The following is a 144179-nucleotide window of genomic DNA, read 5'->3' as shown; positions in this document are numbered from 1 at the left end:
CTGAGGGCACCGGGTGGGTGTGAGGAAAGAGAGATCTTCCCTGGAATGACTTATTTATTTTTACTTTGAGACGGAGTTTTGCTCTATCGCCCAGGCTAGAGTGCAGTGGCATGATCTTGGCTCACCGCAACCTCCGCCTCCCAGGTTCAAGCGATTATCCTGCCTCAGCCTCCTGAGTAGCTGAGATTACAGGCACCTGCCACCACACCTAGCTAATTTTTGGATTTTTAGTAGAGATGGGTTTCACCATGTTTGCCAGACTGGTCTCGAAATCCTGACCCAGGTGATCTGCCTGCCTCGGCCTCCCAAAGTGCTGGGATTACAGGCATGAGCCCTCGTGCCTGGCTTTTCTGGAATGATTTAGACACATGGAGAAGACGGTGTTGCAGGCAGAAAAAACCAGCCTGAGTTGAAGGTGAGAAATCTCAGCCATATGTTGGGGATGGTGATTCAATCCTTTAGAGTGGCTGGATCATAAGGAGCAGGAGTGCACAGACCAGAAGGGTAGATTAGAGAGACAGGGCTAGGACACTGAGAACCTCAATTGTCTGTGTAATGTCCCGGGTTTTGTACTGAAGGCCTTTTAAGCAATGGAGAGATGGGGCCAGGTCTGCCTGCTACAAAAGCCCCCCATAGAAGCTGGCATGGAGAAGAAATTACAGGGGAGAGCCGTGGCTGAAAGGACCGTGGAGTGGGGGCCAGGGACATGCACCTGATTTCCCTCAGGCCTCCCCAGGGGAGGAGCCTCCAAGCTGTGGAGGGAATATCTGTGATTATTTGTTTCACACATTACCCCCAATTAATCCTCACAATAACCCTGGAGGAGTATTTTCTTACCCCCATTCAGAGCTGGCTTCATGGGCGTGCAATCTGCGTAGGTCACCCGTTGCCAGAAGGACCCGCTGCTTGATTTTTGTTGTTTTCTTAGAGATGGGTCTCACGGTGTTGCCCAGGCTGGATTCCAGCTCCTGGACTCAAATGCTCCTCTTGGCCCCGCCTCCTGAGTGGGCAGGACCACGGGAATGCACCACCACACCCGGCCTTCCCTCCGCTTGGGTTAACACTCTGCAACTGCCATCTTGAAATTCTTCTTTTTTTGAGACAGAGTCTTGCTCTGTCACCCAGGCTGGAGTGCAGGGGTGTGATCTCAGCTCTCTGCAACCTCTGCCTCCCGGACTCAAGAAATTCTCCTGCCTCAGCCTCCCGAGTAACTGGGGGTTGCAGGTACCCGCCGCCACACCCAGCTACTTTTTTGTATTTTAGTAGCGACAGGGTTTCACTGTGTTACCCAGGCTGCTTTCGAACTCCTGAGCTCAGGCAATCCACCCACCTCAGCCTCCCAAAGGGCTGGGATTACAGGCGTGAGCCACCGCGCCCAGCCTTGAAATTCTTAATACAGTAGTGATGTTCTGTTTGAACTTGTGCTTTGTAAGTGAAGCCTGATGGGAAGCGGAGCATGCAGTGAGCCCAGGAGGCCCGCCTAGTCCGCCGTCTCTTTCGCTCGCTTGCTCCCTGTGCTCCGTGAGCACGGAACTCTGGTGGACTCGCGATGCGTGGGAGTTCAGTGGACTTGAATCAAGTCTAGGGGGAATGTGGTACTTCTGCCGCTGAGGAAGCGGGGGTGCGGACAGCTGAGAAGGCCTACTTTCCATTTGACCCCGAATTTGCTTCATGCAGAAAGAAGACAGTAGTGTCGGCCAGGCGCAGTAGCTCACACCTGTAATCCCAAGACTTTGGGAAGCAGAGGCGGGCGGATCATGAAGTCAGGAGTTCGAGACCAACCTGACCAACATGGAGAAACCCCGTGTCTACTAAAACTATAAACACTGGCCGGGTGTGGTGGCACGTGCCTGTAGTCCCAGCTACTCAGGAGGCTGAGGCAGGAGATCACTTGAACCCAGGAGGCGGAGGTTGTGGTGGGCTGAGATCACGCCATTGCACTCCAGCCTGGGCAACAAGAGCAAATGAAACTCTGTCTCAAAAAAAGGAGGAAGAAGAAGAAGTAGAAGAAGAAGGAGAAGGAGAAGAAGAAGGAAGAAGAAGGAGGAGAAGGAGAAGGAAAGGAGAAGAAGAAGAAGAAGACAGTCATGTCCTGAGAAACACGAAGGGCCGGGATCCCTTTCATATCATTTCTTACTCACATTACTTCCTTGTATTAAACACCACTCACGTTCAACATGACACAGAAGGAAAGGAAAAGATAAGGCAACCCATAGTGCCTTTTCCTTTTAGCTCTTTACTCTTCCGTAAAGCAAAGGCAGAGGGCGTTGGTAGAGTGTATTCATATCCACAAGCGAAATGGAAACATTTCGTGTGGTACAGCGTTTTCCTGTTCTGCTCAGCTACGCACTGAGACCTGGTAATTGTAGTGATTACACGTGTGAGTTAAATGCTCTTCATTTTGCATCTAAAGCTGGCATTGCACAAAGTAAAGATACATGATACAATTTCATGCAAATAATTAAAATTTTTAGTTCTTCTTTTCTTAGAAAATTAATTTAGAGGCTGGGCGTGGTGGCTCATGCCTGTAATCCCAGCACTTTGAGAGCCTGAGGCAGACGGATCATTTGAGGTCAGAAGTTTGAGACCAGCCTGGCCAACATGGTGAAACCCCGTCGCTACCAAACATATAAAATATTAGCCTGGTATGGTGGCATGCTCCCATAGTCCCAGCTACTCAGGAGGCTGAGGCAGGAAAATTGCTTGAACCCGGGAGGTGGAGGTTGCAGTGAGCTGAGGTCGTGTCACTGCACTGGCAAGAGTGAGAGTCTGTCTCAAAGAAAAGGGAAAAAAGAAAGAAAATTAAATTGTAGATTTTTCCAAAGCACCATGACACGTTGAGAGACACTGTACAAGAAAGGAAAAGTTTTATGTTTGAGTGCCTTTCATGACACTTTTCTCCCTGTTTTTAATTTTATTTTAAACATTTTTTTGAGATGGGGTCTCACTCGGTTGGCCAGCGGGAACGCAGTGGTGCGGTCACGGTCCACTGCAGCCTCGAACCGCTGAGCTCACGCCATCCTCTCGCTTCAGCCTCCCCGGTAGCTCGGTCTGCAGGTTCACACCACTGGCTAATTATTTTTAAAATTAGTTTGTAGAGGCGGGCCTCACTTTGTTGCCCAGGCTGGTCTCCAACTCCTGGGCTCCCAAGATCCTCCCACTTCAGCCTCTCAAAGTGCTGGGATTGCAGACGTAAGCCACCGCATCCGGCCCCTCTGTTTTTTAAAGGAAGTGTCCCCATTTTCATTTTGCACTGGGCTCCGCAAATTATGTAGCCAGTCTTCTATCCATTTAACAGATAAGAGCCTGAAAGGCCCTGAGGGTGCTCATCTGGGATTCAAACCTGATCTGACCCCAGAGCACAGGCTCCTAAGCAACCCCCCGCCTTCCTGTCAGGGTCCGTCCCAAAGCGCAAGGTCAGTGCAGCTTTCACTGGGAGAGAAGCATGTCCCATATGCTTCCTCTCCTTGCTCCTGCCTCTCTATCACGGCCAGAACTCAGGCCCATCTTCTCTCTCAAGCTGCACCTTTCTGGCTTCCTGGCTTCTCCGCTGACTGCAACATCTGCCTCCCAGGTTCAAGCGATTCTCCTGCCTCAGCCTCCTGAGTTGCTGGGATTACAGGTGACTGCCACCACTCCCGGCTAATTTTTGTATTTTTAGTAGAGATGGGGTTTCACCATGTTGGTCAGGCTAGTCTCGAACTCCTGACCTCGTAATCCACCTGCCCCTGCCTCCCAAAGTGCTGGGATTACAGGCGTGAGCCTCTGCGCTCGGCCAGGGTCTGCTGTTTTAAGAACTGCTAGCAACATTCCTGTCTCCAGACTTACTTCTGGTATAGGAAGATTGCTTCTCCGAGATGATGCTTTCATAACTCATTCCTCTCCTTGAGAACCTTCCTTAGCTCCCTAGTACTGGAGGATAAAGTCCAGACTCTTCCAAATTCTCGAGCCCTGCACATTCTAGCTTCACCCCTTTGTTCATGCTGTTCCCTTGGCCTTGATTTCTCTTCCAGCTCTTTTCCCTAAAATCTGGAAACTCGCCGGGCACAGTGGCTCATGCCTGTAATTCCAGCACTTTGGGAGGCTGACATGGGCAGATCACAAGGTCAGGAGTTCGAGACCAGCCTGGCCAGCGTGGTGAAACTCCGTCTCTACTAAAAATATAAAAAATTAGAAAGGCATGTGTGGTGTGTGCCTGTAATCCTAGCTACTTGGGAGGCTGAGGTAGGAGAATTGTTTGAACCTGGGAGGTGGAGGTTGCAGTGGGCCTACATCGTACCACTACACTCCAGCCTAGGTGACAGAGCAAGCTTATACCTGTAATCCCAGCACTTTGGGAGGCCGAGGTGGGACGATTGCTCGAGCCCAGGAGTTTGAGACCACCCTGGGCCACATAGGAGACCTCTGTCTCTACAAAAAAAAAAAGATGAAAAAATTAGCCAGGTATGGTAGCCTGTGGTCCCAGCTACTCAGGAGCTGAGGCGGGAGGATTGCTCGAGTCCAGGAGATCAAGGCTGTGAACCACGATTGTGCCACTGCACTCCACCCTGGGTGACAGACAGAGCAAGACCCTATCTCTAAAAAAAATAAGTAACAAATGTTTCCAGGACCTAGCATGCCCCAGGCACAGCACCAGACCCTGGAGAGATGGTCCTTGTCCTCCCCATGCCCACACCTCAGAAAGCAGCACATAACCACACCCAGCAACCTATCACAGTGTGGCCAGTGGTGCCTGGAGAAGATGCCAGGCGGAGGAGGTCGGATTTCTCCTGGTCAGAGAGGTTGGGAGGCTTTTCTGGAGGAAGGGATACTTCTGCTGAAATCTGAAGGCACAGGGGAGGGAACAGGTTCCAGGCTGAGGGAACAGACTCTGTGAGGCCGACCTGGCTGTGAGGTCTTGGTAGTGCCTGCCCACCTCTGGGCCTGAGCCCCCTGTCCCACATATCCATGCTGACAGCGGAGGTGGCGGGGGCAGTGTCTTCCCCCAGAAAGAACAGAAAGCAGTGGCGGGATTGCCCTGCTGCTGCCCCACCTTGGATTGTAAATTGGTTTGAGTCAAAATGTAAACAGCCTTGCAGGCTTGGGAACCTCACCTTCTTCTTGTTCGGGGTCATCTGGGCCTGGGGAGCAGGTGTCCCAGGTGTTCTAGAGCCCTGCTGCTGAGTGGCAAGTCACCCATTTGTTGGTCTTACTTGATGTCTTCTGAGCATTGGGTCTGCTGTTTTACGCCCCCACCCGGCTCCCTATTTGACAGCCCCCCAGGGGAGGGGCAGGGGAACACCTCGGCTCCCAGCTGTTCGGAGTGGGCGACACTCCCATTACCTTGCCCCCACCCCAAGTTCTTTCGTTGTTGTGTTTTGGGCTTGGGGACCCCTGTGCGAGTCTCTGATGCACCTGTCAGTCTTGCTGCGCCAACTCCCTGGCCTGGAGCCACCTCACGCCTGGCTCCTCCAGCCTCTCCCTGTGCTCTATGATGGGTCCCCAGAGCCCTGAGACTCCCACCCACCCACCTCATCAGCTCCGCCCTCAAAGCCCACCATCCAGCCCTCAAGGCTTTCCCTTCCAGATCCTTACCCTGCCCTCACTATGGGAGCTACACTGAGCCACATCCAGCTCCTGCACACAGTAGGGGGGCCACACTGAGCCACATCCAGCCCCTGCACACAGTAGGGGAGGGCACACTGAGCCACATCCAGCCCTTGCACACAGTAGGGGGGCCACACTGAGGCACATCCAGCCCCTGCACACAATAGGGGGGTGCACACTGAGTCACATCCAGCCCCTGCACACAGTAGGGCCACACTGAGCCACATCCAGCTCCTGCACACAGTAGGGGGGTGCACACCGAGCCACATCCAGCCCCTGCACACAGTAGGGGAGTGCACACTGAGCCACATCCAGCCCCTGCACACAGTAGGGGAGTGCACACTGAGCCACATCGAGCCCCTGCACACAGTAGGGGAGTGCATACTGAGCCTCATCCAGCCCCTGCACACAGTAGGGGAGTGCACACCGAGCCACATCCAGCCCCTGCACACAGTAGGAAGTTTCTGGCTCTGGGTCTGCCCATCCTCTGTCTGCTCGAAACACCTCTCCGTCTCTCAGCTGGCTAGTTCCTACCCACCCTAAAAGCCTGTAAGCCCCCCAGTCCCCGAGGTCAGTAGGGCCCTCTCGCAGTCTGTCCTGACTGCCCCAGCCCCTGCTGTCTGCCCTGTTCCCCTGTCTGGCAGCCACCTCACCCGACTTGCTGCTCCCGAGAGGTGTCAGGGTGTTTGTCAAATGGCTGAGTCAGGTGGGAACATTCTGGAGCCTCTTCCTGGGAGTGGAGCACACTCTGGCCTCCTGGGGCCCGGGGAAGTGGGGACGCGTGGTCAGCAGGGCCCAGCAGGCACCCAGGGCCCCAGCCAGCCCAGGACACCTGCACCATTGCATTTTGGCCCAGGGGGACCCGCCTCCTGCCCTCTAGCCCCCCCCTCCACAGGAACTCCCTGCACAGAGTAGGGCTAGGGCCCCAGGGCCAGGCAGCTCACTCCTCTGCTCCTTGAGGCAACTTCCTGTCCTCTCCCCCTTATCTCGCCAGCCAGACTGAGGAGAGGAAGCCGCCCTCTCCCTCCCAGCAGCAGACAGAACACTCCCGGACCTCAGAAAGAGGGGGCAAGCCATGTGAGGGTGGGCCCGCTCCTTCGGGCCCGCCTCCTCCCTCTGCTGCTCCCAGGCCCCCCCAGGTAGCCACGCTGCTACCCTCCTGCTCAGGTGCCTTCAGTGACTCCCTCTGTCTCCCTAGTTCAGATCAACTCTGCAGCTTGGCTTTAAGCCATCTCGCCGGCCTCACCTCACGCCCCTGCTCCCACATCCACCCCTAGCACCTTAGGGTCCATCCATTGACCAGACTTCTCTACACTCCTCCCAACCTTTTCCATGTTTGTGGTCACCTGTCCTCATCTGTACATGTCTAAACCCTCAGCATTTTCTTTTTTTTCTTTTTTTTTTTTTTTTTGAGACAGAGTTTTCGTTCTTGTTACCCAGGCTGGAGTGCAATGGCGCGATCTCGGCTCACCGCAACCTCCGTCTCCTGGGTTCAGGCAATTCTCCTGCCTCAACCTCCTGAGTAGCTGGGATTACAGGCACGCACCACCATGCCCAGATAATTTTTTTGTATTTTTAGTAGGGACGGGGTTTCACCATGTTGACCAGGATGGTCTCGATCTCTTGACCTCGTGATCCACCCGCCTCGGCCTCCCAAATTGCTGGGATTACAGGCTTGAGCCACCGCGCCCGGCCCAACCCTCAGCATTTTCAAAGCCAGTCTTCAGTGCTGCCTTCTCCAAGAAGTCCTCCTGGATTTCTCAGGAGCCAGCGTGACTCCTGAGCAGCCAGCCCCTTGTGTGCTCCTCATTCTCACCTCCAGCATCCACACTGTGTGTCTGTCCAGAACAGGCACTGCGTCGGAGTCATCACGAGGCCTCTAAGGCCAGCCCAGTGCATGAAGGTCACTGTAAAGCTGCTCTCTAGGTGGGGAACACCCTGAAGCAGAAGCCGTGGCGTCGGTGGCCCCCACCTCTGCATCTCAGGTCCTGGCACCTGGTCTGGCATTTCTCGCCAATGCAATAAGACAAGAAAAAGCAGCGAGGTGCAAATACTAGAAAGTGAAAGAACAGATGAGCGTATCTACCTCCATAAGCGTGTGCCGTCCTCCCCATCCAGGAGACACACCAGACAACCCATATTGTTACTAGAAAGTGAAAGAACAGATGAGCGTATCTACCTCCATAAGCGGGTGCCGTCCTCCCCATCCAGGAGACACACCAGACAACCCATATTGTATGAACAAGTTTTGTGTGTTTTTTGAGATGGGGTCTTGCTTTGTCACCCAGGCTGGAGTGCAATGGCACGATCTCCGCTCACTACAACCTCTGCCTCCCAGGTTTAAATGATTCTCCTGCCTTAGCCTCCCAAATAGGTGGGATTAGAGATGCCGATCACCACATCTGGCTAACTTGTGTGTTTTTAGTAGAGACGGGGTTTCACCGTGTTGGCCAGGCTGGTCTCGAACTCCTGACCTCAGGCGATAACACCTGCCTCAGCCTCCCAAAGTGCTGCAATTACAGGCGCCCACCACCATGCCTGGCTAACTTTTGTATTTTTAGTAGACACGGGGTTTCACCATGTTGGCCAGGCTGCTCTCGAACTCTTGACCTCAGGTGTTCCACCCTCCTCGGCCTCCCAAAGTGCTGGGATCCCAGGCGTAGCCACCGCACCCGGCCATGCGCAGGGTTTGAAGTCTGAGAGAGGGGCTGGGATTTGCCGACGCCACACAGTGGGTTGGGCGTTCCTGCTTCCCTGACACAGTGTCAGGCACAGATACACAGCGCTAGTCTTGTGCTGCACCTACCGGCACCCTGGCAGTGAGGCCAGAGGCCCTGCCTGGCAGGGAGAGGGCTCCAGCTGTCCCAGGTCAAGCCCGACCAGCCTGCCACCGTGGCCTCAGCTGGAAGCGGGTTGTTAGGGCGTAAGACACAAAACCCCTATTTGCCTTGTAAATGGTTACACCCACCCAGCCTGTAAGCCTTAAGGCACAACTGGAAAAGGCATTTTGAGAGCTGGGACTTTGCTCCCTGGTATGGGGAAGAGGATGTTGGCTTGGGGGCAGCTGAGGGCAAGTGGGCAGGCCCTGAACCTGGAGGGCCAGCCCTGCCTCCTGTGTGCAGGGGTGGGGACGGGGCTGCTGGTTCACCCCAGAGGGTGCCCCCAGGCCTGGGGCTGGGTGAGGGTGGCTGGGCAGTCCTCAAGCTGGGCGCCACCCTGGCTGGGGGAGTCTGGGAACAGACTTCACCTCTGAACACAGGGTCGCTGTGAAGTCGGGGTGGGACAGACGGCATCTGGAGGTTGCAGGGTCCCTGGCCACAGGGATAAAGTGGTGGGAGACTGGGGCCTGGCCTTGGCTCTCAGGCTCTGTTTGTGGGTGCCTAGTGCTCCCTGCACCCTCTGCCTGTGGTCCTGGTTACCATAACAACCCTGGACTGCTGTTGACCCTGGGGCCCAGCCGTCTGACTTCCCCTCCTCCATGCCCTTGTGGGTCTTCTGGTTGGGCAGTGCCAGGCCTCCGCCCTGGTGTTCCCTGCATGGGCAGCCTGCCCAGCTCCCTGGGGATATCCTGTCATTGTGGCCCAGAGCCTCAGCCCAGCATCTGCCAGGTCAGCCACAAGTGCTCTGGGTTCTTTCCAGGTCCCCAGGTGGGGCACAGGAGCCCAGAGAGGTGGGGGAAGTTGGCAGAGGCACCCAGATCCCCAGCATGGCAGGGCTGGGCACTGTGTCCCAGCCACCTGACGCCTGGGCTGCGGCCAGCCTCTGTGGCAGACGCACAGGCGGGGCTCTCGGATCTGTAGCTGGCCCTGTGGGTGACCTTGGCGTGTCCTCTATCTCTCTGGGCTGCCTCCCTAAAGCCATAACTTATGGCACACCCATTCGGGGCCCAGCGGACCCAGAGGCCCTGTAGAACAGGTGTGAGGGGTCACTCCTGGAGTGGCTGGGTGCTGGGAGTCACTGAGCCTCAGGTTGCCCTCTGGACACGGTGGGGGTGCGGGGTGGCAGGGTGCTTCAGCTGGGCTCTGTGCCCTGGCTTCCAACAACCAGACTCCATGAAAATGTTCACATTTGCAAGTTGGCTTCCATTTGTCTTGAATTCCCCGGACTCACACCCCCTCATTTGCATATCCAAATCAGCCCCGGCCCTCCTGGGTCAGCCCACCCCAAAGCAGCACTTCCAAAGGCAGCTGCTGGGGTGGAGGAAAGGGGGGGTGCCGGAGGGAGTCTGCCCTGGGCCCCCGCAGCCCTCTCCACTGTGAGGGTGTAAAGCAGCCGTGGTCAACACGATGGCATCCTGGCTGTCGCAGGCACGGGGCTAGTGCATTGCTTCATCCTCTGAAGTCTTTAGAGCAGGTGCTGTCACACCCAGAGAAACAGGGCCACATGACCCGTGCGTGGGAGAGCAGAGGTTTCAGTGCAGGCCACGTGGCCCACAGCCTCCGTGCTGGCCAGAAAGAGGATGGAGTGTCTGTCCCTGGTCCCCAGACAGTGCAAGTTCTGACTCAAAGCCCCTGCTTCTGAGCACTGAGTTAGTCATATAGTCCTGAGGATGGGCCTGGGGCCTCTTTGGCACCCAACATGCCCTCAGCATCCTCTCCAAGGACCCTGAGGTACCTACCGGTCACCCTTGGCTAGGTTAAGCACCTCACCCGAGAGTTCTGTCGGCTTTGGTCTCAGCTCTACTGTGTGACCTTAGGGGAATGACTTCACCTCTCTGAACCTCAGTTTTCTCACTGTGAAATGGACAGCACAGTCGTCACAGTTCCACAGGGTCATATTATCAGTGCCACCTAAGACGGTAGACACAGGGGCTGGATACTGTGGCTCACACCTGTAATCCCAGCACTTTGGGAGGCCAAGGCAGGTCAGGAGTTCAAGACCAGCCTGGCCAACATGGTGAAATCCCATCTCTATGAAAAATAAAAAAGTGTTAGCTGGCCACGGTGGTGGGCGCCTGTAATCCCAGCTACTCAGGAGTTTGCGGCAGAAGAAACCCTTGACCTGGGAGGTGGAGGTTATAGTGAGCCGAGATTGCGCCACTGCACTCCAGCCTGTGTGACAGAGTGAGGCTCTGTCTCCAAAAAACAAAAAAGAAAGAAAATGGACACAGAGTGGCCACATGGGCCCGCTGGGCTGCTGATTCTCCATGCCCGCCTTTTTCTTGCAGCCACTTCTAGGGATGCAGCTGGGGTTAGGCCTCTGTTCCCCAGGACACTCCCGCTCTGATCAGACTGTCTGTGACCTGAGCAGGAAGCTAGCCAGAGGCAATACCCACCCAGATCCTGGAGGCGAGAAGCCAACAGGCGGGAACAAAGAATTTTCCGTGGCTCCACTGTTAATGAGGAACTGCCACTCTTCAGGGCCTCAATTGCTCTTTCACCCTCCTCTCCTTCCCCAAATTTCCATCACGGGTGATATTTACATTGGAATTATGCCCAGGACTTCAGGAACCCAGCATGGGTAAGTGGAAAACAATACAAAAGAAAAGAGGCGTATTTTTAAAGGCAGTGTCGGCAAATTTAAACTCTTGGTTTTAAAGCACATTACAGAACAGTGAGCATCAAAACCAAATGGTTTTGTGTGTAAATCAATTCAGCAGGTCTTCTGTCAATTGCAAGTCCCTGCTGAAAAGCAAAGATGAAGATGAAGAGAGGGAAGGCCCCTCTTCCCTCCAGAGGCTCCGAGTCTGCGGTGGTGGGTAAGCGGCAGGCACCTAGGCATACGTGCTAGCTGAGAGCACTCTCTACGGGGACAGATCTGGGATGAGATCCTTGCCAGTTACCAGCTGTGTGATCTCGGGCAAGCTGCAAAATATCTGCGAGTGTTGGTTTCGTCATCTGTAAAATGGAAATAATAATAGGTCCCACCTCAGTGGGGTTTGTGAGTTCGAGAAGATTCCTGACAACAGAGATGACAGCCCTTTTGCTAACAGAAGCCTGAAGTTGCTCCAGGTGGCAAAAGCGCCAGGCCCAGTGCATGCATCGTGAGTGGGCTAAGCCGTCCACAGCGATGCCTTTCTCTCTGCTGGATACTGGCTTTCCCAGCTTCCCTGGCAGCTAAGGGTGGCCACGTGACCCACCTCTGGCTATTGAGTTATAAGAGGAAGTCTGCTGGGCTTCCTGAATAAAATACAGGGGCGGAAGCCTTTGCTTTCCCTGCTTCCTGCCTGTGATGAGCTTATGATGCTGGAGGTCCAGCAGCTGTTTTGTGCCCATGAGGCCTCCAGCTTGAGGATGTAAAGCCCTCACACGGAGGATGGCCGAGCAGGAGGATGGGGCATTGCTGAGCTGCAGAATAGCCTGAGATTGCTGACTTCCAGACTTCTTGTTCTGAGAGATTAACTTTTTATTATTATTATTATTTTGAGACGGGGTCTCACTCTGTCTCCCAGGCTGCAGTACAGTGGCACAACCTCGGCTCACTGCAACCTCCACCTGCTGGACACTGGTAGTCCTCCTATCTCGGCCTCCCAAAGGGCGGTGATTACAGGCATGAGCTTCTGAGCCCGGCAGAGAGATGATCTTAAAAGCCTTTATTTGCTGGGCATGGTGGCTCACGCCTATAATCCTGGCACGTTGGGAGGCCAAGGCAGGTGGATCACAAGGTCAGGAGTTCGAGACCAGCCTGGCAGACATTGTGAAACCCCATCTCTACAAAAATACAAAAAATTGCCAGGTGCGGTGGCTCACGCCTGTAATCCCAGCACTATGGGAGGTCGAGGTGGGCAGATCATGAGGTCAGGGCATCGAGTCCATCCTGGCCAACATGGTGATACCCTGTTTCTACTGAAAATACAAAAAACTAGCTGGGCGTGGTGGCAGGCGCCTGTAGTCCCAGCTGCTTGGGCGGCTGAGGCAGGAGAATTGCTTGAACCCGGGAGGCGGAGGTTGCAGTGAGCCGAGATTGCACCACTGCACTCCAGCCTGGCGACAGAGTGACACTCCATCTCAAAAAAAAAAAGGATACAAAAAATTAGTCGGGTGTAGTGGTGTGCACCTGTAATCCCAGCTACTCAGGAGGCTGAGGCAGGAGAATCACTTGAGGTTGCAGTGAGCTGAGATTGCACCACTGCACTCCAGCCTGGGAGAAACAGTCATACTCCGTCTAAAAAAACAAAAAAAGCCTTTATTATTCAAAGCAATTGGGCTCTGGGCGGTCTGCTCCTTCTAGCTGAATGCACCCGAGTGCTATAGGCCCTTAGCACGGTGCTTGGCACTCGGGAAATGCTCACTAAATGCCGGCTGTGGCATCACAGAGATGTCACAGCATGGTCGCCTTTATTTCTGTGCTCAGCAGGTAGAGAGGAAGTGAGGAGGGGAGAGTTTGCGGTGTGGGTGACCCCGCCTGCCTTTCCACTCCATGGCTGGGTGTGGTGGAGCCACGGTACCTCACAGGGCACAGATGGCTTCCGGCACAGGATCCACTGAAGAAACCAAACTCCACCGGGCTCAGCGAGGCTGCTGTAACTGACAGGTGCCGGCATTGTGCCCCCCACCTCTTCCTAGAGGTTTCAAGGGTAAGTCTGAGCACTCCCCAGCCTCATGCTCGGGCTCTGGAATGGTGGAAGAAACAGCATGGTGTCGTGTTTGAGTCAGAATTGCCAAAGGTGCTCGTCACCCCCCTGGATGGAGCAGCTGAAGGAGAGCTGACAGGTGGAGGGGCTGGCCCCACGCCAGAGGTTCCTCCCTGGGAACAAAGACAAAGGGAGAAACTTGGCCTCCGTGATCATTTTAGTCTTGATTTATGAAGGAACGCCGTATGCCGCAATGGACCCTCCTGTGACTTCATTCAGCTTTCTAGCCCAGAGTTAACACAGGCTTGGGAGGGAGACGACTTCTCAGGAGCTGGCAGCGTTCATATGAAATGTCAGTGGAGGTTAGGCCGGGCGTGGTGCCTCATGACTGTCATCCCAGCACTTTTGGAGGCCGAGATGGGCGGATCACCTGAGGTCAGGAGTTCGAGACCAGCCTGGCCAACTAAAAATACAAAAATTAGCCGGGCATGGTGGCAGGTGCCTGTAATCCCAGCTACTCGGGAGGCTGAGGCAGGAGAATTGCTGGAATCCGGGAGGCAGAGGTTGCAGGGAGCCGAGATCAGGCCACTGCACTCCAGCCTGGGTGACAGAGCGAGACTCCATCTTACAGTCAGGGATGGAACCACCAAGAGGAATACATTTGGGGTCTCGGCCCCTAAGGCTTTCTTTTTAGCTTCTCAGGTTGCAAATATTCTGTAGTTTTGTTTTATTTAGTTTTTCTCAAGGAGGTGCTCTCCATTTGCCTATCTGAGCAATGGGACTAACGCCCGGCTCCACCTCCCCTTGTGTTGCATGCGTCCGTGGGGCGAGCTCAGAGCGCAGAGCCTGTTGGTGAAAATGCATTGCTCCGGGCGTCCTTGGTGCCAGCCATGTAGCTCTGCCCTCAAGCAGGGAAGGGCACCTGAGAGCGCAGATGAGGAATGGGAGGGCCTTGGGCCGTCTCGCCCTGTCTGCAAGGTGCTGATGGACCCATCAGAATCTCAGAGACAGAGAGATGAATCGCCAATCCAGCACCCCGCAGAGCTGTCGGGAGGCCGACGGTGGCTCTGCCCTCCCCGTGTGAATGGCAAAAGGGTAGACCCCAGGGTGTTTGACCTGGAAAGGGCCTCTGTGTCACCTCCGCCCACCTCCCTCTTGTACAGTGGAAGATGAGGCCAGGGAGGCTGGGGGGCTTCCCAAGGTGACAGGCAGGGCTATGCAGAGAGGAAAAGACAGCATTGAAGAAACAGACAGCACTGTCGGAAGGACGCCAGTGAGGACGAGTGAAAACAGTGCACATTTGTGTGCAGGCATTTTCTACAGCAAACATCCAGGGAAAAGCCACAGAGGGGGGCCCACGTGGGCTGGGGGCACTGCTGTGGTGGCCACACTCTTGCTCACGTGCAGTGATGCCAGGACCTGGCCTCAGTTCAACCGGCGCACACAGTGGAGGAGCACCTGGACCCCAGATGCACGGGCCGCGGGCTGTGGCTTGGGATAGGACAAGAAATGTACAGGCCGGGCACGGTGGCTCACGCCTGCACGCCCAGCACTTTGGGAGGCTGAGGCAGGTGGATCACGTGAGTCCAGTTCTAGACCATCCTGGGTAACATAATGAGGCCTCATCTCTACAAAAAAAAAAAACAAAAATAGAAAAATTAGCTTGATGTGTTGGCATGAACCTGTAATCTCAGCTACTCGGGAGGCTGAGGTGGGAGGATCAGCTGGGCCTGGGGAGGTCGAGGCTGCAGTGAGCTGTGATGGCACCAGCCAGGGCCACAGAATGAGACCCTATCTCAAAACAAAAACAAAAACAAAACCCAGAAATGTATTAGCTGGGGGTGCCCTCAGCTGCCTATTGAACTAAGAGAAGGTAAATGAATATACCAAAACCTGGAGCTGCAGGGCGGGAAGGAAAGAAGACTGGTCATCTCTTGGACACTCTGGCCCCATGGAACACACTCCATACCCTTTGATCTGGTCTTTCTTGAATTCCTTTTCTTTTAGAGATGGAGTCTCACTCTGTCGCCCCGGCTGGAGTGCAGTGGCGAGACCTCGGCTCACTGCAACCTCCGCTTCCCAGGTTCAAGTGATTCTCCTGCCTCAGCCTCCTGAGTAGCTGGGATTACAGGCACCCACCACTACACCCAGCTAATTTTTGTATTTTTAGTAGAGATGGGGTCTCACCATGTTGGTCAGGCTGGTCTCAAAGTCCTGACCTCAGGTGATCTGCCCACCTCGGCCTCCTAAAGTGCTGGGATGACAGGCGTGAGCCACCGCGCCCAGCTGAGCTGGTCCTTTTCATTGTTGGGTTTGTTTTTAGTTTTTTTTTTTGAGATGGAGTCTAGCTCTGTCATCCAGGCTGGAGTGCAGCGGCTTGAGTGATTCTCCTGCCTCAGACTCCCGAGTAGCTGGGATTACAGGCACATGCCACCACACCTGGCTAATTTTTTGTATTTTTAAACGGGGTTTCATCATGTTTGCCAGGCTGGTCTCGAACTCCTGACCTCGTGAACCGCCTGCCTCAGCCTCTCAAAGCCTGGGATTACAGGCTCAAACACCGCCCGGTCCTGAGCTGGGCCTTTTAACCTGAGACAGTACCAACTCTCTGCCCCTCCCTTCTTCCTGCTCTTCCCCTCTTCACTACCTGACCCTAGTCAATGAAGCCAGGTCTGCTGCCCAGACGGTCCGCAGCCCTGCCCCCAGGCCTGGTCTGCTCTGGGGCTTTCCCTCCCACCCAGAGCCCGGCCCAGATCTCAGTAAAGATGCATCACAGAGCCCTGAATGCCAGCCCCAGGGCTGAACAGCAAAGCGCTGACCAGCAGCCAAGGGTGGACACCGGAGCCCTGCCGACCAGCCCAGCCGGGGCACCAGGAAGCACATGCCCAGCGCCCGGCCAGCAGACACGGCCTGCACATCAAGGGGAGAGCCCTGGGTGCTGCTGCTGCCTCCGCACTTAAACTCCGCCAGGGTGTCGTGGAAACCGGACAAGCCCCAGAGGCAGACGCCCCTGCCTGGGAACACCTGTCCTGCCCCCTCCGCTTGGGAGAGAGGCTCTGTCTGCCCTCTGGCGGGGGCCTTTTCGGGCTGCAGGAATTTGGGGTGTGGCCGCTCAAGAACATGGCCGGGCTTGGGCAGGGGGTGGGTGCTGGGAGAGCCCTGCCCGTGGCTGGAGAAGGTCCCTGGCCTCAGCTGTGGCCCTAACTGGGCAGGGACACCTTGGCCCTAAGCAGACAGTCTCTTACCTGTCAACCTCCGTGCATCCACAGTGCAGTCCTCACATCGGCTTCCCCTAAATGAGGGCCTCCCCTATCCTTGACCACCTGCTAGGGATGTGGGGCCAGGCCCCCCTAAGGGCTCTGGGCTTGCCCCTCCCCCATCTGCGCTGTGGCATCTGGCAAGTCCCGCCCACCTTCAGGCTGTCTGCTTTTGTGAGGCATCTCCTGTTCCAAGGGAACCAGAAGCACCTGCTCTAGGATGTTCAGACCCCCCACCCAGCGCTGGGACAGACGCACAGACACGTTGTGATCAGACACAGAAGTGGCCCTGGATGCCCTCTCTAGTCAGCTCCCTGTCACCTCCCAGCTGTCTGCCCACATACCCCAGGCTGGGGAGTGGGTTTCGCCCCGGCTGGCACAAGACTGGCCTGGAAGCCAGGAGAACCGTTCCAGGGTACGCCTGGGGCCCCAACCTACTGTGCAAATCCCAGCAAACCCCATCCCCTCTATGGCCCTCAGCTTCCTCTCTTGCATGGAGGCTGGGGGGGATGTACTGGGGGGACCAGCTGGCCTGTGAGGCTCTCTTCCTCCGGTTCCAGGCCTGTGGTGGTCCACATTGTCTTAGGGGGAGACTTTTGCCCAGAGGAAACCTTCCCCAGAGAACCAGGGACTGCTCTGGCCGAGATGGCCGCACACAGGGCCTCCCGAGGAGACAGCGCCTGCCTTGCCAGCTGCTGAGCCCTGGGGAGTCCTGGCCCTCTCTGCCTCAGTGACCCTGTGAATACAGCCAGGCCTGGACAAGGAGGGTCTCACCAGCCCTTTGAGCACCCCCCGGCTGCACTTCTGGCCTCCTCAAGGGCTGCCGGGACCACCAGAACCCCCGACCGCAGCCCGTCCCCTGCTTCCAGCCTCCATGCCTCCTCCCAGCCTTCACCCACCGGCCACCGGCAGGTCTCCAGGTTCTTTGGTCTGAGGTCTCCTCGGCCCTTTCTTTGTGTTTACTGAAGGCAGATGTGAGGAGTGAGTGGGGGAGGGCAGCAGGAAGCCAGCCACACTCTGGGATCTGCCAGAGAGAAAGAAGCTTCTGCAGGTCCAGCAGAGGCTGAGCTTGACGCAGTGGGGGAGGCCGCTCTCTTTCCATTGCAAGGGGCAGAAGCCTGATTCCAATGGGCTGAAGCACAAGGGGAAAATTATTGGCTTCTTTCACTAAAAAGTCCAGGGAATGGATGGCTTCAGGAATGGCGGGATCAAGGGCTCTCAGGTGACATCTTTAAGAATTCACCTCTCAGCCGGGCGTGGTGGCTCAAGCCTGTAATCCCAGCACTTTGGGAGGCCGAGGCAGGTGGATCACGAGGTCAAGAGATCGAGACCATCTTGGTCAACATGGTGAAACCCCGTCTCTACTAAAAATTCAAAAAATTAGCTGGGCATGGTGGTGCGTGCCAGTAATCCCAGGTGCTCAGGAGGCTGAGGCAGGAGAATTGCCTGAACCCAGGAGGCAGAGGTTGCGGTGAGCCGAGATTGCGCCATTGCACTCCAGCCTGGGTATCATGAGTGAAACTCCGTCTCAAAAAAAAAAAAAAAAAAAAAAAAAAAAAGAATTCACCTCTCAGCTCGGTGCAGTGGTTCCTGCCTGTAATCCCAGCACTCTGGGAGGCGGAGGCGGGGGGATCATTTGAGCCCAGGAGTTTGAGACCAGTCTGGGCAACATAGCAAGACCCCATCTCTACAAAAAAGACAAAAATTAGCCAGGCATGATGGGGCATGCCTGTAGTCCCAGCTACTCGGGAAGCTGGGGTGAAAGGATCACTTGAGCCCGGGAGGTTGAGGCTGCAGTGAGCTGAAACCTGCTTCCTCTGTGGTGGCTCAGTTTTCAGCATTCTCTCCTCATGGCGGTAACGTGGCTGCCAGCAGCCACACCCAACATCCCACTTGAGTGACCCCCCCACCCCCAGGAGATTGTCTTTGCCAATGGTTTAATCAAAAGTCTTTGATTTGAGGATAGACATGGTGACTCACGCCTGTAATCTCAGAATTTGGGGAGACCAAGGTGGGTGGGTCACGTGAGGTTGGGAGTTGGAGACCAGCCTGACCAACATGGAGAAACCCTGTCTCTACTAAAAATACAAAATTAGCCAGGCGTGGTGGCACATGCCTGTAACCCCAGCTACTGGGGAGGCTGAGGCAGCAGAATTACTTAAACCCGGGAGGTGGAGGTTGCAGGGAGCCAAGATCGTGCCATGGCACTCCAGCCTGGGCAACAGAGTGAGACTCTGTCTCAAAAGAAAAAAAAAAAACACCTTCGATTTGATTCTCCTAACGGGCTCTCATGGGATATGGGCTCTGCACCCATCCCTGGACCAGTCCCTCCAATGCTCCAATTGGTTACATGGAGCCATGTGCTCTGAAGCCAGTGCAGGAGGTCGGGGGAAGGGGTACCCAAAAGACAGTCAAGGTGCAGACGTTGGAAGAAGGGGTGCTGAGCAGGAAGGAGTAGGATGGCCACCGCTGCTGGCCGGGATCTCCTTCTTGGGTACCAGGTGGAGCGCTGCTCTGTATGAGTTGCGGTGAGCTCCAGAGAGGGAGCCAGCCCCAAGTTCCAAGTAGCATCCACAGCTGTGGGTGTGCGTTGAAAGGAGAGCAGCCCAGAGACTCAGCCTCTCGGACGACGCAGGGGCTGGGAGAGGGCCTGTGGCCTCAGCAGACAAGTCCCTCCTGGGAGATTGTTAAGGGAAATGACATTTGATCCGTATTCTTAGAAACAGGAAGTGGTAGCTTCCTGAGAGCAAACTGACCTCATCCCTGAGCCCTGAGATGGCCCCTGGGTCCAACCACTTCCAAAGGGATGTGGCCACCTCTCACGCGGGGAGGCATGGTGGCCAATCCACATTTATTTACTTATTTATTTTTTTGAGACAGAGTCTTGCTCTGTTGCCCACACCGGAGTGCAGTGGTGCGATCTCGGCTCACTGTAACCTCTACCTCCCGAGATCAAGTGATTTTCCTACCTCAACCTTCCGAATAGCTGGGATTACAGGCATGTGCCACCATGCCTGGCTAATTTTTTGTACTTTTCGTAGAGTCGGGGTTTTGCCACGTTGGCAACACGCGTCTCGAACTCCTGACCTCTGGTGATCCACTTGCCTTGGCCTCCCAAAGTTCTGGGATTACAGGCGTGAGCCACTGCGCCTGGCCGCTCTGTTTATACTTCTGTTCTCAAAGTGAATCATCATCCATTTAAATAAAGGTGTCCTCATCACCAGTCCTTGGTAAGGGAGTACTGGCTGTGTGTCATAAGCTTTCCCTACCAAATCTTCTGGTTCTGATGCCTTGGATGTGCTAACACCCCCCCATATGCTCTCCCTCCTGTGCTCCTCCACTGTGTGCCGACGTCTTCCAGGAGCAGACACCTTCCTGGGGACTTGGAAGGGCTTTCACTGAATAGCACAGAGCAAAACTTGTAACCACCTCTACCTTCCCCTGGATCTTGATGGCTCCTTGCTTTGCACTTCGGTCAAGGTCAGTGTCTGGAAGATGAGGGCTGTCCCCAGATCCTCCCCAAAATGATAGTTCACAAAGAAATTCCTGTTGTTTCTCTGCCAGCTTACCTGGCTGGAAGAGCAGGGAGCAGAGGAGCTAGAGCCAGCGGACGGGGGTCTGGGTACAGCCCTTGGCCCTGGCCCTGATGTGCTGGGTGAGTTTGGGGAACTCCCAGGGCTTCAGACCCCCTCAGGGCCCCCTCAGCCCCCTGGCTCCCTGTTGGCAGATTCTTGGCTCCCAGGTGAGCCTGGGTCAAGCCACGGCCTCCCTATGGCAGCCTCCGCCGCCACCTCCACCCAGTGGTTCCCATGGTGGCGGCCCCCGGTTCTCTGTTTACTCGGCATGCTGTGATTTTTCCACAACTGGCTGTCGAGAACACAATGCCAGCTTCCCCCCAGGGAGGTGCAGCAGAGCCCACGCCCGCAGCCAAACAGCGGATGTGACTTTGCAGCCGGGGCAGACACCGGCACCGGGCATCTCAGAGTCCCGCGGCCCCTCCTGGACCAAGACCCCAGCTTTCTGCGACACGGTGCTGAGAGCCAGGCCAGCCTGGGGTTCCAGCCTCAGAAATGTATGTGAAACCCCAAGCAAGTCACTGTCCCTCTGAGAGGACGCTGAGGCTGAAATGGATCACATCCTGCATGCAATTCTAAAAGCCCACACCTTTCTGGGCTCTTCCCAGAGAGGACGCCCCACAGCCCCTGCCCGGCAGCCCCAGACACAAAGGGTCGGGGACTCGGGCAGTAAATGCTTCCTGCCAGCGCCGGCTCGGAGCCAAGCACAGCCTGGCCATGCTCAGGTCAAGCCAATGGTGTGGCCTTTGCCCCCGGCCTGCAGTCCCGGACAGGGGCAGACCTGGGTTAAAACGGCACTTCATGGACCCTACGCTTCCCTGGGTTCTTTACTCCCAAACAGATACAACCCCCACTGTTAAAAATCCGACTTGGAAAGAACGAGAAAAATAAGCGTCATTCAGCACCTCGGGCACCTCCTCCCAGACTTTCCCAGGCACGTGCTGGTCACCGACCCTGCTTGCCGTAAGTGCTGGCTGCAGGCTGAGGGTATTGCGTGACTTAAATCGCTTTATCCTTCTCTGAGGCTTTCCTCCTTTGACTGTCCGGGGGTTCAGAGGCTCAGAGGGGTGAAGCCACTTGCCCAGATCACACATGTGTTCGCAGTCGATCCCATTCTTAAACACTGATGGATAGCTGGATGCCTGAATTCATGAACTTGACCCCTACGCTATGTTGCCTGGAAACACTAACATTGATTGTTTTCGGGTGAGGCACGGGGCCAGCTATTTTCCCAGAGGCTGAGAACTGTTAGTCGGCTGCTGTAAGCCCTGTGGCCCTCTGAGGGACATTGTCCTTCTGGACCATCCGAGGTAGGGGAGATGAGGGGCTCCAGGCTTCCTCCTGCCTAGCCTCACCCCAAACCTAGCCTCCAGGCTCTGGGTGGAGCTGGCCCTTCCCCTTCGGCCAGAGGCAGACCCCTCCCCTCCCAGCCAGCCTGCTGCCCCTGGTCCCCGAATTTGCATTTCCCTCCCACCTGCCCCAGTTTCTTCCCCTCCTGCTTTATCTTTCTGCCCAGCCTCTGCCCCCATGTTACCCCTTCCCAGTCAGCCCCTCCCCACCCTCCCAGACACAAACCATCCATGAACTGGGTCTGGTGTTTAGTGGGTCTATCCCTTTTGGAATGCTGTGAGCATGTCATCTCCCCAGGGGTCTATTCAGCTCGGACAACTGAATATCCACATGCAGAAGAACAAGTTGGACTCTGGTCAGGCGTGGTGGCTCACACCTGTAATCTCAGCACTTTGGGAGGCCAAGGCAGGGGGATGACTTGAGGTCAAGAGTTCAAGACCAGCCTGGCCAACATGGTAAAACCTGTCACTCCCCAAAATACAAAAATTAGCTGGGCATGGTGGCATGTGCCTGTAATCCCAGCTACTCGGGAGGCTGAGGAAGGAGAATCACTTGAACCCAGGAGGCAGAGGTTGCAATGAGCCAAGATCATGCCACTGCACTGCAGCCTCAGAGACAGAGCGAGACTCTGTCTTAAAAAAAAAAAAAAAAAAAGACCAAGTTGGATTCTTACCTCACACCATATACAGAAAACACTAAAACTGGATCAAAGAGCTAACACTATCCAACTCTTAGAAGAAAACATGCGGGGCTGGGCATGGTGGCTCACACCTGTAATCCCAGCACTTTGGGAGGCCGAGGTGGGTGGATCACTTGATGCCAGGAGTTTGAGGCAAATATGGCCAACATGGTAAAACCCCATCTCTACCAAAAAAAAAAAAAAAATACAAAAAAGATGTGCTGGGTGTGGTGGCACACACCCGTAGTCCCAGCTACTCAGGTGGCTGAGGCAGGAGAATCACCTGAACCCAGGAGATGAAGGTTGCAGTGACCCAAGATGATGCCACTGCACTTCAGCCCAGGCGACAGAGTGAGACTCTGTCTCAAAAAAAAAAAAAAAAAAAGAAGAAGAAGAAAACGTGGGGGTAAATCTTAATAACCTTGAATTTGACAACGGTTTTTTAGAAATAACCCAGCATGAGCAACAAAAGAAAATATAAACTGGCCTTCATCAACATTAAAAAGTTTTGTTCATCAAAGAACACTACCAAGAGGGTGAGAAGCCAGCCACAGGACAGGGAAGAATCCTTGCAGGTCTGCTTTCCAGAAGTCACAGGATAAATGGGGTATTGTATTCAAAGGTTTCTTGGGGAAACTTTTTTTTGGGACCAGCGTTTGCTGTGTGGCCCAGGCTGGAGTACAGTGACTATTCACAGGCGTGATCATGGCTCACAGCGACTTTGAACGCCTGGCCTCAAGCAATCTTCCTGCCTCAGTCTCCTGAGTAGGTGGGATTACAGGCGTGTGCCACCACACCAGGCTGAGGAAACATTCTTTACATGTTAAAGCATAGTGGTTGAGAATGCAAAATTTACACAAAATGTAGGCTACAGTGGGAGACATTCAGAAGTTTGGGATCTGAAGCCAAGCACTTTGGAGGAATGCAAGTTCAACTTTTTGGTATTCTGTCAATGAGGGGGCTTGTGTGGGACAGTTCCCAAAATCTTCAGAGATTCTGTGGATAGTAGGACCCAGAGGGCTGACTTGCTGGGCGGGGCTGCTAGGGAGATCACAGGCAAGGTCACAGGCAGATCACAAGCAGGTCACAGGCAGATCACAGGCAAAGTCACAGACAGTTCACAGGCAGGTCACAGGTGGATCACAAGCAGGTCACAGGCAGATCACAGGCAAAGTCACAGACAGATCACAGGCAGGTCATAGGCGAAGTCACAGATCACAGGCAGATCACAGCAGATCACAGGCAGATCACAGCAGATCACAGGCAAGGTCACAGACATATCACAAGCAGATCACAGGCAAAGTCACAGAGAGATCACAGGCAAAGTCACAGGCAAGGTCACAGGCAGATCACAGGCAAAGTCACAGATCACAGACAGATCACAGACAAAGTCATAGACAGATCACAGGCAAAGTCACAGGCAGATCACAGGCAAGGTCACAGGCAGATCACAGGCAAAGTCACAGGCAGATCACAGGCAAGGTCACAGGCAGATCACAGGCAAAGTCACAGGCAGATCACAGGCAGATCACAGGCAGGTCACAGACAGATCACAGGCAGATCATAGGCAAGGCCACAGACAGATTACAGGCAGATCACAGGCAAAGTCACAGATAGATCACAGGCAGGTCACAGACAGATCACAGGCAGGTCACAGGCAAAGTCACAGACAGATCACAGGCAGATCACAGGCAGATCACAGGCAAAGTCACAGACAGATCACAGGCAGATCACAGGCAGGTCACAGACAGATCACAGGCAGGTCACAGACAGATCACAGGCAGGTCACAGGCAAAGTCACAGACAGATCACAGGCAGGTCACAGGCAAAGTCACAGATCACAGGCAAAGTCACAGACAGATCACAGGCAGGTCACAGACAGCTCACAGGCAGGTCACAGGCAAAGTCACAGATCACAGGCAAAGTCACAGACAGATCACAGACAGATCACAGACAGATCACAGGCAGATCACAGGCAGGTCACAGACAGATCACAGACAGATCACAGACAGGTCACAGGCAGGGTCACAGGCAGATTACAGGCAAGGTCGCAGGCAAGGTCACAGGCAGATCACAGGCAAGGTCACAGGCAGATCACAGGCAAGGTGAGTCACAAGGAGGAAAGCTGGGGCTTACAGGGCTGTGGACGCTGCAAGGCCGAGATTGGCCTGCCAGGTCACCCCTGGATCTCTGGCCGCCCGAAGCACCTGATTCCTAACTCACAGAATCCGTTGGGCCTCTTTTGGTTATAAGTGACAGAAACACATCTCAGAGTAGTTGAGCAAAAATGGGAAACTCTTGGCTTATGGGATGAAAAGCCCAGGGTAGCTGGCCTCGGCCTGTCTGTGGCAGGGGACACGAATCAGTGCACTTTCCTGTTGCCCTCGACAGGCCGAGGCTCTCTTCTCCCAGCAACCCCAGGAGACAAGCTTCTCTTTCTCCACCGTTGCGGCAGACATCCTGGGGCTGCACCTTGCTGGGCTGACTTGGGTCTCATGTGGATTGGGTGCCCACCCATGGGGCAATCGCTGCAGCAAGAGCGCGAGAGGCTCGGGGTGGCCAGGCTGGAGTCACCGGCCTGCTCTTTGGAGTGAGCCACAGAGAGAGAAGACGTGTGGGGGACGTGTGCAAACAGCAAGAACAACAAGGCTCACACGACAGACTCCTGGAGATGTAGGTAGAGCGAAACGCACAGGCCTGGGTGGTCTGCTCGGTGTGGAGTGGGCGTGAGGCCTGGCCGGGTCCTCAGCCTGCAGGGCCGTGCGGCGTCCCGGGCCCAGTGGGCTACCCCTGGTCAGGGCTCCGTGAGAAGCGGGCCATTCCTGTTTGTTCCAAACTCCCAGTGCCTCTCAGGCAACCCGGACAAACACAATTCCCCCAGCAGGAAACCCGGCACATATTCCAGCCTGGAGCCCAGAAAGCCAAACCCTGTCAAAAGTTTAAAAACAAAACTTGAAAATGCCAACTCTCACAATAGAACTTTTTTTAAAAAAAACGCTTTGAGGCCGGGTGCAGTGGCTCACGCCTGTCATCCCAGCACTTTGGGAGGCCGAGGTGAGCAGATCACATGAGGTTGGGAGTTCAAGACCAGCCTGACCAACATGGAGAAACCTCATCTCTACTAAAAATACAAAATTAGCTGGGTGTGGTTGTGCACACGTGTAGTCCCAGCTACTGGGAAGGCTGATGCAGGAGAATTGCAGGAACCTGGGAGGCGGAGGCTGCAGTGAGCCAAGATCGTGCCACTGCATTCCCGCCTGGGCAACATAGCAAGGCCCTGTCAGAAAGAGGAGAGGAGAGAAAAGGAGAGGGGAGGGGAGGGGAGGGGAGGAGAGGAAGGAGGGAGGAGGGGGGAAAGGAAGGGGGGGGGGGGGGGGGGAAGGAAGGAAGAAGGGAGGGAGGGAGAAAGTGGAGGAGGAGAAAGAAAAGGAGAAGAAAGAAGGAGTAGGAGGAAGAAGGAAGGAGAAGAAACAATTGTTCACCTACCAGATTGGCAAGGATGAAAATGAATGAAAAGGCTGAAATGAATGAGAAAATGAATGAGAAGCCATGATCTTGGCTCACTGCAACCTCCCCCTCCCGAGTTCAAGTGATTTTCATGCCTCAGCTTCCTAAGTATCTGGGATTACAGGTGTGTGCCACCATGCCCCCCACCTTTTTTTTATTTTTGGTATTTTTAGTACACATGGGGTTTCACCATGTTGGTCAGGCTGGTCTTGAACTCCTGACCTCAGATGATCTACCTGCCTTGGCCTCCCAAAATGCTGGGATTACAGGAGTGAGCCACTGCACCTGGCCAACATATTCTATGTGTATTCAAAAATAAATATTTAGGCCAGGCGTGGTGGCTCACACCTGTAATCCTAGCACTTTGGGAGGCCGGGGTGGGTGGATCACCTGGGGTCAGGAGTTCAAGACCAGCCTGGCCATCATGGTGAAACCCCATTTCAAATATATATATATATATATATCCATTCGTTTAACTGTCAACCTAAATAACAAACAGGGAGAGGCTGTGTAAAAGGAAGAGCCTGCCGGGCGCCGTGGCTCACGCCTGTAATGCCAACACTTTGGGAAGCTGAGGCAGGCGGATTGCTTGAGCGCAGGCATGTGAGACCAGCCTCGGCAACACGGCAAAAACACTGTCTCTACCAAAAACACAAATTAGCCAGCCGTGGTGGCGTGCACCTGCAGTCACAGCTCTGTGCGAGGCTGAGCTGGGAGAGTCACTTGAGCCCAGGAAGTTGAGGCAGCAGTAAGCTATCATGACGCCACTGCCCTCCAGCTGAATGACAGATCTCAACATTGTTTTTTGAGATCGTCTCAAAAAAAAAAACAAAAAAAAACAAAACCCAAACCACCAAAACAATAAATAACTACATGCATAAAATAAATACAAGTAAAAGATTTTTATTATCCCCAAGTAACTGACACACAACTAAGATTTGGTAAATGCCTGTAGGGTCAGGCCCTGCGCTCAGATTTGGTCACAAAATGATGAACAAAACAGGTATTGTCTCTGCCACCACAGAGCTTACAGTTTAACAGGGAGATGCTGATACAAAAAAAAAAAAAATCCAGGTCAGGCTCTGCACACATGTGAAGAGAGAATAACGGGCGCCGTGGGGGACAGCCTCCAAGATCCCTGCGATCTCTGCCTCCTGGAAGTCAAGCCCGTGTTTAATACCGCCCCCTTATGGGGGGCAGGACTCATTGGCTGGTTGATCACAAACACTAAAGTGGAGGTGATGGAGTGTTGTCTCGGAGATTGGGTCATAAAAAGACTGTAGCTGGCCAGGCACAGTGGCTCACACCTGTAATCACAGCACTTTAGGAGGCTGAGGTGGGAGGACTCCTTGAGATCAGGAGTTCAAGTCCAGCCTGGACAACAGAGGAAGACCCTGTCTCTACAAAAAGTAAAAAAATTAGCCGGGCGTGGTGACATGTACCTGCAGTTCCAGCTACTATGGGTTGAGCCTGGAAGTTTGAGACTGCAGGGAGCCATTGATTGTGCCACGACACTCCAACCTGGGTGACAGAGAGAGAATCTGTCTCAGAAGAAATGACTGTGGCTGCCGGGCAGGTGGCTCACGCCTGTAATCTCAGCACTTTGGGAGTCTGAGGTGGGCAGATCCCTTGAGGTCAGGAGTTTGAGACCAGCCTGGCCAATATGATGAAGTCTGTCTCTACTAAAAATACAGGAATTAGTGGGTATGGTGGCAGGCGCCTGTAATCCCATCTACTCAGGAGGCTGAGGCAGGAGAAACACTTGAATCAAGGAGACGGAAGTTGCAGTGAGCCAAGATCGTGCCACTGCACCCCAGTCTGGGCAACTCAGCCTCAAAACAAAAAGAAAAGAAAAGAAAAAAAGAAATGACTGGGGGCTCTAATGTGCACGATTTTGCTCTTGGATCACTTGTGCCAGGGGAAGTAAGCTGCCATGTTGTGAGTTGACTTACGGAGAAGCCCAGGTAGCATCACGGCAAAGAACTGAGGCCCTCAGTCCAACATCGTGAGAAACACTGCAGCCTGCAAACAACCATGTGAGTGAACAGATCCTTTAGCTCCAGCCAAGTCTCAACATGACTGCAACTCACGAGGGACCTCGAGCTACTGAAACCCGGCTACGCCGTGCCTGGATTCCTGGCCCACTGAAACTGAGATAATAAACCTTTGTTGTCACAGACTGCTAAATCTGTAAGCCAGTGGATTCCCCTCTGTAGATCAATTTGGAGAGTACTATCGTCTTAACAAACTTAAGGCTTCTGATCCATGGATATTGGATGTTCTTCTGTTTATTTCTATATTGTCTTCGTTTGCTTTGTATTGCTATAACAGAATACCTGAGAAAGGGTAATTTATAAAGAAAAGAGGTTTACTTAGCTCACAGTTCTTCAGGCTGGGAACTTTGAGAAGCATGGCACCGGCATCTGCTTGGCTCTGGTGAGGGCTTTCTTGCTGCATGAAAACATGGCAGAAGGTCAAAGGGGAAGGGAGCACATTTGAAGTAGCAAAGCCTGAGGGCTGTCCCCCCTTTATGACAACCCAGTCTCACAATCCCATGAGATGTTTCTTTCTTTCTTTTTTTTTTGGAAAGGGGGTCTCACTCTGACACCAGGCTGGAGTGCAGTGGCACAATCTCGGCTCACTGCAACCTCCACCTCCCAGTTCGAGTGATTCTCCCGCCTCAGCCTCCCGAGTAGCTGGGACTACAAGCACGCACCACCACGCCCACCTAACTTTTGTATTTGCAGTAGATGTGGGGGTTTCACCATGTTGGCCAGGATGGTCTCAATCTCTTGACTTCCTGATCTGCCCACCTTGGTCTCACAAAGTGCTGGGATTACAGGTGAGAGCCACCGCGGCTGGCTGAGATATTTCTTATAAGTGTGAATGCAAAAGTCCTCAACAAAATACTAGCAAGCATTTTCATAAATGCCCATGAGAACGAATCCAGTCTCACAAGAGCTAGAACTCACTCACTACCATAAGCATGGCACCAAGGCACCTATGAGAGTGGACCCCATGACCCAAGCACCTCCCATTAGACTCCACTTCTTAAAGGTTCCAACATTATCACACTGGCAAGCGAATTTCAACATGAGTTTTGACAGACACAAACCACATCCAAGCCATGGCAGATCTTTAGTTTCTTTAGACAATATTTTGTGGTTTTCATGCTATAAGTTTTGCACTTTTCCATCAATTTATGTCTAAGTATTTTATTCTTTTTGATGCTGTTGTTAATGGAATCTTCTTAATTTCATATTCGGATTCTTTCTTGCAAATGTATAGACATACAATCGATTTTTGTGTATTAATCTTGTTTTCTGCAACCTTGCTGGATGTATTAGTGTTACGGTTTAAAAGGGAGATACTGATATAGAAAAATCCATGTCAGTATATGTTCACGTTGTGATCAGTGCTGTGAAGAAGAACAGTGGGCACTGGGGAGGGCAGCCCCCTGAACCCTGCCTCTGGAATTCAGCAGTTTCTTACTGAGTTCCTTAGAATTTTACATATGGAAGATCAGGTTATCTGCAAATGGAGGTCGTTTTACTTCTTCTTTTCTAAACTGGATGGCTTTTGCTTCCTTTTCTTGCCTAATTGCCCTACCTAGAATCTCCCACACAATGCTGAGTAAAAGTGGTGAGAGGATACATCCTTGTGTTCCTGACTTAGGAAGAAAGCATCCAGCTTTTCATGAGTAAGTTTGATGTTAGTGGATTTGTTTTTTAGATGGAGTCTCACTCTGTCATCCAGGCTGGAGTGCAGTGGCGCTCTAGGCTCATTGCAACCTCCACCTCCTGTGTTCAAGCAATTCCTTCCCTCAGCCTCCCAAGTAGCTGGGCACCCACCACCACACCCAGTTAATTTTTGTATTTTAAATAGAGATGGGGTTTTACTATCTTGGTGGCAAGGCTGGTCTTGAACTCCTGACCTCATGATCCACCCGACTCAACCTCCCAAAGTGCTAAGATTACAGGCGTGAGCCACCACGTTGGTCATGGATTTTCCATAAATGTTCTTTGTCAGGTTAAGGAAGCTTCCTTCTTTTTTATTTTTCCTCGAGACGGAATTTTGCTCTTGTTGCCCAGGCGAGAGTACAATGGCAATCTCAGCTCACTGCAACCTCCACTTCCCAGGTTCAAGTGATTATCCTGCCTCAGCCTCCCACGTAGCTGGAATTACAGGCATGCACCACCATGCCCAGCTAATTTTGTATTTTAGTAGAGATAGAGTTTCTCCATGTGGGTCAGGGTGATCTTGAATTCCCGACTTCAGATGATCCGCCTATCTTGGCCTCCCAAAGTGCTGGGATTACAGGCATGAGCCACCACGCCTGGCCAGAAGTTTCCTTCTGTTCCTAGTTTTTTGCATACTGTTATGATCGAAGGGCTTGGGATTTTGTCAAATGCATTTTTTGCATCTTTTGAGATGGTCATGTGGTTTTTTTTCTTATGGTATTGATACATTGCATTACATTAACTGATTTTTAGATGTTAAACCAAATTTGCATTCCTGTGGTAAATCCCACTTCATCCGGGCCAGGCACGGTGGCTCATGCCTGTAATCCCAGCATTTTGAGAGGCCGAGAAAGATCACTTGAGGTCAGGAGTTTGAGACCAGCCTAGACAACATGGTGAAACCCCGTCTCTACTAAAAATACAAAAAAAAAGGTAGCTGAGTGTGGTGGTGGGCATCTGTAATCCCAGCTACTCAGGAGGCTGAGGCAGGAGAATCGCTTGAACTTGGGAGTTACAGGTTGCAGTGAGCTGAGATTGCGCATTGCACTCCAGCCTGGGAGACAGAGCGAGACTGTCAAGAAAAGAAAAAAAGTCCCATTTCATCATGCTCCAGAATTTATGTGACGTGAATTTGGCTTGCTTGTATTTTGCTGTGTCCATCTGGATTTCGTATCCATGTTCATAAGAAACATCGACTTGTAGCTTCCTCTTCTTGGGATGTATTCATCTGGCTTTGGTGTCCGTGGAATAACAACCCTCGTAAAACGGATTAGGAAGTGTTTTCTTTTCCATTTTTTGAACAGTTTGTGAAGAATTGGTATTAATTGTTATTGACTGATTGATTTTGAGATGGAGTCTTGCTCTGTGCTGCCCAGGCTGGAGTACAGTGGTGCCATCTCGGCTCACTGCAACCACTGTATTGTTTAATACATTTACATTTAATGTTATCTCCCCAGATCAAGCGATTCTCCTGCCTCAACCTCCCAAGTAGCTGGGATTACAGGCACCCAGCACCACACCTGGCTGATTTTTTGTATTTTTTGTAGAGACAGTGTTTCACCATGTTGGCCAGGCTGGTCTCAAACTCCTGATCTCAAGTGATTCACCCGCCTCGGCCTCCCAGAGTGCTGAGATTATTTTTAAAATGTTTGTTAGAATTTCCCACTGGAACCCTCTGGTTCTGAGCTTTGATTTATGGATAGTGTTTTGATTATCTCTGTTTGTTATAGCTATGCAAATTTTGTTTCTTCTTCAGTGAGTTTTGGTAGTTTACGTCTTTCTAGAAATTTGTCCATATCATCTAAGTTATCTATTTTGTTAACATGCAAAAGTTCATAGTATTCTTTTATGATTTATTTTATTTCTGCAATGTTGGTAGTAATGCTCCTTCTTTCATATCTGATTCTAGTAAACAAAGTCTTCTCTTATTTTCTTGGTCCATCTAAGGTTTTCAATTTTGTTCGTCTTTTTATAGAGCCAGCATTTGGTTTCACTAATTTTCTCTATTTTTATATTCTCTATTTCATTGATTTCCACTCTAATCTTTGTTCTGCTTCCTTAGGCTTACTTACTTTGTTCTTCTCTTACCATTGTCTTAAGGTAGAAAGTGAGGTGACTAATTTGAGATCATTATTTTAATGTAGACCTTTACAACTATAAATTTCCCTTCTACTAATAAGTTCTTCCCTAATAAGCACTACTTTAGTTGCATCCTGCAAGTTTTGATATTTTCTGTCTTCATTTTCATTCACCTCAAATTATTTTCTAATCTCCCTTTTGGTTCCTTCTTTGATGTTTAGTTATTTAGAAATGTGTTGTTTAATTTCCATATACTTGTGAATCTCTCCAATTTCTTTCAACAGAATAATGACTTCTAATTTCATCCCATTCTGGTTGGAGAACATACTTTGTCTTATTTCTATATTTTAAAATTTATTGGGCTGGGTGTGGTGGCTCATGCCTATAATACAGCATTCTGGGAGGCTGAGGTGGGAGTATTGCTTTAGTGGAGGAGTTCAAGACCAGCCTGGGCAATATAGTGAGACTCCAGCTCCATAAAATAAAATAAAATGAAATAAAGTATATTGAGGCTTGCTATTGCATAGAATATGGTCTGTTCTGGGCAATATTCCATGAGTACTTGAGAAAATGTATATTCTGCTTTTGTTGGGTAGAGTGTTCTATAGATATCCATCAAGTCAAATTGGTTTATAGTGTTGTTCAAGTCAATTTTCAGGCTACTTGGGAGACTGAAGTAGGAGGATTGTTTGAAGGATAAATTTAACACCTGCTTGGGAAGCATAGTGAGACTGATTCCAAAATAAATAAATAAATTACCTTCATTTTCCTTGCTGCTCTCCTCCCTACTTCTATCCACTACTGCAGGTGGGGTCTTGAAGTCTCCGACTATTATTGTTGCCTCTTTCCCCCTTCATTTCTGTCAGTCTTTGCTTCATGTGTTTTGGTGCTCTGTTACTAGGCACATATGTATTTATAATTGTTATATCTTCCTGATAGATTGACCCTTTTATCATTCTAAAATGTCCCTACAAGCATTTGTTTGTTTTGTTTTAAAGTCTATTTTGTCTGATAATATTATAGCTACTTCAGCTTTCTCGTGATTGCCCTTTGCATGATATATATTTTTTCCATACTTTTGTTTTTCATCTATTTGTGCTTTTAAATCTAAAATGTTTCTCCATGGACAGCATATGGTAGAATCTTATTTTTTTTTTAACCCAATGTAATAATCTTTTGATTACAGTGTTTAATACATTTACATTTAATGTTATTGGTATAGTTGGTATACCTGCCATTTTACTTTTTCGGCATTTTCTTAGTTGTTGATCTAGGGTTTTTTTTTTTTTTTTTTTTTTTTGAGACAGCATCTCACTCTGTCACCTGGGCTGGAGCACATGGCTCACCACAGGCTTGACGTGCTGGGCTTAAGCAATCCTCCTACCTCAGTCACCTGAGTAGCTGGAACTACAGGCATGTACCACCATGCCTGACTAATTTTGTTTTTGTAGAGGTGAGGTCTCACTATGTTTCCCAGGCTGCTCTCAACTCTTGAGCTCAAGCTACCCTCTTGCCTTGGGTTTCCAAAGTGCTGGCATTACAGGCATGATCCACTTCACCTGGCTACACATTTTAACTTACTAGAATCAGTTCAGGTTTATTTTTTTATTCTTATTTCTTTATTTTGAGATGGAGTCTCACTCTGTTGCCCAGGCTGGAGTACAGCGGAACGATCTCGGCTCACTGCAACCTCTGCCTCCCGGGTTCAAGCAATTCTCCTGTCTCAGCTTCCCGAGTAGCTGGGACTATAGGCATGTACCACCACACCCAGCTAATTTTTGTAATTTTTAAAGTAGAGATGGGTTTTGCCATGTTGGTCAGGCTGCTCTCAAACTCCTGACCTCAGGTGATCCATCTGCCCCAGCCTCCCAAAGTGCTGGGATTACAGGCATAAGCCACCACACCTGGCTTCAGCTTAAGATTTATATTAACTTTAATTTTAATGAGATGTAGAAACCTGACTCCTGTATACCTTTTTTCCCTTTCCCTCCTTTTTGTGGTATTATTGTTACAACTATCACATCCATAAATGTTACAAGCCCAACAATAAATTGTTATAATTATTACTTTGTCTTTTACAGAAGCTGAGAAAAAAAGGAGAATAAGTATGCATAGCTTCTAGTATATTAATCCTCTTTTTAAAAAAGTCATTTCTAGTTCTCTTCATTTCTTCTTGTGGATCTGAGTCACATCTGGAGTCATTTCCTTAGGCCAGTACAGCTTTGCTCCCACCCGCCTTTCTTGTCTTGCTTTTGGTAAATATATTACACTTTATATGTAATAAGTCTAACAATGTGTTATATACATATTTTTATAGTTGCTTTTTAAATCAGTTAAGAAAAATGAATGTATACTGTCTTTTATAATTGCATAATTACATTTACCACTGCTTTTTGTGGATTCAAATTGCCGTCTGGGGTAACTTGCTTTTAGCCTGAAGAACTTTCTTTAGCATGTCTAGTAAGGCAGGTTTGGTGGGAACACATTTACTCAGCTTTTGTTTATCTGGGAATCTCTTTTGCCTTCATTTTTGAAAGGTGGTTTTGTTTGATATAAGATTCTTGGTTGATGGACTTTTTTTCCTTGAGTGCTTTGAATATATTACCCTGCTGCCTTCTAATCTCCATCGTTTCTGACAAGTCAGCTGTTAATCTTATTGCAGTTACCCTTAAATGACAAGTTGTTTCTTTTCTTGACGCTTTCAGTATTTTTATTGTTGCTGATCTCTCTGTGCTCATCCTACATGGATTCATTGAACTTCCTAATGTGTAGACTGTTTATCAAGGAATTTGGGACGTTTTTAGCCATTATGTCCTTAAATATTTTTTTCCTCCCCCTCTCTCTCCTCTTCTCCCATTACTCACATTTCTCATAGGCTGGTAAGCCTCATGCTGCCTCACATTTCTTTGAGGCTCCCTTCTTTTTTTTTTGAGACAAGAGTCTCATTCTGTTGCCCAGGCTGGAGTGCAGTGTCACCATCTTGGCTCACTGCAACCTCCGCCTCCTGGGTTTAAGTGATTCCCTTGCCTCAGCCTCCCGAGTAGCTGGGATTACAGGCACATGCCACCACGCCTAGCTAATTTTTGCATTTTTAGTAGAGACGGGGTTTCAATATGTTAGCCAGGCTCTTCTTGAACTCCTGACCTCAAGTGATCTGCCCACTTCAGCCTCCCAAAGCGCTGGGATTACAGGTGTGAGCCACCCTGCCTGGTCTTGCCCCATTTAGTTTTCTCTTGAATTATGTTGCCTGATGCTGAGTAACTCTGATTTTCTGTTTATATCTGCTTGATAGAATTGTGCTCATTCTTCTGCATTTCACCTTTTGTTTTGTTTTGTGTTAACAGCAGTTGTTTTAGATGTCTCTGTCTCCACTTCTGTTGCAACTTCCTATACTCGCTAGTGGGTAAGCGGCCAGCCACATCTGGGCGCACCTTGCCTGGCTGGTAGTTGAGTGGTTGAACTGATGTGTTGACAAGGCTCACAGTGGCTGCGTGGGGGCTTCCCCGGCCCAGTTTCTGCCCATTGTCACGGATGCCATGTTGCTCAGCAATTCTGAGATGACAACGCAAACTCATGGGTCTCCCAGGTAGCTTTTAAAACAGTAAATTAAATCACAGCTGGAAGATACCAGTCAACAGCTTGGGAAGCCTCATATAGAGAGTGAGCTCTCTCCACTGGGAAATCGGCAGCAGTCAGTGGCCGGGTGCAAAAGAAGGAGAGAACCATCACCTAGTGCTCTCATGTTTGCCCTCACCTTCCTGAAAGCCCAGGGGGAGCAGGGCAGGAGAATGAGCCCAGGAAAAGAGGAGGAGGAGGCACGATGGAGGGCAGGGAGAGAGGCTGACCTGACATCCTTGAGCCCCTGGAATTAAGCTTTGCCAGGAGCTAGATGCAATCCTTGGGCTCTTCAGTTTTGTAAGTCAATACATTTCCGTGTGGACTTAGTTTGGAGTGACTTTAAGAAACCCCAGCGCTTCCTGCGACAGTGCCTCCAGATTGGAAGTCTGGGGCTGGCTGAGCATGAGCAAAGCAACATATGCAAGAATCCCAAGAGAGAATTCGGTGACGGCTGCAGCTGGATGGCATCTGTGGCTTAACTGGACACTGTTGAGGCCTTTTTATTTCCGGAAGTTTTACATTTCCCTTCCATATGCTGTCCATATTAGTATGATGAGAAAAGAGCTGTGACATTATTTCAACCTACTGGAGCCAAATTGTTGCATCAAGTGGAGTCAGAAATGCTTCCCGCTGAGGTGAGAGGAACCTCGCCACGTTCTTTCTCCCACCCACCTGGAGATCGGTCGTTCTAGGGCTCAGAGAATGGAATGAAGGAGTCAGACTCCTGTCCTTCTGCCCCCACGGCCCCAGAGCAGTGGCTTCTCAGCCCCCAGCTTTTTACCTGATGGCAGCAAGACTGTGTGGGAGGCTGGGCATCTCGTCTGGGCAAAACGGGAGCACCGAGGAGCAGGAGCCTGGGTGTGTGGGGGGCATGTGTCGAGTGGATGGTCGTGCACTGCGCGCCCCTGCGATGCAGCCTTCTGGGGGCCTGGGCTCCCTACCTGTTTCCGTGTGCTTCCAGGCTGACCTCTCACCACGTCTGCTTTTTTTTTTTTTTTTTTTGAGACAGAGTCTTACTCTGTTGCCAGGCGCTAGGCTGGAGTGCAGTGGCACAATCTCGGCTCACTGCAACCTCCGCCTCCTGGGTTCAAGCAATTCTCCTGCCTCAGCCTCCTGAGTAGCTGGGACTACAGGCGCACGCCACCATGCCCAGCTAGTTTTTGTATTTTTAGTAGAGATTGGGTTTCGCCATGCTGGCCAGGATGGTCTCAATGTCTTGACCTCGTGATCTGCCCGCCTCGGCCTCCCAAAATGCTGGGATTACAGGCTTGAGCCACCGCGCCCGGCCCACGTCTGCTTCTTGATGAAATGAGGAGGCTCAGCTGGTGGAACTCCATGTTTCTCTTCAGTTCTAGAAGCTAAGGCTCAACTCGCCTTGGTTCTCTGTGCCCTTCTTAGTCCACGGGTGCTGGCTTAGTCTCAGCAGTGACCTTAGTCACGCCAGCCGCCAGCCAGGCAGGGCTCAGATGGGCCCACCTGCTTTTCAGAGTGAAGCCCCAGTGTGCTCCGAGACAAGTGAGGCGGGGAGGGTGTAAATATTTGCACCAGGCCCTAGAGAGCGCCTCCAGAGCGGCACAGGCGTGGGAGCACCCAGTCCTGCCGAGTCTCACGCTGAACCCAGTTTCTCTCTGGCCTGAGGGATGGCGAGGGCTGAGGCTGGGTCCAGGCCCTGCCTGGGGCTCCCCCAACAACAGTCTGGGGCTTTGGGGGATGAGTCAGACTCTGTCAGACTGGAACAAATGGGCCTCAGAGGCTGGTTAAGTGCAGCCCTGGGAAGAAGGCACTCTAATTTGCCAGACAGTCCTCAGCCCCAGAATGCCTCGGGGAAGGGGACAGGGCAGCGCGTGGCAAACCAGAGACTGGAGGGAGGAAGAGGTGGGAGGCCCAGGGACTGGGAAACCTCAGGCCACACCTGGATCAGAAGCAAGGTGCAGAGGCAGGCGGGAAGGCGGCCAGTCCCTGGAGGGAGGCAGGCCACTGACTGGGGCCCTGCCTTCCTCTCCCGGCTCCGCAGTGTCCTGCGGCTATCAGAGCGGGCCGGGGCGCCTGGCTGGGGAGCAGAGACCCCGAGGGTGCCGTGCGTGTGGAAACCTCCGCGTGGCCACACAGGGGTGTGAACCCAAGCCGTAGGATCTCGGAGGAGCGCGGGCTGCGGGCATGGGAGGATGGCCTGGAGGAAGGTCTGTAGCAGCTTTCCACTCCTTTCAGGCCTGATTCTCCGCCTCGCAGCAGTTCGGGTGCAGCGGAACCTCCACGCCCGAGCTCCACGCCTGGAACCTCCCACGCCCGAGTACGGCGGGGCGGAGGGAGGGGGAAAAAGGAGTCCACACACAGGCGTACCTTATTATATAGAATTTGTACAATATATTTCTCTTCATTTGCATATTTTACCCACAACTTATCCTTTTTACAGGCTGAACTCACTCAGCTGATAAAATCAAAATTCTTTCAACCAAATAAGAAAAATTCAAAATCGTAAACCCGTAAGAAAACAAATTAAAAACGGTGATGAAAATACGTCACTCCTCTCGTTAGGAACAGCGGCTGTCTGTGCAGCAGGCCTGCTCTGAACCGGGTTTCTTTACAGCGTAGGCACGTGGTTCCACCGCCGCTCTGCGGGATTGGCCTCCTCCGGCCGGCGGCTCCGGCTCGGCAGCGCCACACGGTGGCCCGAGGCAGAGGCGGCCGGGCGGGGCCGGGAGAGCAGCCGCCGCGGGCGGACTCGGGGAACAGCAAGGGCAGGGAGCGGAGCGCAGCTCTGAGGAGCCCAGCGCGTATTTACAGCCGATCTTCCCAACAAGAGGGAGGCGTGCAGCGGCAGCCACTGCCGCAGGGGTGACTCCCGCCGCGCCGCCCGCTTGCTGGGGTCCGGGGCGTGGAGGGCTGCTGGCGCTGTCCCCTGGCCTGCCTCCCAGGCTGGCTGAGTCTGAGCACCGAGACCTGTGTCCTGTGAGAGCTCCGAGGGGCTGCGGGGCGCAGAATGCGGGGGCTTCTCTGGCGGGGGAGTGAGGGGGGTGCAGGCAGCTCCCAAAGCAAGGTCGATTTGGCAAAGAGCGAAAGATGGATGAAGGGTTTCCACGGCGCGGGCAGCACCTGCCTCCCCAGGAACCAGGACGCCCAGGCCCGGACGCCAGGGCGAGGGCCTCAGGCCACGAGTTTCAGGGCTGCCCCATGCGTTCCTGTCTCCCGTGAATGCCACCCCGTGATGGTTCCACCTGAACTCCGAGGCTTGGCCGAGAACCCGAGTCCAGCGCTGTGAAGCCCACTGCACCTGGGCGTCCTGACCCACATGGCAAAGGTGCTCATAGGAAGATGCTCCTGACCTGCACACTCAGGGCTCTTGCAATCCAGACCCCTGCAGACCCTGAGCAGAGGGGTCTTGAGAGGCCACAGGGCTCACCAGGCCAGGCAATGCTGACCTGGTCAAGCCTGGCCTGGGTGGTGGGGCCCCTTCTCTGGCCCTGGCGCTGTGTGGTGCCACATCATGCTTCATCCCCACGGGTCCCACTGAGGCTGGCATGCGCCCACACGCCAGGACTGCTTCATGCTCCCAGGACTGCTCTGGAGGGAGAGTCATCCATCATCAGCACTCCAGGGCAAGACTAAAACCACAAAAAGGGAAATGTAAAACAGCACTGACTAGAACTAATGTAGTTATTGCTACAAGTGACAGCTGAACAGCCGCGCAGAGTCCAGAAGTGGGTATGACGGACTCCCATGACCATCAGGCAGAAATAAAATCGTGTGGTGTTTACTCTTAAAATCAGATATCCTCTGATCGTCTTCAAGGTACGGAAGCTCTAGCGTATTCCTCGAGTTCTGCCACTTTCACGATTCGTCCTCCTGACGGGTCTGTCTCCAGTCACGCCCTCGAGGCCCCCCAAGGGAGGCCACGGGTGTGGTTCTGCTCTAGAAACGTGAGGTGGGCACTGAAATATGTTAAAACAACACCTGGAAACTGCGGGCGCCGACTGGCCCTGAGCGGATGCACGTGAGCACCTGCCAGCTGCTCGCAAGGGCACTTGTTCTCCTTGCGGAGCTCTGGGAGGGCGCGGCCGTGCAGGGAGCCAGCACCACACCGGCCCGGCACTGGATGCATGGGGATCAGTGGTGGCCAGGAGGGGCTCTCACCAGGCTTGGTTTGGTTTGGATTACCCATCAGAAGAAGCAAAAGCGAAGAGGTGGGCCCAGGCCGGGCCGCTGCCGCTGGGGGTCTTGCTGGAAAGGTAGATCTGGGTGGACTGTGCCTCCCTCTCAAGGCAAGTGCAGGCAGTTCCAGCTCAAGAGACAAAACCCAGTCCAGAGAGGCTGCTTCCAAGTCTTGCGGGGCCCACGGCTCCTGCAGGGACCGCCCCTGGAGAAGGCTGCTCTCCGGACCTTCTCAGGGGCCCTTTCTGCCGCACTCTGCACTGCTTGCTTACTCTCAGCGTGCTATAGCACGTGCTTGTGTCCAGCCTACGCACGGGAGTGCTTGGAGACGGGGCTGCTTGGCGTCCTGATCGGAGTGGAAGTGAGCTCAAGGACAGCTGGGCACTGTGTGACAGGAATTTTCCTGAATGAGGTTACATGTCTGCTCTAAAATCCCTGTGACAGATTAGCTAGCCCCGTGCAGCCATACCGAGGGCTAACACTCCACATTCCAGAGGCGGGTCGCCTTGTTAGGGTAGTTGATGGCCAGGCTGATGGCAGCAATGTTCTGCAGAGCCTGCGGAGGGAAAAAGAGTTGTCGCCAATGTCAGGAGCCACTCACTCCCTCATTTGCTGAGTGCTGATAGCAAGCCCTCAGCTGAGCACTGAGGATGAGGGGATGGGGGGAGAGAGGCCCTGAGATGAACCAGATGTGTTTCCCTCCCCCAGAGGCCCACAGGGTGGAGGGAGGGAGAAAATGCTATTAAGACCATGTGAAAGCTCCAAATGTAAGGTAGAAATCATCCCTGCACAGAAGGGCAGTCCCAGTGCGGGGGCTCAGAAGGCAGTGTGCAGAGGTCTGGGAAAGCCACGCAAAGGTGCAGGTGAGAGGGCACAGCACTCACAGGAAATCAACAGCCAGCGCTGGGGACCAGAGGGAGCGCAGAAACAGGGCCAGGAAGGCACTAGGAATCAGATGGCCTGAAGAGGGGGGGGCAGGCCAGTCGGGCCTTCACGGTCTGGGCAGCAGGAGAGTGGAGGTGGCCGAGGGAGGAAGGGGTCTGGCAGGGAGAGTTGTCAGGACACTGGTGCAGCTCACTCAATAGGCCGAGGGGAGGGTCAGAAGAGCCAGAATGCAGCAAGTGAAACCCGCCCATAGGCAAGCTGCCACGCGGAGCTTTGGGGCCAGGACGGTCCCATAGGAAAATTGTTATGTGATGTCATGAAACCCCGGGTGGCGGTGGTAATGTTGTAGGCAGCTGCTGAGGGGGAGGGAGTTTTTTCTCTGCCTACAGGTCTCAGGTGGGTTAACATAAACTCCTCCTTGTGTGCTGGGGGCATTCCCACTTCCAAGCGTTAAGTGTCAAAGCCTAGGGCTGGAAAGAAGACCCTTTTCCCGCAAAAGGGCACCGTTCCGAGAATACTTCCCAGGGACAGAGCGCCGCGCTGAGGCAGGGCTCCTGGCTGGGAGTTCCCCCACAGGTAACCCTGGGAGCCTCGGTGTCCGCAGCTGTCCTCTGGGGGGGCTGTTGGGCCACAAAATGTAGTCTGGGGCCAGGGAACTCCTGAGACCCTTTCGGGGTCGGCAAGGTTCATTTTTCACTTTCCGTGTTGTGAGCATGTGGTGTAGTGTTGCAGAGCCTGACACGTGAACGACTGACTGCAGAACAGAAGCAGATGTGAGAACATGGCCGTCTCCGTTAGGCCAGCCATGAGGGGTGGAACCCAGCGCCACCCGCTGCAGTAATCCTTTTTTTTCCCGTCACTGTTTGTCCCAGAGAACTCAGTCATTACTTTATTTTCAAAAGTTAGAGTCATTTTTCACAAGACGTATTATTCATATTAACATGAAAGGGGTTCACTACTTAAAAAGATAGATAAAGGTTTAAACTTGTGCTTATTTGAAAATGGAAAACCCCATTTCTCACGGCACATGTGGATAAACGTCACATGCATCTCCAAAAGCTTTCTGGGCTCCTCCATCAGTGAAAAGCTTGAAGCGTCCTGAGACCAAACAGCTGTCAGGAGTTCCGCTACCAGAGAAGCAACTCACATCTAAAAATATGTGAGATCTAACTCCACGGAAACTTCCAGAATCAGCCAAACTAAATTTAAGGCATTGGTTGTTTTGGTTTTAAAGACACAATTTTCCTGACCCCACAGTTTAGATGAATGACTGTGACAAATGGGGTCGTGCACGCTCTCTGAGCACCAGGAGGAAGCCACTGAACTGGGATGAGCTCTGTGTAAGCTCCGGGTGGATTCTGTCCTAGTCAGACGCAACGCGCAGACTTCTCTGCCCTGGCAATGGTGAGATGGTGGCACCCCACAGATCGGCTCTGCGGGGGTGGAGACAGTACCTGTGCCGCACAGCGGAGAAGGTGGTCATCCGTGGTGAGGGCCAGCAGGTAATCCTGCAGCACGCCAAGCTCCTGCAGAGAGAGCGGGGGCTGTGAGCGACAGTGCCAGAGGTGCAGTATGGCTCTCCCACACCACCCGGGACACCTGCTCACGAAAGCAGAAGCCTCCCGCGGGTGGACGCTACTCACTCCGCCAGGCCCACATGGCACTGAACCTGACCGGCAGGGGCCAGGTGCCCAGTGCTGGGCCAGGCCCCTCCTCAGGCCAGCTTCCTCAGGTGAAAGGAGAGGACAGCTAAAGAACTCTGAAACGCCCTTTCAGCTCCCACATTCAATGAGTCTATTGTGTTGAGGGGGAAAAAACAAGAAGGAAGCAGAAAGAAGCCATCCTTTAATTCTCCAAAACTCACTGCTGGCAAGGGCTGCTCCCGGGCGGTTTTTCCCCCTTTGGCTCTAGGCCTGACAAAATAGGCCATGTCAGAGCTGACCCGAGGGCCTCAGACTCTCAGCCATGCCTGTCCTGTGTGGCCTGCTGAGACCCCTCAGGCTCAGATGGGGTGGCGAGTTCTGCCCAGGGTGGCAGAGGAAGCAAAAGCCCACGGAGACACGGGGCTCCCTGTGCAGACCTCGGGCCTCACCTGGGCGCGGTTCTCGGTGACGAAGAAGAGCTCCGTGAGGGCCCGGTGCAGGGGAAGGAGGATGCCGGGCTGCGTCACATCCTCAAACAGGCCGTACTCCATGTGGGCAAAGAGCTGCCACAGGGGCTTCAACAGTGCCAGGTCACACAGGTCGCTGCAGGAGGAGCCCCGGAGGTGGTCAGTTTACTGACGGCCACGCCAAGGTCACACGGCTGATAGCTGGCAGGAGCCGCAGCCCAGCCCCTCCCTCTCCCACCGCTGGTACAAGTGATTACAAAACAGTCTCACTTATGCTCCCCACAAAACAGTCACCAACAGCAAAGGAGGAAAGGGGCAGAACCGAAATTTCAAAACCAGGCTCCAAGGGAACAGGAGGCCCGGAAGCGTGCGCACGGGAATTACTGTGCACCTTTAAAAATGGGTGTTATGGGCTGGACACGGGGCTCACACCTGTAATCCCAGCACTTTGGGAGGCTGAGGTGGGAGGATCCCTTCAGCTCAAGAGTTGCTCTGGGAAACAGAGCAAGACCCTGTCTCTACAAAAAATTAAAAAAAAAACGAAAAAACAAAAAACTAGCTGGGCATGATTGACATCCAGCTACTCCAGAGGCTGAGGTGGGAGGATCGCGTGAGCCCAGGACCTGGAGGCTGCAGTGAGCCATGACTGCACCACGGTACTCTAGCCTGGGCAACAGAGTGCGAACTTGTCTCTTAAAAAAAAAAAAAAGTTGGCTGGGGGCGGTGGCTCATGCCTGTAATCCCAGAAGGAGGCCAAGGCGGGCAGATTATGAGGTCAAGAGATAGAGACCATCCTGGCCAACATGGCAAAACCCCATCTCTACTAAAAATACAAAAAAATTAGCCAGGCGTGGTGGTGTGCACCTGTGGTCCCAGCTACTCAGGAGGCTGAGGCAGGAGAATTGCTTGAAACCAGAAAACGGAAGTTGTAGGGAGCTGGGATCGCGCCACTGCACCCCAGCCTGGTGATAGAGAGAGACTCTCTCTCAAAAAAAAAAAAAAAAAAAAAAAGTTTTGGAGACTTTCCAATGACAGTGGGAACTCATTTCAAAATAAATATTAAATGAAAAAAAGCAAGATGTAAAACTTATATACAAAATACAATTCAGAAATAACCTGCCTATACAGTACTTTTTCTATGCAAATGAAAAACCACATGAAACAGACATAGCAAAAGGTGTCACCAGCAGCTGTCCCTCTCGGCCTTCTACAATGCTCATTGCTTTTATTATCAGAAAAGAACACTTAAAAGACAATTTGGGGGCTCATGTTTGCAGTCCTAGTTACTCAAGAGGCTGAGGTGGAAGGATCACTTGAGCCCAGGAGTTCACGCTGCAGTGAGCTAGGACGGTACCACTGCACTCCAGCCTGGGCCACAGAATAAGACCCCACCTCTAAAAAAAAATTAAAGAAAAAAAAAAAAGATGGCCAGGAGCGGTGGCTCATAGCTACAATCCCAGCACTCTGGGAGGCCAAGATGGGGGACTATTTGATCCCAGGAATTTGAGACCATTCTGGGCAACATGGTGAAACCCCATCTCCACAAAAATCACAAAAATTAGCTGGGTGTGGTGGCATGTGCCTGTAGTCCCAGCTACTCAGGAGGCTGAGGGGAGAGGATCACTTCAGCTCAGGAGGTGGAGGCCACAGTGAGTTGAGATCGTGCCACTACACTCCAGCCTGGGTGAAAGGGCCAGACTGTGTTTCAAAAAAAAAATAGATAATGATGACTAGCAGTGTTATGATTTTAGGCTTGGCTTATGAAACACAGAATATGCTTGGAAGGTTGTTCAGGCAGAAACCCTTTCCCTAAGGAAAGCAGAACCCCTGCTGAGAGAATGAACTGAGGTTTTTTTTTTTTTTTCTATTTTACTCAGAGGGACGCTGTGCTTTAATTCCAACTCGATATCCTTTGAAGAAAAAAATTATCAAATAAATAATATTCTAGAATTTGTTACATGGCCATATATATATATATATATGTTTGTGTGTATATATATATATGTTTGTGTGTATATATATGTTTGTGTATATATATATATATATATATATATATGTTTGTGTATATATATATATATAGTTGGGGTATGCTTTTTTTTTTTTAAAAAAAAGAAATTTTCTTTTTTTGACTTGAAAAATTATTAGGTATATTTAATTGTTATCTTGAAGCCAATCCCTTTCTCCCAGAGGAATAAATCTTCATAAAACAAACGGAAAAATTCCGAGAACTTTACAGCTGGGTTTTCAGAGAAGCATCAGCACGTCAAGTAAATGCACCTGTGAGCTGAGAAGGTCCCTCTCCCGAGGGCTGCCCCGCTCCTCTGTGGCCTCCGGGTCAAGCCCTCAGGCAGGCCTCTCTCTCACTCTTTGAGGAGCAGCATGAAATAGCCTAGGGTGGCAAGGCAAGCTGGGAGTTCTCCAGGCTCGGGACAGAGGGTCTGGGAGTGTCGCCACTGGAAAGAAGGTTGCCAACTGACAGGAGAGTGTGCAGGAGCACAGGGCTTCCTTCCCGCTGCTGGCAGGGAGGGCCACCAGCCAGGACACCATGGAGAGGTTACATGCTTCATAAGCATTGCTTGACCAGGCAGTTCTTACTGGATTCTACGCTCAAGTGAACAGAGCTAAGCCTGTGTGGGGCTGGGTGATCCTGTCTGCCTCTGAGGACATGGGGGTAACAGCAAGCATGCCCAGCTCTGCCCTCTCTCTCCGCGCTGCCTACACAAGCCATCGGGTTCTCTCCCCTGACTTTGAGACTCCTTTATTATTTTAATGACATCTCCATATTCCATGAGAAGACAGCCTGTTACTTCACATATCATCGCCGCACTCTGGCTGGCATTCTGCGTGTCTGTCTACGTGCCTTAGACATGCAGGAAAGAGGAAGAATGAACCCTGGCAGGTAGGGCTCTGAGCAAGGAGGGTGGGGCCAAGTATACAGACAACACGACTGGCACAGTCACTGCCACCTTCCCTCACAGATGAGGACTAAGGCACTCATGTCCACAACCCCCGATTCTATTCAACACTGCATGTCCGACCTAGTGCAAAAGGCAAGAACAGTGCCCGAGTGGGGAGAGGAAGGAATTGCACTCACTCATTTACAGATGACATGACTGTACCCAAATCTACATAGGTAAGTCTTAGAATGAACAAATTTAGTTGCTTTATTAGGCAAAAAACAAAAAACGAAAAACAAATTTAATAAGGTCACTGGATACAAGGGCAGTATATAAAAATTAACTGTACATCAGCAAAAACAAAACTAAAATAAAAAATGTCAATTATAGCATCAAAAATATTAAATACCTAGTAATAAATTTAGCAGAATGTTCAGTCCTCTACACAGAAACCTATAAAATATCATGAAGACCTCAATGATAGAGGAACATAAACAGAGGACTATATAATGGTTGCGGATTAGAGGACTCGGTGTTCTAAAGATCTTGATTCTCACCAAATTCATCTATAGTCGCGCCAGCCTGGACAGAGAGAGACGCCGTCTCAAAAACAAAAAGATCTAGAGAGTCAAGTGGAGAGCCGTATGGAATGAAACTGACTTGATGCCTACCCCTTCTATCATACACTAACATGCAGTCCACAGGTAGATACTTCTCTAAGTGTGAAAGGAAAAACACGCTTCTAGAAGGTAATACAGGAAATACCTTCATGACCTTAGAATAAGGCAAACATTTCTTCAACAAGACACCAAGAACACTACCATAAAGGAAATGACTGAAAAAGTGGAAGACATTAAAATCACAAATGTCTTTTCATCAAAGACACCACTAAGAGAATAAAAGGGCCAGTCACAGAGCGGGGTACACAGGCCTGGCAAAGGCCTCACGTCCAGGACGCGGGCGGCTTACCTGTGGCTGCAGCACCGCACAATCCTCAGAAGTAAGTGGATGGCTTTTAACCGCTGATGGCCAGTCTGGCGACAGGCCACGCCCACCAGCCATTCCCAAATTTTTGCCAATGGGAGATGAGGCACAACCCTTTCTTCTAACAACATCTGCTTCAAAATCTCGAATCCTGGCCAACACCCAAAACACAGATATATAAACAGAGATATATAATAAGTAGTTGTATTATATAAAGTATAAAAATTGTGTACATTAAGAATTATACATTTTATAAACTGCTCAAAATTTAAAAAATAGGATGAACTGATTGTGATCATTTAACTTCTGACTGAAATTAAGGCATTTGTAAAAATAACACGAAAGCAATATTTTCAGTTCCTTCTTCTAGCAAAACGCCCTGGCAAATCCTAAGAGAACAAGCATCTTTTTCTGGTCCTGACAGAATGCCTCTCAAGCTGGCCATTCAAGTTTCAACTAGCCAATGAGATCATCCTTAAGAGTGACAGGTGTGGGGTTTGTGACACAAATCTGTGAAAGTGTGAGAGAAAAGTACCTGCTTTGATTTAACCAAGATCAGTGACATCATGGCACCCAGAGCCATGGAGTGTCCCTGGCAGGCAGACGGTGCGAACGCAAAGCCCCGAGCACACACCTGTCTGGAACCGCCCCAGGTGTCCGGCTGTCACGGTGAATTTGTAGCCCCACTCGGTGTTGCTCATGTCGGAGGTGAAGCGGTAATACAGAGTGTCTCCTAGGCACACAAGAATCAGGCAGATGAGGAACGGCAGCAACAGGAATGGCAACAGAGATGTTTCTGATGGGAGGTACTGAACCCTTTAAACATTCCCCAGTAAGTTCCCTTCTCAATGTCAAGTGTAAACGCTGCCTGCCAAGAACCTATATCATCGAGCATTTGTTTCACTACCTGGAAGTTCGAAATCTTTCCACTTCTGCTGGGACCCGCTGAAGCTGTGTCGGTCTTGCTGGAAGTCACTGCTGCTGGACATGGCCAACTCGTCGCAGCCCTCCTCCGTGTTGCACTGCGAGTCGAATTTGATTGAGAGGTAGATGGCACCGGGAATGTGAACTTTATCCTAGGGAGGGAAACAACACCTCTGTTGATACTGCTCACTAGACATCGACTGCAGCTGCCCCATACGGAGTCCTGCGGCTGGACGCGGGGCTGTGAGAATGAGGAAACCACAGTCCTGGCCTCCAGGAGTGCCCTCCAGCTGGGGCAAGGAGCACGCACAGGCTGCAAATATGGTGGGAGGGAAGCACGGCGCAGCAGGCGACGCAGGACCCCCGCGGACAAGTGTCGGGCTGCTGTGCAGAGTGAAGGGGACAGGAGAACCCTGTCGGGAGAGAGTGGGAGTGGGAGGCAAGGTGATGTGAGTGCCTGGGGCGCATTTCAGGCCTGGGAGGAGCACTGGGAACAACACTGGGAAGGCGTAGCACATCAGGGAATGGCAAGGAGCTCGGCGTGCTTGGAGTTAAGGGTGTCTATGTGGGCACATATGCTTGGGAGGTAGGAACAGGGATAAGACATGACCCCAGAGAGGTTGGCAGGGGCTGACACGGAAGACCCTGTGCCCTAAAATGAGGCACTCAGACTCTGGACCACAGGGGAAACCCCGGAAAGCTTTGGCGAGGCTCGCACGGTGGTAGCATCACTGACAGCTGGTATGGGGCAAGGCCGGGCTGAGGCAAAAGTGAGGAGGCAGAAAGTAGCAGCAACAGGAACCCCAGAAAAGGGCAAGGAGTGTCTAGGGTCGGTGGAGAAGACCGGCCTCTTGGGGGTGGAACGCAGTGGCTGGCCACATGTGCCTGTGTGCAAGGGAGTGGAGCAGGAGCCCAGGAACCAGGTGAGAGAGGAGGCTTGGAAGCAAGACAGTTAGGAGGTTATACTTTGGGAAAACAAAATCTCAGCTGGCCAATCACCCAGTTCTAACCTGGCTTCCATCCTCTGCCATCGCTGCTGTGGGTGCCTTCCACTCAAGACGCAGCTGCCTCAGCAACTCCACCATTTCTTTTTCCTCTCTAACATTTAAAAAAGTGCTAAAGGGGGCCAGGTGAGGTAGCTCACGCCCATAATCTCACCACTCTGGGAGGCCAAGGCAGGCAGATCACCTGAGGTCAGGCGTTTGAGACCAGCCTGGCCAACGTGGTGAATCCCCATCTCTGCTAAAAATACAAAAATTAGCTGGGCACGGTGGTGGATGCCTTTATTCCTGCTACTCTAGAGGCTGAGGCATGAGAATCACTTGAACCTGGGAGGCGGAGGTTGTGGTGAGCCGAGATCACACCACTGCACTCCAGCCAGAGAGAGACTCTGTCTCAAAAAAAAAAAAAAAAAAAAAAAAAAAAAGTGCCAAAGGGATACAGATGGCCTTAAGGCAATGAGAATAATGGAGGCTGCCCCATTCCTGCCTCATCAAAACTCCAACCTTCCTGCCCAGATACAAAGTTAAGGATGGAAAAGATGAGACTGATTCAGTTCTGGGAGATTTTAACAAGGGGCTGTGGTATCCAAGGTGTGGGCAGGTCATTAGGAGGCAGCTGAAGAGTGAGGGTTCAACCTGGACCACATTCAGACTCCCTGCCTGACTGTGACGCTGAGGACTCCCTCTCAGGAGCTTGCTGCAGGGAAAGTAACACTCTCCTCCAGGGCCAGGTGGCCCGTTTTCTTCTATTAAAACATGAAAGGCACGGAGAGAGGAGACTCGCTTGTGCAGAAGCCCTGGCCTCAGGAAGGCAGACCGCAGCTTGTTCAAGGAGGCACTTCCCTGGCCAGCCAGGTCTGCTGGCCGGAGGGGAAGAGCCCCAAGGGGCTGGTGAGGTCTCTGCCACTCAGTGGCCCTCACCAGGCCTGCCAACCCCGATCGTACCTCAAAGTTGGTGTTGTTGTTATATGGGTGTTTCGACTCCCTCACTTGCACCTCCATTCCTGGCTCCTCCATGAACTGGCAGGCAGCCAGGGCCATGGGCCCCAGCATGTCTTCTCGGCAGCCCTGGAGCACTTTCTGCAGGATCTGGTGGGACGCAGGCAGATAAGGTCAGGGCCCGCTAGTGGCATCGGGAAGAAGGGAGAGTTTACTTCAACCCAAGGCCCACCCAAAGGTGCTGCATCACCTTAGACCTAGAAAGAGCCTCTGTGACTCCATCACCAAAACCAGCTCCACCAGCCACCTCTCACTTGACCGGGCCCCTGCTATCCATCAGGGTACTGTAGTCCTTTCAGAATGTTACTGCTTAGAAGTGGTCTGACAGAACTAATAGAATCAATCATAAATGTCCTGGTCCTTGAAGGGGTCCCCGCCAGGCAAGTGGACTGGCCTACGGAGAAATAATGACCACGCAATGTGATCGGTGCCTAGAGTGAGGCACAGAGTTGGGAGCTCCAGGTGGCGAGAACCGGGGAGGATGCATCCACGCGGGGGCCGAGTGGAGGCAGGATGGCTCCCTTCGCCCTTTCCCAAAGAGAAATATGCTAAAGCAAGCCTGCCAGCACCTGCAGGGCAGCGAGGCCGGGACAGGACCTCGAGGTCTGGTGGTGAGAGGCCAAATGAGCCTCCTGATGGACTGTGTGTGTGTGTGAAGGTGGGTGAGCGACCAGGTGAAAAAGGAGCTACCAAATGTGCCTCAAGATTTCTGCACTTAGAAACTGGGAAGGTGGCGACAAAGCTTTCTAGTTCAGCAGGAAATCACACTCAGGGCCCCTGAGTTCCTCAGCAGCCCAATCCTTGGGAGAGGATACAGTGGCCCTACCTTTGCTGCATTCACACCTGTGAGGGAGCTGCACAGCCACACGGGTAGCCTCGCTCCAGGAAGCACTCACTGGAGGAAGCCTGTGGGGCAGAGGAAGAGCCCGGTGGGTGAGCGAAAGCTTGGTCTGCGTAACTACCTTCTCCCACTCGTGCTTTTCCTCCAGCTGCATGAACATATCCAAAATGTAGGTCATGTGGGCAGGGCCACTGAGCTCCAGGATGTCCTCGCTCACTGGCACGTGGCCGGGCCACTCGGCGAGCAGGGATGCAAGCACGTGGCGGGCGTACAGGACGGCTGTGGCCTCGTTCACTCGGAAGAGGTAGTCCCGGACAGCCCTCTTACTCTTGCAGTTCAGCTCCTTGTGCAGCAGGGCGGCGCTCTTGCTACGGCGCTGCTTGGCGTAGCTCTGCTGCAGTTCACTCTCTGTGCTGGAGATCAGCTTCTGGGTCACAGGGTTCGATTCAGCAGTAGCTTGGTCACAGCGTGCAGGCCGGGACTGCAAACCCAAGACCACCATTACAGGGGTCCAGCCTTCTTACAGTGGTGGTATGGGGGCGGGGATGGGGATGCAGACACGTTGGGTCCAAGGTGGGGTGACATACCAAGCATGGCAAGATAATCATGTCTGTATCCACAGCTTTGGCGCTCTGCTCTTCCAGCCTCAGACTCTTACTGGGCTGCCACTGCTGAGCCAGGGACCGTATCCGCTCATCTGTGGTGAGCTCATCACCGTCAAACCTTAAGAAAAGCAGCACAAAGTTGAGGACCCAAAGCGCAGAAAGGCAAGAGTTTTCACCTGCACTTAAACTTGTCAGCAATGCTGATCAGAGCTGTTTTTCTGTTAGTATCAATGATATTGTCACTTTCTATATTTTGCTGACTGGATTCACAGCCTTCAGTTATTCATGGATACAGAATGCATGTAAGCTTTGTGGCAGAGTGGATTCACAGCCTTCAGTTATTCATGGATACAGAATGCATGTAAGCTTTGTGGCAGAGGCTGCAAACTTGCCTGAAAAATCCATTCTCCTCTTCCATCTTTTTCATTTTTTAAATTAATTCAAATGTTTTATTTTCATTAAAAAAACATTTTTTTGAAATTTGTTTTTTTAGATGATTTGGTTTTTTAGAGATGAGCTACGTTGCCCAGGCTGGCCTGGAACTCCTGGGCTCAAGCCATCCTCCTGCCTCAGCCTCCCTAGTAGCTGCGATTACAGGCTCACACCACCATGCCTGGACGCCTCTTCTTTCTTTCGTTTTTAAAGAATTTAACAGAGTTTAAGCAAAGAGTGATCCCCGAATTGGGCAGCTCCTGAATCAGAATGAGTTCAGAGTGACTCTGCTGCTGTGGTTGGAGCTTCATGGACAGAAAAAGGCAGATGACACACAGAAAACAGAAGTGAGGTACAGAAACAGCTGGAATGGTTACAGCCTGGTGTTTGCCTTATTGCACAGTCTGAACAGCTGGACGACTTTGGTAGAAACTCGGTGACCCTTCTCTCTTCTCTAAAGCTCCCCAGAGTTTTAGCAAGAGAGACGGTCACCCAGCTAGAGACATGGGTAGCAGCTAGAGTGGTGATGCCCCTGGGCTCTTGGCAGTGGCAGGTGAGAGAGGTGGTGTGCCACCTCTGGGGTCTACTGGGCTAACAGTGCACTCCCTTCTCCACGTTCCCCGTTTCCTCTGGGCTAGAACCTACAGGTGGGGTGGCCAAGCAAGCTTTCACTCCACTGGTGAGAACGCTGGGATTTCTGGGTCACTCTGTGGAGCAGAGCTGTCACCCACCCCAGACTCTGCCTACCTCTGGACTGTTACGTGAGAAAGAGAAAACAATTCTCTCTCTCCTACCTTTACATTCTATCCGTCCATTATATAAATTCTATCTATCTGTCCATTATATTTCTGGTTTCTTAGACCGTACCCTAACTGAGCAGCCCTGCTTATCTCCTAAAGGATTTTAGGCAGCATATAAGAAACATGTACGGTAAAGAGAAAGACGAAATACAAAATGAAAGAAAAATTAAATGAGATTTACTATAAATTAGAACAAGAAGTCAAAATTAGGATATGGGGGACGGAGGAGGAGATGAGATTCCAGATTTGTAAAGTTCCACCCAAATTAAAAAGCTGGGCCTGAGAACTAGCTCTGCATTTCCTGGCCAAGAAAAAGGGAATGTTCTTAATTTTAAACATCTCTTGAGCAGCAGTTCTTCTCTGTGCTGTCTGCTCACTGGGATTATACACGAGACACATCTTGGTGCCTGCCCAATGTCTGCATCTGTGAAATGAGTTTACTCGTGGAGGTGACAAACGTAAGTTTTCAAGAGTAACCCACAGTGCACTTGGAAGATGACCCGTGTGGTGCAGCCCAGGTGCCCTCGACATCGCTTTATGAAGGACTAACAACTGCTTCCCGGCCTGTCGGCGCGTCCGTCCTGAGCCCGCTGTCAGGAGGTGCGCCCTCCCACCCTCACATGTTCTCTCCCTGGCCACACTCCGCTGCACCGAAATGCCCCTTACCTCTTCTGAACCTCCAGGAAGAAAGAGTCGGTCTTTTTCATCTGCAGTTCGTATATGGCCCGGAGAATGTGCAGAGGGGCATTGAGGGCATCGTGAGCCATCTGAAGGCCCAGGGAGGAAGCAGACAAGAACCATTAAAAGCACTTCAATACACTGCTGATAAACTGAACTTAAACCTGAGAAGACAATCTATCAAAAGCTTCCACAGGTTGTAACTGAAGAATATTGTATGGGTAGTTTAAAAAGCATATAAAACTGTAAGCGCTAAAACGTGGACTATTAACATGTGCATTACTACTGTAACTTCAAAGGAAATTATAAAACACTAAAACCTGAAAGAAATAGCATATCAACAAAACACAATGCTAATAGTAAATACTTATTTACCACGTTGCAGTCACTGCTAGCGTCTCTACGCCGTTTTACGCTCCGGTTTGACAACCAGCACATACCTGGGCACTGTATTTTCTTTTTTTGACACAGGGTCTCACTTGGTTGCCCAGGCTGGAGTGCAGTGGTGAGATCATAGCTCACTGTAACCTCGAACTACTGGGCTCAAGTGATCCTCCTGCCTCAGCCTCCTGGGTAGCGAGGACTACAGGGGCATGCCACCACACCTGGCAAGTCTGATTTCTGCTAGAGACAGCATCTTTTTATGCTGCCCAGGCTGGTCTTGAACTCTCAGCCTCAAGAAATCCTCCTGCCTCCACCTCCCAAAGTGCTGGAATTGCAGGTGTGAGCCACTGTGCCTGGCCAGGATTTGCTTTCTCTGACATTCTACCCTACATTCTGTTGACTCTTCATTTAGTTACAGCTTTTGAAGTCCAGGCCCCCATCCTTCTCATATTGTTCTGAAGAAGAACAGACTACTTAGGGAAGGCAAGAGTGTATTTCTGAGAAACTGTGAGGAAGGAACTATCACACAGGAGTTCACGTACAGGCCTTAGGGCTTTAGTGGAAATTCATGCAACATTTTACATGATATTTGAATGTGTATTTTATGGGGAGAGAGGAGCTGAAGCTTTTGAGTTTATAACCCAAAATATTAAGAACTATTGCTGGGGGCTTTTCTGTTCTTCTGGATCAATTCTGCAACAACACAGATTGAGTCTTTAGAAAGGGAATTCCCAGGACGTCAGACGGAAGCATTTTCATATTTAGGCTGAAACATGGCCCGAGTCAAAGAGAAGCCATCCCTCAAATGCCCCTGCCCAAGCCACACGGTGACTCAAGGACACACCAAGAAGCATATTCTGGTGGGCTCATCCAGGCCCTCGAGGGGGTCCAGCTTTTTCTGCTCTGGGTCGCCAGGGCTGCTGGCCGGCCGTTCCTCCTCTTCCTCTCGGTCTCCTCGCTCATCCGGCTCTAGGTCTCCGTGCTCAGCCAAAGCACTCATCTCCTTTTTTGAGGAGTACAGCATGATGGACAAAATCTACATAGAAAGAAAACCCGCAGAACGTGAGCACTCAGGAGGTGGGAAGACGGCACAGTCCTTTAATCATGAAAATATTTGCCCTAACTTTTTAAGACATCAGACTTTACTTGAAGAATGTGAAATCAGAAAAGAAACACAAATGTATGTTTAATTATACTTTGTAACCGAAGAAACACTAACTGCACACCGTGGGGACCTTTGTGTTGATTAACTTTCCCACAGATGGTATGAACCGCCATCATCCTTTTTAGAACTTGCTTTGGCAAAATGTAAACAGCTATGAAAATGCTCATATGCTTTCACCCAGCAACTCATCTGTTACGAATAATGTAAAATATATCAAGTTATTTTTACAGTATGCTCAGTAAAGCACTAATGGCAAAAAAACTGAAAGCCACCTTCATGTATTATATGTAGCCAGAAAAAATGGTGGTTATGAAAACTACATCAAAACTTAGAAAGATGCCCATATGCCATCAGTTGATTTGAATACTATGTCGTCATACAGTCAAGAGTTACGCATGTACTGTAGATGCACAGAAACAAAACAAGAGGGAGAAAATACACGAAAGGCTAATGGCAGCTGTGTTTGGGATATAGAGTTTGGAGGGTTTTTTTTTTTTCTTTTACAGTTTTTAAGTTTTCTGCAATGTGGTTCTAATAATAAAGATTTTAATTTAAAATATTCCCTAAGAATAAAAGTTCAAATACTGTCCAAATTATCCATTCATATGTTTTAGCATATTTTCCTTAAACCTAACCAAATCCTCTTTTGGCAACTGAGAGCTGTTTCTGCGGGTGCCGGTTCTGCGGGGCTGTAAATGGCCACGCACTCCCTCCTCTGCGGCGGCAGCCTTTCCTGGGCCTACACCTGGCTCTGGGCACAGAAAGTCCACAGGGAACCACAGAAATCCCACTAAGAAAACTCCAAGGTCTAAGGCGAATAGCAATAAAATTAAAAATATCAACTAAAATCCTACATAAAATAAACATAAGTGAGGACAAATTTAGAGGCTGATTGTGGCTGAAAGGAACTTTAAAGGGAAATAATAATTCAAGGGTGTACTTTATGACCATGATACAATGCTTAATCACGTGTTTCCATAAAATGCTTCTCTTCCACTGTCCTTTGAACAAACATTAAATTCATTTTCCCTGACAGGGGTAGACAGGTGTCATAATCCCTATTTCCAGAAGGCAACACAGAAGCTAGGAGTTTCAAACCCTGTACTAAATGAGTGTGCACAGGGCAGAGGCAGCTGGAACTTGCTGACACTTCTAACTCCTAGGCCAGTACATCTGCACCAGGCAAGAGTAGCAGGAGTCGCTCTGGTCTCTTACTTCCAGGTCCCGGAGGAGCCACGTTTTACTAAAGCCAGTCCCTTTGCTGCACTTTTTCACCAGCAACTTCAGTAAATCGCTCTGAAGGAAGGTGGCATGGGTCTCTTCAAAACCGTGAGCCTGCCAAGCAGAAAAGGAATGATTTGTGACTGCCTTGGAGTCAAGAAGGTACAGCCTTAGCTATAACTCACTGTCTGTTCGTTCACTCTCATTCATTCAACAAATGCTTTTGAATAAAGCCTATTTTATGTCACACCCCTGCTCGAACTTCCGAAAGCTTTCCAGTGCTCTTTAGGCTAAAATCCAGGCCTCTGAGCATGGCTGACAAAGTCCTACAAGGTCCCTGCCTGGTTCTATATGGAACCAGTATGGAAAGACAGAGAACCTGACTATCAGGAAAACTGTATTTCCTCTTTGAAGTTATCTGTGCAAGGCCCAGGTGTTTCTAAAAATGATGAAGTTCCTATGGTTTACCATCCATTGAAATCAGATGGCATTTCCTCCTAGTTAATCACCACGCAGATGCCAAATTATAGACAGATCTATTGCCAACTGGAGAAGCTCACCATTACCTTTAATGTTTTATACAATCCTTTGAGGGCCAGAGACAGGACCCAAGTTGCTTCCACTGCCTCGGGACAATGGCTGTCCATGCTGGTTTGCAGAAGGTGACTAGCAATGAAGGCAAAGTGCTGGGAGTACTGGCTCAGCTGGGCCTGGGAGTCACCACACTCTTGTCCTCCTCCCTTCTGGACCAGCTGGTAGTCCTTCACTGAAGGGTGACATCAGGCAGAAAGAGAAAGGCACAGAAAGTACAGTTTATGCTTCCAGCAGCTGCTTCTTCCACAGTAACATGCCTTACTAATGTAAGGACTGCAGAAAGACAAATCTTCCGGCCTCAATCTTAGCCAGGAAACCCAGCTTGCAGGTAAACACAAAAATAGTAATGGCTACCTATCCACCAAGAAACTGAGTGGGACAATTTACATTCTTACTATTGTGCATAAGCAGGTCATCTACAAAGGTGTTAACAAAAGTTCTTAAAAATAGTATACATGAGCCGGGGCGTAGTGGCTCACGCCTGTAATCCCAGCACTTTAGGAGGCCAAAGCAGGTGGATCATTTGAGGTCAAGAGTTCAAGACTAGCCTGGTCAACATGACAAAACTCTGTCTCTACTAAAAATACACTAATTAGCTGAGCATGGCAGCACATGCCTGGGATTACAGCTACTTAGGAGGCTGAGGCAGGAGAATTACTTGAACTCAGGAGGCAGAGGTTGTAGTGAGCTGAGATCGCACCATTGCACTTCAGCCTAGGTGACAGAGCCAGACTCCATCTCAAAAAAAAAAAAAAAAACAATTAGTATGCATGAGATTTCCACTTCCAAACAAGACAGAACAAAAGAGACTGGATTTACTCTCCCACCTTAAACAACCAGAACACTGAAAAAACCTGAAACAACAGCTTGCAAACATTGGGCAAAAGGCAGTACACGACTGTGATCTCCGAGACAAGAGATATAAACTAGATTAGACCTCCAATGGCACCAGCTATCTGTAGACGATTTCCAAGCTTGCAAAGTGGGAAGCAAACATCCAACCAGAATCCAGCAGTCTCAATGAATTAAAGAAACAGAGACGAGAGTTCAGGGAAGTCAAGGCAGCTAGAATGTACAGGGTAGAATATCACAGAGCAGGGAGAGGCACAGAGAGAGGTGTGGGTTGGGGAGAGCTCTCTGGAGATCCACAGAGGGCTCCTCACGAGTCTGTGGCTGCATGCTGACTTGCACATTTCCATGAAAGGAAACTACTCGGGCCAGAGAAAGAGCAACACTGGGCAAAATAACTCCTGGAGCTCACAGAGAGCTGGCAATATTCTGCTTTCCACCAGTGAGAGTGGAAGTGTCCTGGTGGAGATGAGGATGGGGACAGAGAAAATATTTGAATACGTAATGGTCAAAATTTTCCAAATTTGATGAAAACTATAAACCTCAGGAGTTCAATAAACCCCTAAGCAAAAGAAACATAAAGAAAATCATGACAAGGCACATCACAATCAAATTGCTAAAAATATAGCCAGAGGAAAAAGACACATTACAAAAATGTAGCAAAAAGAAGAGTAACAGCAGACTTCATCTTAGAATCTATACAAGCCAGAAGACAGTAGACCAACATATTTTTTTTTTTTTTTTTGAGATGGAATTTTCGTTCTCGTCACCTAGACTGGAGTGCAATGGCGCAATCTCGGCTCACTGTAGCCTCCGACTCCCAGGTTCAAGCAATTCTCCTGCCTCAGACTCCTCCTCAGACACCTGGGATTACAGGTGTCCGCACCACACCTGACTAATTTTTGTATTTTTAGTAGAGATTGTGTTTTACCATATTGGCCAGGCTGGTCTCAAACTCCTGACCTTAGGTGATCCACCCGCCTCGGCCTCCCAAAGTGCTGGCATTATAGGCGTGAGCCACCACGTCCAGCCTACACCAACATCTTTAAAGTATTCAAAGGTAAAACTCAGCTTAGAATTTTTTTTTTTTTTTTTTGAGACGGAGTTTCACTCTTGTTACCCAGGCTGGAGTGCAATGGCGCAATCTCGGCTTACTGCAACCTCCGCCTCCTGGGTTCAGGCAATTCTCCTGCCTCAGCCTCCTGAGTAGCTGGGATTACAGGCACGCACCACCATGCCCAGCTAATTTTTTGTATTTTTAGTAGAGACGGGGTTTCACCATGCTGACCAGGATGGTCTCGATCTCTTGACCTCATGATCCACCCGCCTCGGCCTCCCAAAGTGCTGGGATTCCAGGCTTGAGCCACCGCGCCCGGCCATCAGCTTGGAATTTTTTACCCAGCAAAATTATCTTTCAAAGGTATTAAAAAAAAAAAATCCCCAGGCAAACTGAGAGATTATGTAACATCAGACCTGCACTACAAAAAATGTGCAGTGCAGTTTTTCAGGTCCCCCAAAAAACTAAAAAAGGTATCAGATGGAAAACTGAGTCATTAACAAAGGAATGAAGAGCACTAGAAATAACAAAAATATATATGGCTAAATATAAAAGCTATTGTTTTCTCATTTTAAAATATCTTAAAATATCTGTCTCTCTTGCTTTTTTTAAAAAAATTATTTGGTTGAGACAGGGTCTTGCTGTGTTGCCCAGGCTGGCATTGAACTCCTGGCTTCAAGCTTTGTGATCCTCCTGCCTTGGCCTCCCAAAGTGCTGAGATTACAGGTGTAAGCCCTATGCAACCAGTAGTATTTCACTGTGTTTTGTTGTGTATAAAAAGGCTCTTGCTAGAGACAGGCTAGAGTGCAGTGGCATGATCATAGCTCACTGCAGCCTCGATCTCCTGAGCTCAAGTGATCCTCCTGCCTCCGCTTCCCAAGTAGCTGGGATTATAGGTGTGTGTCACCACATCTGGCTTTTTAAAACATTATTTTCAGTAGAGATGGGGTCTAGCTATGCTGCGCAGCCTGGTCCCAAACTCCTGGCCTCAAGCGATCCTCTTTCCTTGGCGTCCCAAATTGCTGGGTGGTGTGAACCATGATGCCTGGCCAATACCTCACTTTTCGAAGCAAAAAATAAAAAATGTATTGAGATTTACATCATACAGAAGTAAAATGTGTAACAGCACAACAAACAAAGGTGAACAATGTTTTAATGTTTCCACACTATATGTGAAATAGTATAATATTATCTCAAGGTAGACTATAAGTTAAAGGTGTACATTGTAAACCTTAGAACAACGTCTAAGAAGTTAATTGAAGGTACACTACTGTAAACCCTACAGCAACCACAACAAAACCCAAAAAGATATATTTAAAGAGCCAACAGTAGAAATAAAATGAATTCATTAAGGAAAACAAAATAACCCAGCACTCTGGGAGGCTGAGTGAGGTGGGAAGAGGGCTGGAGGACAGGCATTTGAGACTAACTTGGGCAACATAGCAAGATTCCATCTCTACAAAAATAAATAAATAATGATGATAATAATAATAATAATTAGCTGGGCATACTGGCACACGCCTGTAGTCCCAGCTACTTGGGAGGCTGAAGTGGTAGGATCACCTGAGCCTAGAAGCCCACGGTTACAGTGAGCCATACTGCACCACTGTATTCCAGCCTGGGTGACAGAGCAAGAGCCTGTCTCTTTAAGAAAAGGAAAAACAAAAGAAAAAAAACCCAAAATAATCCAAAAGAAGGGAGAGTAAGAGAAAAGGACAAGTAATAAATGAGACAAATAGAAAACAGGCAAGAAGAGAGCAGATTTAAATTCGATCATCTTAGGTCAGGCAGGGTGGCTCATGCCTGTAATCCCAGCACTTCGGGCCAAGGCGGGCAGATCACCTGAGGTCAGGTGTAAGAGACCAGCATGGCTCACGTGGCAAAACCTTGTCTCTACTAAAAATGCAAAAATTAGCCAGACATAGTGGCAGGCGCGGGTGATCCCAGCTGCCTGGGAGGCTGAGACAGGAGAATCGCTTGAATCTGGGAGGTGGAGGTTGCAGTGAGCTGAGATCATGCCACTGTACTCCAGCCTGGGTGACAGGGTGAGACTCTGTCTCAAAAACAAACAAACAAACAAACAAAAAAGATATTCCTAAATTCAACCATCTTGCTAACTGCAGTAAGTGTAAATGGTCTAAACATATCAATTAAAAGGCAGGGTTTATCAGATCGGATTTTTTAAAAAAAGACAAGAAATCCACTTTAAAGACACAGGCAGGTTAAAGTGAAAAGATGAAAACGATGTGAAACCCATGGATATGAACGGCCAACAATGCTTTCGATTTGAGGTTGGTTGAACCTGTGGATGCAAAACCCACAGATATGGAGGGCCAACTTTAAGGGGCTTGAGCAGCCATGAATTTTGCTATCTGTGGGGAGTCCTGGAAGTAACCCTTTGAGAATACTAAAGGATGACTATTTTTAAAAAGGCAAGAGAGGCTATATAAATATTAGATTTCAGAATGAGAAATATCAGTAGGGATAAAAACAGACATTTCATAATAAAAAGAGAAACATACAATTACAGTTAGAAACTTCTGTAGTCCTCTCTCAGTAATTGTTAGAACAAGCAGACAAAACATCAGTAAGGGCACAGAAGACTTCAATAACATTATCCATTGACTTAACCTAAATAACACCTACAGGATACTCCACCAATAGCACAGTACATGCATTCTCTTAAAGTGCACATGGAACCTTCATGAAAACAGACCTAATTTTGGATAATAAAACAAACTGTAATAACCATAATAGGACTGAACTAATTAAAAATATGCTCTCTGACCACAAGTGAATTAAACCTGAAATCAATAACCAAAAGATATCTGGAATATCCCCCAAATATTTAGAAATTAAATATCAAACTTTTAAATAATCCACAGAGCAAAGAAAAAAAATCACAAGATAAATTAGAAAATACTGTGACCTAAATGAAAATAATATATCATATAAAAAATTGTGGGATGTTCCTACTGAATCCAAAGGACACCGGAAAAGAAAAAAATTATGGATGTGGCTAAGTCACATTTAGAAGGAAATGCATAGAATCAAAATTCTTCTATTGGCAAGGAAGAAAGGTCTCAAATCAGTGACGACTCCTACCATAAGAAACCAGTAATCCCAGCACTTTGGGAGGCTGAGGCAGGTGGATCACTGAGGTCAGCAGTTTAAGACCAGTCTGACCAACATGGTAAAAAACCCTGTCTCTACTACAAAAATTAGCCAGATGTGGTGACATGTGCCCGTAATCTCAGCTACTCAGGAGGCTGAGGTAGGAGAATCGCTTGAACCCAGGAGGCAGAGGTTGCCATGAGCTGAGATCACGCCATCACACTCCAGCCTGGGCAATAAGAGTGAAACTCCACCTCAAAAAGAAAGAAAGAAACCAGAAAAGCAGCCAGGTGTGGTGACTCTTGCCTATAACCCCACCACTTTGGGAGGCTAAGGCAGGAGGATCACTTGAGTCCAGGAGTTTGAGACCAGCCTGGGCAACATGGTGAGACCCTGCCTCTACAAAAAAAAAAAAAAAGAAACCAGAAAAGCAGTAACAACACATTAAACACAAAGCCAGAAGAAATAAAGAAGTTAATCTGGGCAGAAATCAAAGAAATAGCAAAGAGAAATAAAAGAAAAACAAATGAAACCTAAGTTGGTCCTTTGAAAAAATAAAATAACTTTGTAGATCTCTGGCTAGGCTATCTAGAAAACAAAAAGAGAAGACGTAAATTGCCAAGATTAGAAAACAAGAGAAGACAGCTAATACCCCAATATGCCGGACCAAGAGAAATTAAAGAAATCTAAATTTATTTTCTAAATAAACTGAGAGAGGTACCATACTCATGGGCCAAAAGACTCAATATAGACAGCCCCTGACTTATAATGGTTCAATTTAATGATTTTTCAGCCTTTATAATGTGTTTATCAGGGCATAACCCCATTATAAATTGAGGAGCATCTGTATTGTAAGATATCTCCTTAAATGAATCTATAGAGTCAATGCAACACCAATCAAAATTCCAGAAGTCTAATATTTTTTGAGATAGGGTCTTGCTCTGTTGCCCAGGCTATAGTGGAGATCACGGCTCACTGCAGCCTTGAGCTCCAGGCACAGCGATCCTCCCACATCAGCCTCCCAAGCAGCTGGGACTACAGCATGCCACCACATCTGGCTATTTTATTTTATGTAGCGATAGGGTCTCTGGAAAGTGCTGGGATTACATGTGTGAGCCACTGAGCCTGGTTCCTACAGGCTCTTTTACAAAAACTCTTCTGTAGGAGCTGATTCTAAAATTTACACAGAAAGGCAAAGAAACTAGAAGAGCCAAAACAATTCTGAAAAAGAACAAAGCTAAAAGACTTGATTTCAAAATTTTATACAAATTTAAAATAGTCTGGCTAGGTGTGGTGGCTCATGCCTGTAATCCCAGTGCTTTGGGAGGCCGAGGCAGGAGGATCACTTGAGGTCACGAGTTTGAGAACAGCCTGGCCAACATGGTGAAACCCCATCTCTATTAAAAATACAGACATTAGGCCGGGTGTGGTGGCTCACACCTGTAATCTCAGCACTTTGGGAGGCCAACGCGGACAAATCACCTGACGTCAGGAGTTCGAGACCAGCCTGGCTAACATGGTGAAACCTCGTCTCTACTAAAAATACAAAAAGTTGGCTGGGTATAGTGGCTCATGCCTGTGGTCCCAGCACTTTGGGAGGCCGAGGTGGGCAGATCACCTGAGGTTGGGAGTTGGAGACTAGCCTGACCACTATGGAGAAACCCCATCTCTATTAACAAATATTAGCTGGGCGTAGTGGCACATGCCTGTAATCCCAGTTACGTGGGAGGCTGAGGCAGGAGACTCGCTTGAACATGGTAGGTGGAGGTTGCAGTGAGCTGAGAACGTGCTACTTGCACTCTAGCCTGGGGAACAAGGGCGAAATTCCGTCTCAAAAAAAAAAAATGACAAAAAATCAGCTGAGCATGGTTATGTGTGTCTGTAATCTCAACTACTTGGGAGGCTGAGGCAGGAGAACTGCTGGAACCCGGGAGGTGGAGGTTGCAGTGAGCTGAGATCATGCCACTGCATTCCAGCCTGGGCAACAGAGTGAGACTTGGTCTCAAAAACAAATAAATAAATAAATTTACAATAGTCAAAAAAGTGTAGTATTAAAGTAAGGACATACAGATTAAGGAAACATAATAGATCCATAAATAGACAGACACATGTGTGTCCATTTTCAACAAAGGTGCCAAGATAATTTGATGGAGAAAGGATGATCTGCTCCACAAGTGGTTGTGGATCAAATGGATGTTCACATGCAAAAGAAAAGAAATTAGACATTCGCATTCATGAAAACAGTGCAGACACTAATGCTGATGCGGAGTGAAAATGCAGACTGCTTCACCAGCAGAACTGGGAACGTAATGGGTTCCAGACTGCCTGGGGTTTGGCAAACTAAGTCAAAAGGGCATTTGTGATGCAATACTTTTAGTGTTCTACTGATAAAACAAAATGGAAACTTACATGAATGCTAATACAGTTATTTTAAGTGCAGCCACCTGACTCCATGTAGTCACCTGACTCTGCAATATGGTTAAATTACCCACAGAAAACAAATGACACCGGCAAATGGAGAAATGAAATGTTCCAAACCTATGTATCTAGCCAACCAAAAAACACAGAGCCAGATACACAAAAAGACAGCATGGAAAGGGGCTTTTGAAATTATCCCAATTCAACACATCATTTCAGAGATGGGGAAAAAGCAGCTCAGGGAGCTATAAGTTGCTCTTAAAAAAAAAAAAAAAAAGAAAAAAATCTGGCTGGGCGCGGTGGCTCACGCCTGTAATCCCAGTACTTTGGGAGGCCGAGGCGGGTGGATCACGAGGTCAAAAGATCAAGACCATCCTGGTCAACATGGTGAAACCCCGTCTCTACTAAAAATACAAAAAATCAGCTGGGCATGGTGGCGCATGCCTGTAATCCCAGCTACTCAGGAGGCTGAGGCAGGAGAATTGCCTGAACCCAGGAGGCGGAGGTTGCGGTGAGCCGAGATCGCGCCATTGCACTCCAGCCTGGGTAACAAGAGCGAAACTCCGTCTCAAAAAAAAAAAAAAAATCAAACGCAGGCCAAGAGCCAAGGTAATTTCATTGATTTTAGGGTAAGCAGGAATTAGACATTTTTCTTCCATTCTTAGAAAAAAAAAATTATTCATGGTACCTGTTTTCCTCTTCCGAGTTTTGACATCAACAATCACAGCCCTGTTCTTCTCAGTAAAGTGCTTCAAGATGATCACATTATGGGGTTCGTTGGCATTATCCACATAAACACAGCGGGTTCCCACACAGAGGACCTAGAACATGGGAGATAGAAACAAAAAGGCAACTCAAGCATCGAGACCAGAAAGAATACTTAGACACAAGCCCAGCCTCCTTTGTGCCTCTGACTTCAATAAGCATGCAAGGATAGAGACCTTCTCATCTCAAAGTCCAAAGAGTCTGGCACGGGCCTGGCACAGAACTGATTTCAGTCCTTGCTGGATGAAGCCATGTTTTTACAGCCCCCCTTTGTCCTAATCAGTTGAGACATGAAGATTAGAAATAAGGTCAAGATGAATGCCAAAATGAAAGACAATTGTTCTTTGGAGTTATTTGTAGTTTAATATATTACGGTTAGCTATTACTCAAAGCCAACTACTGGCTCCTAAGTGAGTCAAATGGCTTAACTGCTAAAAATGCAAATTGAATAAATTATCCCATAATCCTGAAAATACTTCAATACTGTGAAAGCAAGGCATACAGGCAAAGGCAAAAGCTTCCGAAGATATCTATACCTATATCTACAGATGCCATAGACACTTTGGTGTGCACAGAGAAGACTGGAAGGGGTGACCAGGCCCTCAGGCCTTCGGAGTGTGGTACCTGGGGGAAGCCAACCAGCACGAGCAGGGTGAAGATGTTGGTATGCTTCAGCTGGAACGGCAGCTGCTTGATGCAGTGGTCTGTGAAGGTGGCGATGACATCACGCCACAGTGGGGCGCTGTCGAGGGAGCGCAGGATCTCTGCCATGGAGCACGCCCAGTCCAAGCCCACCCGGCTGGAAGGCAAGAGCTCCATTAGGGGCAGGACACAGGGCTCCAAACTCATCAGAGCTTTTTCCTTCATCTCTGTTTTCCAAATTTGATGTTGCAGTTCTGTTACTTTTACAATGAAAATAGATTTATTTTCTTCAACCTCAAAGCCTACACTTACTGCTCGTAGAAAAAAAACCAGAATATGCCTCATCAGAGAGCTGAATCAGCAGCCAGTGCCGAGACTGCTCAGCTGTGTTAATGCTGGTGTTAAGCACAGTTTTAATGTGGGTTGACAGCACTGCTCATGAACCCAATTCTATTTCCACAAAACTCTCAGACAACAGAACTGTAGCACACTGAAATTAATCAATAGCCAGACCTTCATCTTAAACAAACACCACGGTGGGTAGAAGGCAGGTGGCTAGGGGAGCGAGAACCAAGGCTACCTGTCCAGACACACAGCTCCCAGGCTAAAGAGCAGGTGGGTGGTTTTCCAGCCATCTGGCACAATGGAACTGTCCCCTGCAGCAAACAAGTTGTGTTTGGCTGAGAGGACTTTGATGACCGCGGCGTCTACCTCTGCTGGCAAAAGACGGATAATTAACTGGCCGAGAAGACCCAGGGTGAGATGGTAGGTTTCATTCAGGTGGCCTGCATTTGAGATGACAACCTGAAACATGAGTGGAAGGACGTGCTCCAGGTCTATGAGGGGAACTGTGGGGCCCTGCCAAGAGAGGGAGAGAAACCTTTTCAGTGCAAAATCCACATAACCAAAGCATCTAAATATTATATCCCCTCCTACTTTATTTACAACTGGCCTAGTGCTAGAATCATGCTGTGGCTTTCCTAAGTGCCATATGTATAATCATTTATAAAATAAACATCCTCAGACCTCATCTTACAATTCTAATACTCCTTTACCCTGAAAAACAAACTTAAATATTTGGTTCCCCCCACCTTCCAAAATGGCCATTGTAAAATAATTTAAATAATTCGGAAACACGCAAAATTTAAAGCTCTCCTAAATCCCCTCCCTGCAGCCACGCCTAGAAGATAGCAACTGTTAAGTTTGATGAATAGCCATTCAACCTTTTTCTATGCATATTTACATAATATATGTAAAACAGGCCAGGCATAGTGACTCACGCCTGTAGTCCCAGCACTTTTTTTTACATGATTTTCTATGCATATTTACATGATATATGTAAAACAGGCCAGGCATAGTGACTCGTGCCTGTAATCCCAGCACTTTTAGGAGGCCAAGGTGGGAGAATCACTTGAGCCCAGGAGTTCAAGATCAGCCTGGGTAACATAGTGAAACCCGTATCTACAAACATACAAAAATTAGCCAGGTGTGGTGGTGCATGCCTGTAGTCCCAGCTACTTGGGAGGCTGAAGTGAGACACTTGCTTGAGCCCAGGAGGTGAAGGCTGCAGTGAGCCGTGGTCATGCCAACTATACTCTAGCCTCGGCGACAGAGCATGACTCCGTCTCACAAAAAACCCAAACACAAAACACACACACACACACACACACACACACACACACACACACACACACACACGTGTGTGTGTGTATGTAAAATAAAATTAAAAATTTAAAGTTATTTTTCTTTAAATATTGTCTTGCAACTTATTAACACTTTGTTTCCAATTCTACATTATTATAAAAACTATTCAGCTCAGCAGCCTGGTACAAACATTTCTATGCTGAAGAAAACTTTTAAAATGTTTGAGTTGTTATCCTCACAGTGATTCAAGACGGCACTATATCCATAATATGAATACAAAGCAATCAAAGAACAAAAAGTTCTTGGAAATAAAAAGTGATTCTTAAGAAGGTGTCTCCCTGAAACGGCAGCCTGGTAGGGTGTCACAGTCCCAGAAGAATTCAGAAGGTACCTAGGCAGGGGCTGGTCTGGTATAGGCCACAGGGTGTCAGAACCCAAGCAGGATATGGAGTTTCCATAGAGAGGGCCTGGCAGGGGAGTCAGAGCACAGGTGGGGTAAAGGAGTCATCCAAGCCCAGGAGTGCCCAGGCCTCTGGAGTTGGAGCTTGGACTCCGAGTGAGGGCATCAACACAGAAGTGCAGCCTGTCCAAACCTAAGAGGAGAGGTGAGGGCATCCATGTGGGGAGTTCAGCCTGGCACAGGGGCTCAGAGTCCAAACAGCATAAAGAGAGTGCTGCCACTGAGTAGCAGCCTGTTGTGGGTGAGGGTGGTCTCACTGCAAGGGGGCAACCTGGATTAGAGAGGTAGACCCAAGTGTTGTGGGGAGGTATCCACATCAACAGTCCACTGTAATCCCAGCACTTTGGGAGGCTGAGGCAGGTGGATCACCTGAGGTTAGGAGTTTGAGGTCAGCCTGACCAACATGGTGAAACTCCACCTCCACTAAAAACACAAAAATTAACCAGGTGTAGTGGCGGGCACCTGAAACGCCTATAATCCCAGCTACGTGGGAGGCTGAGGCAGGAGAATTGCTTGAATCTGAGAGGTGGAGGTTGCAGTGAGCTGAGATGGCGCCATTGCACTACAGCCTGGGTGACACAGCAATTAACCTATCTAGTGCTCAAACCTTCATTTCTAAATACTATCCTCTACCAAAAGGAATGAGGTCACCTTACAGAAATGGCTGATTCTAGGGCTAGGGGAGGAAGAATTCATGAAGTACCTGAAATGATGGGGACATGTCAAAAGGACATAGAAGTCAGCCTGAATGGGTTCACATGGTCAAAATAAGTAATAAGAATAATGAATTATAGCTCATGGAGTAAAACAGGAAATCGTGAACCCATACTGACATAACTAACTAACTAAATAGTCTGATGAGAAGCAGGATATTTACACAGTTTCAAAGGCTCCACCCACTAAATATTTACTAACAACAAAAGGGGAAAGATTATAGTGGAAAAGGCTAATTGACACCACTTAATCCAGTGATCAAAGTAAGCAAGATCAGTAATGAAATACGTGAAAACTGTGTTCCACTTGACAGGCTGCAGTGAGAATGCAGCATCTTGTCTGTGACTTTCCCACCCAAGAAGCAAAGCCTGAACCTAATTATGAGGAAACTTCAGACAACTCCAACCCCAAAGAGGAAGACATTCCACAAAATCGGTGGTCTGTAATCTTCAAAAGCATTGTGATCATGAAAGACAAGACTGGTAACTGTTGAAGACTAGAGGTGATTAAAGGACACAACAACAAAATGCTACACATTTTTTCTTTCTTTTTAAGAGACAAAGTCTCACTCTGTTGCCCAGGCTAGAATAGAGAGGTGCAGCCTTGGCTCGCTACGACTTCAACCTCCTGAGCTCAAGTGATCCTCCTGCCTCAGCCTCCCAAGTAGCTGAGAGTGTAGGTGTGTGCCACCATGCTGGATTAATTTTTCTATTTTTTGTAGAGATAAGGTCTTGCTACGTTTCCCAGGCTGGTCCAGAAACCCTGGGTTCAAGCAATTCTCCTACCTTGGTCTCCAAAGTGCTGGGATAACAGATTCAATGCACTGCGCCTGGCCTATACATTAATTCTGATCCTCCTGCCATAAAAGACATTTTTGGAGCAACTAGTGAAACCTGAATAGGGACTAAGGATTAGATGGTAGCAATGTACTGATGTTAATTTCTCTGGCTTTGATGACTGCTGTCTGGTTACACAGGAGAATCTCCTTGTTTGTAGAAAACACACACTAACATATTTGGGGTGATATGGCATGAACTTGGCAACTTACTCTCAGGCAACAATTATTTGTATAATATTCTCAGCTTTAATCTAAGTTTGAAATTGTTCCTAAATTCGAGAGGATATGGAGCAAATAAAACTTTCACATGTTGCTCTGGGAGTGTGAACTGGTACAAACATTACAGAAACTGTACGGCAGACCAAGCGTGGCCCGGATTTGGATGTTCAAAAGCCACATTTGGGTATGCTCATAGTACTGTCTGCAGTAATTTCCAGTTTGGAAACACTCAACAATGGTAAACTTTGAAAGTATGGTAAATGGAATTCTAGAAAACAGTGAAAATGAATGAAGGAAACTAATCACAATGACATGGATGCATCTCACAAACATAATGTTGAGTGGAAGGAGCCAGACACAGGCCGGGCCTGGTGGCTCATGCCTGTAATCCCAGCACTTTGGGAGGCCGAGGTGGGTGGATCGCTGGAGGCCAGGAGTTCAAGACCAGCCTGGCCAACATGGTGAAACCCTGTCTCTACTAAAAATGTAAAAATTAGCTTGGTGTGATGGTGCGTGCCTGTAGTCCCAGCTACTTGGGAGGCTGAGGCATGAGAAATCACTTGAACCAGGGAGGCGGAGACTGCAGTGAGCAGAGACTGCACCACTGCAGTCCAGCCTGGGCAACAGAGCAAGACTCTGTCTCAAAAAAAAAAAAAAGAGCCAAACACAAGAGGAATGCACTGTGACTTAATCCACCTACGTAAAGTTTCATAACGAGCAAAACTAACCTATGGTGATAGAGGCCTTTTTATTATTGGGTTGTAAGGGTTCTTTATGTATTCCTTATAGGACTCTATCTAGGCACTTTTCACACTAAAATAAAACTAATCACTTGCCCTCCAAAGTGCCTGCTAAGAAAAAAAAGATTATCGGGGAAAATAACCTCAGTGATGATTTTTAAAAGTCAACTTAATAAAATCTCTCAGAACAAGAGATAAACCCATGAAAAATATGACCAAACTGAAGATAAAATGGAGGGTAGATTCAAGGGTCCACCCTGGCCAGGCACGGCAGCTCACACCTGTAATCCCAGCACTTTGGGAGGTGGAGGTGGGCAGAACACTTGAGGTCGGTAATTCAAGATCAGCCTGGCCAACATGGTGAAACCCTGTCTCTACTAAAAAAACCACAAAAATCAGCAGGGCGTGGTGGCACACGCCTGTAATTCAAGTTACTCGGGGGGGCTGAGGCAGGAGAATCGCTTGAACCCAGGAGGCGGAGGATGTAGTTGGCTGAGGAGAGGTCGCACCACTGAACTCCAGCCTGCCAGCCTGGGAGACAGAGTGAGACTCTGCCTCAAAAAAAAAAAAAAAAAAAAAAAGAGATCTACCCTGCATCCAGGAGATGCAAATGGGGCAGATACAGAACACAACCAAACAATGGCAGAAGGGCATTTCCTCGGCAGAAGTACAAATGGAGTTTTCATCAGAAAAGCAAATGATGCTGGGAAGGAACATAGAAAGAGAACATCTTTTTAAAAATTATTGTACAAAACCTTTCTCACGGAGAGAATATCTATTTTGACACAGTTTAATGAAACATCTGAGTTCCAAGGGTAAAAAGAAAACATTTAGTCAAAAAAATCAGACAATTTTCATACTTGGGATGTGATGAGGGAAATAAAAGCATCTTATCTTGTCAAGGAATAAAAGGTCTCATTTTGTTTGGGACGAAAGGTAAAACAGTTACATGGTTAATTAAGATAGAAATATAGGCTGAAAAAAGTGGGTAAAAATTTAACTACAACCATGTTTAGGTAAGAAATATGATACAGACTTCATGAATGATTAGAAAAAACAGCAAAAAGAACTTAGGAAGGGGCGGGGGAAATGTGCACTGGAGCAGGGCTGGGATGGGGACAGCTGGCTGGCACGGAGCAGTTAACCAGCTCATCCCACGAGAAGCAAGCTGGCTGCCCGTAACACAAATGGGTATAACACAGTGGAGACCAAGTCAGGAAAAGGTCATTTACAGTGAAATGGGTAAAATCAACACAAAAGGCTAACAGCCCGTTGCAGAAGGGCCCCACCCCATGAGACGTTGCTCAATGCACTGCCCCGTTGAGATACGGAAAAGGTGTGGTTCTAATTGACACAGAGGCAACTGAAGTGAGCAGAATCAGTGGTATTAAGAGAGAAGAAAGGCGTGGGCTGATGTGCCTGCTCAGTCTCCAAAGGTTGGGGAGGGAAGGCAAAGACCAGGGCAGTGCCTGCGCTGTCCAAGCCTGAGGGTGCTGATTTCAGAGGCGCATTACCAGCTCCCTATACAGATGTGCTGCTGGGTAAGGCCAATTCACCCAGGTGAACAGAAACACATCTTCAAAATATCCTGTTCTCCTCATTCTAGTTCCACACGCATCATACAACCTTCTGAGCTACAGCGTAGTCTTCTGGAGGGATTTCCATATCAAGAGGGAACACCTATTGATTTTCCTGCCAGACACATACCCCTGTGAATTGTGACTGATTTATAAATCAGCCTCAACTCCCACATAAACGTTGATTCTTCCAAGTCTGAGTATCTCCAGGCAAACTGCTAGAAAAAAAGTCCTTGGACTCCAAGATCTGAGCACCAAACCTTGGGTCCTGTGGGAACCTTCCCTTCCCCAAAGCCCTGCCAAGTTGAGAAGTCCTGTTTCAGCAGCCTGTTAGCTTTGTCTTTGATTCCTTTCTGTTTACTAGAAAAAATGGGAGACTGCTGTAAAGATTGTCAGCTATTCCTAAATTAATAAATAAATTCACTACCAGCTCAGTGAAATAGCTAACAGGATCTTTTCTTTAATATGATAAAAATGACACTAGTGTTCATATAGAAAAAATATACATGCAGGAATAGTCTAGAAAATTACTGAAAAGAATAATGAAGGCATATCTAAACTGTCCAGAGTCTTTAAAATGTCAATGTTTTGAAAGTTTAAAAAAAGGCAAAGGAAGCAGATTAAAGATGAAATCAGCATGACATCTAAATGCAATGGAATTTTTAAGTGGATCCTGATTTTTTTTTTTTAAACCTATAAAGCACATTTTGAGGATAACTTGGAATATCTGTATTCGGGCTATACGTATAAGATAAAATTATTCTATCCATGCTAAAAGTGTTAAGCATGATAATGACATTGTGGTTATGTAGGAGAACGTACTTTTTTTTTTTTTTTTTTTTTTTGAGACGGAGTTTCACTCATGTTACCCAGGCTGGAGTGCAATGGCGCGATCTCGGCTCACCGCAACCTCCGCCTCCTGGGTTCAGGCAATTCTCCTGCCTCAGCCTCCTGAGTAGCTGGGATTACAGGCATGCACCACCATGCCCAGCTAATTTTTTGTATTTTTAGTAGAGACGGGGTTTCACCATGTTGACCAGGATGGTCTCGATCTCTTGACCTCGTGATCCACCCACCTCGGCCTCCCAAAGTGCTGGGATTACAGGCTTGAGCCACCGCGTACTTTTTTTTTTTAAAGGCAGGGTTTCACCATGTTGGTCAGGCTGGTCTTGAACTCCCGACCTCAGGTGATCTGCCCACCTTGGCATCCAAAGTGCTTGGATTACAGGCATGAGCCACCACGCCTGGCCAGGAGAATGTACTTTAAGGAGGCACAGGTTGAAGTATTGAGGGTGAAGTGTCAATGATGGCTTCAAGCCATTTTCAAAAGTTCAGGAAAAAATATAAATGGAGATAAAGCAAAATATTAACAACTGATATTAATCTAGATGAAGATCTAGATATTTATCTAGGTGAAGATCTTCATTCATTGTTCTTTGAAGTTTTCAATGAGCTTAAAACTTCAAAATAAAAGCGTAGAAAATATTAGCATTATATACATATAACGATGATGTTATATACACACACACACACACACACACATATGTTTACAAAATACAGAAAGAGTCAGAAGAAAATAATTCTAACTTACAATCCTACCGTCAAGGATACAGAGATGATTGTCATCATTTGTTTCAGTACCTGGCTTCCCAATTTTGCTTCCTATACGTATCACCACCCCCTCTTTGAAAAATAAATTGCCCTTACCGACTTTAAGGGAGGTAGCATGGCTGCTAGTAATCCCAAAATCCTCTTCTGGGAACACTCAGCAAACACTTGCTCAGGGCTTGGAGTAACTGCTTTTTCCTCTGTGGGCTTCTGAGATGACGCTTCTGAATCTTCAGCATCTAAGTGGTTAAACAAACTTTCAGAATTTGTCCGGGTCTCTACATGGATGAAGAGGCAAGTAAACCACTACACTCTCCCCTATGCTGCTACGGAATAAAGCTGGGATTTTATTTATTTATTTTTAAAATTTGAGATGGAGCCTCGCTCTGTCGCCCCAGCTCGAGTGCAGTGGCGAGATCTCAGCTCACTGCAACCTCCGCCTCCCAGTTCCAGTGGTTCTCCTGCCTCAGCCTCTGGAGTAGCTGGGATTACAGACGTGCGCCACCATGCCCGGCTAATTTTTGTATTTTTAGTAGAGATGGGGTTTCACCATGTTGGCCAGGCTGGTCTTGACTCTTAATCTCAAGTGATCTGCCTGCCTCAGCCTCCCAAAGTGCTCGGATTATAGGCGCGAGTCACTGCGCCTGGCCTAACGCGGGATTTTAAAAACCTATGGCTGTGCATGTCTGCGCTCAGCTGTCTCCTCTTCCAGGAGGCCTGCCTGAGCCCTGCTTAAGTGACATCCTGCCCTCCCCCGGCTCTCTCACCCCCGCCCTCTCCATTTCCCTGAGCCTGCTCTGCTGTGCTCACAGCATTTCATCTTTTCACATTCCACATAATTTATATTTATAGTTTACTCTTTGCCTTCCTTCAGATGTTTGTTTCTTTCAGTGACGTATCTCAAGCACCTAGAGATGTTTCTGGAGCATGGCAGGTACTTAATACTTGATGAATGAATAAACTGCCTATGAACCAGGATGCTGATCCTCAGGGGAATCAGACTCCAGTGAATTCTGATGATTTGGATTGAAACAGAGTGTCAGACTGTTTTCTAGAACTCAGATGAGCGTCAGACAGACAGGGCAGAAGGCCAGGTGCTCACCCTGCCATCACAGAGCAGGAAGTGGGGAAGATCCTGCACCCCCTGGGCCACCATAAGGAGGAGGCTGGGACTTGGCTTCATTCTCTTGAGCCCACGGCATGCTCCTCAATCCTCCTGAACCAGCTCTGACCTTGCTGCTGCTATCCTTTGGCAGGCTAAGGCCTTCAGCAGCATCTCCTTCATCATCCTCCAGGGTTCCACTCCATCCCTACACACCTGCCAAGAGGGGTTTGTCCACTTTGGGGCCTTTGCTCCTGTTGTCCTTTCTTCTCCGAATGCCCATCCCCACTGCAGATCCAGCACATTAAGGGTCCCTGAGATCTCTTCCTCTATAAAGCTTTAGGAGGACACAATCTGCCCCAGAGAGATACCAATCACTGTTACAAACACCCACTTACACCTCAGTCTGCCTCCAATGACAGTTACCTGCATCTCTGTCTTAAGCCTCCTAGACTGTGAGCTCCAAGAGGGCAGGAACCATGTGTCTGACTCAGTCCCTGTTTCATCCCCAGGGTCAAGAACAGTGCTTGGCATACAGAAGGTGCTCAGTAAATACAGGAAATAAACAAGGTAGGAAAGCAAAGTGAAGAAAGATGACATCTGAAGTGTCATCAGCACCATCTGAACAGAACTGAGAAACCACGCAGCCCTGGCGTCTAGCCAGCGTCAAGCTGTGTGCCACAGACGCTTGGGCATGGGTATATGCGCATTTTAAGATGAAAGAGATCAAGATAACGGTCAAATCATCTTTACCTGGAAGTCCTGTAGGTGTGCTGGCATCTGCAGGTGAATCTGAAATTTGGGTCTGGCATGAAGGATCCTTCATTAATGATACACCTTTATCTGCCTTATTTCTCTGCTTGAAATCTATAGGTCTGACTTCCTCATGAACAGCTCTCCTTCCCTTAAAAAAAAAAAAAAGTGTAAAAGAAGGTTTCTTATAATAAAGTTTGTTCCATTATTATAATAATGTTTTAATGATTAGTCAGTCTTCACAGACTGAAAACCTTTTGAATGCCATTAGGAAATGCCACTCATTTCTTTAGATAAATCTATATTCTAACTAAGACAGTAACCACTGGACTGGACGCAATGGCTCACACCTGTAATCCCGGCACTTTGGAAGCCAACACAGGCAGATCACCTGAGATCAGAAGTTCAACTCCATCTCTATAAAAATACAAAAAATTAGCTGGGCATGGTGGTGTGCGCCTGTAGTCCCAGCTACTCAGGAGGCTGAGGTGGGAGAATCACTTGAACCCAGGAGACGGAGGTTGCAGTGAGCCAAGATCACGGCATTGCACTCTCGCGTGAGCAACAGAGCAAGACTCCATCTCAAAAAATAAAAATAAAAGACGGTAACCATTGCATCGCATCCCCATCTTCCAAATGTTCCTCTGTCAGAACCTGTGGTCCCATAAGCAATAGCTCTATTGAAAACCTCTCGTACATTCTATTTAGCTTTCAGAAACCAAGTATGGGAAGTTGTTCCCTGGGGAAAAAGAAAAAGCTGTGAAACTCTTTCTTTCTTTTCCTTTGGACCCTGTGAGTATAAAAAGTTGTGACTTCTCTTCTAGTACACTCTGGTGGCTATTGTTATGTACTTTGTTTTTCTTCAGTATAAAAACCAAATCTTTATATACAGAATAATTAGAAAACTCTTGATATCTAACATTATCTTTAATATTATGAGGAAGACTACACCAATTGTATTGCCTAGAAATATGACATTGTTTTCACTGCCATAGATGAAGCTATTTTATTGCTGCAGAAACTGGCATTCCGGGGGTCGTGGGACAGGGCTGTGGGTTGTATATATTTCCTCTCTTACTTTTCTATAGAACTTGCCTTTGTTAGTTAATACGGTAGGTGTACATAAAACCAATCACATGTCACTTGATCAAACAAAACCAGATGCTGCTCCTAAATCGAACTACTCACACCCTCTCTAACAGGTTTTAGCATTCTTTCCTAGCTGCCCTTTATTTTAAAAAACAGAATAAGCATACTTTGATGCCCTTTTGAGAATCCTATTTTGGCAATGAAATTTGTTAAAGGGGCCCTCCCTGGAGGGGGGGAAGACTTTTCTGGAATCAGGAGTCTAGTGGTAAGCTGCCCGGATGGGCAAGGTGACAGTCTTCAGTTGCATGTCCTGAGAAGTCACTCAGAAGCCCCCAGTGACCCTGTGCTCCCGGGACTTCAGGGTGCCTTTCCTTATTGTCACATAGGCTTATGTGTAGAACTGTGGCTACATGGGGAGTCTTCTGTGCATGGTGGAGGCACCCCAGGTCCACGTCTGAGGAGGCCAAATGTGACTTTCACTCTCTGGGGCCAAAGGTGAAGTGTTATGCAACACCAAACATTCAGGAGGAGGCATGCTGTCTCCCAGGGCACCTAACTTCCCCTCCCCTCTCTGCATATGTAACCTCAACATCAATCCTACCTTCAACCTCTTTCTGAGAAAAAGGTGACAGTAAGACTGTCCTAAGAGAGGAATGAAACCGGGAGAGCTACTTGCTTTGTTAAATGCACCCTCTGAAAAGACCTGACACCATACTCCCTGTATCATGTGGCACTTGTGAAGACAATACAATTCCAAAGTGCTGGCAAATGACTTCATCTTCTTTTCTGTTATCAAAGGACACTGTAGACAGAATCTTCTGGATAATGCTTCTGGCTAAGGTTGGTTTCTCAGTTGTTCAAAACAAAAAGTCACTGGAGGAGAAAGGGTAGATACCCTTAACAGGGACTTGGGGTTGCTTAGAAGCATGTGAGAGCTGAGAAACAGTGACTTGTCCTAGGGGCCCCAACGGGACATGGTCCTTAAGGCCACTGTAGTGGCAACACTCAGGTTCAGTTGTGGGGACAGTGCTGGAAATTGGTTGTGGCTTTACTAGATGCCTAAGAGGCTGAGCCAGAGGCAGGATACCCTGGGTGCCCCTGGCTGCTTGTGGGAAGGCGACCTGAAAGGTGGGAATGGCTCAAGAATAAAAACAATGCCCTAGAAGTCTTTGGAAAAAGTCCCATTTCAATCCTGAGGCTGGGAAAGCCTAAAACAAGCCTGAAACACCTTTACCAAAAATTAAGGAAGTGTTCAAAGAATAACAGTAACATATCAAAAGAACACAAAAGCCAGGTAGGAGCAGTTTCCGCTGCCCAAACATGGGACCATTTGAGCATCAAAATAAATAATGGGTCAGGCACAGTGGCTCAGGCCTGTAATCCTAGCACTTTGGTTGGCTGAGAAGGGTGGATTGCTTGAGTCCAGGAGTTCGAGACCAGCCGGGCAACATGGCAAAACCCTAACCCTGCAAAAACTACAAAAATGAGCTGGCATGGCAGTATGCACCTGTAGTCCCAGTTACTTGAGAGGCTGAGCTGAGATCATCATTTGAGCCCTGGAGGCGGTGATTGCTGTGAGCCAAGATCACACCACTGTACTCCAGCCTGGGCGACAGAGTGAAACCTTGTCTCAAAAAAATAATAAAAGTAATAGATTTTAATCCATTGAATAAAAAAAAAACATGAAAAAACCTGTGAGTCCATTCTGATATAAATAAAAGGATAAATGGTGAAGCACAGTGCTTATTGGTGGCAGGTTAGTTGTAAGATGCTGAGCACTCACAAGAAGATACAAATACTCCCAGGCCCGAAAGTGAAGACTACTGATTAGTCCCATTTCTCCCAACAATGTTCTCTTTGTTCCCAACATAATCCATGGGTGGTTAAAGTGCTGCCTACAGAAGCGGTTTCATGGTAAGAAGTGTGGACGGTTGAGAGACAGAGTTGAAGATTACGTGGCCTGTCTGCTACGGACTCTCTGGCTGAGCAGAAATAATAAAAATGTTCATGTTTCTGTTGGCCAGTTTTGCTTTTGTATTCCTCCACACGACAGGAGGATCTTGGGGAGCTACAACCCCCGGAAGGGGGAATCCCTGAACCAGTAACCTGAGAGAGACAGAGGACAGGAACACCAGTGACTCCTGTGGCAGTCCAGGGCATTTTCAGCATAAACTCAAGCTCTGGAGGCAGCATCACAGAAACAATGGCGTGCTCGTCCATAATACTGTACCTAATTATTGACTGAATATTAAAATAGCTACACAGATATAGTGTTCGCCATGGGCTAGGAGTTAATACTTTTTCTTTTTTTTTTTGAGACGGAGTCTTGCTCTGTTGCGCAGGCTAAGGTGCAATGGCGCAATCTCGGCTCACTGCAATCTCTGCCTCCCGGGTTCAAGCGATCCCCCCGCCTCAGCCTCCTGAGTAGCTGGGACTACAGGTGTGTGCCACCATGCCCGGCTAAATTTTTTTTGTATTTTTAGTAGAGACGGGGTTTCACTAGGTTGGCCAGGCTGGTCTTGAACTCCTGAGCTCATGATCTGCCCACCTTGGCCTCCCAAAATGCTGTGATTACAAGTGTGAGCCACTGCACCCGGCCAATTAATTTCTTTAGGTGCATAATCTTGTTCAGTTCTTATAAAAACTACTAGAAGACAAGTAATGGGAGTAGTTAACACCGACATGGAACTTACTATTAACTAGTCTAAGCACTTTACATACAGTAGCTCAAAGTATGCAATGTATACAACTCCTCACAATAAGACCATGTTATAGGTATTACTGTCATCCCCATTTTCAGATGAGAAAACTGAGGCAGGCTGGGTGCAGTGGCTCATGCCTGAAATCCCATCACTTTGGGAGGCCAAGGCCAGCAGATCACTTGAGCCCAGGAGTTCAAGACCACTCTGGGCAACACAGCGAAGCCCTGTTTCTACAAAAAATACAAAAATTAGCCAGGCACAGTGGCACACGCTTGTGGACACAGGCACTTGGCAGGCTGAGGTAGGAGATCGCTTCAGCCTGGGAAGTCAAGGCTACAGTGAGCCGAGATCACACCACTACACCCAGCCTGAGCGACAGAGTGAGACCCTGTTTCAAACACAACACAACACAACACAACACAGAAGAGATTATAATAACATGCCCAAAGTATGACAGAGCAGGCATCTGAACCCAGCAGCAGCAGTCTGGGTTAGGAGCTGGTGCTCTTAACCTCTCCGCTACACTGCACGGAGTGAATGGCTCTCTCGAGTTCAACCTGTAATCGATTCTGTGTACTAAACAACTGTCATTTACATTGCAGTGCACAGAAGGGCCTGCTTCTGACCGCTCAGCACCCTGGACAGCTTTCTTCTCTAGCTGTTCCTCTGATGCTTGGGTGGGCACAGTGGCTGGCAGGGCCTGATCTTCTGGCAATATTCCAAGCAGAGCTAAAGCTTTAAGACCTATATGAGAAGCAAATAAGAGAACAGTTAAAAGTTTTATAATGAGAGTTATTTTCAGCAAGTGCCATAAATTACTTCGCCATTATATAGAAATAGATAAATGAGTTCTGCACAAACAAAATCCTACAGTACTCAACACGAACATCCCTCACTATTTAAACCTATTCAGCTCTTCATCTCAGATGGTGAGAGGCTGAATAGCAAGGAATACCTGCACTTTATTAACAACAGAAGATAAAACATATAACCAGATTGTCTATTTAGAAAATAATCAACATTACACATTTATAGTTGCCCAACACAAACAGACTGCAAAATTCTCACTGGCAAATGGGTAAGAGAATTGCTCTGGGGCTGGTGTGACCCATCTTGTATCTAATATAGGTCTGATTCCCTAATGTTGACTAGAATGGGGGTTCCATGATCTGAGGGAGTTTAGATGTCTCCGAGATTTAACTTTCAAGCTGTTTTCTTCATCCCGCTCCTCAGTGAAGTCTGATTCATGTAGATATATCGCTAAGCTATTTTACTCATGAACAGCTGTCATCTAGAATACAGTTGTATGTAAGCAGATTTACACTGCAGGTTAAAAAGTCTGAATTCTTTCAGAAAAGTTCGGTAGATTCAAATACTAGATTGCATCCACAGATAGAGTTTTAGTTATTATTTAAAATTAGTTTGAGGTATTAATATTAGTTTTGGAGAAACTAAATATTAATTCAATGCCAACATATCTCTAAAATGCACCTGGAAACTTAAAATTAAGTTCCACACCAGGGTAAGCCCCTTTTGTGGTAAACTGGATTTTGTCGCCTGTAAGCTAAGCGTAAGTATTTTACACGCGCCAAGGCTTTTTTTCACCAGCAGCAAAGGGCTGGTTTTGGTTTCTGTGCATGGGGAAGTCACCTTTTCCCTGGTGAGCCTTCATCAGACAGTCCCCGACGAGCTGCATGCACTGGCTCCGCAGGGTGGTGGCACTGCTGCGGGTCTGGGGATCCAGCTTCTCCCCATCCACATCCTCTGCACTGGCCAGGTGGGCGCTATAGAGAGCCAGGGCGGCGAAGAGCAGCCAGGAGTAGTTATGGATATATGGCTGGATGAGCCTCTGACGGTCACTGATCCGAATGGTTACCATTGGGTGGGCCGTGATGCTGTGGGTAGGCAAATGGCTGCAAAGGCAAGGCACATTTAAAGCTTACAAGCCTCCAAAAGCTAATGAGGCTCCAAACAGGAGCACCAGGCCTCAGGGGAGCACACGGTCACAACTGGGCATTAGTTACCTCTAGGCGGTGGTTACTGAAAATTTAAAGAAAGGTATGGGCCCTCTTTCCAGAAAAATGAAGAAACACAAACACTAGGCATAGCTTTCAGGGTTTCACAATTCCCAGAGACTGTCTGTGGAAATTGGACTAAGGAAGAATTGCTTATGGTGATTTTGTAAGGTGTGGTAATAGCATTTTGGTAATGTGAAAAAAAACTCATAGTTTTTAAAGGTGGGTATGAAGTATGTAGGAAGGAAATAATTTAAAGCCTGGAATTTGCTTTATTTATTTATTTTGAGATGGAGTCTCGCTCTGTTACCCAGGCTGGAGTGCAGTGGCACAATCTCAGCCCACTGCAACCTCCACCTCCCAGGTTCAAGCAATCCTTGTGCCTCAGCCTCTAGAGTACCTGGGATTACAGGCGTTCACCACCACACTCAGCTAATTTTTATATTTTTAGTAGAGACGCGGTTTCTCCATGTTGGGCAGGCTGGTCTCGAACTCCTGACCTCAAGTGAGCCACCCGCCTCAGCCTCCCAGGCGTGAGCCACTCTACTGGCCCTGGAATTGGCTTTAAAATACTTTAACAAAGAAAAAAGAAAAAGGAATCAACTAAGCACACATAACAAAATCTACCTAACTGATGAATCTGGGTAATGGGTACATGAAGGTCCACTGTGTTAGTCTCTTTACTTTTGGTAATGTTTAAATTTGTAAATTAAAAAATCCTTTTTTTAAAAAAAGAAAGAAGTCCCTCTTCAAGTGAAGGAACATGTAAAGAAATGGCTTCGTGGCTATGGTTATCTGAGACATACCCATAGGAATATTTCTTTGCTGCGTAGCATCCGTAGCAAAGATCAAAGTCATCACAAACATTGCAATTCATCCTCCGGCCTATGATCAAACCCTGGCAGTGGTCACAGGTGAACTCCATGTTGACCATTTCATGGTCGTCTCCATGGCCCTCAGGCTTCACCCCACCTGGGGAAAAACATAGCAGTGAGAGGCGGATGAGGCAGAGGGCTCCTAGACGGGCTAGTGTCCAAACCCAAACCAACCCCAGCACCAGGGCCGTTCCCAAGTGCTGCTCAGGGACGCAGGGCCCATAGGCATTCTCCGGAAACAGGATGCTCTGCCTGGGTAGCTTGAGGCAGAAGAGTGAGGTTCTTGGCACACCATTTCTCAGCAATGGTACAGTGAGATCAAGCATGTTATCAGGCCTGCTGTTTGGTGGAAACAGTCCACATGTCAATTTGTGAGATGTCTCACACGAGCCCTCCTCTAACGAAGAGTAAGCGTGTGTTATGTATTCCTGATAACATGCACTGAGGAGTGATCAGGATATCTGCTCTTCCTTTTGCACCCCAGAATCATAGATGAAAACAGATTTCCTTCTCACTCTAAGGCCCTTGGGTCTTCAAGCTCTGTCATGGACCCTGCAGAATACTCCTAATGCCCGGCCCACTTCCGTTCATTCCCACTGCCACAAACCCAGTCCAGGCTCCCATGCCCTTGGGATACTGTGACTTATTTCCTAAAGGAGACTCTTACACAGACAGAACCACCTTCCTCTAGCATAGCGCATCATGTTATTAGTGATACCTACTTCAAAATCCTTCCCCACTGTCTCTAGACTATTCAAACTTCCTAGCCCACTATCTTGGGGTCCCACAATCGGGGCCCCCACTTGACTTAATCCATCACGTAGTTGGGCAAACATTTCAGCATGTCCATCTAAACTCACTATAGACACTCCTCTGTCCCAGGCTTGCTATGCCCTTGATGGTGACACCGTCCCCAACGTTTCCTACACATCATCCAGTTATAACTTCCCTCAAAGACCAATTCTCATTCCACCTCCTTCAAGCCTTCCCTGCAGCTATGCTGCTGCTGCTTCTAAACTTTTCCAGAAAAAATCTGTACCCTCATTTATAAAGCAGCAGACACATTCTTGTACTGGAAGAGACATTCTGTGGATATGTCCAGTCTTCCCGCTGGACTGTAGGTGGTTCCAGGGCAAGTGCTGTGTCTTTAACCGCTGGGCCATGCACAGAAAGGGCGCTCATGTGTGGATCTGTTTAACCTCAGCACGTACAGGTCAACTGCATGAGAGCACTGTTGAAGCTTGCTTGCTTGCGTGTGTGTGTGTGTGTGTGTGTGTGTGTGTATTTTGCTACATGTAAGCACTGCATGATGCACAAGCAAACACCATTTCCTGAAAACTCCGCTGAACATAACACACATTGGTCCCAAGTGTTTAAGTGGCTACACCCAGCATGATAGAAGAAGGAAGGATGACAGATATTAGAGCTGTGGAGGTTTTCATTTACTTGAGGAGATAAGGCTCATGTTTGCCAAGAAGCCAGAGAGTACCACTGGGCAGTGCTTTTATTTAGTACAATGACAGTATTTAAAATGACAAGATCATAGAAATTAGAAATGATTACTACCTTTGGACATGGCAAACTCAGTTCATGAAATTTACCTAGGAAACAAGTTTTGCAAAGATCCATGTCGCTGCACTGCAGACACCGGTAGCGATGCCAGGGGGCAATCTCATCACATCCATCACAAGAGATATCCACATTTAACAGGTCACAGTAGCGTGCAATAAACATGTGCATCTGTAAGGCAAAACAAATACAGTTAACTGACAGATCTTCTAAGGTGGCCACAATTCACTCATCAATTCCTCCATCTGATAGGTACCTAAGACGTTCCAGGCACTGTACTGGGTGCTGGGCTTGGAAGACTAACAAGCTCTTCAGCGTCTAGTTGGGAATTCCCTCAAGAAGATGATGACCATTTAGTGTGACAAGTGCTTTCACAGGCAAATTCAGGAGGCTCAGAGAACAGAGGACTATGGCTACCAATGGGTATTCAGAAGGTCAAGGAAGCTTTTCCAAAGGAGAAAGTTCCTCAGCTGAGACCCGAGGGACAAGCAGGAAGTAGCTGGGTGGGGGTAAGGGAGGTGGGCATGTCAGACAGGCATAGCAAATCTGACAGACAGCAAAAACGGGACTAGAGAGGGGTTTATGAAATTGGCATGAATATAGTACAGTGTGCAGAATACACTACAGAGGGGAATAGTCAGATGAAGTGACCGTGAATGTTAGTCTCAGGAATTACAGATTGTTTTTTTTTTTTTGAGACGGAGTTTCACTCATGTTACCCATGCTGGAGTGCAATGGCACGATCTCGGCTCACCGCAACCTCCGCCCCCTGGGTTCAGGCAATTCTCCTGCCTCAGCCTCCTGAGTAGCTGGGATTACAGGCACGCACCACCATGCCCAGCTAATTTTTTGTATTTTTAGTAGAGACGGGGTTTCACCATGTTGACCAGGATGGTATCGATCTCTTGACCTCGTGATCCACCCGCCTCGGCCTCCCAAAGTGCTGGGATTACAGGCTTGAGCCACCGGGCCCGGCCACAGATTGTTTTTAAATAGTAATGTGATCAGACTAGAGTGCTCTAACAGTACTTCTGGAAGCCGAGGAAAGAACAGATCAAAGTGGGCAAGCTGGATTCAGGGAGACCTACCATGACCAAAGCGTGAAAGGAACCCCACAGCACGTTGTAAGGGCTGGGACTGAGTAGAAAGGTGTAGTAAGGGATGGTGAACGGTGCGTGGATTTGAAAGGTGTTGAGGCAGAAGTGAGAAACCTTGGTGACTGCCTGGCTACGGGGAACCGTAAAAGGGAAGGGTCAAGAACAACAGGCCAGTTCCTGGCTTGGGCACTTGGCTGGGCAATGGCAGTGTTCACAGATATGGGAAACGCTGCAAAAGGAGTATTGTCCCTGGCACTTAAAGGCAGACTTTCTGCAGGGATAGCCTGGGCACTGCTTCATGAGCAAACAAATTGCTTTACTGCAAAGTACCTGGAGACTGCAGGATCGTTTATCTTTAGGTCTTGGAAATGAGGGATCTAAATCACTAAGTCACCATACAGTAGTAGACCGGAGCAAATATGCCAAGTCACCTTAAAACTACAGAATGGCTCCCAAATGGTATGAACATATGAGAGAGAAAAAGCCACAAAAGCCCACGTGGCAAGCTCCATCCAAGCACCACAGAGGTGCTATGTGAACACAGTGGCTGGCACATAGTAGGCACTCAATACTTAGAAAATGAATGAATCTGAGGCAGCAGATGCTCGGCACATGTGGCTATCTGAGCCTGTGCCTTTGCACATTTCAATCATGTAGCACTGACATATACATACAGCTGCTCGCATGCTCACCAGGCAGCCTTCTGATGGAAATGTGGCTTCCCACGCTGCTTGTCTACAGAAGTGTGCCGCTCCAAGGACACAAGAGCCCAGGCCCCTCAGCAATTCTATTTCTCACTGTAAATTAGTAAACTGGCGCCTCATATTTTATATCAGCTTTAAGAGGCAATTTTCCAATGAGTCTAGTTCTATGACGGGGAGCCGCACTGAGTGTGCTCAAATCAGGGTTTACAGCCCCTCAGGTTAAAGGTTAAAGAGCAGGCGCTATGGCAGCAGTCCTCCTTTTTAGCACTGGGGACCAGTTTTGTGGAAGACAGTTTTTGCACAGGACCGGGTGGAGGATGGTTTCGGGATGAAAATGTTCCACCTCAGATCATCAGGCATTAGATTCTCAGGAGTACACAAACTAGATCCCTGGCATGTGCAGTTCATTGTGGGTTTGTGCTCCCGTGAAAATCTAATGCCGCAGCTGATCTGACAGGAGGCCGAGCTCAGCTTCCCTCGCTTGCCCACTGCTCACAGGCTTCTGTGCGGCCTGGCGGCATTCAGCAGTTGGGGACCCCTTCACTAGGGTACTGAATACCACCTGCAACCCCCCCAGGCAAACTCTCCTCTCCAAACTCCTAGCAAATCACTTCAGAGTACTCTAGTTGAGAGGTCTTACTTTCCTCTGCTTCTCTGGATCTTCCTGGGCTATTTTTTCATACCAGGCCTCAAACATGCCATCCTGACACTCATCCATCCATTCTGAATTCTGCTTGGCATCAGCAAGCTCATCTTCTTCACTCCATTGGCTGAAAGAAGGACATAAAGAGAGAAAAGCATGCCTCTCCCAATCACCAAGGAAAGTGCTGGTTAGCAAACTCTGAGTCCTATGGGTCTATTACATTGGGTATTTTTCAACTTCTGCGAGGGAAAGGTCAACTGCTTTTCAAAGCCCCAGGATTTGTCAAGTATTTGGTGGATATATGCCAAGAAAGAAGCCCTTTCCAGAGTAGACTACCAGGGAGAAGAAATTAAGAGTTCGAAAGGTTGTACCACATGGCATAATTCCACTGGATAATCATTTATGGTGAACCTACTATGTGTGCCAGGCACTAGGGCCAAATAAAGTTAGTTTTGTTTTTTTTTTTTTAAAGTCTGATTTGGACATGCTCAGCATATCCTGTTGGAATCAGTATGAGAAGGGAATGAGGAGACACCATGACTTCAGCTTCTCCACGAGCTGCTGTAAGGCCTTGACATGCAACTCAGCCCTGGTCCTCAGTTTACCCATTTCAGACAAGATCAGGCACATTCAGGGTAGCATGGCCATAGACAGTTGCTTCATTTCAAATAAAGAGTTTCAGGTAGCTAATCTTATAAGCTCCTCTCAGATGCAAAATTATAAATTTCCATAATTTCAGTTCTCAGCTCACTTTAGCAATCAGAACTTTAACAGAAGATGAATCGCTTGATAGCAAATACAAAATATTTACCAAGCAATAAATACAGGTTCATTTATTCATACATTCCAATAAAATGGTTTTAGGCCTCCTCCTACTTAAGCTTCGGGCTGGGTGCTAGGAGGGCTTGCTGTGAAGGGCGTGCTTCCATCCCTGAGGACTGCAGCACCCAGGGCAGATGAAGCGTGAAACTGCGGCCCACAGCCAATAACCACACGCTGATGCCCCCAGAGCTGTGTCCCCCGTCTCTGCCAAGGGAGCTCTACCAGCAAGGCAACAGCTGAGGTTCGTGAAATAGAGACAGCTCTAATTCTGTCCCTCTTCCCTTGGAACGCTCTCCTGAGAGTGAAGGTGTCCCGGTGTTGCCCCATTCATTTACTTCCTCGCAGTTCTCTCCTCTGGCACCTTCCATCCCCCCTTCTCCTCTTCTTTCTTCTCTACACATGAACAGCTGCAAACTGGGAAGTGGACTTGAGTAGACTGGGGAGATACTGGTCAAGTTGGAGGGAAAAAACCTTCAATACGCTATTTTTTTCTAACGTGGTCCTTTTATAATGTGCAAGAGTTAGAGTGACTAACATCATATACACATGTAACAAAAATTATGGAAAAGGACTTCCCAATTCAACAAGCTGCACTAAGATCTCCGTCACGCAGGGGATCCTCGGCCTCAGAGCTCGTGAGACCACCAATGCACACAGCTCTGCCGCACGCCAGACTTGTTCTAAATGCTGAAATATATAACTCAGGTATTCTTCACAACAGCCTGGGAGGCCGCACCATTGTTATCTCCAGCTCTAAAGATGAGGAAACTGAGGCACAGAGGGATTACAGGACTTGCACAAGGCCACTCGGCTAGGCTGCGGCAAAGCCAGGCTCTGACAGACAGTCTAGCTCCGGAGACTGTGCTCTCAACGCCCCCACTATGATCCTTGCGTTTCATAATCCACATCAGGAACTGCAGAGGGCAGGACCGCGCTCTTACCTGATCACACTGTCATGGACACTTATATTTTCCTGTGACATTTTCATGAGGAGATCTGGTAACTGAATATCAACGAAGAAGGCAAGATCACTGGGTTCCCAGCCCATATCCAAAAGATGAAGCAGGGCTGTTTGAACACAGGATAAGGCAGGCAGCAAGGACCTAAAGGGGCCATGAAAGTGACAGTTATCAGCGCTGCCCATCACAACAGAGGCAACAGAAGCATTCAAGTAGGTGACGGGGTTTGTAATTGAAAGCAGAAGGGAACTTCACACTGCTGGTTTAGGTTCCTGTCAAATTTCTCATACTCCACGCAAACATTCTTCAAAGCTTAAAACTTTGAAAGGTGTAAAGTAAGGTTTCCGCCCTGCCAGGATCACCACTGGAGTATCTTATGGTAAAGAACTGAGAAGTAAAAATCACCTCTGGAAAAACTGCAAGATCAGGGCCAGCTCCAAATTAGCCAAGGTTATACAGTTTAGATTTACAGCAGAATCATTTGATTTGAAGCTTATGTCTAAACCACTTACTAGGATGACTGGGAAATGGCTTTATACTCCAGTTTTAAAACTGCACATAATACATAATGTACTGGCTGGGCGAGGTGGCTCACACCTATGATTCCAGCACTTTGGGAGGCTGAGGAAAGAAGACTGCTTGAGCCCAGGAACTCAAGGCCAGCCTGAGCAACACGGCAAAATCCCATTTCTACAAAACATAAAGAAAATTAGCAGGGCAAGGTGGCATGCACCTGTAGTCCCAGCTACTCAGGAGGCTGGGTAGATCGATTGAGCCTGGGAGGTCCAGGCTTCAGTGAGCCACAACTGAGTCACGGCCTGGGTGACAGCATGAGGCCTTGTCTCAAAACAAACAAAAAAACCCCTAATATACCACAACAGAAAATAATAGGTTAGAAATTCTTAGAAAAACCCAGACTCATTCCCTTAAACAGAAAGTATACACACCAGAGAGAAAAAGGACTGGGGGGAAATACACGAATTAAGTTAACATTAGTGATTAGCTCTCTAGGTGGGAACATTAGAGGTTGTTTTTATTTCATTCTCTGTGCTTTTTGGTATTTTTCATAGTGAATATATGCTTCTTTTGTAATCAGAAAAAAAATACATTTATTTCCCTAGAAATGATAAAGTTATCCAGTACCTGTCATTTATGCTACTAAATCCTTTAACTGCTTTGACCAAAAACAGAACCAGTTGATAGTAAGTGTCTCGAATTTCTTTGTGTAGATTGGCACCACAGCCTTCCAAGTGTCCAAAATAACTGGAAACAGAGGAAATCACTGATTCACTTAATTGCCAGAATATCTTCTACTTAAGAATCACGATTTCTTATGGGAAAAAGAGCCAGCGGCAGCAAGCTGAACAAAGTGGTACAGGAGCTTAAGGAAATACGAATATAATACCTACAGAAAGTCATGCACAAAGCAGCAAGCGAATCCATTTGACTGGGTCAAGAGAGTTACTCAGAAGTATGGAGATTAGATGATTTATCTTCTTTGTGAATACAGAAAACCACCCCTCCCACCACTACTTGGGCGCCAGATACTGTGTTAAGTATTTCACAAATCGCCTCATTCGATCTCTCCACACAAGCATGCTCACCCCCTGCTCGTTTCTACCTTCATCCTGGCCACCCTGGTGACTTCAACATCCATGAGAGTGATGTCTCCATTCCTCTTCTCCTCAATTCTCTGCCATCTTCATCTCTGATTACCTTCTTTTCTGTGCCCTTAGCCATCCCAGTTTGATGGTCATTTCCTGGACCTTGTTATCACGTGATGACATCATCTCTGAAATCCCGATGCCAGAGCACCCTACTCTGACCCCAGCTCTCCTGCTCACTCAGGTAGGACTCCCACGGCATCCCTTTGTTCAATGCCAATGGGCCTTAGCCCAGGACATGGCCTCATGTTCACCTACTACTCCTGCCATGCTTTGTCTTCGCTCCCTTCTCAGCTTAGACTCCACGGCCCGTAATCACACCTCAGCAAACACCAACTCCCATGTCCCTTCCTTCCTCCAGGTACTTGCCTGAGCAATCTTATACCTATATTAAAACAAATGAATGTCATGGAGAAAACACCACACAACCAAGTCGACTACTATCACTTCAAATTCACAACCATAATCATCAAATAAGCACTCAAAATTGTCAGGTAATTCAGTGGACTGGCTTTCTCAATTTTCATTCCTATCTAAAACCTTCCTGTAGGCTAGGCATAGTAGCTCACGCCTGTAACCCCATCACTTCGGGAAGCTGAGGCGGGCGGAGCAATTGAGGTCAAGAATTTGAGACCAGTCTGGCCAACATGGGGAAACCTGGTGTCTAGCAAAAATAGAAAAATCAGCTGAGCCTAGTGGCACACACTTATCATCTCAGCCACTCAGGAGGCCAAGTTGAACCTGGGAGGCGAAGGCTGCAGCGAGCTGAGATGGCGCCACTGTACTCCAGCCTGGGTGATGCAGTGAGACTCTGTCTCAAACACACACACACACACACCAACCCCCACTCCCCACCTAAAAACCCCGTCCTGCTTCTCCTCATTTTTCAGTTCTCTCTGATGACTATCCTTACATTTTATTTATATATTTTTATTTTTATTTTATTTATTTATTTTTTGAGACGGAGTTTCGCTCTTTGTTACCCAGGCTGGAGTGCAATGGCGCGATCTCGGCTCACCGCAACCTCCGCCTCCTGGGTTCAAGCAATTCTCCTGCCTCAGCCTCCCGAGTAGCTGGGACTACAGGCGTGTGCCACCATGCCCAGCTAATTTTTGTATTTTTAGTAGAGACGGGGTTTCACCATGTTGACCAGGAAGGTCTCGATCTCTTGACCTCGTGATCCACCCGCCTCGGCCTCCCAAAGTGCTGGGATTACAAGCGTGAGCCACCGCGCCCGGCCTTACATTTTATTTTTTAAAAGAGAAACTTAGGTATCTTGAGAAAGAAAAAAAAAAAAGTAACAGTTACATAGGAATTCCCTTACCTTTGCACCACCAAGTATTGACCAGCCAGCTTGTGGACAGTGTGTCCTGCTTCCCCACTACTAAACAAAGTGCCTCCCTGGTTCAATCAAAGGCCAATCTCTCTACTTACACACCTGCTACTGCAAATTATCCCCTCTTCCTGAATCAAACTTTCCTCGTCACTGATTCATTCCCGCCAGCATACAGAAGTACTCTTACATCTCTTTAAACCCTCAGTTGATCTTGCATCCCCCTCCAAAAACTTCCCCATGTCTCTGCTCCCTTTGAGGCCAAATTTCTTAAACCAAATGTCTGTAGTCTCTCTCTCCATTTTATCATCCTCAGTCTCACTGGCCTTTTGGTCCCACGGCTCCAGTAAGGCTGTTGCCAAATACATGTGTTTTTATATCATTCAGTCTCACATCAGTATTTGACACAACTGACCATTCTTTTTTTTTTTTTTTTTTCCAGGATGGACCCTCACCTGACATTCTTATCTTTTGAGATCCATTATTCTCTTGGCCTCTGGGACACCAGCATCCTCTGGTTTTTGATCTACCTCACTGGCCACTGCTTCTTGATCACCCTAACTAACTCCCCTTCCTCTGCTTGACTTCTAAGTAAAAAAGTTCCCCTAAGGCCCCTCCGTCCTGGGCCCCTTCTTCTCTACCTCTGCACTCTTTCTAGCAGGTCTTACAGCCCTAAATGCCATCTACATGCCAACCACATCCAAATTCCATCCCTAGTCCTGACTTCTTTCCATAACTTTATATCTTTACTTGATACCTTTACAAAAAAGAAAAAAAAAAAAAAAAACACTTTTGATTTTCATTCCAATCTATTTCTTCCACATTCTTTCTCTCAGTAAAATGCATCACTATCCACCAGTTCCTCACTCATAAATCCTAGGAGTTTCCCATGATTCCTTTCTTTCATTTACCCTCTCCGTCGTATCTACCCATAAGTCCTGACAATTCTCTCTCTAAAATATATTCTGAATCTCATCCTTTTCCCTTCATCTCCAGTACTTCTCTCTGGGTCAAACCACCATCATCTCTCACCTGGACTACTGCCACAGTCTCCTAGCTGCTTTTCTATTCCCACCCTTTTTCACTGAGTAGCCAGGGGCATCTTTTATAAATATAAAACAAAGTGTGATCTTCCTGGTCTCAAAAATCTCCAGTGGTTTTCCAACTACAACTCAGCAGAAAACCAAAATCCTTTATGGTGACAAGGGTCCTGCCTTTCTGACCTTATCCATCCCATCTTCCCCGTCATTTGGTCACACTCGTTTTCTTTCTGCTTCTCGGGCTAACTCCCCACTCTAGAGCGTTTGCACTCTTCCTTCTGCCTTTAAGGCTCTTCCGTCTGATATTAACTGGTCATTTATCTCCCAGCTTTCATTTCCTCAGCCTGCCTTCCCTGACCATCCAAACTAGGTCACTGTATTTAATCACCACATAACAATATCACTATCTGGTATTTTTTCATTTATTTATTTTTTATTCTCTCTCTCTCTCTCCTTAATGTACTACAAAATCTGCCTTGTCTACGGCTGCACAAATAACACCCAGAAGACCTCCTAGCTCACAAGACACTCAAAAGGTATTTACTGAGTTAATCTAAAGAACCACCTTGTGAGGTACTCAGATTAATATCATTTGTGTAAGCCTTAGATTTAGCTCACAGTTTCCAGGAGCCAAATGGTGTATATGAGTATATGAGGAATGCAATTCTCACCATCTGGTAAAGTCGAGCTAATCAACTCACCAGGAGCAATAAACATGTTCCTGGCAGTTACACACTAAAAGGACATAACCCATCTTTCCTTGGAATGAGAGAATGAATTAACCAAAAGTGTACATTTGTATCCTACATAGAAATGATGCAGTTATTAATGAGAGAAGGCAATCAGGATTTATTTACAATGCTCTTTGTTGTTTTCCACGTGGATCTGTCGTTTATACTTACTTGGTGAAATCTTTCTGGCAGGTCAGAAGTTCCAACAGGAAAAGTATGAAAGGTGGCTGGAAGCAGTGAGGCTGCCCAAGGGATTCTGCACAGTACTGAGTTATCTTCAGGACCTCCAGGATGCCCTGGGCCTGGGCTTTTCTCAGGGCCAGGACCTTCACAATGCTGGAGACACAACACAAGTAAGGAATACCTAGAAGTCTCTCGAGCTGGGGCAGAAAGAAAATATCCCCCCCGCAAAGCCCTGATGCCATATATCAAGGAGGAAATACTATTGTGAGGCATTAGAAACACCGTGGAGGAAGAGTACCCATAGTTCTTTTCTATTTTTAAGTCTTCACTCAGCAGCACTACAAATCAGTTCATGCCTACTGTCCAAAAGTCCAACAACCCATTATTTAAGTATTTTCACTTTCCATAGAGACAAAGCCTTAATTCTTAGGACAGGAAATTCCTCACTAACTTAAACATGCAATACTTCCAGAGATGAAGGCCTATGAACAAATAATTTTGTTGGAAAATATCAAATCCTGGCTGGGCATGGTGGCTCACACCTGTAATTCCTAGCTGATGCAGAAAGATCCCTTGAGCCCAGGAGTTCGAGACCAGCCTGGGTAACATAGGGGGGCCATGTCTCTAGTAAATGCCAAATCCTAAATTTCTCACTGGGTTAAAATAAGACAAATTTATAAGTGGCAGCTACCCAAAAAATGCTTCCTTTTAAAATTCTAATGGTACATTCTTGAGATATACTTTGTATACAGTACAATACATAAATCTTCCATGAAAAAGTACCTTTTTTTTTGAGACAGAGTCTTGCTGTGTCATTCAGGCTGCAGTGAAGTGGATGTAATCTTGGCTTACTGTAGCCTCAACCTACCTGGCTCAAGTGACCCTCCTGCCTCACCTCCCAGGTAGCTGGGACTATAGGCATGTGCTACCACCCTCAGCTACTGTTTTCTTTCTTTCTTTCTTTTTTTTTTTTGATATGGAGTTTCGCTCTCATTACCCAGGCTGGAGTGCAATGGCGCGATCTCGGCTCACCGCAGCCTCCGCCTCCTGGGTTCAGGCAATTCTCCTGCCTCAGCCTCCTGAGTAGCTGGGATTACAGGCACGCACCACCATGCCCAGCTAATTTTTGTATTTTTAGTAGAGATGGGGTTTCACCATGTTGACCAGGATGGTCTCGATCTCTTGACCTCGTGATCCACCCGCCTCGGCCTCCCAAAGTGCTAGGATTACAGGCGTGAGCCACCGCACCCGGCCCGTTTTCTTTTTTTAAACAGAGTCTTGCTCTGTTGCCCAGGCTGGAGTACAGCAGCGTGATCTCGGCTCAGTGCAACCTCTGCCTTCCAAGTTTGAGAGATTCTTCCACCTCAGCCCCCCAAGTAGCTGGGATTACAGGCGCTCACCCTCACACCTGGCTAAGTTTTGTATTTTTAATAGAGACAGGGTTTCACCATGTTGGCCAGACTGGTCTCAAACGCCTGACCTCTGGTGATCTGCCCACCTCAGCCTCCCAAAGTGCTGGGATTACCGGCATGGGCCACTGCGCCCAGCCTCAGCTAATTTTTTTTTTTCTTTAAAAAATTTTTTTTTTTCTATTTAATGGTAGCTATGAGCTATTTTTTTAAAAACATTTTTTGTAGATGGGGTCTCACTATGTTGCCCAAGTTGGTCTTGAACTCCTGACCCTAAGTGATCCTCCCAAACTACTGAGATTACAGGCATGAGCCACCATGCCCACCCAAAAATTACTTATTTAAAGAAAAAAAAAAATCATCAAAAATTTTCCTGAATACTCTAAAACACGTCTTGATCTATCCTAAACATTATTTGCTTGTTTTTAGACTGGGTAAAAACGAGTAAATAATGTTTAGGATAGATCTACCCTCTGACTACACTGGGTACAGCTAAAAAAGAGAAAGTGCCAGGAAGGTAACGACTGGCTTACCTCCTGTGCGAGAGCGACTGGTCCTTAATGAAGTCCATGACGTCCTTCAGCACAGGGTATTTCTCTTTCACTGTGGGCACCAGTCTGGCCTCCTCCATGGATCGAAAGGAGAGCAGCCGGAGTCGTCCTCGGGTGAAGGGAGGCCGCCGGGTGGGTGTGGAAGGTGACAGGGGCTCTTCAGCTGCGGCAGGCGACATGTCTGCGGCAGGAAGGCCACTGCTGGGCAGCAGCCTTGGCTGGGTGTCCAGGCCAGGACTCCGGTCTCCTGTGGCAGGGGGTGTTGCTTCGGTGGGAGATACTGAGGCTTGGAAATGCTCTTCCGCCACAGAGCTGGTCCTCTGGCGCTTGTCAAGTGGCTGGAGATGATTGGTTTCATCAGCAGTCACCAACTTGTCGCAGCTTTCTTGTGAACTTATGCCCGTGGGCAGAAACTTTAGTAATAGAAGACTCTTCTCAATACACTCTTTTGCTAAATGCAAACAAGAAGCATAATTGGAAAAAAAAAAAAGTTTAAACGTATTGCCTACTTCTGGAGAGAAAATGATCTATTTAAACGTCACCATTTAGGGCAAGAGACCGCTTCATGAATAAAATGATATAGGCCTGGTGCAGTGGCTGACGCCTGTAATCCCAGCACTTTGGGAGGCCAAGGCCAAGGTGGGAGGATCGCTTGAGCTCCGGAGTTTGAGACCAGTTTGGGTAACATGGTGAAACCCCATCTCCAAAAAAAATACAGTAAGTTAGCGGGGCATGGTGGCACACGCCTATTGTCTCATCTACTTGGGGGGCTGAGGCTGAAGGACTGCTTGAGTCCGAGAAGTTGAAGCTGCAGTGAGCCGAGATCATTACTAGTTTGGGTGACAGAGTGAGACACTGTCACAAAAAAAAAAAAAAAAAACAAAAAAAAAACACCTGATGATATAGTGATATATGTATCTACTGACAGAAGAGAAGAACAGAATCAAATTTTATCTCATTATAGAAATCAAAATCTCACGAGGACCATCAGCACACTTTTAAAAAGATTTTATTGTATATGTTTTCAAACTTGTATATAGAGAAAATACCATAAGGACCTCTCCATGTACCTGTCACTCAGCTTCAGCAATTATTAGCCCAGGGCCAATCTTGTTTCACCCTCATCAACTCCCCACTCCCTAGATTATTTTCATGCACATTCCAGCACCACACTAGTTCATCTGTAAAAATTTTAGTATATTTCTCTTAAAAATATGAGTTTAAAAAAATACAACCATCATATTTAAAAAATAATAGTAATTCTTTAATTTCACTGAATATTCAGTGTGAGCACACTTTAAAATCATAACGAGGCTAAGTACAGTGGCTCATGATAATCCCAGTGCTTTGGGAGGCTGAGGTAGGAGGATCACTTGAGGCTAGGAATTTGAGATCAGCCTGGGCAACATAGTGAGACCCCCCACCTCTAAAAAAATTTTTTTTTAATTGCTTAGGCAAGGGGGTTACAAAGAAGAAAAAAATTAATCAGGTATGGTGGCATCTGCCTAAAGTCCCAGCTACCCAGCAGGCAAAGGTGGGAAGATCGCTTGAGCCCAGGAGTGGGGGGCTGCAGTGAGCTACGGCTGCACCACTGCACTCCAGCCTGGGTGACAGAACGAGACCCCATCTCAAGAAACAAAAAAGATGTAGCTCAAAAAGTCCCCGATGTCTCCTAAGGGAAGTGATTAGAAAGATGCTCCATGTGGAGAAGGTAAAAAAAAATTACTCCTCTCTGACATTTTCTCTGTTTATGATACATCCTTGGATACTACATTTAGCACCTGATTTACTTTCCTTAGGTCAACACAGCCTCAATTAAGATAATCCAGAAGGTGAGTCATTGGTTTTCCAGGCTCTACAACAAAAGCAGAGGCTCAGGGACAACAGCTGGTATTAGCACACTCACCAAGGCTCTCAGGGTTCACCTCAGATGCTTCTGAACTGCGTTTTCCTTCTGCCTCGTTCCCCAGGCTCATCAGGGACTTCTGCTTCATCTCTAACTAGGGGAGAATTTGAGCCATATAATTATGTTGTTCAGGCGGGGAAGCAAGGGTAGCCACAGTAAACTACTTCAAAAGCACACAGCACTGAGAGCACAGGGTACTTTACAGCCGCTGCAGTTGAAGATACAGGACTGAGCTGTTCTTGTTTGTCCTGGAAGTCATCCAGGCTTTGAAGTGGTCTGACGGTGTATCAACAAAACTACCTTCTCTTCAACTATGTGTTATTCAGGAGGGGTCTGTAATTCCCACGACCTTATTACTTAAAGATTTCTAGAACACGGGTGCTGGAGGGGGCTTTTTCTAAAGCCCGTCTGGTACCGATAAAGAAGCAGCTGAGATCTAGAGAAATGACGAGTCTTGCTAGAGTCATTAACCCAGTCTGCTGCAGAGTTTTAACCAAAATTTCATCCCTATTCTACTCTGAATGAGGCAACATCTCTACATGATTCTGAGACTTACAGGTAGAGAATGGTGCTTTTAGTACCAGCCCAGGCAGTGGTCATAGCGTGGACCACAACACTGACAGCCAGGTAGGGGGCCATATGTGATATAGGAGAGGCCAAGGTCTTGCAGAGAAGGGTGGCCTCTCATCCAACTGCAGGCAGTCTGTCCTACGCTAAACCAGAGGCATCATCTACAATGCACCTTGTCAACTGCCAAATGCTTTTGACTTGAACTGTCTGTGGTAGATGACTTTATCAGACACCGTTTTTCTTTAAATGCTACGGTCTTGGTTTGTCTGTTGACATCCTCTTCCAATTCTCCTCCTAGCTTTCTGATAAGGCTTTCTAGTTTCTTTTGCTACACCTGTTCATCTTGGTCTCTGTTTATCCAGTCTACACTGAGTACCAACTATGTTCTAGGTAGTCCCTGTGGATTCTGTCCAAGGCTGTCTATTCCTGGATACATTCGTATTAAAAACGAACAAACTATTACAAATGACTAGAATCTGTCATCCCCATCTCTGCCTTGACATTTCAGTGAAGAATGAGCCCTTTAGATTCTTCCATTTACTAAATTGTCCAACTATCAGGTTAGTGCAAAAGTAATCGCGGTTTCTGCCATTAAAAGTAGTTTTAATGTAATTAAATTTTAATTACTTTTAACGACAAAAAAAGTAATTGGCATTACTTTTTTTTGTCTTTTATTTTGAAACGGGGTTTCGCCCTTTTTAACCAGGCTGAGTGCAATGGCGCGATCTCGGCTCACCGCAACCTCCGTCTCCTGGGTTCAGGCAATTCTCCTGCCTCAGCCTCCTGAGTAGCTGGGATTACAGGCACGCACCACCATGCCCAGCTGATTTTTTGTATTTTTAGTAGAGACGGTGTTTCACCATGTTGACCAGGATGGTCTCGATCTCTTGACCTCGTGATCCACCCGCCTCGGCCTCCCAAAGTGCTGGGATTACAGGCTTGAGCCACCGCGCCCGGCCTGCCATTACTTTTAATGGCAAAAACCATGATCTTTTGCATAGATATCTCAGATAACAACCTAGATGTCTTCTTACTCAACTGAACTTACCTCCCCATTTCCAGATCCAAAACTGAACTTACCTCCCCATTTCCAGATCCAAGAGTATTTTTCTTTTTTTTTTTTTTGAGACAGAGTCTTGCTGCGTCGCCAGGCGCCAGGCTGGAGTGCAGTGGAGTGATCTCGGCTCACTGCAAACTCTGCCTCCCGGGTTCAAGCAATTCTCCTGCCTCAGCCTCCCAAGTAACGGGGACTACAGGCATGCACCACCACACCCAGCTAATTTTTGTATTTTTAGTAGAGACGGGTTTCACCATGTTGGCCAGGATGGTCTTGATCTCTTGACCTCATGGTCTGCCCGCCTTGGCCTCCCAAAGTGCTGGGATTATAGGCGTTGAGCCATCGCGCCCAGCCCAACAGCATTTTTCTTATCCTGGTCAATGTTTCTACCACCCACCAAGTGACCCAAGCCAGGAACCTAAGAACTGTCCTAAATTCCTTCTTCCTGTTCCCCACTCACAGCAGTCACAAAGTCCTGTTGATCATTTCCTCCCCTACACTGCAGAAGCCATCCTCCTATAACTCCTGCAAGTAGCCTTCTGCTTTCAATTTTGTCATCCATCCTCTACCCAGTTATTGACAGATTCTCCCACCCCCATTACTATGTAACACGTAGGATGCAGATAAATATATAAAGAATACTGGCCAGGCATGGTGGTTTATGCCTGTAATCCTAGCATTTTGAGACGCTGAAGTGGCTGGATCACCTGAGGTTGAGACCAGCCTGGCCAACATGGTAAAACCCCATCTCTAACTAAAAAAAAAAATACAAAAATTAGCTGAGTGTGGTGTTGGGCGCCTGTAATCCCAGCTGCTCAGGAGGATGAAGTAGAAGAATCACTTGAACCCAGGAGGCAGAGGCTGCAGTGAGCTGAGACCATGCCACTGTACTCCAGCCTGGGCGACAGAGTGAGACTCCGTCTTTAAAAAAAAAAAAAAAAAAAGAACAAAGAAAAGAGAATACTACTACTATGTAGGTACTCATCTCCATGCCCAAGAAATACAAACAATTCTTCTGAGTTTGGTGTTTGGTACTACCATGCATCTGTGTAATTTTACTACATATTTATGTACGTATCACATGGATTGGGTTTGTGTAAAATCATACTGATGTGTTCTTCTACAGCTTGCTTTTTTTATTCATCAGAGTTTGTGGGAGCTGACACATGCAGCTCTATTTCCTTCGCTTTTATTGTAACACAGTATATCATATTTACACTGTGACACAGTGCTATACAATGACACACAATATCTGCCTGTCCTCCTACCAATGGACGCTTGGTTCTTCCAGGTGACTGTTGTTACGAATCCTGCTGCAGAGTCACTTTTCTAAAATGCAGATCTGAAAGGCCTCTTTTCTCCTCCACCTTAAACTGTCATGGCTACCGTATGTAAAGCCATGCTCTTCCTGTAGATCTGTGGAGTTCCATGCAGGAACTGGGGGAGGCTCAACTACATCCCATTCCTCTATGCTCAGCACTGTCCTGACTATGATTTCTAGGGCTGTAAATTATTTCACATCTATTCATGTCACTAAACTTTAGCTTAACAAAAACCCTGAAGTTATATTCTTGAGAAAAGAACAATTCATCTTAAAGATTCCATAATGTCATGGCAGAAAACCTAAAATATATCAAAATCACATGCAAAGGAAAATCTTACCATCCATATTCGAATCCCATCTGCCAAGGAATAAACCTGTGCAAACTCTTCACTCAGGGCTATTCTGCCTCCACTGTTGACTGGGGAAAGAAGCAGAGATGAAGATTACATTCAGGTAACACAAGTCACTACTGCAACATTAACACTAAAGACCTTCTAAATCTAAAGTACAGAAAAACTCCTCCTGACAGTCACACATTGGGGGTGGTAAGAGAGACTTAGGGAAAAAAATAATCCATTAAGTCACAAATACCTGTATGGGTTTTTGTGTTATTTCAAACTAATAACTTCTAAAATAGAAATTATTGTAAAAGTGAGTAAAATATTAAAAGTAAAATGTAAAAAATACTAAAAGTAAAAATTTAAAAATATTAACAGTGAGTAAAAAAGTTCATTATTGATAAAGAAGAAAGTTCATGGTATATTAAATAAAAAAGCAGTTTATGAAACAGTATAAACAAAATAATCTTGTGTAAAGAGAGTATATATATTTAAAACATGGAGCCCAGTACAGCAGCTCATGCTTACAATCCCAGCACTGCTTATTTTTATTATTCTTGTTTAAAAAAAATTTTTTAAGAGCGTCTTGCTCTATCACCCAGGCTGGAGTGCAGTGGCACCATCATAGCTTACTGCAGCCTCACACTCCAATCCCAGTGCTTTGGGAGACTGAGGCAGGTGGACTGCTTGAGGCCAGGAGTTCAAGACCAGCCTGGGCAAGAGAGCAAGACCCTGTCTCTAAAAACAAACAAGCAAACAAAAATGTCTATGTATATATACGAATATACCTAGATAAAAGTGCAGGTACATAGAATAATGTTCATAAAGGTTCTCAGTGGTGAGACTGTAGTTGATAATTATTTTAAGCTTTGCTATATTTAAGTTTCTATATAAATAGGTATTTTTTTTATAATTAGAAAAATAACAAAAAAAAATTTTAAAGAAAGATCTATGAGGCTTGCCCCTTATCTTCATCTAAAACCCAAAAGGTAATATACTAGAACAGTGTGAAGCTCTCTCTTGCATCTATGTTACAATGCAGTATTTCCTGAAGCCCTAGAATACACTAGGGTCTATACCAGACACTGGGAATGCTATGCTGAGAAAAACAGACAAAGTTCCTGCCCTCATGAAGCTTATATTTAAGTTGAAAGACTCCTCCCTGACCTTTCTAACCCAGAAGAGCGACCAATTGTAGACAAAGATGAGCAAATTTGCTAGACAAAGACCATTCTCAAAGTAGTTCGGTCTTAGAGAACTCAGAAATAGTCCTTGGACATACAATATCTGTATCAATGTTGTAAAAGCAGATATAGAAAGAACTAAGACAAGCCTTGCCTCCTTCAAACCAACCATGGCAGGCATTCTAGAAACAACCTGCATACAGAAGGACATTTCTAGTTCCCACAGCTGACTGTGTGTTTTCTCCTCTGCAAACACATATGTGATATCTGAACACAGCCTGAACTTTCCCACAGCAGGACGCCTTCTATTTCTCAGCTTGGAACCCACAAGCTTTTATCCCTCTACTGAAAATTCCCTCAAGTAAGAAGATTATCCAGCTTTCTTACTATAATTTGATTACAAAAATACATATTGACTTCTCCCTGCCCTAACTTACACAGATTACATCACTCCCTCCATTCTTTAGCAGAGAGAAATTCTTCCATATGACATTTGTTTCCATAAATCACTCATGTCTCAATGCAGTTTTATTTGAGCAGCTTTTTAAAGGAGATATTAAGATTTGGGGATGTACTCAAGATGTTTTAACAATCAGAAAATAAATTCTGCAGCGTGAAATCCAAAGGACTGAGCAATAAAGGTGGTAGGAATAAATATATCGAAAATAACAAAATGAGGCCAGACGCAGTGGCTCACGCCTATAATTCCAGCACTATGGGAGGCCAAGGCGGGTGGATCACCTGAGGTCAAGAGTTCGAGACCAGCCTGGCCAACATGGCGAAACCCTGTCGCTACTAAAAATACAAAAATTAGCTGGGTGTGGTGGCAGGCGCCTGTAATCCCAGCTACTCGGGAGGCTGAGGCAGGAGAATCACTTGAACCCAGGAGACAGAGGTTGTGGTGAGCTGAGATCGCACCACTGCACTCCAGACTGGGCGACAGCGTGAGACTCTATCTCAAAATAAAATAAAATAAAACAAACTAAGCAGTAGTCAAGTACTCACTCTAGTGGAAGGAAGTTCCGGTTTTGCTTATTTCACCTGCGCTGTGTAAAGAACACATGCCCTGCCAGGTGCTTAGGAAAACCCATACCTCATCTCTAGGTAGGGTTTGAAACACTTTTTCCCTGAATAAGAATGAGTGTAGAGACAGACTCTCCCTCCTTGTGGGTCCTGCTAGGCGGCAGGCTACATATAGGGTATAATACAGAGATGGCATCCCTAGGAAACATGAGGAAAAGAGGTGAGGAGGAGAAGGCTATCAGCAAAGGAAGTCTCGTGGGGTGATGCTACCAAGACGCTGCAAGCCAGCTGAAGGTTAACAGGTAAAACCTACAGTTTCCTCCTTGGTTATTACTACATTCAAGAACTTAAACATCTGCGGCTTTAACCGGAATTTCTTAGAATGTTTGAGCAAATCAACCTTAAACCAAGTTTACAGATAAAGAAACTGAGGTGCAGAAAGGGTGTCTGATTAACATGAAGCTGCACAACTTCTAAGTTTTTGCATTGGGACCATGACCCAAGGTAAGGTTTCTTTCCAATAAATTTCTTAGCGGTTTTTCATGAGAATTCTGGATAACGACAAACTGCCTGCTACTTCTGCAAGTCCAGGTTAGGTGCTACACATGATACTTTGCTAACCAGAAAATTGGCCACGAATCTTCTAATAGGCAAAGTTGGACTAACAAGATGATGTTTACAGTTACAGAAATGTATTCATTTTTTCAAATATTTAAAAATGTTCACTTAAGATAGGCTTTCTTAAAACTTAGCAATTAGCCTTCAGATCAAAAATATTCCCTGTAATAAAGTTACCATATTTTTGCAGCTTCTCATATAAATCTGGAGTGCGATACACCAGAGCAGCAAAGGTGGCGTTCACAGCTTGATCAATAGTGGAACCAGCAACTATATCTGTCTTTGGGGCCTGTTTTCTACATGCCTGTATAAATCCTTTGAAAAGTTCTGAATATGGCCCACAGAAGTTCTGAGCAGGCTCTGACTGGGCAAAATCAAGAAGAAAATGGCGGCAGGGGTCGTCAGGAATGTTCTTAACCTGGAAACAGAAAATAAGCCCATCACATTTAACACATTCATTCAAAAATAAAATTTATTGAGCAAACTACTAGGCCAAAGCAGAAGTATAAAACAGAGTGAACACTCTCCAGAAGTTTACATCTATTTTTAGGAAGACCAGACAGAGAGTTGAGTTAAAACAAGATAAACATAAATAAAACAGTAAAAGCAATAAAACTAGCATTCCCATAAAGCAAAAGATTATCAAGTGCCAAATGCCTAGAAGGGATACCCAATGCTGAGAGTTCAAAGGAGAGAGATCCTGGCAGGTTAAAGGAGTTAGGAAAAGCCTCCTGGAGGATATGGACTTTGGACTGGACCCTGAAGGACTGGCAGATTCGGCCCTGATGAGCATAACCATTAGCAGAGGTTACGAGTCAGTGGGGAGACTGACCTGGCCTGAAGTCTCAGCTGGGGAGTGATGGGAACTAGAGTCAGAGAGGTAAGGTGAAAGGAGACTGCAGAGAGCCTTGACTGTCACATTGAGGAGTTAGACTTCACCCTGTGGGCAACGGGGAGCCATTAACGGTGCTGGGCAGTGGAATGACAAGATAAAGCAGTGATTATCAAAAAAACTTGGTAGGTACCAATGTCATAAGGCAGGTGCGAATGAGGGCCTGGATAAAGATGCAGACAGAGGAAAGGACAGAGATGAACAGTATGAGGAAGAATCCACAGGACCTGCAAGCTGACTGGACGGAATGGGGAGACAGGTGAGGACAGGGCATGCTAGGGAGCAGTGGCTTTGGGGCTGGGGAGACAATGACAATCACAGAAGTCACCAGTCTTTGGTTTTACACCTCTGAGTGATGGGGACTCAGGACACTTCAATGGGAATGCCTCACAGGAAACAGGTACTGGGAGCAGGGAGAAGAGTCAGACCTGGATACTGATATTAGGAATTAGTGCTGCAACGTGACAGAAGACAGTAGGGAGGACGAAGTCTTGGTGGGCTGTGGGAAGGGAGGAAAGCCTGAATAGAGCCTGCCCTTTAGGGAAGGAGGAATACAAGAAGTCAGTGCAGGAGGCAGGTGGGCAGTGAGATGTAAGAGAAGACAGTGGACTAGCACGGATCCAAAGAAGAGAGGGTCTGAAGGAGCCAAGTTGAACAGAGGCAAGGAGAACAGGAGCTGAGCAGGAGCCCTGGATTTGGCCCTTAACTACTGAATAATGTGGGGCAGGGCAGGGAGGGAAAGGAAGAAAAGTAGAATAGAGAAATAGAGGGAAGAAGGGGTGAAAAATAGAGACAGGGCAAACTTTGTAGTTTTAAAATATTATACACCTAAATCATGAGCTGTGAGTCTATGCTGAACAAAAGGTATAGCACAAATCATTCCTCTAAAGCCAGACTCAGCAGGCGCTAGAAGTACACTCGGTTGTTTGTCTGCTATCTCCATCAACAGAGATTTACTGAGCGCCTCTTCCATGTCACCCAAGTCATGCAGTCAGTATTTCTCAACACCTATTGTGCACTGGCCCCTGCGGGTCACAGTGGAATTCACAAGTTAACAAGGTATAGTTTCTGGCCTCAAGAAGCTAACTGCTTCATGGGGACAGGAAGACAGAATCACTAGTGTTTACAACATAAAATAATAAATACTTATAGGCAGTTTCCAGTGTAAATAGAAAGAGAATAGAAGAGTAAGTACCTCCTTACTGTCCTGGTGTGGGTGGGTGGGCCAGCTTGCTTCTAATTCCAACTCTGGGCAAATCTGATGCCTGAAGACAGGTTTCCACAGAGGGGAGTTTAGGACTAATGCCATTTTTGCCTGAGGTATTGCCATGTTACTTCCCAACTCTAGAAAGAGATGACGTAAGAGGGTTCTATTTTTGCCTTAATATATTGAGAATCTTTGAAATGACAAAAAAAAAAAAGGTTTTAAAAAATGGGTAGGAAGAAAAGGTTTAAAAAAATCAAAACTTAGAGAAAATTCACCCACATACCAGAATGTAATTGTGATACTCTGTAAACACATATCACAGATTAAGCTAAACCAGCAAGTCCTGAAATACTGTTGTTCTGTGGAACAACAGTACAAGAACTTCAGCTACAAGGTACCTTTGAAATGACTAATCTGTTTACAGTAAGCTGAAAACAGGATATGAACCATCTCTGGCATATAACACGAGGCCATTCAGGAACATTTAATTATGGAAAAACATCCACAATTTGTAAACTTAATTCTGTAGCAAATAACAAACATCCAGCACTGATGTGTTTAAAATAGGCACAGAGAAAAGAACAGGTGGAAATAAAAATGCTAATAGTTATTTCTTTCTGTCTTGCAGAAATATGAAAAAAAAAATTAGTTACTTCTCAGCATCACGATTAAGGATGATCCTATTCTCCTTTGTTTCTTTCCATTACATAATTTTTCTATGATGTTTTACTTCTAAAATTGGAAAAATTCAAGAAATGGTTAAGAAATAAAATACAGTAGAAAGTTTTATTCTATAATTCTTGTTCCTTGGAATAATTAAATAAATAACTAAATTGAACAAATTTTTCTCCTTTTTCCTTTTTTTCCAAGAGATAGATACTCTGTTACCCAGACTAGAGTACAGCAGTGTGATCACAGCTCAGTGCAGCCTCCAACTCCTGGGCTCAAGTGATCCTCCTGCCTCAGCCTCCCAAGTAGCTGAGACAAAGGGCACATGCCACCACACCTTGCTAATTTTTAATTTTTTTGGTAAAGATAGGGGTCTCACTATGCTGCCCAGGCTGGTTTTGAACACCTGGGATCAAGAAATCCTCCCACCTTGGCCTCCTAAAGTGCTGGGATTCCCAGCATGAGCCACCTCGCTCAGCCCTGAACAAATAACTTTAAAACAAAATCCATATTCACATATCTACATATATTTACATAAATATTCAATATTTAAAGGACATGCAATTAACTTATTCTATATTCCTGCCTTCTGGATGAACTATACCTATAACTACTTACAAAACAAGGAAGATAGTGTTGCCCAAAAAACCTGCTATCCTCCATAGACACAGAACCGATGGCATCCTTTGTGCTATGTTCCAAAGTTTAAGGCAAAAAGCTTCATGACAATGGTGTCGAGTGGACACTTTGTTCTTCTGGTTTAAGGGAAACTGAAAGGGAATGTTATTGATCCCCCGCCATTAGGTGGAGACGACCTACCAAACAGCAAGCATGCACCTTGCACTTCACGTGGGTGTTAAGAAGGGAAGGAACACGGATGTGGACTTACGACGTGCAGACTTGAGTGCCATGCACTGGGATGCTAGGCGTCCCATGAGCCGGGAGACAAGGAGTTGTAAATCCAGCCCCCAAGACACAGCAACATCGGGCAGGCCATAGGCAGTGACAGTGAATTTGTAGCCCCATTCGTTGTGACTGCTGTCAGAGTGAAAGAGGAACTGCAACCGAGGACCGGCCTTGAAGGTCACTTTCTAGAGACAGACAGAAGTCATGTGGTCAAACCGATTAGAGGAGTGTTTCCGAAATAAACATGCTGTTCATGACTAGAAACATCTTAAGTTTAAAATTGATCTCTAGTACCACATGTCCAAAACTATTAATGGAGAAATGTACAGAGGGGTGACGGAAACAGCAAATTCACAACCGGACCCCATGAAGAAGGAGAGCTGGCAGAACCCTGCTGCTGAGCTTTCGACACCTTGTGTGACCGTCTGTCCACTGCCTGCTCGGCCAGTGGTCACATTTCTATGCCTCTGCTCCCGCCAACATCACTGACCGTGGAGAGAAGGTCAACAGTCTGAGGCAGCACTGACCTCCAGCCCAAAAGCTCAAGCAGATCTACCTGGGAGGCAGACTCTCGGCTGTCACCCAGGTCTGGGCTACCCCCTAGACCCACCAGCCCTTCCTGCTAAGGATGAAAGCTCTCACTCTAGACACTGTCTGCTGCAACTACTCCACTCTGCCACTGCAGTGCCAAACAAAGCAGCTATCAACAAGACATAAACAGGCAGGGCTGTGTGCCAAAAAATTAACACAAAACAAGTGACAGACTGATATAAATCCTTCCTTTCCCAGAAGTGTCACATAAATGCCTCCCTTCGAAGACCATACCTCTACTGCCCCCCGAAGGCTGACAAAAGGAAAGCATTGGTGCAGAAGCAGGTTCCTCTTCCGGGCCTCTCACTCACCTTGGGCCACTTGTCAGTGCCAACTTTTGTGTCGTAGCGTGTTTTCCGACCTCTAGCGTCAGTAAATTCCAGATAATCATACCTGCGACAGCATAATCTCTATTACCTTCCTTCTCACATTTTTGACCTATTATTTCTTGGGGAAGAAAGAACATGTAGGTCTTACCTTTTTTCAGTTTCACACCTCTCATCAAATTCCACCTCAAAATAGGTTGCTCCTGGGCTCACAAAGACAGATACCTCATGGCAGTTATTTTCATAGTTGTGGGCAGATTCCTTAGTCCACGTATGTAACACCACGGGCTGCTCCTGTTGCCAGGTCTCAACATCCAGCTATGAAAACAGATGAGCCGGGAGGAAAAAAGGTTCTCATCACTCTACACGCAGCCACACGCAGCAGACTGTGTCTCTATCAGTGCTCCAGGCAGATGTACAAACCATCACGCAGGCTCGAAGACGTACCTGACATGCCCATCTTCACCGACAGATCCACACACATCCATCATTCGGCAGAGCAGAAGTGCTTTTACTAGGCTACCTTTAACTACGACAGAACTACTTCTTACAAATCACTACCAGTGTGAATTTCCAGCGGAAAAAGCACTGAATTAGGAGTTTAGAGACTTCACATTCCTACTTGGGACACTGGCAAATCTGGACCCACTCTCCGTTCCTCCCCCTGCTTTTTTTGTTTTTTTACCTATTAAATATCAATATCGTTTCTACTATCACAGAGTTGTTGTGAAACTCATACGAGACAGTGATTAAACATTACATATGCAAAATTAGGTAAAGGAGAAATTTCTTCTAAAGATAAAACCTTCTAATTTGCCTTTCAACATACATTTTCTCTTTTAGACTTCAATTTGGTTGTTCACTTACATGGTATTTATATAACTTCATAAACTACAAAATGATGAGATTCATCTCTACAGCTTTTTCTCTGTGTCTCCTTTCTAATGCTGACCATGCCAAATCAACCCGGACTGGCATTACTCTTGTTGGCAGGACCGCTGGTAAAATACAGGGAGCCTTCTAGAGGCCGCTCAGCTGTGTCTGTGTGCAGTCAGCAGTCAGAGAGAACGCAGGGCAGGCTCAAGTGCTGACTCCAGTTACCTTAGTCAGTCCTCCTTCGGGGTCACCGCAGAGCTTCTTCAACAGTCCTGTGAGGGCACTGAACTCTCTCAAGAGCGTGCAGTGTGAGATGTCTAAAGTGCAGAAGTCCAGCAGGAAGATAACCTACCAGAAGATGGATGAAGTACTTAGTGTCCACCTCAGGCTATGCCTGGGGACGCAGATCCCCAGCCCGCTTCAGGCTCATTACAAATAACTGCCCCTTTTTCTTACCAGTTGACGAGCTGCCATTGAAAACACAGAATTACATAATCTTTCTACTATGGTTTTTCCACTATACTGTGACAAAAGGGATTCCAAGATCACTCTCATGCTTGCCAGAAACTGTCCCACATCTACCAAAACAAAGAAATTAATTAATATTTTATATAGCAGAAATATCACATGCATGGACAAAGACAAAGAGGACTACAGAAGCTGTGGAGGAGACTCCACAGCAAAGACCGCAGGCCATGAAGTGTCACCCTGATGCATTCCTCTGGGAGGAAGGAGCAGTGCGAATTTCAGAAAAAGACTGCTCTGAATGGGATGTTGTGTTTTCGTCTCTTTTGATGAAGTGGTAGGGCACTTCTGGAAATGAAGTTTCATGGTTGATTAACCCAGCTGTCAGCCTCTCCTTTTCCTTCTGTTTACAAGGGGCCATGCATGAGGTATACCAGTCTAACAGGCCAACCTCTAGGTGGCAGGACCCAACATAAGAGTTTTCGTCACAGCTGCTGGGACCAAGTTTGATGGTACTGAACTTTCACATATAATTTGTTGGTACCTGTTGGGTTTCATATAATTTTCTGTGAGTTTACAGAACATGAATCTAATTTTTTTCAGTAATTAGCCAAGGTCACAGGAATGTTCATACACCTTAGATTTTTAAAATTTAAGACTTTCATTTTTAGATGATTAAAACAGGCATAGACACTCCTAAGGAGTGAGACATCATGTAAAAGTGCTGTATGATTGCAGAAGCAATGTTTAGGCTGTGAAACGATCTAATTCTGCAATAAAAATACTTAGGCATACCACCACATTCAGACAGGAAACTCTGGACAAAAAGACATGCTGTAGAATTCTATTTTAATTAGACTAACCAGTGCAAGAATGTGAATTGTAATAAAGAAAGCCATATGCACAGTCAATGCATGAGTTACTAAAGAAGAGAACATACTCAAGAGTCAAAACCCAAATGCCCATCTGTTTCCATGTTGAAACTCACATTTTTCAATAAGGTCCACGGCAATATCTTTGGCTCCAGAGTCCGTGCTCTTCAGCTGCAGGTAGCACCAGGATAGCAGGCTGCCCTGGACGGACCAGAACAGGGAGAAGAGCACAGAGCCAGCCTCCCCTGGGGCCCCACTGAGCATTAACAGCTCACACTACAAAGGAGGAGACAAACAGAAAGTGTCCATGACAAGGCCATTCACAGAGCATAGCCAAGGGCATTCTCTAGAGCAGCAGCTGCCACCAGCAAAAACATTCTATGGTTATGGGGAACAGTCATGAAACAGCTTTCAACTCAGCAGTGACCAAGAAAGATGGTATTATGAAAACGCCCCTCTTTCTCTCCAGCTTTTTGGAACCTTTACAAATGTTTTTACTCCACATGGCATCTCCTTTTGCCACCTCAGGAACCTTGCCCCACTGGGTAGCTCTTCGGGCAGCTCTCCTTTCTCTTATGTCTTAAAATCCCCTTTCTCTGGCTCCTTCCCTCAAGCCTTCAGTAAAATCTCTCCCATCTTAAAAAAACAATTATTTGTGTCTCTATGGCTTTCTAACCATCATCTTTGTTGACAAAGTTTCTTTGAAGAGTTATCTGGCCTCTAGAGATAAACTCTTGCACATAAGAACCACAAGGTATAAAGAAACTAAAATAAATCAAACAGAACTACAAGGTCTGCTTCTGCCCCAAGCCGGACCTCAACAATCCCTCCAAAGTAAGATGGATACATAAATGGTGCAATGTTCATAAAGAGAACATTGTGCACCAGTGAAAACAAACAGCAGCAAAAAACCAACAAGGAAGAACCTCAAAAACACGAGTGAAAAAACAACACGGAAGACTGTACGCTGTATGATTCCATTGCAGGTAAAAACCAGGCAATACAGATGTGCCGTGTAGGAATAACCAGAAAGAAGAATAAGGCAACGGTGAACACAAACTTCAGAATGACGATTCCGTCTGGCAAGGAAGAGACGGAGTGAGCCATGAAAAGGCAAGTGGATGGAGGGGACTGGACATCAGAGATACTGGTCATAGCTAGTCCTTGTAAGAGACAGTTGTTTCTTTCAGCTGTCCATTACACATACTCTTTAAAAACTTTCCAGCACCTGGTCTGGTTGCACTTTTCCTCTTCCTTCCATTCTACTGCTTCTTGTGAAACTACTCTTCAAAGGCATCAGTTACCACCTAGAGGACAAAGCCCCTCCACTTGACCTTGGAGACTGCTGACTACTGTCCCTCTTTAAACTCTCCCCGCTCAGGTCTGTGTCCCCTGAATTTTTTCCTGCCACTTCTTACTCTCCTGGCTGCCCCTTCTCTGCAGATATCTCTCAAGATGCCCGTGGGTGATGTGATGCCATTTACAGCTATGGCTTCAACTAGAAGCTGCTTGTCACTGACTGCAGAGTCTCCAGCACTGACTCATCTCCTGGGGCACAACCAGATCTCATCACCTGCAGCCCTACCAGAACCATGCGCCTGGCACGCTCAGAGTCTCTCCATCATCATTCTCCTCTTCAGATACCTACTCCTCCCTGTCTCATCACCAGCCTTCTGCACATGCCACTGCCTCCACATACAATGCCTCCATCCTCTTTTCTTGGTTAAATCCTATTCATGGTCTTGAACTGAGCTCCAGCATCACCTTCTCCAGAAAGCCTTTCCCCAGCTCCACTCCCCACCTCCACCAGACAGGGTCAGGTACGCACTTCCGTGTCCCTCGACCCCGGGCTTACTTTGATGGTGCTTGCTGCTTTGTTACAACTGCCTGATTACGTACTGGCTCCTCAAGGCTGTGTTTGGTTATCACTGTATCCCCTGTGGCCTAGCACAGGGCCTAGCACACCTCAGGCATTCAGTGGGTCTTTGCTGAATTTAACAGATTCGTGAGAAATTCAGACTAGGTACATTTCTGACCACCTTTAATTTTTTTTTCCTAATTGAACACTAACTCTTTTGTATAACCATCAATGTCTTTTACTGAAGGAGAATTCAGGGAAACACATTAATAGCTGCATCTCTGGCAAGGAGGTTCTATGAGACCTTTAGCTTTTGTACCACAGGTACGTGAAAGAGAAGAAAAGACATGTCTGATCTCCAAATGGTCTACGATTACAGGAAATTCTCTTGGGCAAATGCTATCTCATTACTCCACATACATCTTAAAAGAAGTCTGGCCTACCTTACCTAGTGGAGATAGGACAAGACTCTGAGCCGAACAGCCCCGGTTTCAGTCCTGGCTCTACCACCTACCCGCTCCGCACAGGCGGGCAGAATTGATGCCTGTGAGAACCAGGTGAGGAGGGTGAAGTTTTCTGCCCGATGGCACTGACGATGCAACCACAGGAGACAGACTGGTGAGGAAAGAACTTAGTTCAGGCTTCAGGGACCTGAGAAACAGGCAGAATGCAGACGAGTTCCAGAAGAAAGGGAAAGTATGGGAAATGGCAGAAATAAGGACGGAGATTAGAAGGAGCCACGGCTAACTGGGCTGAGAACACATACTGATGAGCAGTAGACTGAACTGAGTTTTTAAAGGAAGACTCAGAGATGGGCAGAAGAGTCTGGAAATACGCCAGAAGGTGGAAAGTAAGAGAAAATTAATCTGATGGCAAAAAATAGAGCAAAGTTTTTGATCAAAAACAAAGTTGAGGTTTATAAAGTCAATGTTACCTTGGATCTAAATCAATACTAGGTCTAAACAGCGGTCAGCCTAAGAGCAACCTTGGCAAATGAGAACCTAGGCAGCCTACTGAGGTCCCTATCAGTGAACTGGGGGATGCCTGCTGATGGCCTATCACTCCAGGCAGCTGGGAATGAATGAAATCATGGCTCTAACAGCAACTCAAAAATAGTAAGGCACCCGCAAAAATGTAAGAGATTTAAAGACACTAAGTTCAGTCAAAAGATACAAGATAAGTTATCAGCCACAAAATAAGAGATGAGTTATCTTGACGTCCACATCATTAGATACCTGAAGGCTGTGGTTTGGATTAGTCTACCACCAAATCTCCTCTAACTCTCTGGTTCCCACATGTAGTCCAAAGACTGGTCTCCTAGTACAGGGTGCCATCACTTCAGAGTCTCTCAGCGTGCTTAGAAAAATGCGGGTTCTTATGCCCTATTCCTAGGGATTCTGAATCAGTAACTTAGGGTGGGACAAAGAAATCTTAATTTCTATCAAATATCCCAAGTGACTGATCCATTTGGAACAAAAACTACATTTAAGAAAGAAAAATCCCTTATATTTCAAAAAAAGGCAAATTAAAAAAAAATCATTAACACAGAAAAGAGATAACATACTTTCAGATTTGATTAGTCCACAAAATTGCTAAGAAATCTGAATTTTTTTTTTTTTTTTGAGATAAGAGTTTCACTCCTGTTGCCCAGGCTAGAGTGCAATGGAGCGACCTTGGCTCACAGTAACCTTCACCTCTCAGGTTCAAGTGATTCTCTTGCTTCAGCCTCCCAAGTAGCTGGGATTACAGGCATGTGCCACCACGCCTGGCTCATTTTGCATTTTTAGTAGAGATGGGGTTTCTCCATGCTGGTCAGGCTGGTCTCGAACTTCCAAACTCAGGTGATCCACCTGCCTTGGCCTCCCAAAGTGCCGGGATTACAGGCGTGAGGCCCTGCGTCCAGCCCTGAATGTCTTCTTTTTAATTTTTTTTTTTTAGAGACGGTGGTGTGGGGGGTTTCTCTATGTTGTCCAGGCCGGAGTGCAGTGGCTATTCACAGGCTCAATCCCACTACTGATCAGCACAGGAGTTTTGACCTGTTCCGTTTCCAACCTGGGCCAGTTCACCCCTCCTTAGGCAGCCTGGTGGTCCCCCGCTCCCAGGAGGTCACCATATTGATGCTGAACTTAGTGCGGACACCTGATCGGCATAGTGCACTACAGCCCAGGACTCCTGGACTCAAGTGATCCTCCAGCCTCAGCCTCCCTAGTAGCTGGGTCTACAGGCACACGCCACTGCGCCCCGCTGAGCTGAATTTCTTCTTTATCATCAAAGTAGTTTTCCTGAAAGTTCACACCACTAACACACAACCATGTGTTGGGTTCACTGACAATCACTACAAGGGGTACAAGGGGACCTGATACAAATCCACTCCTCTTTTTCCACAGGAAGTGTTACCGTGCACTTTTGTGTTTTTATTGTTTGCTCACTACCAAGAACAGTAAGTGTGTGACCTTACTCATTTGCAAGGACTGGCTGGGAAACCTTTTTGATCAGTTGTAAGGATCAATAACAAACTACATTCATGCCAGGCACAGTGTCTCATATCTGTAATTCCAGTACTTTGGGAGGCCAAAGTGGGAGGATTTCTTGAACCTAGGAGTCCAAGACCAGCCTGGGCAACATAGAGAGACCCTGTCTCTACAAATAACTTAAAAATTAGCTGGGCATGGTGCCTTTGGTCCCATCTACTTGAGTGACTGAGGTGGGAGGACTGCTTGAGCCTGGGAAGCAGAAGGGGCAGTGAGCTGGGATTGTGCCACTGCACCCCAGCCTGGGTGACAGAGCAAGACCCTGTCTCAGAAAAAAAAACAACAACAGAAAAAAACACAACAAAGTACATTCATACTGCAGAGGCAAAGAGGGGCACAAGAGACTGCCGCATCATGTGCTCCCAAAAGCATGAGGCAGGGAAAACAGGGTGGCAGACATCAGATACCTCTCGAGCAGCAACAGATAGGAGAGTGTTCATGACTGCCAGAACTTCACTGATGTTCATGTTGGCCAGGTCGTTCTTCTCAGGTAAAAGCAAAAGGCCGCCTGGATCCTTGTCACTGAAAGGATACAAACTATCGTGACACCTGGCTTCAGGAGAAAGATTTCATACTGTCTTACAAGATTCCAAAAAAGAACGCAGAAAGATTTCAATGTCAGTTCCTCCGGACAGGAGGAGTCTGGGTCAGGAACACAGGCTGTGGAGCCAGCTGGGACTGTGCCTCTGTCTGTGCACATGTCCTTCATTAGCACACACTCACAAATCCTCCAGTCCTAGAAGATATCCTGAGGTATGGAGCTGATGAATAAATCACCTTGGCCACCGAAGAGAAATACACCTAATCTCAGGACTGCTAGCTTGAAAGTCCTGGCTAAACGTTCCTTGTGTCTTCAAATGTTCTCACAGGACAGCCTCAGACCCTTTCAGCATCCTTGCTACTGGATTCTGAGCCCTCTAAGTCTGGGAGCCACACCAGGTAGAGTCTGACCTGCAGGCAGCTGCTCAGGATATTAGCTCCCTTCCTTCAAGAGTCTATCCCCTCTAGTAATGAAGCCTACAGGCCCATTTAGCTTCTCTGGTACTTAAAACATGCAAAAACCTCTAAGTTCTCCCTCCCAGCACACTTCCCTCTACAAACTATCATTCCGTGCTTCTGCAGCTGGCTTTAATGTAGACACAAATACAGGACCCTAAATTCATTTGGCTTCAGTTTTAGTTGCTAAACATCACTTGGAAACTGAAGTGTTCAAAAAGACCCTCAACGGCTCGATTTTAAACTGTCTTAAAACGGATGGGAACTGGATCGGGCTGTCAACAAGATTATTATTTTACCACGATTTGGGTCACTTTTACCACTATTTGGCCCAGCTTTCTAGCTGAGCAGAAGGAAGTACTTCTCCAACAGCATATGGAAGGAAGGGCGAGCTCAAGAAAACAACTTTGCAAAGATTTCGGTTAATTGACGATGAAAAACCATCAACTTACCTAAAATACGTGCACAGTGAACGGAAAGTGAGCTGCAGGGACTGCTTGTGCTCCTGCTCGGTGACATTCTTCTAGAAAACCAGAAACTGTACATTCAGAAAATCTATTCCATGACATTCCAGAGACCTAGAGCAGCAACGAAATATCACCACCTGGCCGAGCGCGGTGGCTCATGCCTGAAATCCCAGTACTTGGGGAGGCCAAAACAGGCAGATCCCGAGGACAGGAAATCAAGACCATCCTGGCCAGCATGGCAAAAACTCTGTTTCTACTAAAAATATAAAAATCAGCTGGGGGGTGGTGATGTGCGACTGTAGTCCCAGCTACTCAGGAGGCTGAGGCAGGAGAATCGCTTGAACTAGAGAGGCAGAGGTTGCAGTGAGGTGACAGAGCGAGGCTCCATCTCAAAAAAAAAAAGTATCACCACCCGCTGCTCCCAAGAATGAGGAAAGCTAGGGTCAGGAGACTACCTCACAGCACCCAACTAAAACCTGGTCAAGTGCTAAGAGGAAGCCATCTAAACACAAGGTGGCTGGTTCACTTTGTTCACTGCCAAAGTCAACACAAGGTTCAGGTTTCCTACTTAGGAAAATGACCTCAAAAAGATACATCTTTTTTTTTTTTTTGAGACGGAGTCTTGCTCTGTCACCCAGGCTGGAGTGCAGTGGCATGATCTCGGCTCACTGCAATCTCCACCTCCCAGGTTCTTGCAATTCTCCTGCCTCAGCCTCCCAAGTAGCTGGGACCAGGGGTGCATGCCGCCACACCCGGCTAATTTTTTGTATTTTAGTAAAGAGGGGTTTCACCATGTTGCCCAGGCTGGTCTCAAACTCCTGAGCTCTGGCAATCCGCACCCCTCGGCCTCCCAAAGTGCTGGGATTACAGGTGTGAGCCACCGCGCCTGGCTGACACATGCTGATATATGCTTTTTACCATTGGACATGCCATCCCCGGAGTAATAGTATCTCCTGAGGGTACCGTATCGGAAGACACTGAGGAGGTACCTGATGGAGAGAGAATCACTTAGCACTATATAAAAGGTTGGCTGTGCTATTTAACTTCTTAGCATGAGAAGACACCAATGTCATTCAACAAGTCGTGTGTCCTGTTTCTATTTTCTGTGTAGGAAACGTGCTAGGAAAATAATCATTTGCTCAGCTACCTGGTAAATGCTTGCACCAAACAAGCAGGATGGAGACCCACCCACCTACCAGTGATGCTGTCAAAGGTTATATAACTCACAATGTGAGAAGTGATTCCTCAAGCTGATATGCAAATTTTATATATAGCTGGAATATTATACAAACAAATATCCTTCCTCTTGTCTGAAACCTTCCTCAATCTCTTAGCCTCAACAGGATTTTCCTCTTGCATATGGAAGCAGTTTTTGCTTTTGGCAGGTGTCCCCAATTAGACTGCAGCCTTTTGCCATCAGGGACCACATTTTCCGCTTCTTTCATTCCCCTTCTTATTTACACATCCCAGTCTGCATCCCACAGACCACTTTCCTTATGTTTGCTCATTGGTTGTTGTAGTAGAAATGCCTTTTTAAAATGCTGTATCTAGTTTTCTTTGTCAAATTCTTTTAAATAATTCTATTAGTTGCTTGACTACACAGACATTAAAAAAAATCTATAATCATCTCCAAACAAAGAAATATTTGTTTTATTCTTTCCGATCATTATTTTTAACACTTCTTTTCCAAGTCCTACAGCACTAGCTAGGCCCTCCAACGCAACATCAAAGAGAAGCAATGAGTGGGCACCCTTGTCTTAGGCTCCATTGTGAAAGGAATACTTCCAGTAACCCACCATCAAATACACGGCTTACTACAGGTTCTGGATACACGCCCTTCACCAGATTAAAGGAATTTCCTTCTATTTCAGTTTGCTAAAGAAACCATATTGTTTCATTGTTTTAATCATTAGAATTTCATATTATTAAATTTTTTTCTGCATTTAGTGATACGTTTCTTTTCCTCTCTGATTTCATTTACAGATTCTCTACTGCTGAACCTTCACTGAATTTCCAGAGTAAATCCAACTTGGCCATAATTTTGTTTGTATGTTGTTGGACTGGTAAATTAATATTTCATTAGGGTTCTTCTATGTTCATAAGCAAGACTGGCCTATAATTTTGCTTTCTTGTACACATTTCTCTAATTTATCCCCTTGGTATACACATGTTTCCTGTATTTTACCATCATGGTAACACAGCAACCTCTAAAGTTCCTCTACCTAGGTGTTTTTGATGTGGCCTAGAGAGAAAAATTGTTTTGTTTTACATTATCATTAATATTTTTTCATGTATCATATTCATTTTCATATAGAAATACTTCCTTCAGAATTAAAAACCTGGATCTTTGTATAGGATATTGCATTTGGTAACACAGTGCTTATAAATACCAAAAGCATTTTTCACCCCCAGTACTAAGGTCTGAATAACACGAAGAAGTGATTTAGGATAGTGACAAGAACCATTTAGGACTAAAACTTGGTGACAATGGCCAGGTGAGTGGCTCATGCCTGTAGTCCCAGCACTTTAAGAAGCTAAAGTGGGTGGATCACTTGAGCCTTGGGCTTCAAGACCAGCCTGGGCAATATGGCAACACCCATCTCTACAAAAACTACAAAAATTAGTTAGGCAGCACCTGTAGACCCAGCTACTTGGGAGGCTGAGGTGGGAGAACTGCTTGAGCCCGGGAGGTCAAGAACCCAGTAAGCTGTGATGGTACCACTGTATTCCAGCCTGGGCAACAGAGCAAGAACCTATCTCCAAAAAAAAAAAAAAAAAAAAAAAAAAAGAACTTGGTATTATTTTTACAGATATTTACTAAAATATTTATGAATAAAATGTCAGCAATTTGCTTTGAACTCATAATGGGAAGGGGGGAAAGGAGGAAAGCGGGGGTGAGGTACGTTGTAGATAAAACAAGGTTATCCTGAGTTTGTAACTGTTGAAGCTACGTGACGGGTTTATTTGGGGGATGGGGGCATTCACTATACTATTTAGTTGGCTTTGGTATTTGTTTTGAATTTCCCTATAATAAAAAGTTAAAATGTTAAAAAGAAAGTATGATTGCAGGCAAGTCATAAAGATGAAGGAGACTACACTGTCACTTTGTGAGACATCAGATTATGAAATACAGATTGGGAATATCTGTCATCCCACTTCGAGTGGAGTGCCATGTCCTTAGAAATCTGTCCCACACAAAGCTCTGCATATAATATTAATAAACATAAGGGAAGTTGCAACAGACAATATATTCAGAGATTACAAAGCCTAACAAATTTCATCCTCACAGACTTCAGAAACTGAATCCAGGCTCTTAGTTAATAATTACCATCATGGTGAAGAGATGGTTCCGTCGGGTCTGCCGATTCGGAAAGAAGATGGCAGCCCCATTGAGAAGGGTATTCCTGACTTCTTCTTTTAATATCTCCATGGGCACAGAGTCTCCATCCACCCTGTCTACCACTGATAAAACAAACAACGGAATCAGCTTTCATACATTCCATCTATTCACGTATACAGCTGCGGGAACAAGCCTATAAATTCACTACTCTCCATTTTGTACTTAATAACAGAGCAAAGAAATATTTCTGTACAGGCCAGGCAGTATTAAAAAATTACTATTTTTTGCTTATATTTAACTAAAACAGAGACTGTATGTAGCAGTTTTTATGTCATTACTTCCCCATCCTTTTGAGACATAGTTTGGCAAAGCCTTAAATACAACTTCAGATGGCCATGAGTTTCATCCTCATTACGATCTCTCCCCCCATGTATCAGCCTCATCTCAGTAACTCAGTGGAAGTTAAGGCTCCATATAGTGCGACAGTAATGACTCTCAACGTAACATAGCTATAGATCTGAAACCAGGAGGAAGAGAAGTCAGTCGAGGAAGGAATAGATCCTGAACTCAAACTAGTAACTCCAAAGAGCATCAGGGAAACACTCATTTCTGACTCGCATCATCATAGGACACCCTTATTCTCTACAGCAAGAGGCCCCCAGGCTACCTACACAGGCTTGTATTAAAGAAAAAACCCAAATCCCTACCATCACACAAGTGTGTGTACAGCTCCTTGGCAGCCTCTACTCCTTTAGGGCTCTGGGTTGGAGCCTTTTCCTTCTCAGAAGCAGCCAGTACATCTCCCTGAAGCACGGAGAAGCAGCTCTGGAGGAGCTGCAGAAGCAGGGTTTGGGCAGAGACGCATTCTTCCCTTGGGCTACAGAAAGACCAAAAATATCAGAGAGCAAAAGGGCAAGTTGCATTTACTCTCCAAAGCCATACAGCTGTCTACAAAGGACTTTCCTCTAGGCATCAGGCTTGGTGAAAATAATGCCAACTGAGAGGAAGAAGGGTGGACCAGAAAGAACACTGTACTAGAAGTCTGAAAACAGACCCCACTGATTCTGTCCACTGTGGGGAAGGAGGCTCATGTGTGATCCTGTTTCTTCATCTGTAAAATGAGGACAGTACTGTAATACTTGACCTGCTTACAACTGCCTAAATAGAATATTTTATAGAAATCTGAGGTGTTATTTTCAATAATAACCAAATCTTTCAAATCACAACCATAAACACTGGTAGGAAGTAAAGAAAAAATTCGGAAAAAAAATCACCCTCTAATAGTAAAACTGTTTTCAGTTTATACTATTATCACCTTATAACAAATTCTGACTTACTTTTGCTTTAATTTACTGTAAAAATTCCAGAAGATCTGCAAATCAAGACCCGCAAAGTCCAGAAAAGATTTATATTTTAAGCCACTTTCCTTCTGCTGCACCTAAAAAATTATAAAGATCAGAAAAAAGAAAATTGAAAAATGCATTTAGAGAAATACTATAATGTCTCATTTACTTCTCATTGTAAAGGGATGAGGTGTCTCTACATGAGTGAGATTTTCATATTACTGATACTTACTCTTAGCTACAAAAAAGTTTGCTAACAACTATTTTTGGTTTGAAACTTTCTAAAATGTATGTGTGTGTTACATGTACATATGTGTGTATGTAAGTGTATAAACACACAAACACCCGCACACCCATGAACGCTCCTGACTTCCTAACACAGCACATAAGCCAGTCTTTCCTGGATGATCACTGTCCAGGACTTATGACAATACATTGAACCCTTCCCCACATGCGGGCTGAAAGGAATCAACTCTTCTGCAAGCATGCCTGTTATTTCCAGGCATCTCCTAACTTGCTCTTTCCTACTGTGATTGAAGGTCTGAATAACAAAGACAAAACAAACCTTATATAAATGAGTCACTGGCCTCTGAATGTGCCCTGAAGCAGAATGAATATCAAGAGCGACACTTGTACATTACACGAGAGAGGGCTCCACTCAGCTCCTGAGACTATGGTGATGGCTCTAAGAACCTTCCTTTGGGTGAGTTGTCACTGTGTTTTATTTATTTTTGAAAGTCAGTTTCAAAAAAGTCAGAAATCAAAAAATCACTTTTGATTTCAAATCCTGACATTACTTTAGTATTTTCAGTAAATAATGAGAATTCACCTAGATTTCAGCCGTAATTCTTCTAGGACTTAAAGAAAATGCAAATCCCATGAACGTGTTTGTTTGTTTCCCTGTGGCATCGACAGCCAGGGATCTTGAGGCTGTGTCTACAGGTCTACTCCGGGAGCAGTCACAGCAACGGCCACAAGCCACTCAGTCCCTCACTGACCGATGCCAAGGATCCCCAACATCTCGCTTCCCTCAGCTTCTGAATGTCTGGGCAGCAGCACAATGCCTGTCCGACTGGCTCTGGCAGGGGCAGGTTTTATCAGCGGGTGTTTATGTCTCTTAATACCGTCACTCGTTTTTCCTAAAGGAATGCAGTCTAACAACTGAGGGAGCCCTACCAGGTCATGGGCGAGCTGCTGGATAAACTGAAGGGTCTTGAGGAGCAGCGTGGCCCCACACACACTCTCCTCTGTGTCCTTTCTGCAGTGTGCACAGGTGACGCTCTGTTCTGCTTCTGCTCTTGCAGGCCGGAGGTACCCACTGATGCTCAAGCCTTGCACTCCCAGGCGCTCTGCTGACTCCTGACGGGTACAGAGGAACTTCACCATCAAATACTGGAAAAGACAAGACAGACTTCAAGAGAAGAACTCAGACTCCATGAATACTGATAAAAGAGGGAAGGTCTTCCTATGACTTTCCTAATTTATGAGGGAACACTATGCTCAGAACTAGGGGCACAAACTTTAAGTCCAGCATTTGCAGGAACAGAAAAGAATACAATACGAATGCTGAATCAAGTTGGGTTTGGGTCAAGATCACAGTAGGGGAAATAGCATCATAACTCCCTCTTTGAGGCAAAAACAGGAAAAGAGAGCATGAATAAAAGTATGTTTGCTCTGTGGCAATCATTTTGAAAAAAAAAAAATCAGATACATGACGAAAACAGACAATGGCCTACACCTCAAAGCCCCCAAATGATACATGAACCCCCATGCTAGAAACCCAGGAAAACAGTCCTGTCTACTCAAATCTAAGCCCATTTTCCAAACCCGACTTCCATGCAAACTACCTGCTTCTTACAGTAAAAGTTCTTTGAAGGGCCTTTCAGAACACACTACCCAACTGCATAAATATTTACCGAGCACCTACTATTACATGCCCTTAAGAGAGTTCCTAATTCTCCTATGTGAGCCTGAGATTGACATCCAAGGTTTAGGAAAAAAATCAGTAGTCAAATAATGGCTGGTCCTTTCTATGGAAACATCTCTCTCTCAAGTTTATGTCTATGTTCTCACTATTCCCTCGGCCCGAGAGGCCCTCCTCCACACACTGTAGCCTGGCTAGATGATGACTCAGTTGATCTCCAGCATTTGGCATCACACCACCTTTCCTGAGAGGCTTTCGAGTTAAATCTTTTTCCCCTGGGTGCCAACAGCCCTCTGTGTCTCCCTTTTTCATAGCTCATATCACACTGTCTTACACGTCCATCTCCTACAGGGTGTGAACTCCCTGAAGGTCGATGTGCCTCTGGGGTTCCAGCGTTCACCGCTCAATAAACACAGAACACAAGGAGGGGGGTGGGCAAACAACTCACTAATGCTTACTTTAGCAACTCTGCACTGTTGCAGCTTGACATCTGCTTCGTCCCATTCTTCCTCCAGTTCAAACCAGCCAATAGGATCATCCTCTCCAAGGTCATCAGATGAGCAACCAATCCTGTAAAGACAAGAGTATTCACAAAACATTTTCTCATTTCAAAACTTCTCAAGGGTCTAACAAATACAGTATTATCTAAGTGGCATGTAACTTGTATCTGTAGTCTGTCAATTAATAGTCAATTAATAGTCGAGAGCTGGGTGTGGCACCTGGTACCCTGTGAACACATGAAACGATTTAATATTTCCTTTCCATTGCTCAGTCTCCTTCTCCATGAACTGGGAACTACATCAACCCCAAACCTTAGTTCCCAAATCTGGGAACTAAGGAGAAAGTCTGCTTCTCTCGACAACTGGCTCATCTGAAGAACAAGACAGGAACTCGGGCATCTTGGATGAGATGTTCAGGAGTAAGGTACAATGCAACAGCTGGCATGTGCTTCTGGAAGGTATCAGAAAAGAGGCAGGCTTGTTTTTCTTTCCCTAGCTCTGGCTAACATGTTTATGAACAGCCTGAGGTTTGGGTCACTTGCCGTAGCTGATGGGTAAAAGTGTGAGGGCTTTCAGATCCTGGAGCTCCAAAAAACAAAAACCTCAGCCTTCACAGGCCTCAGTATTTGTGTCTGTTTCTTAAGAAGTCCTTTCAGAAAAACAGTACAGCCTTGAGGCTGAAGAAATATCACTGTATGCCACTTCTTTTTAGAAGCCGGATAATTACATGCTACTCCCTCAGGAATTAAATAAATAAGAAGCGCCAGGCACGATGGCTCATGCCTGTAATCCCAGCACTTTGGGAGGTTGAGGAGGGTGGATCACTTGAGGTCACGAGTTTGAGACCAGCCTGGCTAACATGGTAAACCTCATTTCTACTAAATATACAAAACGTTAGCTGGGCATGGTGGTGCACACCTGTAATCCCAGCTACTCGGGAGGCCGAGGTGGGGAAATCACTTGAACCCAGGAGGCAGAAGTTGCAGTGAGCCAAGATTGTGCCATTGCACTCCGGCCTGGGTGACAAAGCGAGACTACATCTCAAAAAAAAAAAAAAAAAAAAAAAAAGTAAAAATAAATAAATATACAAATAAATAAGGAGAAAAAGAGCAGTTTTGCAAATAGCATTCCTAAAACTGTACACTATTCGGTCTGTGATGCAGCCACCAGGCTGGCAACACGTCAGGATTCTGTATTGGTGAGACCACCAAAAAGGGGAAAGTATGGCAGGAAAACAATCCAGGGTAAGTTCTGTCACAGAGAAGACAAATGTCCCTTTTTTTTTTTTTTGAGATGGAGTCTTGCTCTGTCACCCAGGCTAGAGTGCAGTGGCGCAATCTCAGCTCACCGCAGTCTCCACCTTCAGAGTTCAAGCAATTCTCCTGCCTCAGCCTCCCAAATAGCTGGGGTTACAGGCGCCTGCTACCACGCCGGGCTAATTTGTTTGTATTTTTAGTAGAGAGAGGGTTTCACCATATTGGCGAGGCTGGTTTCGAACTCCTGACCTCAAGTGATCCGCCCGCACTGGCCTCCCAAAGTGCTGAGATTACAGGTGTGAGCCATCCAGCCTGGCAAAATGTCCCTTCTTCATGTAAGTCTTTCTTGGCATAAACCTTTCATGATATAGTTAACCCTAATGGGAAATGGTATTCTCTTAACCCAAAACCATGTCAATAAGTTTCATCAATAGCATAAGCTTGAAGATTTTTTAATCTACTCTTTGGGAGTGGTCAAGAACATCTTGGAGGCTGGGCGCGGTGGCTCACGCCTGTAATCCTAGCACTTTGGGAGGCCGAGGTGGGTGGATCACCTGAGGTCAGGGATTCAAGACCAGCCTGGCCATCATGGTGAAACCCCATCTCTAAAAAAAAAAAGAAGAAAAAAAAAAAAAAAAAATTAAAAATGTGCGTTTTTTTTTTTTTTTTAAGACAGGGTTTCACCATGTTGGTCACGCCGGTCTTAAACTCCCGACCTCAGGTGATCTGCCCGCCTTGGCCTCCAAAGTGCTTGTATTACAGACGTGAGCCACCACACCCAGCCAAAAAAAATGTGCATTTCAACTGAACAAATTTGGATGACTGAAGTGTCTGATATTCGGTGAGTTTTTCAACCAAGAGTATTGCAGAGAGGCTCATCAAACCTTTGTCAGGAATGCTGCTAAAGGAATTACGGCAAAAAGAGTGAATTATTCCTAGATCCTCACGATTTCAAGTGTGGTTCACAGACAGGTAGCATTAGCATCACCAGAGAGCCTGTTAGAAATCAAGGCCTCAGGCCCCACTCAGAACCCCTGAATCAGAATCTGCATTTTCACAAATTCCCTAGCTGATGTGCATGCACACTGAAGCTCAAGCAGTACAGCAACAGATGCCATTAAAAGGCTTCTGTTAACACCAGCAATCCATTATCCCTGACATAACATAGTGTTAATAACGGGCATGTTCAGAGCGTCAGCTCCTTGAGTTTTTTGTTGTTGTTTCTTTATTTTTTTTCTTGCCTAAGCTCGAGTTTTAACTCACTAGTAGCAATAAGGGAGAAAACCTTCTCCAAGAGGGGCACCAGTGACTCATGTGGCCACATCCGACAGATCCACTTTTAGACTTTATCTTCTGACTTCTGGGTCACATCTGACAGCACTGCCCATTCCCTCCTCCTCAAACACTATTTCCCCTTGGCTTCATGAGGACACAGCTTTCCTTCATGAGGCCCTGGCTTTCCTGCTGCTTCTCTGGCTGCGTTTTCCTTATTGCCCCTTAAAGCCTGGTGTGTCTCATGTTGACCTAAGTTCTCTTCTCTTTCCATTCACATACTCTTGCAGAATAACCTCTTCTATTTCTACATTTTAATTAATTAATTAATTTATTTATTTTTGAGACAGGATCTCACTCTGTCACCAGGCAGGAGTGCAGTGGCATGAAGATAGCTCATTGCAGCCTCAATCTCCAGGGCTCAAGGGATCCTCCCACCTCAGCCTTCCCAGTAGCTGGGATTACAAGCACGTGCTACTACGCCCAGCTAATTTTTATATTTTTTAGAGACAGGGGTCTCACTATGTTGCCCAGGCTAGTCTCGACCCCCTGGCCTACCAAAATGCTGGGATTACATGCATGAGCCACTGCCCTTGGCCTATTTTCTACATTTCAAATTATCGTTGAAATGTCTCTTATCAGCACAAACTTCTCTTCCAGGATCCTGACCTGTTTATCCAGTTGGCTACTCAACCTCAAACGTTTCTCAGAACTTCAAATTCATCAGAACGAAATCTGAGCTCATCATCTTCCCCACAGTCATGTTTTTCCCCATCATAAGAAAGGAACTACCAATTTCCCCACCTGCTAAAGCCAAAAGCCAGGACTCACTGCCGATGACGCTTTTTTCCCTCTCCTGCTCTACATTCAGTCAGTCACCAGGTCCTGCTGCTTTTCCCTTCTAGTGGTCTCCTGGTCCGCATCTCTCCGTTGCTGCTGCTGCTGTAGCAGAGGCCACCCACACCTCTGGCTTCCTAGGCGGTGAGTGACAACCTCCTCCCAGCCCAGCTGCCTCCAGACTTGCTGTCCTGCAGTCCATACTACACGCTATGTGATCCTGAACGTGCTTCTACAGCACACATTTGAGCTCCTTGCTTTTCTGGAAATGCCTCAGCACATCCCTCACACGATGCTTTAAGGATAAAGTCTAAACCCTGAAACAGAGACCCTTCCCAGCTTTCCAGCTGCATCCCTCACCACCCTCCACGTCCAGGTATTCTCAGCAACGCGGGACCTGCCAGTTCCTTGAATGTGCCATGCTTCACCTCTGGGCCCATGAAGCTGCCCTCTCTGCGTAGAACATTATCCTGCCTCTTCCAGTGGCCGATCAACTCCAACTCATCCTTCATAAACAGCATAACACCACTTGCTCCAGAAAGCTGTCTCTGATCAGGGGAGCTGCTCTGCCCTTTCTACCTTACAGAGCATTCATAACATTGTTGATACTGTAAGTTTTCCTATCTGTCTTCTGAGCTCAACAGTAAGCTATATAAAGCAAGAACTGTGCCAATTTCCTCATTACGGTATCTTCAGCATCTAGCATCAGGCCTGGCATACAGTAGGTACTTAATGAATATTTTTGTTAAAAGCAGGAATGGAGAAGGGGAGCTGGGGCAATGGCTGAAGACCGCAGAGACCGCAGGCTGTCTACAATTCAAGCATGGATCATTACCCAGCCACTGTGAAGATGTGTGCCCCTGGTCACAAAAGGGACTGAGTAACAGGCTATGAACAAATTAACATACACATCTTCATATATGCTGCTAGAAAGCAATGAATGCTCACAGCCACTGAGATGGATCAGTGGCACTTTTTCTATGAAGACAAGAAAGCACAGTTCACCAATAAGAGCATGAATACTTTCTGATTAACTACAAATATTTCTGTTCTGCTTCTTACCTGCTTTTTACGAACTGCCTAAGCTCCTGAAGCTTCCATTTGTCATATTTTGCAAACCTTTTGAAGTGTTCTTCTGCATAAAATTTATCAGAAGATGAGTTATAGGCAAATACCAACCCACACTGGGCACCAATGCCACCACGTCGAACCTGGAAACAGAGATTAGGATGAAGTCTATCAAACGGTTATAAAAGCTCTGGGGCTGTTTTGTTTCCAGCATGGTTAAATTCAAACAGGTTAAAGCAAAACCAAAACCAGACCAATGAGTAATACTCCATATATTAAGCCATGAAAAAATGAAAAAGCTGTTTCCCAAGAAAGGCTCCTTAACTTTCTCAATCCTCATATTCTCACCATTTCAAAGGTTTACCAGCTATCCATCTTTGTGTCCCTGCCCTCTGCTACAGGCTTGACAAAGAGTTGAGAATCATTAAATGTTCAATGAGAAACCAATGACATGGGCAGCTACAGATCTGACTTGACTTAAAAAAAAAAAAAGGCGCCGGGCGTGGTGGTTCACGCCTGTAATCCCAGCACTTTGGGAGGCTGAGGTGGGTGGATCACTTGAGGTCAGGAGTTTGAGACCAGCCTGGCCAACATGGTGAAACCTCATCTTTGAAAACAAAAAATAAAAATTAAAAAATTAAAAAATTAAAAAAAAGGCAAACACCAATGAAATGGCCTTCTGAAATGTAACACTACTATTTAAAAAGGTAACATTCAATAATAACTTAATTGTACAAGTAAAAATAACTAAAAGAGTGTAGCTGGATTGTTTATAACACAGACTAAATGGCTGAGGGAATGGGTAGCTCATCCCCATTCTCCACGATTATTTCACATTACATGCCTGTATCAAAACATCTCACGCACCCCACAAATATATGCACCTACTAATACCCACAAAAATTAAAAACAAAACAAAAAATGAAACAAAAAAATTAAAAACAATACAAAAGAAGGAACGTTGCTTAAAGAAGGTGGCACGAGAATTACCATAATTCTTATCTGTGTAACTTGGAAGGCAGATTCAGTTCCTGTAGAAAAAATAGTGCTTGCTCTGGTTTTTCCAGTCTCTGTAAGAAAACCTGAAAAAAGGAAAAACTCTAGTTAGGTAACTAACTGATTTTTATAGCCCTAAGAACTAAGATCAACAGAAACATACCATATCCTTTGAGGCAGGGGGGTAATCAGTCTATCTGATATCTTCATGAAAATTAGAGAAAAATTTCCTCTTTGGACAGAGGCAACCCCAATGATAAACGGTTAGGTAAGCAGAAACTGACCAGGTATTACTTCCTCAGGGCACAATCTCCTGCACCTCACAGGTAGCCCTGCTCTCAGGTAACAATAAGAAAATAAATGTTTATAAAACAAGCCAAAGAGACAAAAGACTGGGCAATCATCTTCCTGAGCCACACCTACAACCATGGCTGACAGCTGACTGGGCTGATGAAGCCTAATGGCTTACAGCCTAAGAAAGGGATTAGTTAGCTTCTACGACACTTTGTCAGGAAAGTGTATGAAAGGCTTTGAAATGTGCAAAAGAAAAGGATCACTGGGTGTCCTGCCCAGTCACACTCTTTAGGTCATCTCTACCTTTTGTGGTCTCTAAGCTATTGCACAGTTCTGTAAGTTGTAGAATACTGGTAGTGATGCACATGATTCTTGTCCACAGAAATAAACACTGTGTTCTGTGGAAATGTTGCTGATCGTTTCCTATGGATACTGACCAATATCATATCTATTTGTAGATTCATTTTAGCATCCCTAGTAGTCTATATATATTTTATGAATTCTCCTTATAACGGTTTGTAGCATCTTATTGGTTCCCTCTAATGAGGGAACAAACAAAACAAAAATTAATGAGCTAAATAGTCTGGGCCAGGCACGGTGGCTCATGCCTGTAATCCTAGCACTTTGGGAGGCTGAGGCCGGTGGATCACTTGAGCCTGGGAGTTCAAAACTAGCCTGAGCAGCATGGTGAGACCCCATTTCTAACAACAACAACAACAACAAAAATCAAGCCGGGTGTGGTGGCTCACGCCTGTAATTTCAGCACTTTGGGAAGCAGAGGCCGGTGGATCACTTGAGGTCAGGAGTAAAGACCAACCTGGCTAATATGGTTAGAGAAAACAGGTGTGTGCCACCTGCTTTTAGTAGAGATCTCTACTAAAAACACAAAATTCGCTGGGTGTGGTGGCACACACCTGTAATCCCAGCTACTCGGGAGGATGAGGCAGGAGAATCGCTTGAACCCGGGAGGCGGAGGTTGCAGTGAGCCAAGATCGCACCATCGCACTCTGGCCAGCCTGGGCGGCAGAGTTAGACTCCGTCTCAGAAAAAAAAAAAAAAAAATCAGCCGGGCATGGTAGTGCACACCTGCAATCCTAGCTACTTGGGATGCCGAGATGGGAGAATCACTTGAGCCTGAGAGGTGAGGGTTGCAGGGGGCTATCATCACACCACTACACTCCAGCCTGGGCGCTAACACTACCTCCTCCCAGCCCCACCCACTTTGGATGGCAGGTGCATCACAGCCAGCCATGGCCTTCAGTGTGGCTGGAGACGGGCCCAGTGAAGAAAACGTTTCTGCAGAGGCTGAGCTGCTCAGGGAAGACCGTAGGGAAACAATCCTGTTTAAGCACCTACGGCTGCAGAGGAGCACGGAGGAGAGGAGGTGCAGTTGGGAAAAGCGTATTCTCCCAGGGTCTGGACTCCACGAGTGCTGAGAATGGATACAGGAAACAGGACAGAGAAGAGGCAACCACTCAGAGTATGTGAGGACCCGGTGCTGGAAGGAAAGCTGAAGAGAACCAGTCACAAAGCAGCAAGGCCGGTCCCTTCAATGTCTGATCATTGCTGAACATTCTACCTTCTCTAGCGAATCAGCAAGATTCAAAGCAAACCAGTGAGAAGAAAAGGGACACAGCAGGACAGTAATGAGGCCAACAAGATGGATGAGAAAGAGACTCACAGACACCCCCAAGATAACAGAGCCTCCAGCAAAGTTGAAAAGCACATCAGCAATTATTATGTGGACATTAGCCTTCCTCCAGACACTCAAATACAGATCAGCTGTATCTGGTAATACGCTTCTTTGTTTTGTTTTTTTGAAACAAGAGTCTCACTCTGTCACCCAGGCTGGAGGGCAGGGGTGCAATCTCGGCTCACTGCAACCTCCACCTCCTGGGTTCAAGCTATTCTCATGCCTCAGCCTCTCAAGCAGCTGGGATTACAGGTGCCCTGCCACCACTACCAGCTAACTTTTGTAGTTTTTTATTGGAGATGGGGTTTCACCATGTTGACCAGGCTGGTCTTAAACTCCTAAGTGCTGGGATGAGAGGCATGAGCCACCGCGCCCGGCCTGGAGACACCCCTCTTAAAGGATGTTTTCAGTAGTAGAGTGCAACTGATCCGCTGAGTTTCCCACTACCTGAAGATAAAACAATGGAAAGACAACTGGAACTGAAAAAAACGATTAAAAAAACAACGGTAACTTTTTATATTCCAAGAGAAAGAATCCTTGCTTTTCAAAACTTCAGCGTCTCAAATACTTCTAAGTTGTTATAGGTCATTGACACCTAGGCAGATTACAACTAAACCACACAAGCTGTTCCAGAACCACGGCCAACGGAAAAACAACCTAAAGTTGAAGACTGTACACCTCCAACATTTCAAAGCCCAGTGTGCTTTCACACAGCTGACTACTGTCTACTGAGCTCACTCGAAACAGACCCCCCACTCACCATCCCTAGTCCACGGTTCAACAAGGAGGTTTTCAGGTCCAGACTTCTCTTCTTTTCCTTTGACATCACATGCCTGAAGAGTCAACTGGAGAGGTTTACCTGACCAAAGAAAAGAAAGAGCGAGCCTTAAGTGAACACGTGAAGAACTGAAAACTAGCAGGCCTATCTGTGGAAATAGTCCTGTGGCTACCAGGACTGCTAACTAAAAATCTCCCTGTGTAAAAGCTGAAACAGAGCAGTCACACTAGACAAAGGCTGGCACCCTCCCTCTGTGCTTTCCTGAAAGAGACAAAGTACAGCTTGTGTCCCTGAGTGATTCCAAAGACAGCTTTCTAAAACAGCCATTGTTCTGGAAAAAGGACATCACAAGATACAGGTTGATAACACAGATTAAACACATTGGGGCAGGGGGTGATTCCTAAAATACTGTTTTGCAGTCAATAATTAACTTTATTGCAACTGCATTTAAATATATATATATATATATATTTAGATCTTGTTTATTTAAATAATCTCTTCAAGCAAAATTTCATTTCAAGAATGAGAAAAAACTTTTTCAGAACACTTGGCTTTGGCAAAAAAAGAATACCTATATTTATATATATATATAAATCATCTTTTGCTATGATGATCTGAAATGTTTTCCTTTTGTTTTAGTAATATAATGAATACCCGTTCACCTCTGATATGACCTAGAACTAGAACATGACCCCTAGGCATACCTTCCTATCCACTGCTCCTTGCCTGAATAACCATTCATCTGAATTCCATTCAGCTTCCAAACACTACCTGCTATACCTCCCATCCAGCCATGCCTACTCTGGACTGTTCACCAGCGTCAGCCGCCACCACCCAAAAATAGACCTTTCAAAATTTAGGGGAGAAACTAGATTTACAGGACATTAATTGTCTAACTTTAAAATTTCAAGAGGCAAAAGAAAAAAAAATTAAATAGGCTGGGCATTGTGGCTCATGCCTATAATCCCAGCATTTTGGGAGGCTGAGGTGGGAGAACTGCTTGAGTCCAGGAGTTTGAGACCACCCTAGCCAACACATGGAGAGCTCATTTCCACAAAATTTTTTTTTGAATTAGCTAGGCATGGTGGCACATGCCTATAGTCCCAGCTACTCAGGAGGCTGAGGCGAGAGGATCACTTGAACCTGGAAGGTGGAGGTTGCAGTGGGCTGAAATTATGCCACTGCACTCCAACCTGGGTGACAGAGTGGGACCCTGTCTCAAACAAACAAAAATAAAAACATAAGTCATTAAGTCATTCATATTAAGACAATGGTACAAACGTCATGGCAGAGGCCAGGTGTGGTGGCTCACACCTGTAGTCCCAGCATTTTAAGAGGCCAAGGTGGGAGGATTGCTTCAGCCTAGGAGTTCAAGACCAGCCTGGGCAACATAGTGAGACCCCATCTCTACAAAAGAATGTTAAAAATTAACCAGTTATGGTGGCATGCACCTGTAGTCCAAGTACTTGGGACAGTGATGCAGGAGAATCGCTGGAACCTGGGAAGTCAAGGCTACAGTGAGCCGTGATCATGCCACTGCACTCCGGTCTGTGCAACAGTGCACGACTCTCTCAAAAAAAAAAAAAAAAAAAAGGCAGAAATATCACAGTAATATTGTGCAAAGATGAGACCTAATACCATACATTGTGGAGTCCAAGAAGGTTGTGCTCGCAGGAGGAGGTGTTGTACTACAGTCCTCTGGGAGTAACTTTACGGGCTCCTGTGTTGAGAAGGATTACAAGGCCCCATTCTGGCTTAGTAGAAATGTGCTCATATGAATTACTGCTAGGCCCAGGAGGGGAAAGCAGTGGCAGACACGTGTGCAAATCCTTCAGAGCAGCTATGATGGGAAGGCAGAGGGATGCATCTAAGACAAAGATCCCTTTGCACCATACCGTTGCCACTTCCTCCCTCTGACAGATAAGAACTACTCCCACCCTGCTGGCCTACATCATGAGATACTTTGGTACTTCACCAAAGATGGCTGTGTTCAAATGGCCACCAGATCTGAATAATTTTGCAAGCAGACGGTGGAGTACAGCCCTGTGGACACTCAAGCGCCCTCTTCTGGTGATACTGTCATAACATAAATGAACCAAAATCCCCCTTCTCCCTGCCAATCCTAGTAAGGTCCAATACTCAGAGGATACATTCATCCAGGAATCATGGTACAACTACAACAACCCAGAGAGATGAGAAGGTACCAGGAGGTCACATGGTGAAGAACAGCTTTACGGTGTGTCCACTGTTGGCACTTCTGTCACCCCCATGTTTTACCATATTTACCGTATTTGAGGAGCAGGTTCTGTCTGACTGACGCCATGGACAAGAGGAGGGATGAGGCATCGTACTGTGTGTCCAGATGGTCAGTGATGGTGCACAGAGAGCTCATCACTTTGGCAACACTTCCTCTTGCGAGTGCAAAAGCCAGAAGAGTCAGTTCTACCTCTGGGGTAGAACAGCAGCTGTAAAGAAAGAGCAACAACATTTCACTTAACATGAAAAAATCCAGGTCGCTCAAACCCCATGTAAAAAGTGATCACCACAAGTAACATTAACCTGCCATATGCCTTCTACAGGTTTATCAGAAATATTTTTCAAAATCCTTAAGATAACCTAAGGAAAGACTAAATCAATCCAGAGAACCAGGGAGTGAATGCCTTACTTCTATAACTTTTAATCTTTAAATATTACATAATACTAATAAGCCAAAATAAATGAGCTACTGTAATAAGCCTCTGCTGTTAAGAAGCCGTGGGTAACGAGTTGGTTTGGCTAGAGAGCTGAGGGTTTATGCTTGAAGCACCAAAAATGTATTTTAGATCTACTCTGAATCACACTTACATGCCTTTCATTTCAACACATTACACTGAAACGTTAAAAATTGTCTAGATGGCTCAGGGACTGGTTTGTCATCTAATGCAGTAATGTCCTCAGGGCTCACTGAGGTAGAAGTGTCCCCACACAAACTGGTCCCTACTAGCAAGCTATCCAGGCACCCTTTCCCAGTTCTATAGGTAACCAGGCTCCCTGGACCTGTGTGTGAAGGTCAGCAGGTTCTGAGTGAGGACCACAGGCTAGACACAGCAGTGAACTGGGAGACTATGCCACTTGAACTTTGAGACATCCGTCCTGTCAGAATCACAGGACTACTCCCCCTGGGCCCTGCAACACCGCCCCAGGCCCCAATTCTTCAGGTCAGGTCATGTTGCTAAATAACAGACTTTGGATGACCGAACCATTATGTCACTTTCTCTTTAGCTGCTAAAAAGCAACCATTTTTAGTGGCAATCTTTAAAAGATTAACATATATATATGTATATTATGTATATATACACATAATATACATATATATATGTTAATCTTTTACATATATATATATTATATATATTTGTTGTTGTTGGTAGAAAAATTCAGCAAAATGAAATTCCTGTTTATTTTTGGACAATATTGTTTCACATACACATCAAACAGGCCAAAAAAAATAAACAGCAACTTCATAGACAAAAAAGGAAAAAAGGAAACCTTTTCATCTTTGGCCTTTTCAACCATCTCATCCAAACCAACTACAGTACAGCTAAGTACATACACAAAAAAGGTACTGGAATGCTCAGAATACGATTGTTTTTCTGAAAGTTGTCATTTTCGCTTTTCTTTACAAGGTTTTTTTCTCCTTTGGGGTTATAATGAAATAGTCATACCACAAGTAAAGTCAGAAGTAGGACACAGAACGCTCCGAAAGCTGCTTTGGTCATTTGAGATCATGAAAAATGGTTGACCCTAACAATATGTACAAAAATGTAAAATGTAAATAAAAAATACAAACAAATTTCCGTTTTCAAGTACTTTTAAGAAAAAAAGCAGGGCCTTGGAAGTTTTGGTGCTTTCTTCCTCCCCTGCTGCAAATTCTCACGGTTTGGGCTGGGTAGTGGAGAGCGCGGTGGGTCATCTGCGGGTGGCGCTGCCCGTGGTGGGCGGGCCTCTCTACTTGAAGGCAACCATGTTTAGATTCTGAGATGGGAAGTCGGGGTGAGGAGGTCACGGCAGCTTTTTTTTTTTTTTTTTTAGTTTAAGTTTTCCTTTTTTGCTGTCTAGTCATCCTCGTCAGTCTTCTGCTTCTTGGTATCCACATAGTCATCCTCAGCATCTGCAGCTGCCCACTCGCCCGTAGCAGACTCAGCCTCCGATCTTCATCTCCATCCTCCTCCTCACCATCACTTTCTTCCTCCTCCTCTTCCTCCCCACCTTCTTCTTCATCTACCTCATTGTCAGCCTCCTGCTCCCCATTTTCCTCATTAGCATTCCCGTTAGCAGGGGCATCTCTTCCATTTTCCACCTCTTCCACAACTTCCTTCTTCTCCTTCAAGTCCTTGGTGGTGATTTTGGAGCTGATGTCTACGGCTGCGTCTGACATGACGGGGCACGCCGGTGATCCAATGCAAGGGATTAAAAAGAAGGCGAGTCAGGGACTCTGGTGATAAAGCTGCCGGAGTCCGCAGCGGGGAAGGAGGCGCCTGGCTGAGGCGGCTGCGGTGAGCAAGGAGCCAGGTGCTTTTTTTTTTTTGAGACGGAGTTTCGCTCTTGTTACCCAGGCTGGAGTGCAATGGCGTGATCTCGGCTCACCGCAACCTTCGCCTCCTGGGTTCAGGCAATTCTCCTGCCTCAACCTCCTGAGTAGCTGAGATTACAGGCACGCGCCACCATGCCCAGCTAATGTTTTGTATTTTTAGTAGAGACAGGGTTTCACCATTTTGACCAGGATGGTCTCGATCTCTTGACCTCGTGATCCACCCGCCTCGGCCTCCCAAAGTGCTGGGATTACAGGCTTGAGCCACCGCGCCCGGCCAACATTATTTTTTAAAGACTTAACAAGCATATATGCCCTCCATTCCTCACAGAGTTTACCTTCATCAACCTTGATTTTACCTAGTAATCCTTATGAGGAAACTGTCCACTTCTTCCAGCACATTGGGTGACAGGAAAGTTGAGAAATCTGTAGATCCTGGTGAGAGAGAAAGTGGAGGCATGTGCTGCAGTGCCTTCCTAGAAGAGCAAAATGTAAAATCAGACAAAACCAGAATAATAGGCAGAAAATAAGCAGTGACAAGCTTGTTTTGACTAATCCCTGATAAACAGCCAGTGTTCCCAAAGAGGAGCTGGCACACAATATTAACTAGGCCTCCTTTTTTATTTGAGACGGCATCTTGCTCTTGTTGCCCAGGCTGAAGTGTAATGGTGCAACCTTGGCTCACTGCAAACTCCGCCTCCTGGGTTCAAGCAATTCTCCTGCCTCAGCCTCCCAAGCAGCTGGGATTATAGGCGCTCGTCACCATGCCCAGCTAATTATTTTGTATTTTTAGTAGAGATAGGGTTTCACTATCTCGGCCAGGCTGGTCTTAAACTCCTGACCTGGTGATCCACCCGCCTCAGCCTCCCAAAGTGGTGGGATTACAGGCATAAGCCACCGCACCCAGCCTAAAGTAGCCTTTTTACCCAGAGTCACAGTACTAAGTAGTCTAATAGGGTTTTGTCTTTCTCTTTCTCTCTCTCTCTTTACCTTTCTGTTTTTCTTTCTTTTTGGAAGTTCTGCTTCCCTCTGTTGAATAAAGCTCATTCGACTCTCTGGAATCCAGCTTTCACGTTAAGTATTGTTAAAAAAAACTGACCCAAGAGGCAGAGCAACTTGTGGATCAGTAGAAAATTTATTTTATAATTTGTTTAGCAGCAATAGGGAAAAAAAAGAAAAGAAAATTTTCTACCTGCAATCTTAAGACCTATGGGATCTACGGTATCTAAAGGTGATCATGAATTTTGTTTTCTCCTGAACAGATCAGCATGCCACCATCTCCACTCCTGCATGTTTCTTGGCCTTTCTGCCTTAACGTCTGTTTCAATGGTTTCTCTTTTCTTGTCTTTGCTTCACCGTTTATCTTTCTGAATCCCCCAATAGCTTTATCTCCGCTAGATTAGCAGTCATCAAAAATTTATGCAACACATGATTTCTGAGTCCTACGGTGTGCCAGCAACTGTGCTAGGTAAGTGAGTGTGCCATGAAAATTTTAAGGTATTCTGTGAATGTATCAAAATAACTCAAAATTCTGCAACTGACAGATGCTTCATGATAATGGTAATGAAAAACCCTGAAACAATTTCATTTCTACATTTTAAAATAGAGACAATACAGCAAAACTAACACAGTGTCAGCTCGCACTCTGCCCTAGTTTCTGTTCCTGTCTACACAATGAGTCATTTTTGGGTTGCACAAACGTGGCAGCTACATGTAGATGCAGCTGATCAGTGAGGTCTAATGCACACAAGTAGCATGCAATCATTTCCTGAATTTATTTCCCCTGACACAGGCAAACACTTCTGTCCCAAAATATTCTTTCCTTACCTATTTTTCCTCATTGATATTTTTTCCAATAAATCTTTAATTTTAAAATAGATTTAGATCACTGATCTTAAAAAGGCAGGAGTGCATGAAAATATCATTGCAGATAAACTAGTAAAACTGATCAGGGTCATAAACTTTAAAATATGTCCATTCTTCCAGCTGGGCGTGGTGGTTCACACCTGTAATCTCAGCACTTTGGGGGGCCGAGGTGGGCAGATCACAAGGTCAGGAGTTTGAGACCAGCCCAGCCGACATGGTAAAACCCCATCTCTACTAAAAATACAAAAATTAGCCAGTGTGGTGGCGTGCACCTGTAGTCCCAGCTACTTGGGAGGCTGAGGCAGAAGAATCCCTTGAACCCAGGAGGCAGAGGTTGCAGTCAAGCAAGATCACTCCACTGCACTCCAGTCTGGGTGACAGAGTGAGGCTCTTGTCTCAAAAAAAAAAAAAAAAAAAGTCCATTCTTTAACCACTTGGCACATGTACCAAAAAATAATGTAGAAACCTCTTCCTTTTCCTGAAAATCCAGTCCATAAGATGGGGCTGTGCAACACGGGGATTTGTATGTGTTGGGGAGAAAGGGGAGGAGTCGTGGTGACCTACAGTGAGGTTTCAGAGGCTGAGACGGGTAAGAAAGGTATCTTCACAAAGGTACAGCCTGGTATGCAATGCAGGCACCAAGTGGGGCAAGAAGGGTGGCCTTGCACAGGGTACAGTACTCAGGGAAGATAAGAAAGGCATCTGTGCAAGGGTGGCCACAGCAGCAGCCCTGCAAAAGATGCTGGAGCAGGAATGGGACAGGGAGGGTGTCCACGCAAGGGCAGGGGCAATGGGACACTGGTTGCATAGAGGTGGACTGCCTATGTATGGAAATATATCAAGTATGATGGGAAGCAAGTTTCTTGAAATCAGAGAAGGGACTCACAAATACACAAATAGGCTGAGCGCGGTGGCTCAAGCCTATAATCCCAGCACTTTGATTGGTCGAGGCAGGTGGGTCTCCACCTAAAGAGCCCCTGATTCAGAAAAATGGCTGATTCCAGGACTAATGCAGGGAACATTCAAGATAAGCCTGGAATATCCTGTGTCAGAACATATGGAAGTATTCCAAGAATGAGACATGTCAAAAGGACACACAAGCCAGACTGAAGGGTTTGCCACCAGCCGACTCCAGGATAATATAAGCACCAAAACTGGGGCTGATTATAATCTACGTATAAAATAGGAATCCACTAATACAAAGCTTTGATGAGGAATGAGATATTTACATAGTCTCAAAGTACCTCCTTCAATGCATTTATTAATTACGAAGTGAAAATAATTATTTTACAATGGAAAAGCCTGGCAAAAACCATGTTAATCAAGTGATCAAGGTTGACATGACTGCACTAGAATTCGGACTGTCTGAAGCTGTGTGCCACCCGATGGGATGCAATGAAAGCAAAGCATCATGTCTTGGATATTCCTGCTAGAGATACATACGAAACCTAAATCTGATCACAATGAAACATCACATAAACCAGAACTGAAGGACACTCTTCAAAATAACTGATCTGTCATTTTGAAAAGTATCAGGGTCATGAAAGTCAAGGAAATACTAAGGAATTGTTCCAGAATGAAGGACACTAAAGAGATATGACGGTGAAATGCAGAGTATTTCATCAGATCCTTTTGCTGTAAGGGGTGTGACTGGGGCAACCTGCAAAACTTAAAGGGAGTCTGAAGACGGTAGCAACCCACACCAAGGTTAATTTCCTGATTTCGATGGTTGTCAGTGAACGTTCTTGTTTATAGATAAAACACACTAAAGCATGCAGGGACACGGGGCGCAGGTTGGCAAATTACTCTCAAATGACTGAGGAAGAAATAAAAATTCTTCATTAAATGTATACTTGCAATGTTTCCCTAAGTATGAAATAATTTAGAGAAATTATCCATGTTAAAAGAGGAAGAGAGAATGAGGTATGGGCAACTATTACCCTTCAGAACTAGCATTGCAGCAATGTTATTTGCTAAACAGTTTTACTCAACAGTGCTAACAAATCTCAAAAGATGTCTAGAGAGCAAAACACTAGCGATCTCTTTTTGGCTGACACTCTCACAGCCTGCACTACAGGTGCCTATTATCAGTTACTGAATCTGCACAATACTAGTATTTCAGTGCTGCTGTACCTGGTTGTATTTGTCTTAGACGTTCGTACTTGGTCTTTTTGCCCTAATTTTTTTTTTTTTTTTTTTGAGACAGAGTCTTCTTCTGTCACCCAGGCTGGAGTGCAATGGTGCGATCTCGGCTTACTGCAACCTCCACCTCTTGGCTTCAAGTGATTCTCATCATGCCTCAGCCTCTCAAGTAGCTGGGATTACAGATGCGCGCCACCATGTCCCGCTAATTTTTGTATTTTTTAACAGAGATGGGTTTTCACCATGTTGGCCAGGCTGGTCTTGAACTCCTAGCCTCAAGTGATCTACCTGCCTCGGCTTCCCATAGTACTGAGATTACAGGTATGAGCCACCATGCCTGGCCTCTAGATCATTTTATAAGAGAAAAATTTCAAAAGGATTCTACATTTCAAAATAAATTATTTTAGTACCCCTGAAAAGATTTCACTCATTCGCAGAGAGAGCCCTCAACTTGGATATCCAAAGACCAAGATTCAAACTCATCCATTATTGCCTGGTCATGTGACTTTAGGAAAGGTCACAACATCTGCATCTATAAAATGGTAATTTTCACAGGTACATTTCAGTGTCAGTAGGTAAAATAATAGACAGCATCTGAAAGCGTTTTATCCAACATCGAATCCTATATAAACATGAGTAATTATTTCCCAATGGACAAGGAAGAGGGACAGCATAAATGACCTTCTCACAAGACTGGTCCACTTAGACAGCTGAAGAAGAACACTATAGAACTGTATGAGGAGGAGCAGGAAGGTGGAAGGGACACTTTTTCAGTCTGTAAAGTGAGAATGTCAATCAAAGAGAGAAGCAGTGCAGAGCCGAGAGGCACGAACAGGAAACACTAGTGCACCTGAGGCCGAGCTGACTGAGCCACAATGGTCAATGATGGAAGGCTGCTCAGTGATAATCCCTACAGAATGAGGGGAGAATGACAGCATGCCATGTTGAAGGGCTGGAAAACAGAGAGAATGACTTACTGAGTATTGTGCAGCACTGTCTGGACAAAGGCGGGATTTGTCTCCATAGAAGCCGTCACCAGAGATGTCAGCAGAGACCAATACCATATTGCAGAAGCATCTGAGACTGAGACCCCAGACTTCTTAACTCTCTGAAAGCCAACAGCCCTGAGACCATGAATTCTAGTGTCGCAGCCATCGCTAAGACAACGCTTTATGTTAATCTGGACATCTGTTGAGTACAAACAAAAAATTCAGTATTGGATTAACTTCTTTAGTTAGGCAAATGCTAGGCTCCCAACTAATAGCAAAATAGTAACAGACATTTTGAAAAGAAAATGCTGAAGATGTATTTTGATGACAGAAATAAATAGCACGTGCAATGGAACTAGTATATAACAAATTTGGCAAAGAGCACTGGCAAATCTAAGAAATCATAAGAATAATGTGAAAAATTAAGGGTGGCTTAAGTCTTTACAACAAAACTTCTCAGGAACTTAGGAGTCTTGAAAATTACACAAAGAACACTTTAAAACAAGCCTGACTGAATACATGGTAAGAACATTTCTAGAATTCTTCCTAGGGCTCTGAAATTTGGATTAAGTTATAGAACAGTAGCTGGCTTATAAGCAACTGTGAGAATTTATTTTTAATAATCAAATCCAAATAGATGATACAGACATGACTCAGTTTTAAGAGATGTCACAATTTCTTATTTGGGTTGGAGGAGAGAAGGTAAGAAGTTAAAAAGGACACAACTTAGAGAAAAGATCACAATATAAGACAGGAAGCATCTAATCCGCAAACCTAACTACTTATTTGCCTAGGGGTGAGACACAAAGACTCTATCTCCCTAGGCCTCAGTTCCTTTGAGCAAAGATACTTCTTTTGGCCCAGGAAAGCATTAGAAGAAATGAGATAAAACATGAAGCATTCCGGTTCCCTAAATGAAATAAGTCTGGAAAGAAATCACAGACTTGTGATTATTTCCAAAATGCTATGTGTAAAGCAAGGTTATAATGGCATAAAATTGGAAACAACCTAAATGTCCACGAATAAGGGGTGGGTTCAAATTATGGCTTTTTTTTTTTTTTTTTTAGATTAAGATTACAAGTGTGAGCCACTACACCTGGCCAATTACAGCAGTTTTTTTTTTGTTTTTTTTTAGACAAAGGCTTGCTCTCACTCTGTCACCCAGGCTGGAGTATAGTGGCATGATGTTGGCTCACTGCAACCTCCGCCTCCCATGTTCAAGCAATTCTCTTGCCTCAGCTTCCTGAGTAGCTGGGACTATAGGTGCACGCCGCCATACCTGGCTAATTTTTCATACTTTAGGAGAGATGAGGTTTCACCACGTTGCCCAGGTTGTTCGGAAACTCCTGAGCTCAGGCAATCCGCCCTCCTCGACCTCCCAAAGTCCTGGGATTACAGGTGTAAGTGCGCCCAGCCAATTATGGCATATTTTTACAACACTAAATAAGGGTGCTCATGAATATAACACATTCTAAAAAATTACAGAAGACCATGCACAGACTATCAACATTTTTGTAAAAAGATATGTATACATAAACAAATATATGTATACAAAAACAGATACATAAAACTCTTTTTTAGGAAAAAAGCTGTGTAAATATGCCTGTGCGTGTGTGTGCATGTAAACCATGCACACACTTACACAAATACACAAACACAAGAAAAGGTCTGCAAGGATCCACAGCAAGGCAGTCACAGTAACACTCCCTGGGTAGTAGAAGTTGAGTATTTTTGTTTATATTTTTCTAATTTTCTGATAAGAAAATGGGAATATTGAGTCAAAGAGGATCATTTTGGACCTTTAATTTTAAAAAATCGGAATAAAATAATTTAATGAAAAAAGCTGTTTCACTGCTCTTCTATAATCTTTCTTTTCTTTTTTTTTTTTTTTTGAGGTAGAGCCTTGCTGTCATGCAGGATGGAGTGCAGTGGCGCAATCTTGGCTCACTGCAGCCGCAGCCTCGCAGGTTCAAGTGATTCTTCTGCCTCAGCCCCGCCAAGTGGCTGGGATTACAGGTATGCACTGCCACGCCTGGCTAATTCTTGTACTTTTAGTAGAGACGTGGTTTCACCATGTTGGCCAGGCTGGTTTCGAAATCCTGACCTGAAGTGATCCGCCTGCCTTGGCTTCCCGAAGTGCTGGGATTATAGGCGTGAGCCAGCATGCCCAGCTGCTAATCTGTAAATTTCTACAACACTTAATGGATGAAATAATAACCACTTTAGTGTAGGTCCTAAGAAGCAAATCAAATCTCAAAAACTAACAGCCTCTCCACTTCAAAGGGCCTTCTGCTAGAAAATATTACTTCCTTGCCTCTTCCCATCCCCTCAGTTCTGTTGAACTTACAGAGCTGACTGATGTTGGCATTTTCCAGCAGTGTCACATAGCCGGTGACATTGCTGGGGATGTGCACGTCTCGGACTTCCTGAAGATCGCTGGCACTCCTCCCCACAGCCACCGTCACCTGCTGTGGCATGTAGCTCTGGTCAGAGGCAGCCACTGCAATGGACAGGTGCCTAAGCACAACATCTGGCTTCATTTTTAAACTAGAAAACACAGAGAGCAGAAACCAGAAATGTTTATATGAATCAAGAACTGACAGGATCCAAAAGTCCCATCTCAAAGATCCTACATGTGATACACCCAAAGGCTAACTCTCCCAACAACAACTAACTTGAAATGCTGGCTAGGAGTTTCAAAGTCCTTATGACCTTTGCACATCTCTAAAAGACGTTTCGGTTCAAGATTAATCTTATGATTCCTTTTAAGCTATTTGTACAGAGAGGAAAGAACAATATGAACATTCTAACAAAATCCGTTTACCTGGCAAAAAGCAAATTTTAAACCATGTACAAAGAATTGAGTATAGTTCCTCATCTGTAAATTAAATGTCTAAAGGTCAAATGTGCCCTCTAGGAAAAAACAATATAATTACTTCTGGCACTTATTTCTACCAACTGGAATTAGCCTGTTTTCTGAGGGGACAGGTGAAAATTTCAATAGCAGCTTCCGAACTTCCAGAAATACCACAGTTTATTATCATCAGTTCCACTCTAGGATTCCTGAGCATACCATTCCTTCTTCTAAAGTGACCAACTTACTTGCATACAGTGAATTTCAAAAATGTATAGAAACGGGCTGGATGCTGTGGCTCACGCCTGTAATCCCAGGACTTTGGAAGGCTAAGGCGGGCAGATCACCTAAAGTCTGGAGTTCGAGACCAGCCTGGCCAACATGGTGAAACGCTGCCTCTACTAAAAATAGAAAAATTAGCTGGGTGTAGTGGTGGGCACCTGTAATCCCGGCTAATTGGAAGGCTGAGGCAGGAGAACGCTTGAACCTGAGAGGCAGAAGTTGCCGTGAGCACAGACTGCGCACTGCATTCCAGCCTGGGCATCAGAGCAAGACTCCATTTCAAAAAAAAAAAAAAAAAGTATAGAAATGGACCGGGTGCAGGGACTCGCACCTGTAATTCCAATACTTTGGAGATCAAAGTACAAGGATTAAGGCCAGGAGTCTGAGCCCAGCCTGGGCAACATGGTGAGGCCCCGTTTCTTTTCCTTTTCTTTTTTTTTTTTTTTTTTTTTAAATGTATACGGTGTTTCACCATGTTGGCCAGGCTGGTCTCAAACTCCTGACCTCAGGTGATCCACCCACCTTGGCCTCCCAGAGTGCTGAGATTACAGGCATGAGCCACCGCGCCCGGCCTGTGAGACCCCGTTTCTACAAAAAAGTGCAAAGAAACTAGTGAGGCATGGAGGTACATGCCTAACTCCCAGCTATTGAAACTGAGGCAGGAAGACTGCTTGAACCCAGGAGTCCGAGGTTACAGTGAGCTATGACTGCACCACTGCACTCCTGCCTGGGTGACAAAAAGACATCCTGTCTTTAAAAAAAAAAAAAAAAAAAGGAGAAAGGATATTTCAACATACAATCACATATAAGCGCTTGTCCTTTGTGATGAGAAACTAGTGAAAAAAGATATAAAATCAGTACTAATCTGAAATTAATCAAATGTTATTTCCTCCTTAAAAATATCAGGGAAATTTTCTATTTATGAATATATAAGCCAGGTTACATGATTTCACATGACTCCTTTTGCTTGATTCTTTAAGCACCTTCACAGATAGCCACTTAAAAAATGAAAGCAGTTAAGAAGAAAACATCCCAAAATTAAAAAAAATTAAAAAGTATGATACGCCACCCACCGAATCCAGTGTGAACAGGCACTGCCATCTGACTGCCAGTAGGAAGAGGTTTCTCCGTTTGTCATCTTGTCAATGTCGGCAGAGTTGGAGGATGTTTCTATATAAGCATAGCACTTTGCTACTGACTTGAGTTTATCCATCTCAGGGCTTCTAGTCAGATCTCCAGGGCTTTCTGCAGGGGAAACCAGAATTTATTATATGACATCTCTCTCGCAAGGGGAAAAAAAGAGTCACTTAAAATATCTAACAGAAATACGTTTGGTGCTTTGGCCCTAGAAACGCAAATCTCCCTTACAATCTCCTTCCAGATTCTTTTGTAGTTTGTCAGTGTCGTGAGTGGGTTTTCATGTACATACCTGTCTAACATGAAAATCAGGTCTCCTTCCAAAGAACCCACTGGCCAAGGATTATCCCATCATCTCATATTAGTGCAATTCTTTAATCACTGATACATTTGCAAAACCATGCCGAGAAGAAAACAGTAAATTACAGTTTGAATTTATATTTTTAAATAATGAGTGACACTTTTTAAGCTGCTTGCTTCTGAGTACAGTCTAGTCCTGCCCTCTTCCATTTTCTTCTGGGTCAATGCTAATATTTTCTATACATTATCAAATGCATATATAAACATATATACATAACAGTTAACATTTGAGTGTTTACTATGAGCCATGTACTTTTTCGTTGAGATTTTTTTCAGAGGGTCTCACTCTGTTGCTCAGGCTGGAGTGCAGTGATGTGACCACAGCTCACTGCAGCCTCAATCTCCTAAGCTCAAGTTGATCCTCCTGCCTCAGTCTCCCAAGTAGCTGGGAATACAGGCATGTGACATCACATTTGGCTAATTTTAAAAAAAAATTTTATAGAGGTGGGGGTCACCCCTGTGTTGCCCAGGCTGCTGTCAAATTCCTGGCCTCAAGTGATCTTCCCACTTCGGCCTCCCAGTGTACTGGGATTATAGGCATTAGCC

The 144179-nt window shown here is 46.7% G+C and overlaps 1 protein-coding gene and 1 pseudogene across 4 annotated transcripts; both read right to left on the bottom strand.

Annotated features, from left to right (window-relative positions):
- Window positions 1–39349: 39349 nt before the first annotated feature.
- ZZEF1 (zinc finger ZZ-type and EF-hand domain containing 1) lies at window positions 39350–143891 on the bottom strand. 3 transcript variants are annotated; one of them, XM_032270030.1, is made up of 52 exons: window positions 143210–143889; window positions 141348–141547; window positions 138989–139199; window positions 134363–134479; window positions 131723–131901; window positions 129419–129517; window positions 126666–126757; window positions 125670–125818; window positions 121201–121312; window positions 119995–120210; window positions 118813–118913; window positions 118183–118352; window positions 117464–117597; window positions 114121–114191; window positions 113080–113194; window positions 108400–108559; window positions 107403–107524; window positions 107172–107294; window positions 106222–106388; window positions 106056–106137; window positions 105137–105338; window positions 103567–103715; window positions 101657–101897; window positions 98655–98734; window positions 95366–95459; window positions 93442–93910; window positions 91488–91652; window positions 87692–87811; window positions 86531–86692; window positions 84765–84894; window positions 82356–82494; window positions 80686–80851; window positions 79515–79777; window positions 78460–78608; window positions 74074–74224; window positions 72318–72457; window positions 64999–65276; window positions 64401–64575; window positions 63700–63832; window positions 55546–55745; window positions 54974–55093; window positions 53438–53629; window positions 52198–52298; window positions 50282–50417; window positions 49816–50175; window positions 48800–48943; window positions 46837–47005; window positions 46564–46662; window positions 45915–46080; window positions 42031–42184; window positions 41393–41464; window positions 39350–39609 (listed from the first exon to the last, which is right to left on the bottom strand). In XM_032270030.1, exons 1-52 carry the CDS (start codon window positions 143347–143349, stop codon window positions 39529–39531), a joined length of 8160 nt encoding a protein of 2719 aa, XP_032125921.1. In that variant the 5' UTR covers window positions 143350–143889; the 3' UTR covers window positions 39350–39528. The 3 variants fall into 3 exon arrangements, with proteins under 3 accessions (XP_032125921.1, XP_032125922.1, XP_032125923.1); XM_032270031.1 differs by having other exon boundaries at window positions 39529–39609; window positions 114121–114188; window positions 143210–143891; XM_032270032.1 differs by lacking the exons at window positions 113080–113194; window positions 114121–114191 and having other exon boundaries at window positions 39529–39609; window positions 143210–143891.
- On the bottom strand, window positions 132969–133979 carry LOC116543979 (annotated as a pseudogene). The gene has a single exon (XR_004265773.1). The product of XR_004265773.1 is annotated as a prothymosin alpha-like (transcript).
- Window positions 143892–144179: the final 288 nt, after the last annotated feature.

The sequence above is a fragment of the Sapajus apella genome, unplaced genomic scaffold (assembly GCF_009761245.1).
Source record: "Sapajus apella isolate SASKATOON/1434 unplaced genomic scaffold, GSC_monkey_1.0 scaffold202, whole genome shotgun sequence".
NCBI classification, from domain to species: domain Eukaryota; kingdom Metazoa; phylum Chordata; class Mammalia; order Primates; family Cebidae; genus Sapajus; species Sapajus apella.
This window is presented reverse-complemented; position numbering and strand designations above follow the sequence as displayed.

Excerpts from the sequence above, each read along its gene's own strand:
- ZZEF1 (XM_032270030.1), bottom strand. The coding sequence starts at position 143,349 with ATGGATAAACTCAAGTCAGTAGCAAAGTGCTATGCTTATATAGAAACA. Across the intron at positions 107,525-108,399 it reads CGTGGACCTTATTGAAAAAT|ATGTGGGACAGTTTCTGGCA; the intron begins GTGAGTTTCAAC and ends TTGTTTTGGTAG. Across the intron at positions 52,299-53,437 it reads CCACCAGAATATGCTTCTTG|ATGGCTCACGATGCCCTCAA; the intron begins GTGTGTCCTTGA and ends CTGGGCCTTCAG.